Raw genomic sequence first — 138,735 nt, 5'->3', positions numbered from 1 at the left:
TCGGCCGTTTTCTTTCCGGCCGCGGCCTAGCTTCAGCCCGGAGCCTGGATCTCGAGTGACTACCCATATCCAGGGAAGGACGCTAGCTAGCGGGCAACGGGCATGGGGGAGAGGGAATTTCAGGGCGGCTTTTTTTTGAAACTCCTTTCCCTTGCCAACTGGCTCTGGTCCCTTGGGCAATACTCCGGTCCCCTCGGCAACGCCCCTAACCCCCGACCTGCCGCACCTCAGCCCCGCCCCTGCCCCGGAGCGCCCTGCTTATTGGCCCTGGGAGCCTCTCGTCCTGGCGGTAGGAAGGAGCGACTGTAGGGAGGAGGGTGTGGGGAACCCTCCAGAGATGGGCTTCTTGGAGGCCTGAAACCCCCGGAACGGAGGTGGGGCATTTGTTTCCTGAGTCCGGGCTGGAATCTCGGAGTTACCGATTCTTCGGCCAAGATAGTGGAGAAAGAGTGTCTGGGAGTCGGGAGTCCTGGGCGCTGCCGCTGACTTCCTGGCGTCCCTGAGTGAGTCCGTTTCCCTCCCAGGGTACCAGTTTCCTCATCTCTAAAATGAAAGAGGTTGCGCTATGTTTTGCAAGGTCCCTTTCAGCTCTGGCGTTCAGAGATTAGTTAAGAAATTTCGGCAACTAGCAAAATAGTAATGGGTGGGTAAGGAACCTTTAACACTACCCCTCAAAAACCCAAGTCTCCCCTCCAATTCCTTTTCCCCCTCTCCCCAGAGAAGAGGAGGCGAGAGGCTATCACTGCAGCGACCTGCCTGACAGAAGCTTTGGTGGATCACCTCAATGTGGGGTATGAACCTCTTTCTCATCAACACCAGTTTCCTCCTTCCCCAACCCGCCCAAGTTTAGGCACTGGCCAGTCTGACCCTCAGACCGCTGTTGAAGTGGTGGGATGTTCCACTAATTCACCTATCCTACCCCTCCCCTCCCAGCTCTACATAGAGAAACTTGATTCAACTCTGAGTCCTAGCACTGGGCAAGGGAGGAACAGCTGCAGTGGTTAGAGAAGCAGCCAGATTTCCTCTTCCCCACATTGACTTCCCTGGCATTACAACTTGATGCCATCTGCCCACCTCCCTTCACCCTTCCAAGTCCAGCTGTCATTTCAGCAGGAGGGAGAGCACCCTCCTTCATTGCAGCTTACCACCCTCTCCTTGCCTCCCACCCTCTGGCAAGGCTGGGGAGCAGCTGGCAGGAAAGAGATGGCACAGCTGGTGGTGGTGAGAGTAGAACCTGTTCCAGGAGCTATGGCAGAGCCAGGCTGTCTCTTACCTTCCTGCTGGGTCTCTGGGGACCACACCCTGCCCCAGCTCTAAATGAGAATGCCAGTAACAGTCAAAGACTTGGGAAAAAGCAAAGAATATTGTCTCTTGACCCTGAGTGACCCAGAAGCGTGCAGAGATTATGATTTGCTAGTCTGCCTGTTGGAAGAAAGGCAGTATGGTACCTTCCACCCCAGGTCAAGTAGAGCAGCTTGGTGTGAATCCAGAGACTGAGTCATCCAAGTGATCCATGCAGAGGCTGGGGTCATCTTCATTATTCATCATGGGGGAAGGTTGAGAAAAAGAAAGTTGTGGTTGGGGCCTCCGATCTCCCTTCTCTCCAGGCAGCTCTCTTTACTCAGTGTGAATATAGAAGCAGGTGGTCAATGGGGATAACCAGGAGTTCAGGAACTCTCAGGGGAGTCTGTTTCAGTTCCTACCCCACCCTTGACAGTGACCCAGCTGTCTCCCAAAAAGAAGGGACAGGGTCTGCCCTCCCACTTCCTCCCTCCCACATTGGTGCCTCCTGGGCTCTGCTGTGCCCATCATTAGTGAGATTGGCGCAGGCTTCTCCCTCTTCTTTTCCTTTGCTAGAGGCCACCCCATTTTCAGCTTAGAGGGCAGCTAAGCCAAAGCCAGATTAGAAAGGGTTTTGTGTTGCTGCCCACAGCTCCCCTCATTCCCAGGAAAGGAAAACAAAGGCTTAGTCTATCTTGGCCCCTGTCAGGTGTCCTGCCCACTCCCTCAGCCCTCACCAACCCCTTCCCCGCTCTAGCCCCCACACATTCCAGTGGGTAGGGGCACCGGATGTGGAATCTCCTGGCTGACTAGAGCTTTGGGGTGGGAAGTGAAAAATTCAGCAGCCAATAAAGGAGAACAATTATTGCGGGGGTGGAGGAGGGCCTAAAACATTGGCAGAAGGTTGGGGACACCAACCCCATGGTAGTAATGGTAACCACAGCCCATACCTTGATTGAAAAGAAAAACTAGTGTCTAAGACAGAAGGGAGGGAGCGTGTGTGTGTGTGTGTGTGTGTGTGTGTGTGTGTGTGTGTGTGTGTGTGTGTTCCTTGATCTGTGTGGGCGAAGGCTTGGAAGAGCAACTGAGAGCTGAGGAGAAACCCCTGGGATATCCTCTTTTGACCCAGAGTTTCTGGGGAGGGGTTTGCGCTCCCATCCTACCCCAGCTTCAGGGAGGGGCCAATTTCCCTCTCCAACTTCTTGCATAGATCCCTGGGCTTCCAATCACTGCCAGATGTGTCCCTCCTGCTGGATTTTCCCAGTTTTTCCATGCCCCTTTTTTCCTCCCAGCTTTTTCCTCAGGGATATCACTCTAGGTTTTCCCTCCCTTCCCCCACTCAGCTGCAGGAACTCCTTTTTGGGGGTTGGAGCTGGTATGTTTCTAGTCAGCTCCGAGCTTGGCTCTCCTGGGAATCCTGGGAGTGAGAGGAAGGAGCTGGGTTTATTTGCATGTACTGGTAGTCATTTGCATCACATCCAAAAATGGCCAAAATTATGAGCCCTGATTCTTGGCTGAACTCCCACTGCTGCAATGGAATATTAGTCCTGGAGACCACCCCCAACTAGCCGGGTGAGCTCATCTCCTCCCTCCTCCAACCCCCCAGTGTGGCCCAGGCCTACATGAACCAGAGAAAGCTGGACCATGAGGTGAAGACCCTACAGGTCCAGGCTGCCCAATTTGCCAAGCAGACAGGCCAGTGGATCGGAATGGTGGAGAACTTCAACCAGGCACTCAAGGTGGGCCATACTCCCTACCTCACCACCCCAATCCTGGGTCTCCATTGGCTGCCTCCAGTCAGTTTACCTCAGGTTTAGGTCAAGGAGGAAGTAGGGTGGTCCCAGAAACCCCATCTATAGCCCCAGTGTCAGAAAAGGTAGAGAGAGAAAGAAAAGCAGTTGGTGAGTCCAAGTAAAGCCTTTTCCAGGAGATGAATAAAACGTATTCCCCAGACTGGAAGCCATACTCTACCCATTCTGATTCCTGGGCTCCCACCTCCTCTCCCCCTTCCCAGGAAATTGGGGATGTGGAGAACTGGGCTCGGAGCATCGAGCTGGACATGCGCACCATTGCCACTGCACTGGAATATGTCTACAAAGGGCAACTGCAATCTGCCCCTTCCTAGCCCCTGTTCCCTCCCCCGACCCCATCCCTCCTACCTCACCCACAGGGGGAAGGAAGGAGGCTGACAAGCCTTGAATAAAACACAAGCCTCCATTTCTCTGTGGTGTGTTTCGAAGAGCTACTAGCTCCTGTGTTGGGGGTGGGAGTGGAAGGTTCAAAGATGGTTTCCCTGAGGGACAGGTATCTTTTGGGTAGAGGGTGGAACTAGCTTCCTCTTACTGTCCCAACTCTCTTCTCCTCCATGGCGTTTGTGCAGGTGTCTGTTAGGCAAGCAGAGGGTGGGAGTTCCCATCCCTCCTGAGAGAAGGTCCTAGTAGCCCTGCCCCAAGCTTCCTAATTCAGGACTTATTTCCTACAGAAGAGAAACAAGGCAAGGTACAGGCCTGGTCCCCAGCTCTGGCTCTCTGCCTCTCCACGTGCTCATGGCCTCTCCCAGGCTAACACTAAGCAGTGTCATGAGTCTGAGCCAGGTGGGAGATGAATTCCTGGGGGCGCTTCAGGGCTGAGAAGGGGGAGGGATGACAGGTCCAGTAACCGTTACCAACAGAGCAGTGCAGCTGCCATCCTTGACAGCTCCCTCCTCCTCCGAGACCATGACATAGATGGTCAGGAACCCAGGCTGAGAAAGACAGCCAAGGGGTGGGGGGAGCCTAGGCAAATCTGGCCTCTGCCAAGTCCTGGCTTCAGCCAGGCAAGCAAGCTCCAGCCTCCCTGGCTCCTCCTCCTCCCCAGCCCTATCCCCACCCTGTCACACATACACTTAATACGCCTGGCATCCAAGTCCACCCACTCCAGACTTTGGCCTTAGCAGTAGCTAGTGTGGGAGGCTGGGAAGACTGGGAGGAGTCTCTTAAACAAAAGCAAAAGAATCAGCTTTGGGTGCTGTAGTACCTGCCAGCTTTCCCCTCAGGAGGTAAGTAGATACTGGGAGCTGGGGGAACTATGAGAAGACTAGCTAGATATTACATGTATTGCCAACTCAAAACTTTCAGCTTTTAACATGCTTCCTCACACATTGTCCCCTTTGATCCTCCACAACTCTGAGGTGGAGCTGGTGGGTCTTAGCCCCACTTCGTAGGTGAGAAAATAGGTTGAGAGAGACAGTGAGATGCTCAGCATCACACAGCAAATCTGAGGCCACCAGGACTAAATGCAGGGTTCTTGGCCCTATACATCATTCCAAACACAAGGCCCAGGTTGCATATAGAAGGTTCAGTGTCCCTGGTTTAGTAGGAGAGAAAGTGTGAGGCAAGCAAGAAGATGCCTCTGCTCCATACAACGGGTCTGTACACAGGACCTGGCTCATGTGGCTTTAGTTAAATTAGCCACAAATACAGGGTCTGCCCACATCTTTGCTTTGCACAGATGAGCCATAGTTGGCCAATTATCTACCAACCAGATAATTTCTCAATATGCTCACACCAGATGCTTCCAGCTAGGGAAGGTATTAGGGGAAACGGCTTGAGGGCTGCAGTAAACTGGACAAGTTTTTCTGCCCAGCCTAGGCTGCCACCTGTAGGTCACTTGGGCTCCAGCTATGTGGCTGCCTCTGCTGCTGGGTGCCATACTCTGGGCAGTGCTGTGGTTGCTCAGGGACCGGCAGAGCCTGCCCGCCAGCGATGCCTTTGTCTTCATCACCGGCTGTGACTCAGGCTTTGGGCGCCTTCTGGCACTGCAGCTGGACCAGAGAGGCTTCCGAGTCCTGGCCAGCTGCCTGACCCCCTCTGGGGCCGAGGACCTGCAGCGGGTGGCCTCCTCCCGCCTCCACACTACCCTGCTGGATATCACTGATCCCCAGAGCGTCCAGCAGGCAGCCAAGTGGGTGGAGACGCATGTTAAGGAAGCAGGTAAGTATGGTAGACCACCAGGAATATGGTGTGGGGTGTCCTGATCCCCACAGTGACCCCAGGAGTCACCTGCAAGGGCTGTGGTAAGCTAAAGGGACTATTTGAGGAGGAGCAGTTTTCAGATGCTCCCAGGAAGAAGAGGGGGCTGTGGGAGTGCCTTACCTACCCCCAGCATCCTTCTCATCTCCCCACAGGGCTTTTTGGTCTGGTGAATAATGCTGGTGTGGCTGGTATCATCGGACCCACACCATGGCTGACCCGGGATGATTTCCAGCGGGTGCTGAATGTGAACACAATGGGTCCCATCGGGGTCACCCTTGCCCTGCTGCCTCTGCTGCAGCAAGCCCGGGGCCGGGTGATCAACATCACCAGCGTCCTGGGTCGCCTGGCAGCCAATGGTGGGGGCTACTGTGTCTCCAAATTTGGCCTGGAGGCCTTCTCTGACAGTCTGAGGTGAGGGGTACAGGGCTCTGGGTTCCAGGACTAAGAGCAGCCCACTCAACAAACATGGGCCAGCAGAGATGGTTAAGGTACAGCACATTGGAATAGTTAAGAAAAGACAGTTTAAGGCTAGACTTCATGAGTTCAAACCCCACCCTTATGTAAGCTTTGTGACCATAAGTAGATTACTTCTCTTTACCCATTTTTAACGCATTTGTTTTTTGTTTTTTGTGATGGAGTCTCGCTCTGTCGCCAGGCTGGAGTGCAGTGGCGCGATCTTGGCTCACCACAACCTCCGCCTCCCGGTTTCAAGCGATTCTCCTGCCTCAGCCTCCCAAGTAGCTGGGGCTACAGGCACGTGCCACCATGCCTGGCTAATTTTTGTATTTTTAGTAGAGATGGGGTTTCACTATGTTGGCCAGGTTGGTCTCTAACTCCTGACCTCGTGATCTGCCCGCCTCGGCCTCCCAAAGTGCTGGGATTACAGATGTGAGCCACCACACCCGGCCTTGCCTCTCTCATCTTTAAACAATAAGGTTCAAAGTTCCATGGGAGCATGAAGGAGACATGATGAGGACAACAGGGGAGCAGGGCCTGAGTTCTTTTTGTTTGGTTTTTGTTTTTTTGTTTGTTTGAGAGTTTTCCTCTTGTTGCCTAGGCTGAAGTGCAATGGCAAGATCTCAGCTCACTGCAACCCCTGCCTCTCAGGTTCATGCAATTGTCCTGCCTTAGCCTCCCAATTAGCTGGGATTACAGGCACCCGCCACTACTCCCAGCTAATTTTTTTGTATTTTTAGTAGAGATGGGGTTACACCATGTTGGCCAGGCTGGTTTCGAACTCCTGACCTCAGGTGATCCACCTGCGTGAGCCACCACACACAGCCCAAGGCCTAAGTTCTTAGCAGAAGTACAAGGCGCCTAAGCTTAGTCCACCTTCTAAGGAAGCCTGCCTTTGTCACCATCACTCAGCAAATAATCTCCTTTTGTCCCTCTCAGCCTGAATTTTCCAGGCAGCATCATGGAACACACGTTTTTTTTTTTTAGTTTTGAGACGAGGCCTTGTTGTCATCCAGGATGGAGTGCAATGGCGCAGTCACAGCCCACTGCAGCTTCAAACTCCTAGGCTCAAGCAGCTCAAGCGATACTTACACCTCAGCCTCCTGAGTAGCTGAGACCACAGGCGCCTGCCAGCATGCCTGGCTAGTATTTTTTTTATAGATGGGGTCTTGCTGTGGTGACCAGACTTGTCTCAAACTCCCGGCCTCAAGTGATGCTTCCGCCTGGGCCTCCCAAAGTGTTGGGATTATAGGCGTGAGCCACTGCATACTGGAACACATACTTTATACTTGGATTTTTTTCTCCCTTCCCCTCCTGCTCCTTACCTATACGTGGATTTCTACATCTGTGCCAGAGCAACGGGATGTATCCCCACTTTCCCCATCAGCTTACCCTCCAGCAAATATGAGACTATACCCTTCAATATCCAGCACTCAGGGCTCAACCCTGTGTTTCAGGAGCAAGGGAATGGGGTTCCTCTAGGTCAGGAATTGGCAAACTCAGTACTCAAGCCAGATCTGGCCAGCTGCCTACAAGCTAATAATGGTTTTTAGATTTTTAAATGGTTACATTGTAAACTGTTATATAAGTACCTGATAATATCATTAATTTTGTTTCTTGGCCTGCCGTGCTTAAAATATTAACTCTCTGGCCCTTTAAGAAAAAAATGTGCTGACCCCTGCTCTAGATCAAAGAAAACAAACCTCAAAAATACTTTCCTCCCTCTACCCCACTTGACCCTTGTCCCAGGGTAGTAGGCATCTCCATCAAAACTCTTGTCCCTGGTCTGTGGTAACTTTCTCAGCTCCCCAACCCATGTCCCTCAAAGTCCCCTCCCTATAGAGCAAGAACCCAGCAACTTCCCTCTGCCCCTCTTCTAGGCGGGATGTGGCTCATTTTGGGATACGAGTCTCCATCGTGGAGCCTGGCTTCTTCCGAACCCCTGTGACCAACCTGGAGAGTCTGGAGAAAACCCTGCAGGCCTGCTGGGCACGGCTACCTCCTGCCACACAGGCCCACTATGGGGGGGCCTTCCTCACCAAGTGTGAGTAGCCAAGCCCACACAGGGCACATGAAGGGAAACAAGAGTACCAGAAAGGCCAGTCCTGCAGAAGACTGCTGGGAGGTGGGTGGGGCACCCAGGGCAGGGTTGAGGGTGAATGGGATGCCACAAGAGTGCTCAGGCCATGTGGAACCTGCCCACTCCCCACACTGAGGAGGGGACTGAGGGTGACAAGCCCAGGGCCCCAGAAGACAGTACCTAAGATGGGCTGGAGTGGGGAAGGGAAACTGATTGCAACCACCTATGGGGTGCAGACCTGAAAATGCAACAGCGCATCATGAACCTGATCTGTGACCCGGACCTAACCAAGGTGAGCCAATGCCTGGAGCATGCCCTGACTGCTCGACACCCCCGAACCCGCTACAGCCCGGGCTGGGATGCCAAGCTGCTCTGGCTGCCTGCCTCCTACCTGCCAGCCAGCCTGGTGGATGCTGTGCTCACCTGGATCCTTCCCAAGCCTGCCCAAGCGGTCTACTGAATCCAGCCTTCCAGCAAGAGATTGTTTTTCAAGGGCAAGGACTTTATTTCTGCCCCCACCCTGGTACTGCCTGGTGCCTGCCACAAAATAAGCACTAACAAAAGTGTATTGTTTAAAAAATAAAAGAAGGTGGGCAGAAATGAATGTGCCCAGTGGAAGGCTGACCCCATTTAAGTGCCAACTACGCCAAACCGACATGCTCACGGTCTGTGGCCCGTTTAGTGCCTGCAAAACAGCTAGCACCCACAGTGGGGCGCCAAGGAACTGCCTCACATCTACAGCTGCACCTCGAGGAGTGGCCATCAGAGGGCACTTTGATACGTTTCCCTTATTTTCTGAAGGGGAGTAAGGTTGCAATTCAGTGTCTGTACTGGGAATGGTCTTTATATTCCTTGGGGGAGAAGAGCAGGTGATGAAGAGGGGTCGGGGCCACGCTGGGTGGCTTCCATGGAAGAAAAGGCAATGTTCACGTAAATTCTCCTGCTAAGGACACTGGCCACACAGGTGTCAAGGCAACTTAACCACACTTTGAAAGGAGCTGCCGGGCGCGGTGGCCCACGCCTGTAATGCCAGCACTTTGAGAGGCTGAGGTGGGCAGATCACGAGGTCAGGAGATCGAGACCATCCTGGCCAACATGGTGGAACTCCGTCTCTACTAAAAATACAAAAAATTAGCCGGGCGTGGTGGCGGGCGCCTGTAGTCCCAGCTACTGGGAGGCTGAGGCAGGAGAATGGCGTAAACCCGGGAGGCGGAGCTTGCAGTGAGCCGAGATGCACCACTGCACTGCAGCCTGGGCGACAAAGCAAGACTCCGTCTCAAAAAAAAAAAAGGAGCTGGATCCCTTGAGGATTGACCAGGAAGGGAGTTGCTGGGCCCTTAGCGGTGCACAGGCGGCCAGGAAGATGTCCAAGGCAGATGTGGGCTGGGCTCTCCCAGGTGGGACCTTTCTGGGGAGCTGCTTTGACTTACGCAGCAGATGGCTTCATGAATGATCACAGTGAGCCTGGCAGCGTAAGACTAGGGGGCAGAAAGCACTACAGTCTCTGGATCCTCACTTCTCCCACCGCCTGTCCAACCAACACCTTCAGCAAAGTCGTCCTTTCCCAAACACCCCCCAGAATAGACCTTCTCGAAGTACACATGCAGTAAGGTCCCAGAGGACAGGCAACATGAGTAAGGAAAGGAAGGAATCAAGCATCACTCTAAGACAAACTCAGACCATTTCTCTTTTCGGTCTGAAAAAATAATCCGTTTAATTGAAAAACCTGGAGGATACTATTCCACTCCCCCAGATGAGGAGGCTGAGGAGACCAGACCCCTACATCACCTCGTAGCCACTTCTGATACTCTTCACAAGGCAGCAGGCAAAGACAATTCCCAAAACCTAGAAGGAAAGATGGGGATGGGGATGGAGAGGAGTCAGAAGGGCCAGCTACCCGAGACCCATGCAAGAGACTCCAAACACACACTCCCAGGTCAGTACCTCCTGCTCAGCACCCTCCTCCCCTCGGCCCCTATCCTCCAGGCACCCTAAATTGAGTCCCAGCCCTCTCTCAGGGTTATCTCTTACCTCAACAAAAGCAATTCCAAGAGCTGCTGCAGCCACCACCAGCACGTTTTTCCTCAGCCAGCCGCCAATCTTCTCCACACAGCCCTGAAGGGTGGCAGGCACAAAGGATAAAAGCACCATCAGAAACTTCCCACCCCAATCCCCTCCCCTGGTCCATCAGTCTCTTCCCTGCCCCGGTACCTTTCACCCCACCCTTACCATTTCCAGATCCCCTCCCCATCCCTGACGCTGTCCACCTCCATCCTGGGTCTCTTGCCTTCTAAAACATTTCCCAGGTTTCCCAAGTCCCATACACAGTTTCCTCCCTACCTCCTTATGGATCGCCTTCTCGTTGAAATTAATCCCACAGCCCACAGTGACATTAATGCAGCAGGAGTCAGGGACTCGGTTCTTCGACATGGAAGGGATTTTCTCCCAATCTGTGTAGTTAGCAGCCCCACAGCACTTAAACTGGGGGAGGGAAGAAATATGGAGAAGAAGGGTGTTAAGTGAACCTTCACCATCAATATGGAGATGAGAATTCTTTTTTTTTTTTTTTTGAGACAGACTTGCTCTGTTGCCCAGACTGGAGTGTGATGGCTTGATCTCAGCTCACTGCAACCTCTGCCTCCTAGGTTCAAGCGATTCTCCTGCCTCACCCTCCTGAGCAGCTGGGATTACAGGCACTCACCACCACACCTGGCTAATTTTTGTATTTTTAGTAGAGACAGGGTTTCACCATGTTGGCCAGGCTAGTCTCAAACTTCTGACTTCACGTGATCTGCCCACCTCGGCCTCCAAAAGTGCTGAGATTACAGGTGTGAGCCACCACACCCAGCCTTGGAGATGAGAATTCTCTATTCCCATCACCCCTGCTCCCAGCAACCCCACTCACATCTGCCTGCATCCTGTCCAGGATCGAAGCAGTGTGGTTGTTTTTCGGGTAATTCTCCATCTGCTGCCGGAAGTTGTTATTAAACTCTGACATCACCTGAGGGTACGGAGGAGCACTGCTGCCGTCAGAATTCAAGCACCTGGGTCCCAGACCAGGCTGAGGCAGGCCCTTCCCGTTATTCCCTGCTTACCTTATCTCTAAACACATAGCCAGCAATGGCTGCAGCCACCTCCACCAACATGATAAGAGACAGAAAGATGGCAAACTGCAGGAGCAAAGGACAGGAGTCAGGTTTGGAGTCTATGCATTACAGGGGCCCGTCCTGGCATAGCCGGTCCCTGGACACTCATAAAGGTCTTCCTTACCCACCCACCTCACCTCACCCACCTTCCTGAGCCCCAACCAAGTTGCTCTGGCAGTCCCAGACCACCTATGTTGGTCCTGCCTCCCACTCACCGTGATCATAAGACAATAGTTCTCCTTGCAGGCCCCGCAGCAGCCCACAAAGGCCACGAGGAAGAGGAAGACACCCACTGCGATGATGACCACAGGCAACAGAGAGCCAGGGGTAGCCCCCTGGATTATGGTCTGACTCAGGACAAGCTGTGCCCCGACACCCACAGCAATCAGTCCCACTGCACAGGCCTAAGAGGAAAGCAGGTGAGCATTAGGCCTGATCCACCACACAGTGGTCCTCCATGGTGGAGGGCAAGGGGTACACCTAGGACACAGACGTGACCCCATCCGGAGGAGAGATTCTCACACCTCCAGGGAACTTCTTTGGCTGTAGGGAAGGGGGATGACCCATCCTTGCCTGCCCCCACCTCCCTTGATACCCTCCCAGCTCTTCAATCAGGGAAGTGACCAAATTCAAAGACCTCCCAGAAAGCCTTGACCCCAAGGCACGTATTTCTGACCTAGAATAATGCTTTCTAAGGGCCTCCAGGACTCCCAGTTCAATTCTCTCCCAGAACTGTTCCCTCACTATCCTCCAGTGCACACCCCACGCGCATCAGCTGTGACTAAGGTTCCTCTGGCCAGTTAAGCCAGGAGAAGAGAAGAGGAAAAGGGGGCAAGAGTGATGTGCCCCTCCCTAGACAAACAGTAGCCTCTCAAGCCAGGAGCCCAGGGCAGGAGCAAATTGACGTGGGCAGAGCCCTTCCTCACCCCCAAGCGCTGGGAGGACGGAAAGGGGGAGAGGGACTGGAGAGGGATGAGGGGGGTGGGGAGGAAGAGAGGGGAGAAGGGAGAGCGAAGGGAAGCCTCATGGCGATAGCATCAGGCGGTTGGCTGGTTGCCCCACTGCCCCATATCACAAGTGGTTGGGTCACCAGACAGGAAGGGCCAGGCAGGAGGGATGGGGGTAGGGGTTGCTGCACACCCAGGATGGCCATTCTCGGTGGAAACAAGCCTCAGGTGTCCAGGAAAACTGGAGGAGGGAGTGGCCGCGCTGTCTTTCCCTGGCTTTCTTTCCACATCTGGTCTCCAGCTGCCTTAATTCTTATTCCCTCAGCCCTCACCACTGTGGAGCCAGGTCTCCCCGCACCCTGCCGGCGCGCCCCCCAGGACCCCTCGCCACTCACGCAAAAGGCCAGCAGGAGGACGTAGAGCAAGAACTTCACACATTTCATTCCTCCTTCCACCGCCATGGCTGCCGGGCCTGGGGCAGAGACGAGGGCGGGGGGATTAAAACTGGCCGAAGGGGGACCTCGGTTTCCGGGCTCCCGGCCGGCCCTCGAGGGCTTCCCTACACGGCCCCGATTCCCGGCCCCTCCCACCCGGAAACCCGCGGTCGGAACCACGTCTCCCAGCCCCCTCTCTACCCGCAGGAGAGGGGTGGGGGCGACGGCCAAGAAGCCCGGACCCCGCCCCGCCGCCTCTGGGGCGCAGGATAGATCCGAGGGCGTCGGCAGGGGCTCGAGCCTGACGCCGACCCTCGGCCCTTCAGTCTCCGGGCGTCAAACACCCTCTCCCCACCCAACACCCAGCCGGGAGAAACGGTCTTCAGCCCTACCCCGACCCCTGCCCCAGTCGCTTTCCCCTGGGCTCTGACCTTCCGCCCACCAAAAAAAAAAGTGCGGCCGGCACCCCCGCCACACCCTGCCCAGGCCCAGGGAAGTTCGAATCAAAGTTGTTCGAGGGCGGCTGGAGAGCGCCGGGCGAGTCTCCGCGGGCCTGGGGCGAGCCCTGGAGGAAGGGACCGCCGGTGGTCTCTCCCAGCCCGCGCCGAAGTCCGCCGGGGCCCCGCGGCCTCACCTGGGCTCCCCAAGGCTGCGCGCTCCTCTCCCGCCGCGGCTCCGGGGCTCTCTAGCTGCGCCCCCCAGCTCCCGCCCCGCCTGCCGCGCGGCCCCGCCCCGGGCTCCAGCCACGGTCCCCTCCCCCGCCCAGTGGCCGCCGGCCTCCCTCATGTGACGCGGGAACAGCTGCGGCCTGAGTCACTGGGCCCGGCGCAGGGTGGGCCGAGCCCCCCGCCCGGCCAGGGCCACGTGGCCCCTACCCGGAAGAAGGCGCCCACCCCCGCAAACGGAGAGCCGCAAGGGCAAGACCTCGGGGCGCCTGGGGCCCCCCTCTGGCGCCCCGCCTCCGTGCCAGCTCGGGGTAGGAGAGCAGGGCGGAGCGCAGCCTGGGTTACTCTGGTTAAGAGAAGCGGACGAGGTGGGTGAGAGTTATCCTCTGAGCGCCGGGGCGGAGAGCTGAGGCCGGGTGACAAGGTGGTCTGAGAGAGGTTTCCCCATCCTTCTCCAGTAGCCCAGCTCTGTCCTCTGGCTCCAACTTTGTGCAAGCCCCCTCCCCATACGACTGTGCCGACAGCTGGGGACTGCCTGGGGTCGGGTGGGGCCAGAACCAACAGTTCCAGAAAGTCCCTGGCCTCACATCCTGGGTGTCTCCCAACATTCTAGAGCATTCTAGAGTGGGAATTTCTGGCCCCACTCTATTAGCACAGCTTCTCCATTTTCCAGGGTTCCTAGTCTGAGAAAAGGGGAGGAAGCCCTTCCCCGAAGCCACGCTACCCAGTCAATCAATACACGTCCTCGTCGGGTCCCGCCCTCTGGGGGAGGATTGACAAGGTCTGCGCTCCCAGCTCCGGGACAGCTCCTGCATCGTCTGTGATAGCGAGGGTTTGGGGGAAGACACGAAGGTAGGAGAGGCTTACATCCTCTGGATTTCCTCGTCTTATCCCAGAAGACAAAGCCAGGCTGGAAGCGGGCTAGGGGGTCAAGCTGCCTCCCTCCCTTGTGTGCCAGGGGTGGTGTCCAGAAGGAGCTGATCTGAACAGGCCAGAGAGTGGGACCGGTCGTCACACCCCCACACCTCCAGCCTCGGACCCACTCCTTGGGCTCTTAGGGTCCTGCCTCAAGAACCACTTCCTGAGTCTTGGTGTATGTGTGTACACAAAGAAGGAAAGAAGTCTCGAGAGCAAAAGGAAGGAGATCCGGGCTGGGCTAAGAAGCATCTTCCAGGATCACGGCCTTCCCGTGGGACACACCAAGCCCATTCCGGACCTTGCTCTTCCTGACCATGGCGGGCAGGCTGTGGAGGAGGAGTGGAGAGCTGAAGAAAGGAGTATTCATCAGGTTCCTTATTGTGCTGCCACTAGATGCCAGGCATATGCTAGGCTCGGGGGCTGCAAGGAGAGGAAGACAGCGGCCCTGTCCTCTGCCAGCAGGCAGAACCAAGTTCTGGCCACACTGAAGAAAGGCAGAAGCCTGCGGTGGCAGCTGGTTAAGTTCAGAGGGAGGGAAAGGGAGAGGAGAATGGATTTCACGGAGCAGGTGGATGTGCTCAAGGTGACCTTGGAGAATAAAGGGGAGAGCTCCAGGGACAGAGAAACAGTTGACTGTGGAAAAAAGGGGCATTTTTTAAAGTACATGGCGGTTGGGTTTGACTGGTTCAAAGGACTTGGGAAGGATGTGGTGAGATGGGTTGAAGGTGGTCTGAAGATCAAGATTGAGAGACTTTAGATACATAACAACCAACTGCAATGTTTCGTCCTTCATTGAATGGTTGAACAAACCAGCTGTGAAAGACATTTTGGGACATACGAATATGGACTGAGAATTAGACATGAGAAAATTATTTTGTTAACTTGTTATCATGGTTAACAAAACGGTCATATAATATGATTATGTGGAGAAGTTACTCTAGTTTTTCCTCTTTTTTTTTTCTTTATTCTCATATCAGCTAATGCATTTGCTACAGGAAAGGGGTCCCCATCCAGACCACAAGAGGGGGTTCTTGGATCTCATTCAAGAAAGAATTCAGGGCAAGTCTCAGTGCAAAGTATAAGCAAGTTTATTAAAAAAGTAGTGGTGAAGGAACAGCTGCTCCATAGACAGAGTAGGATGTTCCTGAAAGTAAAGAGGAGGGGCCAGGTGCAGTGGCTCCCCACGCCTGTAATCCCAGCACTTTGGGAGGCCTAGGCGAGTGGATCACCTGAGGTCAGGAGTTCGAGACCAGCCTGGCCAACATGGTGAAATCCCGTCTCTACTAAAAACACAAAAAGTAGCTGGGCATAGTGGTGTGTGCCTGTAGTCCCAGCTATTCAGGAGGCTGAGGCAGAAGAATCGCTTCAACCCAGGAGGCAGAGGTTGCAGTGAGCAGAGATCATGTTACTGTACTCCAGGCTGGGTGACAAGAGTGAAACTCCAGTCTGTCTTTTTTTTTGAGACGGAGTCTTGCTCTGTCACCAGGGTGGAGTGCAGTGGTGCGATTGATCTTGGCTCACAGTAAGCTCTACCTCCTGTGTTCAATTGATTCTCCTGCCTCAGCCTCCCGAGTAACTGGGACTACAGGCACGCGCCACCACGCCCAGCTAATTTTTGTATTTTTAGTAGAGATGGGGTTTCACCATATTGGCCAGGATGGTCTCGATCTCTTGACCTCATGATCCACCGCCCCGTTGTCCTTCCAAAGTGCTGGGATTACAGGCATAAGCCTCTGTGCCCAACAAAACTCTGTCTCAAAAAAAAAAAAGTAAGAGGAGGAACACATTCACTGTAGGTATAATGCTTGTATATATGGAGAGATGTGTTTTGCTACAAGGGTTTGTGATAAAGGATTAATTATCTTAATTACTATGTTTTGTAAAAATCAATATTATCTTTTTTTAGTTATTATTATTAATTTGTTTCCTTAACCATAAACATCTAGAAGCTAAAAATGCCTAACATTCTGAGAATGCATCCCAGCAAGTCCCAGCCTCCTTTTTCTAGCCCTGCTCAAAATGGAGTCACTCTGGTTCAAACGCCTCTGACACATTGATCTAACCCAGTGAAAGGCAGTCTTAGGATTTGAACCCAGATATCTGGGGGAGTTCCAAAGCCTTTGTTTTTTTCCCCTCATTCTAGGGGGTCAAGAGAAAAGACAACTTTTTTTTTTTTTTGAGACAGAGTCTCTGTTGCCCAGGCTGGAGTACAGTGGCACTATCTCAGCTCACTGCAACCTCCATCTCCTGGGTTCAAGCGATTCTCCTGCCTCAAGCCTCCCAAGTAGCTGGGATTACAGGCACACACCACCACGCCTGGCCAATTTTTGTATTTTTAGTAGAGACAGGGTTTCACCATGTTGGCCAGGCTGGTCTCGAATTCCTGACCTCAAGTGATCCACCCGCCTGGGCCTCCCAAAGCGCTGGGGTTATAGGTGTGAGCCACCGCGCCCGGCGGAGAAAAGAGAACTTTGATAGGAGGCCTGGGCACTGTGGCTCACACCTGTAATCCCAGCACTTTGAGAGGCCAACGCAGGCAGATCGCTTGAGCTCAGGAGTTTGAGACCAGCCTGGGCAACATGGTGAAACTCCATCTCTACCAAAAAAAAAAAAAAAATGCTGGGCTTGGTGGCAAGCACCTGTAGTCCCAGCTACTCTAGAGGCTGAAGTGGGAGGATCGCTTGAGCCCAGGAGGTGGAGGTTGAAGTGAGCCGTGATCACACCCACCACTGCACCCTACCCTGGGCAACAAAGCAAGACTCTGCCTCAAAAAAATAAAAAGTAAGACAGGAAGAGGGAACTCTGCCAAATAGTGTAAAGAGGGCAACCTGGGTAAGAAACAAGAGAAGGCCATTGGATGGGATGCTTTCTCTGGAGCAGTGTCAGGAGCATGTGCTGGGGCCCCAGAGTAAGGGGAGGAAGTAGAGACATCCAGGTGAGCAGAGGGAGAGCTGAGGTGAAGGCCAGGAGAATGGGACCCTCCTAGAGGAACACCAGGGGAAGGGGCTGAAAGCAAACTAGCAAGTGCAGAGTGGTGGCAGCAACTTGGTAAAGCAACAGGAGAAGAAAGGAGAAGGCCAGGGAAACCCAGAGAACAAGCCTGTGTGGAGTTGGAAGCCAATGCATTTGCCACAGGAAAGGGGTCCCCATCCAGACCACAAGAGAGGGTTCTTGGATCTCATGCAAGAAAGAATTCAGACGGAAGGCTGAGGCAGGAGAATGGCGTAAACCCGGGAGGCGGAGTTTGCAGTGAGCTGAGATCTGGCCACTGCACTCCAGCCTGGGTGACAGAGTGAGACTCCTTCTCAAAAAAAAAAAAAAAAAGAAAGAATTCAGGGTGAGTCGCAGTGCAAGGTATAAGCAAGTTTATTAAGAAAGTAAAGTGGTGAAAGAACAGCTGCTCCATAGAGTAGGATGTTCCCAAAAGTAAGAGGAGGGGCCAGGTGCGGTGGCTCACCATGCCTGTAATCCCAGCACTTTGGGAGGCCTAGACGGGTGGATCACCTGAGGTCAGGAGTTCGAGACCAGCCTGGCCAACATGGTGAAACCCTGTCTCTACTAAAAATACAAAAAGTAGCTGGGCATAGTGGTGTGTGCCTGTAGTCCCAGCTACTCAGGAGGCTGAGGCAGAAGAATCGCTTCAACCCAGGAGGCAGAGGTTGCAGTGAGCAGAGATCATGTTACTGCACTCCAGCCTGGGCAACAAGAGTGAAACTCCGTCTGTCTTTTTTTTTGAGACGGAGTCTTGCTCTATCACCAGAGTGGAGTGCAGTGGCGCGATCTTGGCTCACTGCAACCTCCACCCGCCGGGTTTAAGTGATTTTCCTGCCTCAGCCTCCCAAGGAGCTGAGACTACAGGCGCGTGCCACCACGCCCAGCTAATTTTTATATTTTTAGTAGAGATGGGGTTTCACCATATTGGCCAAGATGGTCTCAATCTCTTGACCTCATGATCAGCCCCCCTTGGCCTTCCAAAGTGCTGGGATTACAGGCGTGAACCACCATGCCCGGCGAAACTCCGTCTCAAAAAACAGTAAGAGGAGGAACACATTCAACCTAGGTACAATGTTTGTATACGTGGGGAGATATGCTCTGCTACAAGGGTTTGTGATAAACGATTAATTTTCTTTTTTTTTTTTTTTTTTTTTGAGGCGGAGTCTTGCTCTGTCGCCCAGGCTGGAGTGCAGTAACGCAATCTCGGCTCACTGCAGGCTCCGCCTCCCAGGTTCAGGCCATTCTCCTGCCTCAGCCTCCTGAGTAGCTGGGACTACAGGCGCCCGCCACCGCGCCCGGCTAATTTTTTGTATTTTTAATAGAGACGGGGTTTCACTGTGGTCTCGATCTCCTGACCTTGTGATTCGCCCGCCTCGGCCTCCCAAAGTGCTGGGATTACAGGCTTGAGCCACCGCGCCCGGCCTAATTTTCTTAATTACTATATTTTGTAAGAATCGATATTATCTTTTTCTATTATTATTATTGTTTCCTTAACCATAAACATCTAGTTTTTTTTGTTTTGTTTTGTTTTGTTTTCGAGATGGAGTTTTGCTCTTGTTGCCCAGGCTAGAGTGCAGTGGCACAATCTCGACTCACCACAACCTCCGCCTCCCGGTTTCAAGAGATTCTCCTGCCTCACCCTCCTGAGTAGCTGGGATTACAGGCATGCGCCATCATGCCTGGGTAATTTTGTACTTTTAGTAGAGCCAATATTGTGCCACTGCACTCCAGCCTGGGCAACAGAGCAAGACTCTGTCTCAAAGAAAAAGAAAGAAAGATGAAAATGTTGTGGAGATGGATGGTGCTGATGGTTGCACAACAATGTGTATGTACTCAATGTCCCTGAATTTTATGTTACATATATTTAACTACACACATACACACAAAGAATGGCCCACTTCTCCAGCCTTGAAAGTTGACACAGAGCCCCATGTGTTTGCTGGGCCGAAGGATAGAGGGGCCTCTTAGTGGGAAGTGGTTGATCTCAGACCTGGCCCTTCACATCCTTCAGATCCTCCAGCACCTGCTCCAAGTGCCTGACATCCAGATATGCCACCAAGCCATCCCAGCCAGCCCAGGCTGCTGCCCCTTGGTTGTCTGGTACCAGCTGGGGATAGGTGCACTGCGGCGGGGACCCTGGCCCCTCCACGCCAAGCAAAGCCAGGTTGCCCTCCAGCTCCACTACGCCTCCAACTAGGCCCAGCGACACAGCATGGGGACCACAGACGTCTCAAGCAAAGGTGCAGCCTTCTGAGAGCATGTAGGCATCAGCCAGACCCAGTGCCATGCACAGCAGCTTGTAGCCAGCACCCAAGCACAGGAAAGGGTAAGGGGATTTGAGGAAGGTGAGGAGGAAAGAAGGGATCCAGAATCAAGGGGAAAGAAGAGTTGAGAAGAGTTGGGAGAGGGGTGAGGAAAAACGGGAAAGTGGGAGACACAGAGGAGGGTGAGAGGCATGGGGAAGGATGGGGGCAGGGGAGGCAAAAATGCATGAGGGATCAATGCTTCTTGGACTTCGGTTTAAAAAACATTTTCTTTAATTTTTGAAAAATAGGTGTAAGAGAGGAGTGGGGAGAGGGAAGAGAAGGAGATAGGGATGGGAGGGAAGAAGGAAACAAGGATGCATCATCAAAGCCATCTCCCCACTGGGGAGGGTAAGGAGAATGGTGGATAAAATTCAAGGTCCAGAGGTTGGGTCTGAATTGGGGGCCTGAAATTTAAGTCCAGAGGCCTCAGCTTTGGATAAGGAGAGAGGCACGGTGCTTGATGGCATCTCTCAGACTGCAGGGGGAAGGAGGGACTGCACCTGCGCGTTCGCAGGTCCTGCTGGCAGCAAAGCTCATAGACCACCCCGCGGGGCTCCCCAGAGAGTGGGTTATAGGCCCCAGCACTAGCACTGAGTGCAGCCCCCAGGGGAATACTGTGCATGGGCTCCACGGCGACATCACCACTATGTACTTACCGGTTGGTGGAGACTGGGGAACACAAAGGAGTCTCCAGGCTGGGCGTGGTGGCTCATGCTTATAATCCCAGCACTTTGGGAGGCCGAGGCGGGTGGATCATCTGAGGTCAAGAGTTTGAGACCATCCTGGACAACACGGTGAAACCCCATCTCTACTAAAAATACAAAAATTAGCCAGGTGTGGCCAGGGCGGTGGCTCACGCCTGTAATCCCAGCACTTTGGGAGGCCAAGGCAGGCAGATCATGAGGTCAGAAGTTCGAGAACAGCCTGACCAACATGGTGAAACCCCCCCCCCCATCTCTACTAAAAAATACAAAAATTAGCCAAGTATGGTGGTGCACGCCTGTAATCTCAGCTACTCAGGAGGCTGAGGCAGGAGAATCGCTCTAACCCTGGGGGTCGGAGGTTGCAGTCAGCCGAGATCACGCCACTGCACTCCAGCCTGGGCAACAGAGTGAGACTGTCTCAAAAAAAAAAAAAAAAATAGCCGGGCATGGTGGTACATGCCTGTAATGCCAGCTACTCGGGAGGCTGAGGCAGAAGAATCGCTTGAACCTGGGAGGCAGAGGTTGGTTGCAGTGAGCTGAGATCATGCCACTGTACTCCAGCCTGAGCAACAGAATGAGACTCCATCTCAAAAAAAAAAAAGAACAAGAAAGGAATCTCCAGTCACTGGGTGGCCATCTCTGCTCCAACTTTTTGAGGGAGGCCACACCCTTCATAATTGGCAAGACTGCATTACTATGGTACCCAGAAGAACATATTGCCAAAGTCCCTTTATATCTCACTTCCAGGAAAGTGGCTCAGAGAGGTAAAGCCACTCACTCAGGGTCAACAGGTCAACCTGCAGGCAAGAATCAGGGTCTTTTTTTTCTGGAGACGAAGTCTCACTCTGTCACCCAGGCTGAAGTGCAGTGGCAGTCGGCTCCCCAAAACCTGCACCTACCAGTTTCAAGTGATTCTCCTGCCTCAGCTTCCCAAGTAGCTGAGATTACAGGTGCCCACTACCACAACTAGCTAATTTTTTAAATTCTTTTTTTTTTTCCCCGACAGAGTTTCACTCTTGTTGCCCAGGCTGGAGTGCAATGGCGCCATCTCAGCTCACTGTAACCTCTGCCGCCTGGGTTCAAGCGATTCTTCTGCCTCAGCCTCCTGAGTAGCTGGAATTACAGGTGTCCACCACCACGCTCAAGTGATCCACCTGCCTCGGCCTCCCAAAGTGCTGGGATTACAGGCGTGAGCCACCACACCCTGCCAGGGTCTTGATGTACCACTCCAGTGCTGTCACACCTGCTGCCAGCAAGAAGCTCTCTGAGGCCAGAAGCCCTGGTGTGAGACCTGGTTCTGCTGCTCACGAATGGGGTGACCTCTCCCCCTGAGCCTCAGTTTTCTCCCAGTTGAGTAGGAGGAAAACAACTCCCTTCCCCACCTCACAGGGCCGTTGTGAGGATTACAGAATAAATTAAGGGAACTGGTTTTATTACTTTAAGAATGGTGGCCGAAGGCCGGGCGCGGTGGCTCAAGCCTGTAATCCCAGCACTTTGGGAGGCCAAGACGGGTGGATTAAGAGGTCAGGAGATCGAGACCATCCTGGCTAACACGGTGAAACCCCGTCTCTATTAAAAAATCCAAAAAACTAGCCGGGCGAGATGGCGGGCGCCTGTAGTTCCAGCTACTCGAGAGGCTGAGGCAGGAGAATGGCGTAAACCCGGGAGGCGGAGCTTGCAGTGAGCTGAGATCGCGCCACTGCACTCCACCCTGGGCAACAGAGCGAGACTCCGTCTCAAAAAAAAAAAAAAAAAAAAAAAAAAAGCCGGCCGGGCGCGGTGGCTCAAGCCTGTAATCCCAGCACTTTGGGAGGCCGAGGCGGGCGGATCACGAGGTCAGGAGATCGAGACCATCCTGGCTAACACGGTGAAACCCCGTCTCTACTAAAAAAATACAAAAAACTAGCCGGGCGAGGTGGCGGGCGCCTGTAGTCCCAGCTACTCGGGAGGCTGAGGCAGGAGAATGGCGTAAACCCGGGAGGCGGAGTTTGCAGTGAGCTGAGATCTGGCCACTGCACTCCAGCCTGGGTGACAGAGCGAGACTCCTTCTCAAAAAAAAAAAAAAAAAAAAAAAAAACTCAGTGGCTCACGCCTGTAATCCTAGCACTTTGGGAGGCCGAGGTGGACAGATAGCCTGAGCTCAGGAGTTCAAGACCAGCCTGGGCAACACAGTGAAACCCCATCTCTACTAAAATACAAAAAATTAGTCAGCCATGGTGGCATGCACCTGTAGTCCCAGCTACTCGGGAGGCTGAGGCAGGAGAATTGCTTGAACCTGGGAGGCGGAGGTTGCAGTGAGCTGAGATTGCAGCACTGCACTGCAGCCTGGGTGACAGAGCAAGACTCCATTTCAAAAAAATTAAAAAAAAAAAAAAAAATGGTGGCTGGACACAGTGACTCACGCCTGTAATACCAGCACTTTGGGAGGCTGAGGCGGGCAGATCACCTGAGGTTGGGAGGTCGAGACTAGCCTGACCAACATGGAGAGACGCCCCCCCCGTCTCTACTAAAAATACAAATTAGCTGAGCGTAGTGGTGCATGCCTGTAGTCCCAGCTACTGGGGAGGCTGAAGCAGGAGAATCACTTGAACCCAGGAGACGGAGGTTGCCATGAGCTGAGATGGCACCACTGCACTCCAGCCTGAGCAACAAGAGGGAAACTCCATCTCAAAAACAAAAAAAAGGAATGGTAAGGCTTGGCTGGATGTGGTGGCTCACACCTGTAATCCCAACACTATGAGAGGCTGAAGTAGGAGCCCAGGAATTTGAGATCAGCCTGGGCAAGATGGTGAAACCCCATCTCTATTAAAAAAAAAACAGGATCAGGTGGCTCACGCCTGTAATCCCAACACTTTAGGAGGCCAAGGCAGGTGGATCACCTGAGGTCAGAAGTTCAAGACCAGCCTGACCAACATGGCGAAACCCTGAATCTACCAGAAATACAAAAAAATTAGCTGGGCGTGGTGGCATGTGCCTGTAGTCCTAGCTACTCGGGAGGCTGAGGCAGGAAGATTGCTTGAAACCAGGAGACAGAGGCTGCAGTGAGCCAAGATCATGCCACTGCACTCCAACCTGGGCAACAGAGCAACACAGATCAGCCCATCTGCCAGCGTTTTGAGGTCCTTCTCCAAGGACCTCAAAAAACAAAAAAGAATGATAAGGCTTTATCATACGCTATTTTTAGACTCATGGGAATTAAAATTATTTTGCTTTGAAAAATATCTGGATACTCCACCCCAACTGACGTAGCCAAGGTAGGAGTGGGAGGGATAATCCAGCCTCCTTCTGCCCCTCACACTCACCTTGGCCTTGGCCTTGGCCTTGGCCTAGAACCCCCAATTTAAGCCTCAAGGTCTAGCTCCTCTCGCAACCCCACACTCCAGCCCCACCCCTCACCAGGATGTGTCCTCAGGGCCCGCCTCAATTCCTTTCCCCATTTCTTGGGCCCCTAGTTCCTGACCTCTGGCCCCTCATTGTCACTCCTGTCCCAGTCTCTTCCCAGCCAGTGCCATCATTAACAAGAGGTCCATCCAAATGCCCAGCTGGTGAGTGGGCAGGATGAACAGCTCCAGCCCATCCAGCTTGGGAGCCTCATCCAGGCTCATGTCTTGCTTACGCACTCCCTTGGCCAGGATCTTAGCTGATATGTGGTTCTGGCCCAGAACCAGGCGCAGGAGCACAGAGGTATCTACCTGAGAATCACAGAGCCTCACAACTGAAGTTTTTCCTAGGATGGAACAGAGATGAACATAGGAGAAATGACAAAGAGGTGATGCTGGGGCTAGGTGATTATCTCAGGTTTCTGTTCCTTGGGACTAAAAGGTCAAGAGGCCTAGGCAGGGGCTCAGGAAAAATTCATTCATGTATTCATCCATGTATGGGGAGCCTAAACATGGAGATAAGGAAGACATGTCCCTGCCTTCAGGGTGCTTACAACCTTATAGACACAGACAAAAAATATAGTGTGGCGAGAGGGCTATGACAAAGAGAACCCCTGGATTCTGGAGGCTGCCTAGCACAGCCTGGGGGATGCATTGGGGCAGCAGAGGACCTGAGATACCTGCCAAAGAAGAGCCTATGGCAGACTCACCCAGGCTGTTCTCAAACTGGTTGGGTTCTTCCCCATGGATGTGGTCTTGCAGCCCAGGGAACCGGGGGTGAGGAGTGCTGGCACCCCTTGTTAGAGCCCAGACCAGTTTCTCCTGCCCTCACCAATTTCAAGTTCCCATTCCCAGATCCCAGCCAGACCCTCTGGTTATCCTCACACCCTCACCATTCACACACACACACGCCCCTCATCTGACAACTTTGACCTTCACTATCCTCTGCTTTCTCCTTCATTCCCTCTGGAGACAGAATTTCCTCTGAACACTCCTGCAGTTCCCTCCTGCTTCCCAGCAGCTCCCTCACCTGGCAGCTCAGGCCGTGCTTTGTCGCCTCCCGGATCAGCCCATCTGCCAGCGTTTTAAGGTCCTTGGAGAAGCTGACATTTCACTCAGAACTGTTCTTTTCCTGGAGCAGCAGCTGGAATAGTGGTGCCTCCTGCTGGTAGCATTGGCCACTGCCAGAAACAGGGCCTACAATGAGGACCCACCATGGGCCCGGAGAGGGAGCAGTAGGTGAGAACTCAGGGAAGAGGTGGGGACCCTAGGGAGGCCAAGAATGAAGATAAGAAGCAGCTTGCACCCAGTGGAGTTGTAGAGCTGGCCTGCCATGAGAAGGGGAGAGGGGACAGATTGGGGATGAGCAGGAGGGAGGCCAGAGGCAAAGGAAGACATAACCCCAAATGATTCTTAGAGTCCCCCAGTTGTATCCTGCCACAGTGTCCCCCACCCCAAACACAAACTCTTTGGCCCCCTTCTCCCAACTCCCAACTTCTCTTAGAGGGCCTTGGGGCTAAAGAGGTTAACAAGACTGCCAAGTGATCCCAGCAAGATAATTGTAGGGTTTAGAATGTGGTGTGGGAGAGGACAGTAATTACAGTGACATCCTCTCTGGGGCTGCAGGATTTGTGGGCAGAGGACTGGAAGGGGTCCACTCTGCTAACACACCATCCCCAGCCCAGAATAGCCTCCCCACTCCCCCAGAGGCACATGCAGGGAGAGCAGGAGAGCTGGGGAGTAAACCTCTCCCCTCTGCTACATCTCAATGAGATGTAGCCCCTCCCCTCCTTAGAAAGCCCTGCAGTGCCAAAGAATGAGTCCACTGACCCTCAAAATAGAAACTTTAGGAGAAAAAAGGAAGAAGAGATAGGATTAGGGATCCTCCCCAGGGAGGAGAGAAAAATAGCTACTCCCCACTGAGCCTAGCTCTGATAGACAAGGCAGTTTGGGTGTGGAGGTGGCCATTGTGGTGAAGGTGCGGGGTGGCAGGAGTCCCTCCTTACAGGGTTCCCTTACAATGGTTCTCCTGTTCTGGCAGCAGCACTTCTGATCATGGTGCAGGCAACTCTGGCTTCAGACCCCGGTGACAGGCTCCAGGGAGCTGCAGCTCTTCCTGAGGATGTAGCAGACCATCTACCCAAGCACCTCTCTCTCTAGCAGGTTACACTCCCGCGGAACACAGCCGCCTTCTCTCCTGGCAGTTCATACATTTTAAGCCTAAATGCCTCCCTTAGGCTGTGACCCACATTTGCTATGAACCAGTCAGGACCTTGAAGAAGGCGGGCCTGAAGGTTGCCTGGGTAACTCTGGGAGAGGGGCACCCTTGGCAGGAAGACAGTTGCCAGGGAGACTAGGACAGTGGGCGGGGCCCCAAACCTTAGCATGTACTAGGATAAGGAAAGATCTAATGTCCAGATCCCTCCAAATTTCTTTTCTGTAAAGCCACCAGTGCCCCATTTTTAGGGAGTCTGGGGCAGCTGGAGTTCTGAAGCTCCTAAAAGAAACCACCCAGGGGTTAGTTCCTGAAACTCAGGGGATCCCAACAGGACCATACCTGAGGGAACTCAAGGAAAGAGGCAACATCTAGGAGGCGCTGGAGAAAGGACAAGGCTTAGTGCATTATGATATAGAACTTTTCAAACTAAACATCTAAAATGAAAATGTCCAACGTATGCAAAAATAAAACAAGCCATGGTTTTAGTTCCACCTCCAAGGAGCTGATATTCCAGATTCGACCATCAGATGGCAGTCTTGCCCTCTTATTGGATTAAGTTTAGTCTTGGAAATTGAGGAGGCTATCAGGAGATACTAATCCTTTCTGTCTCAAATGTTCCTGACTCTCCCTGTATTTGGCAGATACCAATAATCCCTCATATATACAAATACACTGTTTTGTTTCCCCTACCCAACTCTAAATGAATCAAATTCATTTAGTAGGGCTCATTCATTCTTTATTCAAAACTGTTAAGGAATACTTTGGTGAAAAAGTTCTTGCTCATTCTGGTCTCCCAAGGTCAGGGTTGTACCTTGGAGTAACTAATGCATTTAGAATAGTTTTTCAGACATTTAATCCTCATAACCTTATGAAATAGGTACAATATTGTTATCCTTGGCCAGGCACAGTGGCTCACGCCTGTAATCCCAGCACTTCGGGAGGTGAGGCGGGTAGATCACTTGAGGTCAGGAGTTCAAGACCAGTCTGGCCAACATGGTGAAACCCTGTCTTTACTAAAAATACAAAAATTAGCCAGGCATGGTGGCGCGTGCCTGTAATCCCAGCTATTCGGGCAGCTAAGGATAGGTGAATCGCTTGAACCTGGGAGGTGGAGGTTGCAGTGAGTCGAGACCTCGCCACTGCACACCAACCTGGGTGACAAAGCAACACTCCATATCTCTCTCTCTCTCTCTCTGAATATATATATATATACACACACACACACATATATATACACACACACACACAATTATCCCCATCTTATAGGTGAGGAATCTGAGGTATAAAGAGGTTTAATAACTTGTCCAAGTTCACACAACCAGAAAAGTGAGAGAGCTGGAACTTGAGCCCAGCCAGCCTACTTCTAGTCTAGAAGCTAGGTGATTAATCTCCATACCTCACAGAATGGTGCAGATATATCTGGAAGAAGCAGCTACTCTATACCTGAAGTCAGGAAAGGATTCTTGGATGGGATCTATGCTGAGACCTAAAAAAAGAGTAAACTTGGCCAAGAGATTGGTGGGTGGAAGGGAGTGGAAGTAGTCGGGTGAGTTGTTCCAGGAAGAAGAAACAACCTGTGCAAAGATTCAGAAATGACCAAGAGGACAAGGGTGAAACACGACATTCAGGTTTCTAGCCTGGATGATTGTCACTCACTAAAGTGAAAAGCTGCAGGATGGGACACATTTTAGGGAGAAAGGAAGGAGGAGTTCTCTAACCTGTGATGTTTGAAGTGCCTTGAAACACCCAGTTTGAGATACCCCGGAGGCATCTGGCCTAGAGTTCTGGCTGGTCCTGTTTACTTTTTCTTTTCTTTTCTTTTCTTTCTTTCTTTCTAAAGAACTTCCTTCCTTCCTTCCTTCCTTCCTTCCTTCCTTCCTTCCTTCCTTCCTTCCTTTCTTTCTTTTTCATCCTTCCTTCTTTCCTCCTTTCTTTCTTTCTTTCTTTTTTTTTTGACAGAGTCTCACTCTGTTGCCCAGGCTGGAGTGCAGTGGCGCGATCTCAGCTCACCGCAACCTCCACCTTCCAGGTTCAAGCGATTCTCCCACCTCAGCCTCCTGAGTAGCTGGGACTACAGGCACACACCACCATGCCTGACTAATTTTTGTATTTTTAGTAAAGACGGGGTTTCACCATATTGGCCAGCCTGGTCTCGAACTCCTGACCTCAGGTGATCCACCTGCCTCAGCCTCCCAAAGTGTTGGGATTACAGGCATGACCCACCGCGCCCAGCCTACCCAGTGTCTTTTCTAGTTTATTTGTTCTCTGAGGAAAGGAGCTGAGTCTTACTTACTTTTGTATCTCATTTATTTTTGCACCTGCCACTAGATACATGTTTGGTGAGGAAGTGAAGTCTGTACTACCTTCTCTAAGGGAGGAGAAGAAGGTGACACCAACTTTGCTCTCACAGCCTTTCCAATTTTGCTGAAGAAATGACATCAGAGAAACATTTTAGAAAATAGGATATGCCGTTGGCCGGGCGCGGTGGCTCAAGCCTGTAATCCCAGCACTTTGGGAGGCCGAGACGGGCGAATCACGAGGTCAAGAGTTCGAGACCATCCTGGCTAACACGGTGAAACCCCGTCTCTACTAAAAAATATACAAAGCTAGCCGGGCGAGGTGGCGGGCGCCTGTAGTCCCAGCTACTCGGGAGGCTGAGGCAGGAGAATGGCGTGAACCCGGGAGGCGGAGCTTGCAGTGAGCTGAGATCCGGCCACTGCACTCCAGGCCGGGCGACAGAGCGAGACTCCGTCTCAAAAAAAAAAAAAAAAGAAAGAAAATAGGATATGCCAGAATATGTGCTAAAGGCAATCACTGCTCTGGAAAATCAGAAAGGAAGAATCATGAAAGAGAAGAAGCCCATGAAGGCCACTGTCAATTGCTTATATGTAATCCCCACAGCCAGTTAAGGGTAGGAATTGTGACCCCCATATTATAGATGAAGAAACTTGATGAAACGCTGAAATGCCCATGTCTTGGTTGAAAGCAAGGGAGGGAACAAGCTGTCTAAGTTTTCATTCCAGTCTGTTTTGGTTTCAGTTTCTGTTGCCCATGGAAATGGATTGTCTCTTCAAAGCTCCCCAGCTTGGTCTTCCTAACCCCTACTCAACCTCCTCCCCTCATACCCAGATCCCCAGTTTCTTCCCTTATTCTACACCAGTTCCTCAACCCAACCGTATCCTTATGTCTGGTACTCCTGATGCCTATGCCAACCCAACTTTAAGATATCTTATTGGGCTTTAATTCCAGAGAGGAAACCAATGCCCCTCTATTCTGAGAAGCCCAATAATAAAGTTCATCAATTTATTAAAGAAACATTGTGGATGCCAGGAAATTAGCAAGACCTGATTCCTGCAAACATTTTCTTTTTTCTTTTTTTTTTTTTTTTGAGACGAAGTGCCTCTCTGTCGTCGCCCAGGCTGGAGTGCAGTGGCGCCATCTGCCATCTCAGCTCACTGCAAGCTCTGCCTCCCCGGTTCACATCATTCCCCTGCCTCAGCCTCCCCAGCAGCTGGGACTACAGGCGCCCGCCACCACACCCGGCTGATTTTTTGTATTTTTAGTAAAGACGGGGTTTCACTGTTAGTCAGGATGGTCTCGATCTCCTGACCTCGTGATCCACCCACCTCCGCATGAGCCACCGCACCCAGCCTGACCCAAACATTTTCAATTTGACTATTGCTCCAGGGCTTTCAGATCCAGAAATAAGCCTGGAAAACCTAAAGTCAGAAGTTAAGCACCTTCAAAACATTTTTTCACTTTAGTACTGTTCTACTGTGCTCTCTGGCTGTGTCCAGGGTCACACCTGAAGACTAGGGCTGGTCCCACATCTATATTTCATCTACTACATCTGAGCGCAGACTTCTCTCCCATGCTCACCCTTGCAACCTCCAGCCCCTTCTCAGACTTCTCAGACCCTGCAGTTCCAGATATAGCTAGAAATCCAGAGATCCAGATTTCTCCCCAAGTATAGCAGCCTCCAGCCATCTCCTTCCCACCCCTCCCCCAGTGGTCTCTAGCTCCTGTCTTTTCCAGTGGCTGACTCCCTTAGCCCTGTTAAGCCCCAATTTCAAGCTCACAGTCTTCCCAGCTCTATGTCTTCCCTCTGTTTCAGTTCTTCCCATCACCTCTCCACCTTCTTAGGTTGTCCCTGACCTCTTCCTCTCCTAGTCCCCTTAATCCCTCTGATGAGCCTAGCCTGATGCTTCCTTCCATAGCTTCCTTGAGCATCTTCTTTGGGCTACCTCTGATGGCTAGAGCTCCTCTAGTCTCAAGTTCTCCACCTCTGTCCCCTGGGCTCTCCGTGCTCCCACCGAGGCTGACTCTCGTGGCTCCTTCTCTCAGGAGTTTCTGCCTTTCCTCTCCCCCACCCCCAATCCCCTGCACCTACCTCCTCAGGGGCTCCCTTGGTATCTCCCTGTCTGTGTCCCTCTCTCTCCTCCCCAATCCTGATTTCTCTCCCCACCTCTCTTTTCCAGGGCACTTGTCTGTCCTGTGTTCCTCTGCCCCTGTTCCCATCTCCATGACCCCCGATCTCTTGCGGTCTGGCTCTGTAGACCTCTGTCTCCCCCCTATCTAGTGGTACCCCTCTTCTCCCTATTTTTGTCTCCACTCTAACTGTCCCACTAGTTGTCCCAGTCTTTCTCCTTCTTGGTTCTGTGTCTCCCACAGACACACTATTTCCCTCTCTAGCTAAGTCTCTCACCTCTGCGTCTTCCCCCTGACTCTTCTTTTCCTCCTTTGTCTCTCCCTCTCTCTCCTCCTCCTTTTCCTATCTCTGTCTCTTCCCCTTTTTCTCTCTGATTCTCCTTGGTCTCTCTGGCTCTGACTTTCCCCTATATCCGCCCCCCCCCCCGCCCCCTCATATCTCTGTCTTTTCATCTCTCTCTGGCCCTTGCTCCCTCACTCCCTCCCTCTCTCTATTCCTCGGATCTCTCCGGCTCCCTCTCTCGCCTCGGATGACAGCGCTGCCTCTTTTGTTGGCTCCGCAGCCAATCGCGGCCGCTGACGACACGGGGGCCGGGGCTATAAAGGGCCTGGCCCGGGCTCGGGCCCCCCCAGCTGCCCGCCCCGGCCGCCCGCCCGCCCCGCCCGCGCGCCCGCCGCCCCCGGCCCCCCGGGTCCCCCCTCGGCCGGGCAGCCCCCAATCCCGCGCCGCCCGGACCCCCTCCTCCTCCCTCCCTCCTCCCTCCGCCCCCTCCCCGCGGGACTCCGGCGTCCCCGCCCCCCAGTCCTCCCTCCCCTCCCCTCCAGCATGGTGCTCGCGGCCCCGCTGCTGCTGGGCTTCCTGCTCCTCGCCCTGGAGCTGCGGCCCCGGGGGGAGGCGGCCGAGGGCCCCGCGGCGGCGGCGGCGGCGGCGGCGGCGGCAGCGGCGGGGGTCGGGGGGGAGCGCTCCAGCCGGCCAGCCCCGTCCGTGGCGCCCGAGCCGGACGGCTGCCCCGTGTGCGTGTGGCGGCAGCACAGCCGCGAGCTGCGCCTAGAGAGCATCAAGTCGCAGATCTTGAGCAAACTGCGGCTCAAGGAGGCGCCCAACATCAGCCGCGAGGTGGTGAAGCAGCTGCTGCCCAAGGCGCCGCCGCTGCAGCAGATCCTGGACCTACACGACTTCCAGGGCGACGCGCTGCAGCCCGAGGACTTCCTGGAGGAGGACGAGTACCACGCTACCACCGAGACCGTCATTAGCATGGCCCAGGAGAGTAAGTGGGCTGCGGGGCGCGAGCAGTGGGGTGCTGGCTCTGGCCCCGCGATGGGCGCCTTCTGCTCCAAGCGGGGCGCTCCCTGCTGCCCCGGCCCGGAAGCTTTTTCTGCGAAAACTTGACGAATTAGGGAGCGGGGGCTACTTCATAGAAGTTTTTCCAGCGATGGAGATGGGCTGCAAAGTTGTATGCACGCCCAGTTCCCGGAGGTTGGGGCGGGGGGAAATGGGGCGGGTTTCGAGATACTGGCTTCCACCCCCAGTATGCGAAAATGACCGTTACTGGAGTCCGGGGAAGCTGGGGCTGGGCAGCGACTCTGTCCTGAAGAGCCTTGGCGGGGAGGCTGGAGAACAGAATCGGGAGACTGCAGGACCCCCGCAGCCCCAGCTGGACTGCAGTGCTCCCTGCCTCCCAGTGGCCCTGGCGCTAACTCCCCACTCCGTGCTCCGTTCGCAACGTGCCCACTCGGCTGCAGAGAACTGTGTGCTCTCTCCCAAGAATAGGGTCCCAGAGCCCTGTACACCTCCTGGCAGCCCAGCTGGCACCCTTTCCATCCTGAGCCTTGTCTCAGACCGGGTATCTGAAGGGGTGGAAAAGCTGTGCCTTCCTGATACTGACCGAGCTCAGAGAACTCAACTCCATTGCGCTGGGGGCTAAGGACACTCATTGGCTACTCAAACCTTAGTGCTCCATCCCTTATTTGCCCGCCCCTACCGCAGCTGGACTTGAGAGGAGGAAGACCTAGGAAAAAAGAGAAAGAAATAGATGGGGGAGCGGGAACCCAGGCATCCAAGACCCTGACCAAACGGAAGATGAACATATAATAGACATGAGCTGCTTTGAAATTTTATGACCTGGAAAATCCAGGCGAATACCACACACGCCCCCCCCCCCCTCGCCCTTTCCAGCTCTCCCTAGGGTCAGGTGACTCCTTCTCCTCCTCCCCCACTGAGGTCTCCCCCCCTCCCCAACTACAGGGAACCAGGCCTCTCTCATTCCCTAGTGGTTTGGCAAGGTTCCCCCCTTCCCACAGCCCCCTGCAACACACACAGAGTTTGGTTTTATGGCTGTGAACAGAAGACGGGGGAGACTGGTTTATTGGCAGATGGGTCATAAAAAGCTGGGGGCTGAGGGGAGTCCCAGTGGCCCACCCCCATGGGAGAGGCACAGGAACCCAGGTGTGCATCTGGGAGGCTGAGTGCCTCACACTGCCCTTGGTATTTCTGCAGACCTCAATTCCACAATACTTGGTCGGGGCTGTTAAGCTCAAAGAACCAGGAAACTAACTGGCTGTGGGGGTGGGAGGCATGGGGATCTGGTCTCGGGTTCCTCAGTTTACCTTCTATTCTTAAGGCTTCTGCTTATGGAAGCTAGTAGGATCAGTCTCAGATCGACTGAGGGTAGGGGGTGGGGTTTCTAGGAAACAGAGTTATAGAGGAATTCAGATCAAGAGTTTGCTGGAAGATGAAGGTTACAGAGGGAAAAGATACTCTAGTCTATGTGGTGTAGTGTGTGTGAAGATTTCCAGGATGGGTGATGGGGCTGTGGACTTCCCCTTGCCCCTAAATACCCTTAGCATCCCTTAACCAACAGTCCCGAGCCCACCAGAGTTAGCTCTGGCAATGGGAATACACGAAGTGAAGGGACCCTGCCTACATGAGTTGGGCTGTGCAGGTGAGGCCTGGGTGGGTGGGGAGGGGACACTAGCTGGTGGGATCCCATCGCAACTTCCACTCCGGTGCCACCCCAGGACTTGTGCAAGTAGGGAACTGGGTCTCTGGCCAGGTATTGTACGTCCCCTTTAAGAGCCTAGCTGAGCTCTTAAGAGAGGGAGGGGGAGTGGAGGGGAGGAGAGGGGAGGGAGAGAGGGGAAAAGGAAAAAAGAGACTTTTATAGTCTAATCCCCAGGGACCCGCTTTAATAAGAGACTTGTGCTCTGCTAATCGGGGGAGGTGTTTGTCAGCAGAGATGGCCTCCGTTCCCCTCCCCCTCCCTCCCCTCCCCCAGCCCTCAACCCTGGACCCCAGCCCCCACCTCTCCTAGGCTGCTCTGCCTGCCCTAGTTCCCTCTACCCTCTCAGGCTCTCCCACCGAGCCTTCATCCTGGGAACCCAGCCCCCTGCCCTTCTGGGAGCCAAGCCCAGCCCCTGAGTTTCTCTCTCCTCCCCACAGCAAGAGGCCCCTGCCCTCTCAGCCCAACCTCCTGCCCTTAGGCCTTCCAGCCATGGTTGGGAGTGTGTGTGTTGGGGGGGTTCGGGTGGGGGGAAGGGGAGGTGGTGTGCAGGGAGGGGGTTGGGCATTTGCTGAAAATAGTGCAGTGACCTCTCTCTCCCACCAGCGCCGCCTACTAAACCTGACCTGCTGCCTGCCACCAGCCCGATCAATTCAACACAGATGTGGCCCCTTTTCCTCCCCATCAGAGCTCGGCATATGTGTGTTGGGGACTCTCTCGAGCCCCGTTTCCGTCTGTGGCTCTACCTGCTTCTCCTTTGTTCCTCCGTCTGTACCCTTTCTATCCTTTCTCTCCTTTACCCCACTAGGTTTAGCTTCCTACCACTTTTAGCTTTCTAACCGTCACCCACTCCTTTCTATCACTGCCCCCGCATCAGGATTCTCAAACTCCCAAACTTATTCTCCCTTTGCCATGATTATCCCCTGCATTTTTCCACTCTAGCCTCTATTTCTCTCCCTGTATCTACTCATCTGCCTTCATCTCTTAACTCATCTCCCTCACCATCTCCAGTCTCTCCCCTGGCTCTTCTCTCTGCTCTTTTCTTTTTCCCTATGCCCTACCTCCTTGTAGCACTGACTGTCCCCTGTCCACTGGGGGACAAGTACGTGGAACCAAAGACTTAGATGTAGCCCTCATCTTCAAACCCTGGATCAGCTTAGGTAGAGGGAGGGTTATGTTTAGAGCTTAGTAGAGAATGCGAAAATAGTAGTAGCTTCTCAATAAATGTTGGTTTGTTCGTTTTTCTAATTTTCACATTCTCTAGTTAATGCTCAGCACTCATGTGAAGCAAGAATTATCTGTATCACACTGAGAAGTTTGGTAAAGTTAGATAGTGGTTAGCAAGGAATCAGGCAGTGATTAAACCCACTTCAATTATAGTCAAAGAACAGAATTTAGATGCCAGGAAGAACTTTCAGGCACTTGCCTGTATAATTTAAGATTGGGAGTTTAGGGAGTTCATTCACTGTGTATTTACTGAGTGCTGTCTGCCACTATGGGAGGCACTAAAGCTACAATGGTGAGCAAAATAGACACAGTATGAATAACATAGTGTCTACTCTCATGGAGGTTAGTACCTAATGGCAAGAAAATAGACAATTCCTATGCTGAAATTAGGTAGAGTATGCTATTTGGGATGTTGCTTGTCACTCCCCATCTCACTAGTAGCTTCCCTACCCCAGCTACTTCTAATCTCTGAATTCTCACTCCCCAAACCCTGCTCCATTGCACCATCACTGAAGCTCCAGCCAGTAAAATAACTGGACTACCAGGGCCCTGGGACCTCAGAGAATAATCAAGAAAAAAAAAAAAAAAAAAAGCTATAGAGACTTTGGGTATCATATCCTGAATATATGAAGTTCATTAAGCATTTTCCTCATCTCACTTAGAAGGTCCTCTTTCTCCCAGGGTGGGAGTGGGGAAAAGCTGACAGGACATCCTAAGTCCGTCCTGATTTTGCAGAACTCAAGATATGGGGAGGATACTTAAAGGCCCAGACTTCCTGACTCTGCTTCTATGGCTCTGGAAGCTCATTCCTGATTCTTCTATCTAGAGTGAGGATAGACATATACTGTCCAATGGAGACATGTTGTAGGGCACTCCCAACTGACTTAGGAAAGGCAGTGAAGAGGAGCTGGAATGGAAGCAGAGGCAGATATTTATTGAGAATCATTCATTAGACCCAAGAAGGATCAATTTATGGTCCAAAGCAAGGGGAAATGGGTCAAAATGTAAAATTGGGATGTTAAAACTTTGTAATGACCTACTGGCACTAGACTGAGAAGCCAAAGGAAGCTCAGGGGAGAAAAAAGGCATTGTAGTTGATCTGGTGTATTTAATATTATTTCTGGTGCTTTAGGCAAATAGGAGGCAACACCATGAAGGTAATTATTCCTTTCCTCAAGAGCTGGAGCAGTCATGGTGATGATGATGAAGCAGCAGCTGAAGAAACTTCTTAGGAGAGAATGGGGAGACAGATGTATAGGAAGTGCTTGGATAGTTCCATTTTGCTAGGTGGTATTCCTAATGGGAGTGAGGCAAGAAGCCTAGATCTGAATTCTGGTTTACATAATGGGATAAATTTAGCTCATGCTCCCTATCTGGACCCTGGGTTATCCCCTCTCTGAGGCCATCTGTGATTTTTTGTGGGGGAGGGATGTGCCAGGCTTTACCTGCCCAGCAGATAAGTCAAAGCAGATAGGGGGCAAGGTGACGTAAGGGCAGTAGGGGTGACAAGCGGTATGGCTTCTATAAAGAGCTTCAATGATTCAGAAAATGTTGGAGCCTTACATGCTGGGAAAAGTTGGAGGCCAGTAAGGATGGTGGTGGAGGAATAATTTTGCAGGTTATCTGGTAGACGGGAATCTATATATTAGGGCAAGTGGATTAGGAAATGAATACGTATCAGTAAGGCCTTATAGGGCCATCATGCTATAGAGGAAGTGCTGTTTTAGGTACCAGAGATATGTTATAAGACAGGCATGGGAGAAGGGTGAAGAATTGGAAAAGTCAGGCTGAGAAGTCCAAATTGCCAATGCCACCCAGGACTACTGATCCCCTACACAAACACTCTTTGCTGATGCTGTGCCCTTCTCTCTTATCAGCGGACCCAGCAGTACAGACAGATGGCAGCCCTCTCTGCTGCCATTTTCACTTCAGCCCCAAGGTGATGTTCACAAAGGTACTGAAGGCCCAGCTGTGGGTGTACCTACGGCCTGTACCCCGCCCAGCCACAGTCTACCTGCAGATTTTGCGACTAAAACCCCTAACTGGGGAAGGGACCGCAGGGGGAGGGGGCGGAGGCCGGCGTCACATCCGTATCCGCTCACTGAAGATTGAGCTGCACTCACGCTCAGGCCATTGGCAGAGCATCGACTTCAAGCAAGTGCTACACAGCTGGTTCCGCCAGCCACAGAGCAACTGGGGCATCGAGATCAACGCCTTTGATCCCAGTGGCACAGACCTGGCTGTCACCTCCCTGGGGCCAGGAGCTGAGGGGCTGGTGAGCAGGGGGCCTGAGGTGGTGGATATGTGTAACCTGGCCCTGAGGAGATGGGGTTACATTGGAAAAGATAGACAAGGAATGTGAAGGAGGTTGGGGTCTAGCATTACTTCTCTGGGGTCAGGAGCTCATTCTAGAGGAGGTGAGGAGTGGGGTGGCAACTGTTACTTCTCAAGGATCCAAATCAAACAGCTGAAAACTGGATTTGAAGGTAAAGGTGTCAGTTAATGGAAGAGCTGTGAGAACACAAAAACTGGCTGTTGAGGCACTGGGCCAAGGGGCTGACGGGGGTCAGTTTGCCAGAAGAGTAAGAATTAGAGATGGTGAGTTGAAGGAGAGCTAGCTAGCTGGCAAGAAAAGTGGGCAGAAGATAAATTCTGGGGGTGGGAGCAATGGAAAAGCTGAGAAGTCAGCGGTCTCTATTCTGATGCCCCTGGCAGGTGGGAAAGGAACAGGGAAGAGGAACTGTTCAGGGCCGTATCACATTTCTTTCCCCTCTCCCTGACCCTCAGCATCCATTCATGGAGCTTCGAGTCCTAGAGAACACAAAACGTTCACGGCGGAACCTGGGTCTGGACTGCGACGAGCACTCAAGTGAGTCCCGCTGCTGCCGATATCCCCTCACAGTGGACTTTGAGGCTTTCGGCTGGGACTGGATCATCGCACCTAAGCGCTACAAGGCCAACTACTGCTCCGGCCAGTGCGAGTACATGTTCATGCAAAAATATCCGCATACCCATTTGGTGCAGCAGGCCAATCCAAGAGGCTCTGCTGGGCCCTGTTGTACCCCCACCAAGATGTCCCCAATCAACATGCTCTACTTCAATGACAAGCAGCAGATTATCTACGGCAAGATCCCTGGCATGGTGGTGGATCGCTGTGGCTGCTCTTAAGGTGGGGGATAGAGGATGCCTCCCCCACAGACCCTACCCCAGGACCCCCAGCCCTGCCCCCATTCCCCCAAGCCCCAGAACTCCCTCCACTCTTCCCATGAACATCACACCCTGTTCCCCGACCAAGCAGTGTGCAATACAACAGAGGGAGGCAGGTGGGAATTGAGGGGTGAGGGGTTTGGGGGAAAGGGGAAGGAGGGGCATAGTCAGGGTGGGGAGTGTTTGAAGTTTGCAGATGCGAAGGTTTGACAAAAAGACAGAGAGATGTAGAGACAGAGGGATAGAGACAGAGGAACAAAAAGAGCAGCAGTGAGAAGGCAAAGAGAGAGAGGCAGAAGAGACAGACTAGGCAGAGACAAAACACTGAGAAAGAGACTGAAATGGAGTAATAAATGAAAGCCCCACACCAAGCCTCCTTTCTTCCACTGGCAAGGTGAGGGGCTTGGTATAGTCTGGGGAGATCCCCTGACTACTCAGTAGGAGAAGAAATCAAACATCCATTCTTTTTCCCTTCTCTCCCTCCACAGTGGCCAGGGGAAGGGAAGTGAGGGCAGGGGCAAAAGGATTTGGGAATTTTTATTTATTTATTTATTGTGACTTTTCATTTTTTTGGTATTTGGCTTTACTGGAATAGGAGGGCCCCTGCCCACTGTGCCCCATTTATCCCTTATTCCCCAAACCCTGCTCTCCCCAACACCTACCCACTTAAGCACTTGTATAAAGCCTCCAGGGTTGGGAATGGGAGTAAAGGGCAAGAGGGCTGACACATGAAGTTTAGTTTCTAACCCATTATCACCCTAACTCAACCTTTTCTGAGCCAAATGGGTTGAATTTAAGCCAGTTGTCATGGAAATAGTAAGAGGTTAGGGTTTAAGAGCTGGGGATAGGGGGGTGGGAGAGAGAACCCTCAACATCCAGGATCTATATAATGAGAGCTACTTTAAACCCTCAGGTCAACCCTCATGATACTGAGTTACTTAGCCAGAGGGTGCAGCCTGCTTAAGCCCAAATTCCCTCAGCCAAGAGAGAGACCAAAGAGCCTCTGGAATGGCCCTGCTCCCAGCCTCTATCTTCAGGTCAATAAGAAAGAGTATAGAGACCCTAGAGTCCCCTGGGTCTGGAAAGCATTAGGAGAGGTCAAGAAAGGAGCAGTAAGGAAGCTGAAGGTTACAGGGCATTTGAATCCAAATCACTGCTCTGGGCTAGGGAATAAAGCCAGCAGACCAAGGTGGGAGGGATTCTGGAAGGGGGATATTTTAGTCCCCTAACCCCAAAGCTCAGGGTGGAAGAGGGGAGAACAAGGAAGCAGAGTGTATAATTATTTTCCTTTTATTTTTGGAATCTAACAGTACCTGGCAGCAGGGAGGGGAAAGTACAGTGGGGAAAATCATCTGACAAGGCCAGTTAGAACAGAGGATGGGAAGGATGGAGACTCCGGGGTTTGGAAGGCTAGGAAGCAGGCAGAGACTGGTTGCCATTTCAAGTTACTAGCTAGGCCCATTAATTCCTCCCACAACCCTGACCCATTCTCCTCTGGACTCGCTGTGCCTCAGTTTCTTCCCCTCAATGGAATGAGAAATGACAGCACCCGCCACAGCCAAGAGATGAATTCTGAGCACTTACCACGGGCACTTTATGGACATAAAATACCTCTCGCTGTGGGACAGATAACCAGGGCACCAGAGTAGTGGTGAAGAGATGTGAGGCTTAAGAGGAGTCACAGGCTTCAGAGTACAAGTTCCCCTCTGCCTCCCAGCTGGACAGTGCCTAGAAGCCAAGTTGAGAATCTTCTGATCCACACCCTATCCTTACTTCACCACCACGCCTCTTGGCTCCAGGCAAGAGCTTAGAGGATGTCAGGAGAGGTGGGGCAAGAACCTTCAGCAAAACTGTCACTCTAAGTAGAGCCAGCAGTTACGGGTCTGATAAAAACAGTACTGAACTAAAGTAAAGCCCAAGCTGGTGAGCAAACCTGGATGGCTCATTCTTCCCAAGAGTATGACTGTCCCTCTTGGCCAGTTGGTGGAAGGGGCAAAGGTATGTGACCACCCTTGAGAAGGTGATGTTGGTGAGCTTTAACATCTTATTCCTATTCTTATAGTGAGAAAGTGAAACAAGGTGTTTCAGTAGAGGAATGGGCAGGGGCTGTTAGGCTCTTCAGCTTGCCTTCACCCATATAGCAGCTATGCTAACCCCAAGCCTCTCTGGCCCTGTTCTTCATCCTTCCTTCTGCCCCAATCCTGGAGAACAAGACACACCTGGCCATCAACACCACTCACATTTCCTTGGTGGAAGGAAAGGAACAGAGAAGTGAAGAACAGATGATATCTCCCTCCAAGGTCAAATGCCTCTTGATCTTCACAGAGTAGGGATTGGGCAATAAGCATCAGGTAGAACTTCATTCTACAGATTCTAGAGAGCTGGGCCATTAAATATGGGGGACACTTAGAATACTGCCCCTTTAATACCACCAAATAAAGACCTTTATGTGTGTGTGTGGTGGCGGGGGCAGGGGTCTTTCTCTTATGAACATAAATCTGTGAGCTGAACTCTCATTCCCCTGTTCCTCCCTACCCCCAAAGAGGCATGGAGTAAAGGGGCTTGGGGGACAGCTCAGCAACCCAGTGGGAGTTAGCACCCCCTCCCACCTATGATATGTGTGGACCTGGCCAGTGCCCCTCTGAACATATCATTATTAGTGTAATTATCATTTATTTTGTGTATTTGTTACAATGTGTGCATGACAGCCTTTGTTAAGGGTGTCTGAGGAGTATGGAGCTGACAGGGGCACTGGAATGCCGGGAAAGAACTTCTTCAACTGAGATCAAGGCTTCCTGGAGGGAACCACTGCAAAAAGGCCATCAGGCAGTTTTCAAGTTATGTGACAGAGGGCAAAGATGGCCATAGGGTGCTCTGAGTTTTGGGATGGTCACATGACACAATCCAGCACTTGAACCTGAAAAAAAAAATAAAAGCAGTCAAAGAGTTTAGAATTCAGTGCTGAGCTCTTCTCCCTAATCAAGTGCCACATTTACACCTTGGAGAACCAGAGGTGAAGAGGATCTGAGACAGGAAACCTCGTATTCAATGACTAAGAAGATGGGGTCCTGGAGCAAGACAGAAAACACTAAGGGCATGGAGGTATGAGGTTTGGGACATGCAGGCCAAGGAAGGATGGGAAGAGGACAGGAAACTGGGGGTGCCTAGAACAACCCCTCTCTGAAAAGCTTGAGCCGAAACAGTCCCAAAGACTACAAAACCCCTCTCCCAGCCTCCACAGAATGGAAGATCTAAAGATTCTCTTGACATGATCCAGCTAGTGTCCTATTCTCCTGCAGTCCCTGTTCCTAGGTTTCCTCAACGAAGTTTGACAAAAAATCTGTAAACCAACATAGCCATCCAACTTGCCTTGTTGCACAAGAGTGGCTAAAATAGCGTCTCAAATATTCTTTCAGTTCACTGTAAAATTTTTTCCCATGTAACTAGAGCACAATTCCCTGGGCATATGAGTTGGGAATGGCAAAAGAATACTGCCTGACTCACATTTTTAAAAAATAAGGAAAGCAGGACCCAGTGGTGTGCTCCTGTAGTTCCAGCTATTCAGGAGGTTGCGGCAGGAGGACCACTTGAGGCCAGAGGGTCAGGACTGCAGTGTGCTATGACTAGACCTGTAAATAGCCACTGTACTCCAAGATGAGCAACATAGTAAGACACTGTCTCTAAAAAAAAGGTAAAATAAAAATAAGGAAAGCTCCTGTGACATCAACCTGATCCAGAATTGGGGACAGGGCTACTGAGGGTTCAGGGTACTGCCATGCTTTCCCTGTCTTATCAGTTCTATCAGCACATTGACCCTACCGGAGACCAACTACAAGACTGAGGCTGGAACTGGTTGAGTAGCAGAAGTGTTATGTATTCTATCTTCCCAAGGCAACTATATCCACATCTACCCCTAACTTTGTCCTGAGCTGAAAATGGGTTTTCTCTCCCCGTGGCTCACTTGTTTCCTATATTGAGAGAACACCCAAAAGAGACCACTCAAGATGACTTTTTACAAGTCTTTTCTTCTTTATCTTAAAACATCCTCCAACTAAGGGCATGAGAAGCTATCCTATACTCTGACCTTGCCCATATTTTAAATGGCAGGGGCCCCAAGCTAAGAATGAGCAGGCAGTGGCATTTACAGCTTCTGGTCTATAAGTGGAGCAGAAGCAGGAAAGTCAATGCTCCAAAGCAACAATGTCCAGCTTTCCTGTCAGTGAGCTGGGTTTGAGGGAGTGAATGGGACTCTTTCTGCCTTTTCTTTTTCTCCAAATACAACTGCTAACTGGGTGTATGCACACACAAACATGTTCAAACTAGGGCACTCACACCTAGCTAGAACCTACTCGGAAAGAAATATGTATTTCCATAGCACCTTGACACCCAGTAAGATTAAGAGCTAATATTTATTAAATGATTACTATGCAAATTATGGTAATCAAATTGTAGTGTGAATACATGATATGAGAATATCACTTCATTCACACAGCAACCTTCATAATGGGGTTCCTTTTGGTACAGTCTGAAAAGAGAATGATTATCTGCCCAAGGTCTCAGAGCTAGTGTGGCAGAACAAGAAATTAAACCTAAGTAGTTGCTAAACAATATTACATTCTAATCTATCCTATTAAAAGTGATCCAGGAGGTAGAAACCTAAATACAGGAACAACATAAGGGAAAGAGATAACAAGAAAGTTGGGGACATCTTGGGCTCAAAGAATCTGGAAAGATGTGAAATCTGTAATTGTCAATCCTTTCGGAGGGAAAAACAAGAAAAGCCTAGGTATGGCAAGAGAAGGGGAGATTAAATTTTGGGGGGATTCCAATAATCATATAAGAGAAGAGCAAAAAAGTTATCCTCCCTTAAGTTCCTCCCTCACTCCTCATGTCAGACACAGCAAGAGAACTCAGCTCAACACCAAGAAGTCCTGACCTTATTCACACCTTCCTTCCTATAGCCCTCATCCTCACAGAATCTTCTAGCCTCTATCTTCAGCAGTTTTTAAGAGATGGGGTGAGGGGCTGGGCAGTTTAGAGTGAAAGTGGAAAAAAAGAATAATCCTAGAGAACCATAAAAAAGTACAGATTTACAGCTGAGGAAGCTAGTTCTCCCCACAGCTTTTACAGACTCCCTCATTAAGAGCTTCCAGGTATGCAGAGAATGTCACAGCTTCAGAAATTGGAATCAGTTAACCACATCTGGATGCTGGATCAGCTACAGTAGAGAAACTGGGGGACAGGAAGGAAGGGTACTAAGATCTCAGGTAAACAATTACAAGCCCCAATGTCTGTTCCATCTCCAAATGGAATTACTGTTTTAAAACTGAATTGGGAAAAAGGCATCCTGAACTATTCATGTTCAAAGAGTATGTGGGGAATGATTATAACGAGATAGGAAGGGGAGGATTTGATCTGGCTTGGAGGTTAGAGACTTCTGACCAACATAGGAACAGCTGCTGAAATGGGAAGAAAAAGGTTAGTAAGAAAAAAAAAATCCTCACCAACTGGAAAACACTGTTCAAAGATCTGGGGGAAGATGAGTGAGGAGAATAATTAGGCTTCAAGAAAAGAATCCTGGCAAGTAAGGCTGAGTATCTTTCTGGAAGGTTATAGAGGATAAAGAGACAAAGTGAAGAAAACTTCCAAAAGATCCACTGTTCCACTTCATAGTCAGCATCTACTCTATTCCCTCACGTATTTTTCTCTTTTTAAAACCACATTGAGGTAGAAACCATTAGTGAATCTATGATCTCTCAAATTACAAATAAGATCTATTCTGTTTTCAGATACAGACAGAGTAGAGACAGGAAAAGCTAGCCCCAAGATCAGAGCCTGAGGTAAAGAAAAGGGAGGCAGACAGAAAAGAGGGAAAAAGGGAAGGTCATTCCAATTGTAAGGTTTATTTGGATGAGGAGGTGTCAGAAATTTAACCAGCATTCCCTTTTGTTCACTTCTCCAAAGTCTCTGAATGGGGCAAACTTCACAACAAATGGGCAGCAGTTTTTGGATCTGCCCTCCAAGGCACAATTTTCCTAAAGTATCTAAGCTTTAGGTCCCTGCCTTCCTCACCAACCAGAGACTTTAGAGAAATAAAGAGATTCTTGACATTAGAAAGGTGATCAAACCATTACCATTTCATTAAGCACAAAACCAGGCAGGTTTTAGTAGAAATAAGGATAAAGGATTATACCACAGCAACATGGGTTCTGATATAGTACCAAAGTTTTCAGGTAAGGTGCCAGGCTCCTAAATCTTATTACCAAAAATAACTCAAACAAAAACCAAGCTTATATAAAGATTAAGAGGAGAAACTCTGCACGAACATATCCAAAAAGATTAAGTAGGAGGTTTCAGACCTACATGAACTTGAAGCCTCCAGTTCCACTGCTTATGTTCCAATGACTTAGCTAACAATGTGTAACAGCTCTGACATCCTCTGTCATGCTTTGATTCCGCATACAAAATTTCTTCTATCTCTGAGGGATATCCAGCCCATCTTCCTTCCTGAACTGACTGACCAACACAGTATCATGCCAGGCCACCCTTGAAATGAGGGCCCTTTTCCTCTAATGTGGGACCCTGGACTCCATTTTATCCAAGAAAAAGTCTGCATTATTAGCTCAGAACAGAAGGCTGCTGCTAATCACTGCCCTTGTATTTATGTCCTTTGCAACACCTAAAACCTCCCATGTTCTGTTTTATTTCAGTGGGTCACTACAAGCTGCTGGAGCAAAGACTTGGTGGGTGGGTAACTTAACCTCTTCACAGAGGATAAAAAATGCTTGTGAATATGAGAGAAGGGAATAAATAGGCTTAAAGGGTAAACTCAATCTTTTTCCTTGTCTTCTCTTCTAAGGGATAAAGATGTTACGGCCAATTCTCTCTCTATAATATTGCCCTTGAAGCTCCTCTTATCTGGTCTAATCTGGCTCCAATAAATCAAAGGAGCACCTAATAAAACACATTGTTCTCTTTTCTATTTTTTTTTTTTTTATTAACGAGCAACATAATCAAAAACAAAAACACAACAACCTTAAAGCTGAAACAGCAATAAGTCAAACTGCTGCCGCAGTTCACGGATGTACCTGGGGTACATGCTCCCTCATTGCGAGGCAGGACGTAGGCACGTGACTGTGCATTTAGGCATATATGTGACCAAGAAGAATGAGAGAAATGGAAAACACTGGAGAACAGAAAGTATCAAGAACTTTTCATCAGGCAATCCCAAAGCGCTCTGCTCTTTTCCTCTTCTTTGCCTGTAAAGAAGCAGCAAGAAGAAAAAAATTAGACTGAAGACAATAGTTGCCTGGGTTCCTGGCCGCTTTAACCCAAACTCACATGAACTGTCACAAGACCCGAGAAGGAAGGATGGCCCAGACTTGAGCTTGGCAGCTAGAGATTTCATTCCTGAATCTCTCCAATCTTTCTAGTTAACCAGGAGGAACTGGGAAAGTTTAGCGGCTAAGGAGGGTAAGAAGTAAAGATTATTGGGGGCGAGGAAAAGAGAGAACAGTGGTAGAAAATGGGAAGATTCCTGAAGGAGGACCACTCAGCCTGAGATCAAGCTAGCCTGGAAACAACAGGCTCTTAACAGGCTGGGGAAAGTCTTCCAGTCCATGGGGAGATGGAAGATTTCAGAGGATAAAGGATTAAGAAATGCTATTCATAGAGGTGAAGGAGATGGCCTTCTGGGCAGTCAGGCCCAGACAGTAGCTATTCCTTAGGACTCCAACTCACAAAAAAGGCATATAAATCTTTGATGCCAACAGAATGAATAGGGAGTGAGTGGTATGTGGGTGAGTCCCTATCATAGATCTCTTAAAGGAGGCAGCAACACTGGAGAGGACACAAGATGGTGAGGGAAGACTTCTGGTTCTGGAAGTGACTCACAGAACAGCACTGAGTCCTTCATGGGCACTCCCAACCACTGCCCCTCACAGAATACAAACTCCTCTGACTTTTTCTAGTGAAGAGTGCTAACTGATCTGATTCTAAAATTTTCAGGGTTTAATTTACAAGACTAACTCTGACACTTATTCATAAAGAAGCTTTTCATAGGCTGGGCGCAGTGGCTCACGCCTGTAATCCCAGGACTTTGAGAGGCCCAGACAGGCAGATCATGAGGTCAGGAGTTTGAGGCCAGCCTGACCAACACGGCGAAACCCCGTCTCTATGAAAAATACAAAAATTAGCCAGGTGTGGTGGTGCGCGCCTGTAATGCCAGGTACTCAGGAGGCTGAGGCAGAAGAATCACTTGAACCCGGGAGGCGGAGGTTGCAGTAAGCTGAGATCGTGCCACCACACTCCAGCCTGGACGACAGAGCAAGACTCTGTCTCAAAAAAAAAAAAACCTTTTCATAAAGCATTATCCTGTTGGTACAGTCCTCAAGATAGTAAGTTTTTGTAAGATATGGGCATTTCTTCCACCATGATTGTAAGCTTCCTGAGGCCTCCCCAGAAGCCAAGCAGATGCCAGCACCATGCTTCCCAGTCTCATGTATTTCTCCTTTATTGCAATGCAAGAACAGCCTAATATACTTTTTTTTTCTTTTTTTTTTTGAGACGGTCTTTCTCTGTTGCCCAGACTGGAAGTGCAGTGGTGCAATCTGGGCTCACTGCAACCTCTACCTCATCCTCTGGAGTAGCTGGGACTACAGGTACATGCCACCACACCCAGCTAATTTTTTTTTTTTTTTTTTTTTTTTTTTTTGAGACGGAGTCTCGCTCTGTCACCCAGGCTGGAGTTCAGTGGCCAGATCTCGGCTCACTTCAAGCTCTGTGTCCCGGGTTTATGCCATTCTCCTGCCTCAGCCTCCCGAGTAGCTGGGACCACAGGCGCCCACCACCTCGTCCGGCTAGTTTTTTTGTATTTTTTAGTAGAGACGGGGTTTCAACGTGTTAGCCAGGATGGTCTCAATCTCCTGACCTTGTGATCCACCCGTCTCGGCCTCCCAAAGTGCTGGGATTACAGGCTTGAGCCACCGTGCCCAGCCACCCAGCTAATTTTTAAAAAACTTTTAGTAGAGATGAGGTCTCACTATGTTGCTCAGGCTGGTTTCCAACTCCTGACCTCAAGTGATCCTCCCACACTGCTCTCCTAAAGTGCTGGGATTCTTTCATTTTGAGAAACTATCTGTAAACAAAGTGACAAGAACAGGAAATCTCATTTGAGTCCATTGTCCTTTTCCAGAAGGGAGTTAGGCACAACCAGTACTTATTAAATATTTTAAAACTATCCCTTTTTACACAGAATCGTTTCATTCTTTAAATATCACTTTGAGGTAGGTATATTATCTCCACTTCCTGGATGATGAAACTGAGGCTCAGGAAGTACTATAACTTATTAATACTAAGTGGCAAAGCCTTTTTTTCTTTTTCTTTTTTTTTTTTGAGACCAAGTCTCACTCTGTAGCCCAGGCTGGAGTACAGTGGCATGATCTTGGCTCACTGCAACCTCTGCCTCCCAGTTTCAAGAGATTCTCAAGTCTCAGTCTCCAGAGTAGCTGGGATTACAGGCACACGCCACTGCACCCAGCTAAGTTTTTGTGTTTTTAGTAGAGATGGGGTTTCACCATGTTGGCCAGGCTGATCTTGAACTCCCAACCTCAATCTGCCCGCCTTAGCCTCCCAAAGTGCTAGGATTACAGGCATGAGCCACCGTGCCCGGCCGCCTTTTTCTTTTTTGAGACAGGGTCTCACTCTATTGCCCAGGCTGGAGTACAGTGGCGACACCCAGGTTCACTGCAGCCTTGACCTCCTGGGCTCAAGTGATCCTCCCATCTCAGCCTCCTGTGTAGCTGGGACTACAGGTGTGTGCCACCATGCCTGGCTAATTTTTGTATTCTTAGTAGAGACAGGGTTTCTCCATGTTGCCCAGGCTCGTCTCGAACTCCTGGGCTCAAGAGATCTGCCTGCCTCAGCCTCCCAAAATGCTAGGATTACAGGCATGAGCCACCACACCCAGCACAGAGCCACTTTTAAAATCCAAGCCTACCTGATTCCAAACGTTATACTCTTTGCCACTAGTCTAACAGACTCTAACACTGAATTAAGTATATTGATGGAATTCAGTGTTGCCACTTCATCCAGAAAAAAATTTATCAAGAAAAAGGCAAAATATTTGGGCACTTAAGAAGTAGATGGATGGCCAGACATAGTGGCTCATGCCTATAATAATCCCAACAATTTGGGAGCTGAGTGCAGAGGATCGCTTGAGTTCAGGAGTTTGAGACCAGCCTGAGCAACAGAATGAGACCCCATCTCTACTTAAATAAATAAATAAGAAGTAGGTGGGAAAACAGTGTTTCTCTACTCAGTTTATTCACTCACTTCCAGAGTAACAGAGACCCCATCTCTACTTAAATAGGTAAATAAATAAATAAATATAAATAGGTGGGGAAACAATATTTCTCCATTCAGTTTATTCACTCTAATTTCCCTTCAAGGTCTATAAAGCATTCCAGGTATATTTTTACCTCTGTATCCTCTGTGGTTCCAGTTCCAGCTGAACTTGTGACAATCCCAAATCGCTCCTTCCTCTTTTTCAGTTTCTCATCATCTTCAGACTGTTCAGGAACAAAGGAAAGAACTGAAACAAACTAGCCTCCATTCACCAAGTAAATGGGAATGAAATGATAACTTATTGGTCACAAGGTGCTAACCAACCTTGCACCAAGAACTAAGGATCACATAAAGAGATAAGATACGTAATAAACTGAATAAGCTAGCATATACTATATTGTACCCAGAATGACTAAAAACTTAATTTTAGGCAGGGCCTCAATACTCATAAGACAAGTAGAGTAAATAAACAGTAAGAGGCCGGGCATGGTGGCCCACGCCTATAATCCCAGCACTTTGGGAGGCTGAGGTGGGTGGATCCGGAGGTCAACACCAGCCTGGCCAAGATGGTGAAACCCCATTTCTGCTAAAAATACAAAAAAATTAGCCGGGTGAGGTGGCAGCCGCCTGTAATCTCAACTACCAGGGAGGCTAAGGCAGAGAACTGCTTGAACCTGGGAAGCAGAGGTTGCACTAAGCTGAAATTGCACTACTGCACTCCAGCCTGGGTGACAGAGCAAGACTCTGTCTCAAAAAAATAAACAAATAAAATAAACAGTAAGAAACACCCATAAAACAAATTTCTATGCTCAAGCAATTTTGGCAGTTGAGGGATATGGAAAACTAAGGTTTCACTGAGTTAACACCCAGTTACACCTAATAACACCTAGTTAGAAGGTACCCAAACTACTTGTTGAACACTGCTTACACATTAACAAGGAAAGAAAGGGGAAGAGGACCAGAGTGGTATTTCTGAAAAACTTATTTGCTTGAAACACCCAGCAAAGCCATAGAAGGCTTCTTTGAAATGATTCTTAAAACAGGTCAATCAAGGTGACAGCCACGGTCAACTCTCTAAGAGAGATGCTGTGGACATTTTCCAACTGTGAAACTCATGATGTCTGCCTGGGAATGAGAGAATATTTCAGTTTACCATGAGTTGGAGCTGGCCATTATCCTACGTGTTGGACATCATTCATGTCCAACACTGTTCAGTATAAGAGTCTATATATTTTCCTATCAGAACCTAAACCCTACCACTTTATTTAGCCCACTTTAACAGTTATTTTCTCTTTCTCCACCTTCCCCTCACATTTTATCACCAGTCATCAGAAGCTCAGCCTCAGGATTAGAAAACATCTGAAATCAGGTAGGCTCCTCAGGTGTCTTTCCCCCAGGAAGGATTTTCTAAAATTTGGCATATATATACAAAGATCTCATTCTCTCATAATCTCAAGAGACCTTCTACTCCCTACACATGTACCCATCCTCACTAAAGAGCAGGACAGTTTCTTTGACTTTATTTACATAAGTTAACCCAACAGAAGGACAGATCAGAAGAGTTCAAACAAGGGCACGGTGGCTCACACCTGTAATTCCAGCACTTTGGGAGGCCAAGGCAGGCAGATCACTTGAGGTCAGGAGTTGGAGACCAGCCTGGCCAACATGGTGAAACCTGTCTTTAATAAACATACAAAAATTAGCCAGGTATGGCAGCAGGTGCCTGTAATCTCAGCTACTTGGGAGGCTGAGGCAAGAAAATAGCTTGAACCCGAGAGGCGGAGGTTACAGCGAGCTGAGATCATGCCATTGCAGTCCAACCTGGGCGACAGAGCGGGACTCCATCTCAAAAGAGTTCAAACAAACCACTTTTTTTCTTTTCTTTTTTTTGAGACAGAGTCTTACTTCGTTACCTAGGCTGGAGTGCAGTGGCACAATCTCAGCTAACTGCAACCTGTGCCTCCTGAGTAGCTGGACTACAGACATGCACCACCACGCCCGGCCAATTTTGTATTTTTAGTTGAGACGGGGTTTTTCCAAATTAGCCAGGCTGGTCTCGAACTCCCAACCTCAGGTGATCCGCCCGCCTCAGCCTCCCAAAGTGCTGGGATTACAGGTGTGAGCCACCACACCCGGCCTCAACCCAACTTTTAAAGAATGTCTGTGTGGTGCTTCTGAGCTGGATTTGTTTTTAAACCCCAAGGAAATTATATTCCTACAGTCCATAGGCAGGCTGTCTCTCTGGGTGTCCCAAAACTACAGGGTCAAAAGCAAAGGTAACCAAAAGACCTACAGAAACACAGGAATTTTTCAATGCCTCTACTCTCAACCCCAACTAAGGAGTTGCCTTTGTCCCTGTGGCCACAGCAGCCACCTGTACAAATTAAAAGCAGGGCAGCTATCCAGCTTTCTGTACTCAGTTTAACTAGTCCACCTGTCTGAACACAGCAGGCAGGAGTACTGTCTTGGTCTTTAACTCTTTCAGCTTGAGAAAGATGTTCATTTTCTCCCTTTTGCTGCATCTGCTTTCTAGTGAGTAGGAAGGGACCTAAGAAAGAATGACGGTTACAAAGCAATTAAGAATCCTATACAAGTTATCATTTAATCACAGTGTTGGGATTACAGGCGTGAGCCACCGCACCCAGGCTCATTTACTACTTTTATTTTCATTTTTGCAGAGAGGGGGGTCTCGCTATGTTTCCCAGGCTAGTCTTGAACTCCTGGGCTCAAATCAATCCTCTTGCCTCGGTCTTCCAAAGTGTTGGGATTACAGGTGTAAGCCACTGTACCTGGCATCATTTACTTCTTATAATAATCCCATGGAGTAGGCACTATAATTAAATTCATTCCATAGACAGGAAAACTGAGTCTTGAAGAGATTAAGTGACTCACCCAAAATTTCACAAATAATACAAGGATTGGAATCCAGGACATTTTACTCAGCAATCCACTTTCTTAGCTTTACCACCTCCTCAAGGTATCTCACTTAAGTATTTCTTTGGAAGAACAGTAGGACAATTAAGTGCTTAATTCAGAAGGAAGAAGGATCATCAGAACCCTTAGCTAAAAAAACTTGTAAATTTTGATTACTTCACTCAAATAATCAGGTCAAGAATACTAGGACCCCTTCTTTCTAGCGTACCATATACCTACAATTTATAAATAACAGTATCTAGGGAAAGGGCTCCAGTTAGTAATCTCGTACTAATGTTTTTCTCAGCTGAATCTGTTTCTAATTTTGCCTCATTGGCTATTCTATTTGTTGAGATGTAATAAAAGAATAAGGGGCTAGGAGCAGTGGCTCACACCTGCAATCCTAGCACTTTGGGAAAATTCCAGGAAGGATTTTCTAAAATCACCTGAGGTTGGGAGTTCGAGACCAGCCTGACCAACATGGAGAAGCCCCGTCTCTACTAAAAACACAAAATTAGGCTGGGTGCGGTGGCTCACGCCTGTAATCCTAGCACTTTGGGAGGCCGAGGCGGGTGGATCACCTGAGGTCAGGAGTTCAAGACCAGCCTGACCAACATGGAGAAACCCCATCTCTACTAAAAATACAAAATTAGCCAGGTGTGGTGATGCATGCCTGTAATCCCAGTTACTCAGGAGGCTGAGGCAGAAGAATCTCTTGAACCTAGGAGGCGGAGGTTGCAGTGAGCCGAGATCACGACATTCTCCAGCCTGGGCAACAAGAACAAAACTCCATCTCAAAAAAAATAAGGCTAAAAATAAGAATAAGGCTGGACGCAGTGGCTCACGCCTGTAATCCCAGCACTTTGGGAAGCCGAGGCAGGCAGATCACAAGGTCAGGAGATTGAGACCACCCTGGCCAACACAGTGAAACCCTGTCTCTACTAAAAAAATACAAAAATTAGCTGGGCATAGTGGCACACGCCTGTAGTCCCTACTCAGGAAGCAGAGGCAGGAAAATCACTTGAACCCAGGAGGCGGAGGTTGCAGTGAGCCAAGATCGCACTACTGCACTCCAGCCTGGTGACAGAGCCCAGACTCCGTCTCACAAGAAAAAAAAAAGAATAAGGTTTCCAACAAACATTAAGTCCCACCACATTTTTTACTAACAAAGTCAAGAGGGAAAGTTTTCTTGATCTACTACCACTAAGATAAAGTGAATATAGAATATAAATAGAGATTTCAAATTGAGAACCTCTAGAATGTTCTAGTTGATATATCTTCACTAAGTCTCCTGGCCAAGTAGGAAACAGTTTTCAGGAAAATAAATGGAGGCTCTCTTCTTGTGGAGAGGCAAGACTAGACCACTATCTTGTTAAACTACCATTATAAACTATTTTCCCATTCAATTTAGCACTAGCAGTACTTCAGCAAGTTCAAATCACAAAGGAGATAAGACTTTTGAAACTCAGAGATTATATTAGCACAAACCCTGAGGCCACGCCCTCCCCCAATGTATGTCCACTTGGAATGTGCGGGCCAGTTTTGCTCCTGGTTCTTTATTTTGCTATATCCTGAAATGGGGAGTCTGATTTCTCCATTAGCCACCTGCCTCGCTCCCCACCTTTTTAAGAGACAAGGCCTCACTCTGTTGCCATGCTGTAGTGCAATAGCATGATCATGGCTCACCGAAATGTTGAATTCCTGGGCTCAAGTAATCCTCCTACCTTAGCCTCCTGAGTAGCTAGGACTACAGGTATGTGCCATGCCTGGCTTTTTTTTTAAAAATAGAGACAGGGTCTTGCTATGTCGCCCAGGCTGGTTTCAAACTCCTGGACTCAAGCAATCCTTTCACCTCACCTCCCAAAGTGCTGCGATTACAGGCATGAGCCACCACACCCAGTCTAGCTTCCCTCTTGAATAAGATCTTTGGTGCCTCTTCCAGAGATACAGGCAGAGCATCTGTTCTAAACCCATCAGGGGTTCCAGGGGAAACAACAACAACAACAATACATCTTTCCCCCAACTCCCCACAAATAGATTGCCCTTCCCTCCCCACCCAGCACCCCTCAGCTCCTCTCTTAAAGCCTCTTTCCTCCTTTCCCTGCAGGGAAAGTGCACAACTGGGCCCAGTAAATCAACACAGTTCTAATGATCTCTCTCACTTGACCCTTCTAGCGTGACGGTGTCGCATGGAAACAAATGTACAATAAACTTCACTCCATCTTTAGCTCCTTGCTGACAGGTTTTGATTCATGGGATGGCGAAACCCATCTGAGGGAAATTACCTCGATCAAAACGCATGTCTCTCTGCATTCATCAGGCCAATGCTTCCTCAGGCCATGCTCAAGTGCACAAATGGGGTTGTGGCATCTGCAGGCAGCAGTGACCCCTCTAGCTCAGTGTCACATGCATTTGCAAACCTTTCCCTTCTTCATCCCTCCCCCACTACCCTCCCTCAAATCCTCAACTACTAACAAATCTCTTTTTTCTTCCCATGCCTACTGCTGTGTGAGAAGAGAAGTGCTTGAGTCTGAAGTGCCCTCATTTCCTATCAAATCTATACTCCTAAAAACAAACAACTTGCACACAAAATTAAAAAGAAAACTGTCCTTACTGGCCAAACACAGGCATTGGAAGTTCAGGTTAATCCATACATTTCAATTCCTCCCTCCTCTTCCTTCTCAAGATTTAAAACACCAAGCCAAGCAACTGACGGATGCCAGTAATTTCAATATATGCAACCCTCATGGTACCCAATACTTGCCTTGTTTGCTTTCCTTAAGATCTCATTTATAAAAAAGAGAAATAACTGTGCAATACCTGCCTTGTTTGCTTTCCTTAAGATCTCATTTATAAAAATGAGAAATAACTGTGCAAAAGAAGAGAGAGTACCTATATAAGAACATAAAGCGTAGTTTTTGGGGTTTTTTGTTTTTTGATTTTTTTTGTTGTTGTTTTGAGACAGTCTCGCTCTGTCACCCAGGCTGGAGTGTAGTGGCTTGATGTCGGCTCACTGCAACCTCCACCTCCCAGGCTCAAGGGAGCTTCTTACCTCAGCCTCCCAAGCAGCTGGGACCACAGGCGCAAGCCAATACGCCCAGGTAATTTTTGTATTTTTTGTAGAGAGAGGGTTTCACCATGTTGCCCGGGCTGGTCTTGAACTCCTAAGCTCAAGCAATCTACCCGCCTCTGCCTCCCAGTCTCTGCCTCCCAAAGTGCTGGGATTACAGGAATGAACCACCATGCCCAGCCCCAGGGTCTATATTTAATAAAACCAAATACCCTTACTATCATTGTATTTTCCATTGTAGAATACAGTTCCAAACTGAGCCCTTGAAAACAATACCTGGAAGAGAAAAGACAGACATTCAAGCCTGCTCTAAGATACAAATTACATTTGCACACAGGAACTATAAAACGTATTTAATAAATGTTAGCTATTACTTTTATTGCCGTATTGCTCCTGGTCCTTGAAACTAAGTTTGAGATCACAATCAAAATTTAAGCTAACAATGCCATTCATTCTTCTAGATAAGAAGTGAAATCATGGTGGCCTAGTATGGTGGTTCACACCTGCCATCCCAAGCACTTTGGGAGGCCGAGGTGGGAGGATTGCTTGAGCTCAGGAGTTCAAAACCAACCTGGACAACATAGTGAGATCCCATCACTTAAAAAAAGAAATTTAGCTGGGCATGGTGGTACATGCCTGTGGTTCCAGCTACTCGAGACTCGAGAGGCTGATGGGGGAGGATTGCTTGAGCCAAGGAGGTTGAGGCTGCAGTGGGCCATTGTCATACCACTGCACTTCAGTCTGGGCAACAGAGTGAGATCTTGTCTCAAAAATATACAAATACAAATAAACAAATAAATAAATGAGCGAAATCACCAAAGGCTGGTAAGAATCAGATCCATTACCAAGGCAACAATAAAACTCCCTTTAGCTGCAAGAAAAATGAGTATATACTTGGACAGATGACTAAGGGTTAAATTTTGGGTTGTGGAAGAACAGTTACTGGACAAAATCAGTCTTCTCCACAAAGTCCTATTAACCATCTCCCTCCCTCCCTCCCCCCCCCCCCCCGCCTTTTTATTTATTTATTTAGAGACGGAGTCTCACTCTGTCATCAGGCTGGAGTGCAATGGCGCGATATCGGCTCACTGCAACCTCTGTCTCCCAGGTTCCGGCGATTCTTCTGCCCCAGCCTCCCAAGTAGCTGGGATTACAGGTGCCCATCACCATGCCCAGCTAATTTTTTTTGGTACTTTTAGTAGAGACAGGGTTTCTCCATGTTGGCCTGGCTGGTCTCAAACTCCTGACCTCAGGTGATTCACCTGCCTCAGCCTCCCACAATGCTGGGATTACAGGCGTGAACCACCGTGACGGGCCCTCTTATTTATTTTTTTGAGACCAAGTCCCACTCTATTGCCCAAGCTGGAGTGTAGTGGTGCGATCTCAGTTCACTGCAACCCCCGACTCCCCGGTTCTTGAGATTCTCCTGCCTCGGCCTCTGGAGTAGCTGAGATTACAGGTGCCCGCCACCACCACACCAGGCTAATTTTTGTATTTTTAGTACAGACAGGGTTTCACCAAGTCAGCCAGGCTGGTCTTGAACTCCTGACCTCAGGTGATCTGCCCGCCGCAGCCTCCCAAAGTGCTGAGATTACAGGCATGAGCCACCACACCCAGCCTCTTTCTTTTTTTGAGACAAAGTCTCATTCTGTTGCCCAGGGTGGAGTGGAGTGCAATGGCATAATCTTGGTTCACTGCAATCTCTGCCTCCTGGGTTCAAGCAATTCTCCTGTCTCAGTCTCTCGAGTAGCTGGGATTACAGGCGTGAGCCCGATGCCCAGTTAATTTTGTGTATTTTTAGTAGAGATGAGGTATCACCATGTTGGCCAGGCTGGTCTCAAACTCCTGACCTCAAGTGATACACCCACCTCAGCCTCCCAAAGTGCTGGGATTACAGATGTGAGCCATCACGCCAGGTCAAACTATCTTCTCTTTCTCAGACCTTGAAAATCTGGGCTGCTAGGCTTTACTGATTTCATAAACCCTAATAATTAATGACTACCAATAAAAGATATCTATTTAAGGTAATATATGAGAGGATTGGATCTATCTATGTAGATCCAATCCCAGGTTCTCTAAAGGCCCCTGCAGAATCTCTTTCACTGAATTATGTGACATCAACATTTTCAATAGCACTGCAGCCATAAAATTAATTCGTTCATTCACTAGTCAAATGAGTATCTACTTTGGGTCAGGTACTGGGAATACAGAGACGAATAAGATAAAGTTAAGGAATATGATCCTTAACTTCATGGGGCTTATGAATTCACCAAGTTACTATAAAGGTGTATACTACTGTTCTTTACATAACTGCATTATGAGGACTCATGAGGGAAATTTTCTTTCTAGCCCCCAGATCCAAAAGAGTTATGCTTTTCTTAGGCAACTTGTTAAGTTTTTACCTTCTGAATCCTGTAAATAACCATAAACAGCGCAACTGTGCTTTCCCTTTCTACTGGCTGCCATAAGGCTTGGAGCCAAATGTTTGGCCTGTCTTTAGCAAGTGATTTTGAACATACAAATGGTCCCCAACTTACGATGCTTTGACTTAAGATTTTTCAACTTTACAACAGCGAACGATGCATGCTCAGTAGAAACTGTACATGATGTATCCATACAACCATTCTGTTTTTCACTTTCAGTATTCAATAAGTTACAAGAGACATTCAACACTTTATTACAAAATAGGCTTTGTGTTAGATGATTTTGCCCAACTGTAGACTAATGTAAGTGTTCTGGGCATGTTTAAGGTCAACTAGCTAAGCTATGATGTTCAAAAGGTTAGGTGTATTAAACGAATTTTTGACTTAAGATGGTCTTTTTTTTTTTTTTTTTTTTTTAAGATGGAGTCTCGCTCTGTTGCCCAGGCTGACATGCAGTGGCACGATCTCAGCTCACTACAAGCTCTGCCTCCCGGGTTCACGCCATTCTCCTGCCTCAGCCCCTCCAGTAGCTGAGACTACAGGCACCCGCCACCATGCCTGGCTAATTTTTTGTGTGTGTGTTTTTTTAGTAGAGACGGGGTTTCACCATGTTGGCCAGGATGGTCTCGATCTCCTGACCTCGTGATCCGCCTGCCTCGGCCTCCCAGAGTACTGGGATTACAGGCATGAGCCACTGCATCCAGCCTAAGATGAGTTTTTATCAGGATATAACCCACATTGTAAGGTGAGGAGTACTTGTTTTTCTATTAGAAGAGAGAGGCCAGAAGTATTGAGGTGAGAGAGAAACATGAGATCCAGAGATGAAAAGCAAACACACAGAAACAGAGATAGGAATTTAGAAAGCAAGATGAAGTGCAGTTAGTTACAAAGTTGCTGTTGGTCTCTTTAGATGGTACTCCTCTATAAACATTAAAATACTTACTGTCCTGAGAAGAAAAAAGAGATGGGATAAGAGTTACCAGGTTACAACTAGAATTTTTTTTTTTGAGACGGAGTCTCGCTCTGTCACCCAGGCTGGAGTGCAGTGGCGAGATCTCAGCCCACTGCAAGCTCCGCCTCCAGGGTTCAGGCCTTTCTCCTGCCTCAGTCTCCCGAGTAGCTGGGACTATAGGTGCCTGCCACCACGCCCGGCTAGTTTTGTTGTTGTTGTTGTTTTGTTTTGTATTTTTAGTAGAGACGGGGTTTCACCGTGTTAGCCAGGATGGTCTCAATCTCCTGACCTCATGACCCACCCACCTCAGCCTCCCAACGTGTTGGGATTACAGGCACGAGCCACCACGCCCGACCCTGAAATTTTTTTTTTTTTTTTTTTTTTTTTTTTCCCTGAGACAGAGTCTTGCCCTGTCGCCCAGGCTGAAGGGTAATGGCACAATTCCAGCTCACTGTAACCTCCACCTCCTGGGTTCAAATGATTCTCCTGCCTCAGCCTCCCGAGTAGCTGGGATTACAGGTGCCTGCAACCACACCCAGCTAATTTTTGTTTTTTAGTAGAGACAGGGTGTCACCATGTTGGCCAGGCCAGTCTCAAACTCCTGACTTAGTGATCCACCCACCTCGGCCTCCCAAAGTGCTGGGATTACAGGCGTGAGTCACCACACCCAGCCTATAACTAGAAATTTTAAATTAAGGCTTCTTAGCAATGATTTCCATGGCATATATACTGTAGCCAGGAAGTAAGTTGTAAAAGTAAGATCGGATGCAACAATTGGCAGCTGAATACCACAGATATTCTCTAAAGTGTCTGTTCCCTTTTTATAGCAGAGTACCCTTACTATGTCTACCCAAAATGGAGTTCTAACTTTATTTTCTAAACCCAACCTGTGTCTTCAAGATTCAAATTCATGAGAACATTTTTCGAATCTTACTAATTTTAACCTAAATACAATAAAGAATACTGCTTCTTGCTTGTGTGCCATGGCTATTTACTCTGCCAAAAGGGGTCCAATTTGATTTAATTAGCACCCCATGGGTTGTGTGTTGAAAGCATTCACCTTCTTCATCACCTTCTTCAATCTTTTTTTTTTTTTTAAAGACAGAGTTTCGCTCTTGTTGCCCAAGCTGGAGTACAATGACGCAATCTCAGTTCACTGCAACCTCTGCTTCCCAGGTTCAAGTGATTCTCCTGCCTCAGCCTCTCGAGTAGCTGGGATTACAGGCACGTGCCACCATGCCTGGCTGGGGTGGGGTGGGGAGGGTGTGTGTGTGTGTGTGTGTGTGTGTGTGTGTGTGTGTATTTGTGTGTTAGTAGAAACAGGGTTTCACCATGTTAGCCAGGCTGGTCTCGAACTCCTGACCTCAGGTGATCCACCCGCCTCAGCCTCCCAAAGTGCTAGGATTGCAGGTATGAGATACCACGCCCGGCCCACCTTCTTCAATCTTATTACCAGTGCCACTCCGGATCATATAATAAGAAACCAGGATAAACAAAGCAAAGTGTAACCCAAGCATCATTAGGGAATTTGAACTCAGTAATTCCTAAGAACATAAAACATGAGTACTTTTACTGGATTCAAATACGAAACATCGTTATTCTCTGCAACCAAAAGAATTAACCAAGCCAGGCACTGTTCCTGGTCAAGTGTAACAAGCTCACTCACTTATCATCCCTCCTTATACCATGCGTGAGAAGCAGAAATTCCAATCTAAAGAGTCCAGTGAGAAAAATCCTTACAAGCAGCAAGAAGCATTTCAGGGGAGCTCAGGTACTGCTATTATTTTCCCCCCTCAGAAGTCTTTTCCCTAGAGTGATAGAAAAGAGGCTGACAGAGAGCTAAGATGTCATATTTCACAAAAATAACAAATAACTGCCCCCCTCTGTAAATGAGTTACCATATTAAGATGTTAATAGTTCTCAGGCCAGTCTGATTTCCAAGGGAATGCAAGGTAGTATGGAAAAAGGAAAAGAGGGAGCCTTTTGGCCACTTTTCTTGAATCTCAGTGCCACATGACTGATGGCAGGATGAAAAGCAGAGCCTGGGGGCTTTCAGACGATGGTAGATTAATGATGACATGGTCTTGACTTCCCAGAGGTAAAGGTTATGAAACACTCCAGGGTAAGCGAGCTTCCAATTTCATACTCTCAGGATGAATGACAGCAACTGATGGTTATTCTCTCAGAAACACTTGGATGCTTAAAAACACAGCTGTCACCTCCCCTGCCCCAGTTTCTGAAACTGTTTATTCCCGAGCCTTTATGCCAGCCAGACAACAGAACATACGGTGGTCCCAAAAATCAATGCACAGAGCTTAAGTAGATGAAGGTGAGAGACTAGACTAGCAGCAAGTACACCACCTTAGCAAATAACATGGTAGAGACACTCTAACACTATCCACACACATACACCTAACACACCTCCCCAATATAACCATCTTAACCTACTCTCAATAGTCTCTTTCAAGTGTGAGATCAGTATCAACTTTCTAGGGCTGGTAGGGTGCTAGGAACTTTAAAGAGAACATCAGGAATCGTATCTCCTCTTATCTTCACAGGATTTGAAGCCCAAGAACACAGTCAGGTAAGAACTACTCGCTCACTAGGTTCCACCACCTTTTCTTTCTCTTGTCCAAATCAAGCTCTTTCCCCAACCCCCACTCCTCTTCAACCCCAGAGGAGGTCGTTTTGGTCTTGCTCTAGCTGATTGTAGGACAAAGCAAGGCAGGTAGAGGAAATGAAGGCTTCACACTTGAGACCCCCAGAAATCAAGTTTCTATTAAAAGTCCCCATCTCCCTCTCTTAAAAGCCAAGGAGCTGCTGCTTTTAAGGATAAGTGACGCAGAGCCTGGCAGAAATGTCAAGAAGTCAGTAGAGGGAAGCTGAAATTTTTTTTTTTTTTTTTTTTTTTTTTTTTTTTGAGACAGAGTTTTGCTCTTTCTGCCCAGGCTGGAGTGCAATGGCACGATCTCAGCTCACCACAACCTGTCTCCCGGGTTCAAGCGATTCTCCTGCCTCAGCCTCCCGAGAAGATGGGATTACAGGCATGTACCAGCACACCTGGCTAATTTTGTATTTTTTAGTAGAGACAGGGTTTCTCCATGTTGGCCAGGCTGGTCTCTAACTCCCAACCTCAGGTGATCTGCCCACCTCGGCCTCCCAAAGTGCTGGAATTACAGGCATGAGCCATTGTGCCCAGCCTGGGAAGCTGAAACTTTTCAGGAGAGGTGTATGCTGTTTTAGCCAAAACATACAGAGAAGGGACGACAGTTAACTGACCATTCAGAAATTTAAGAGTAAGCACTAGGAAACCAGATTATTTTCATATAAAGTATTTAAAAATGCAGATTTCAGGTCACAACCCAACCTAATAAATCGACATCTCAAAAGGGAAGGCCTACAGAACTGTATTTTAAAAGGTTCCCCGTAACCCTTATGTGCAACCATTATTTGGGGCCAATTTCAAGTAGCTTTGAAAAAATACAGACCAAGTAACTTTTTAAAATTTCTCATCAAGTCCAAAGAAGACTCCCATCCTGCTCCAATTATCTCCTATAAATGCTAAGGGTATTCCAAAGTTTATGCTTCCTACAAACACTATTTCAGCCGCAGAGATGTGAGGCGTAAAAAGAGAGCTGTGACGAAATCACAGAGGATTCTGGGTAGCACACCTGTCTTACTGCTCTCCTACAATTCAAATAGAAAAGCAGAGAGAATCATCATAGTTCAATACAGGAAGAACATGCCGAAACAAGATCAGGGCACACTGCAGTTATGTGGGGAAAAGAGGGAGGCAACTAGGTGGCAGAACACAAAGGCATTTTTTCCTACAGAACTGATACAAAGGAAAAGGAGGAATATCAATAAAGTGGGGGAAAGGCAAAATGGGATTTCTTCTTCTTCTTCTTTTTTTTTTTTTGAGACAGTTTTGCTCTTGTTGCCTAGGCTGGAGTGCAATGGTGTGATCTCTGCTCACTGCAACCTCCACCTCCCAGGTTCAAGTGATTCTCCTGCCTCAGCCTCCTGAGTAGCTGGGATTGCAGGTGCCCACCACCACACCAGCTAATTTTAGTATTTTTAGTAGAGACGGGGTTTCACCATGTTGGCCAGGCTGGTCTCCAACTCCTGACCTCAAGTGATCCACCCGCCTTGGCCTCCCAAAATGCTGAGATTATAGGCATGAGACACTGCACCTGGCCCTTTTTTCTTTTTGAGACAGTCTCTCGCTCTGTCACCCAGGCTGGAGTGCAGTGGCACGATCACAGCTCGCTGCAGCCTGGACCTCCCTGGCTCAAGCAATCCTCCCACCTCAGCCTCCCAAGTAGCTGGGACTTCAGGCATGCCACCCCGCCCAGCTAATTGTTTATTTTCTTGTAGAGACAAGGTCTCACTATACTGCACAGGCTGGTCTTGAACTCTTGACCTCAAAGTGATCCACCCGCCTAGGCCTCCCAAAGTGCTAGGATTACAGGTGTGAGCCACCGTGCCCAGCCTCTTGATCTTGACATTAGAAAGTAATTATTGGTAGGGAGTTTATTGGGGTATAGAGGAGGCAGTTACAGAATTTGCATATCATACCCATGCTTAGGTATGAGGTGGTTGAAAAGAAGGAGCAATTAGAAATGAACAGAGGTGGTACAGTGGCCAATATGGTGAAACCCCATCTCTACTAAAGAAAAAAATACAAAAATTAGCCAGGCGTGGCGGCATGCACCTGTAATCCCAGCTACTCGGGAGGTTGAGGCAGGAGAATCGACTGAACCCAGGAAGTGGAGGTTGCAGTGAACTGAGACTGCATCACTGCACTCCAGTTTGGGTGACGAGAGTGAAACTCCCTCAAAATAAATAAATAAAATAAAGTCCAGATCAAGTATTCCAAATATAATCTTCTCAGTTACATATCTCCCCTGCTAGGGACTTCCAGATTTAATATTTGTTACAAACTCCAAGTGTACAACACCCTGAAAACAAATTTCTATTTGTATTTGTATTTTTTTTTTTTTTTGGAGGTGGAGTCTTGCTCTGTCACCCAGACTGGAGTGCAGTGACGCTATCTTGGCTCACTGCAACCTCTGCCTCCCGGGTTCAAGCCATTCTCCTGCCTCAGCCTCCCAAACAGCTGGGATTACAGGCGCCCACCACCACACCCGGCTAACTTTTTTTGTATTTTTAGTAGAGATAGGGTTTCACCATGTTAGCCAGGATGGTCTCCACCTCCTGACCTCGTGATCTGCCTGCCTTGGCCTCCCAAAGCACTGAGATTACAGGCGCGAGCCACCACACCCGGCCACACATTTCTATTTCTGTCCTAAGAATCTGCTCTGGAAGTTAAAAGGTTAAATTAAAAAAAAAAAAAAAAATGAAAAAGAGATGGACAAGTATGGTGGCTCACACCTGTAAATCCCAGCACTTTAGGAGGCCGAGGTAGGTGGATCACCCGAAGTCAGGAGTTTGAGACCAGCCTGGCCAACATGGTGAAACCCGGCCTCTACCAAAGATACAAAAATTAGCCAGGCGTGGTGGTGCCTACTTGTAGTCCCAGCTACTCAGGAAGCTGAGGCAGGAGAATTGTTTGAACCCAGGAGGCAGAGGTTGCAGTAAGCTGGGATCACACCACTGCACTCCAGCCTGGGAAACAGAGCGAGACTGTCTCAAAAAAAAAAAGAAAGAAAGAAAAAAAAAAAAACTATGAAAAAAAGAGTAGCAAAGGAAGGGGAGAGGAAAAAAGGAGTTAAAATTTTCTAGATCTTAACAAGGGACTTCATATTATATTAAAAATGGGGTCTTTGCTAATTTACAAACATCACCACCAAGTAATCCCCTTAAAGTATCTCCAATTTGGTGTCCTGCCTCGTCCCCACCTCCACCTCCAAAATACTATGGGATCTGACCTCCTTTAGGTATCTGTCATGAAGAGCAACTCTGCTACTTTGGTGAGTACATAAGAAAATGAACTATCCCATAATTGTTCAATCTTATTTTAACTGAACCCACATGTATAAACCTCTCAAGTATTAACATACATTTTAAACATTCCCATTCTGCTGTAGCTCTCACAACATGAGGAGCCTTTAACCAAAATTTCCTATCAAAAAAATTAATCACATACACATATGCCAAAAAATTCCTTCCCCAACACCACTTTATTTCCTCCCATAGAGACTCTGAAGGATATACAGTTGTCCCTCAGAATCCAAGAAGCATTGGTTCCAGGACCACCCCTGCCCCCACCTGCAGATACCAAAATCTGTGGGTGTTCAAGTCCCTTATACAAAATGATATAAGGCTAGGTGCAGTGGCTTCCGCCTGTAATCTAAGCACTTTGAAAGGCAGCAGCACTGCTTGAGCCCAGGAGTTTGAGACTAGCCTGGGCAAAATAGGGAGACCTTGTCTCTGCAAAATAAAATTAGCCGGGCGTGGTGGTGCATGCCTGTGGTCCCAACTACTTGCGGGGAATGAGGTGGGGTTACTTGAGCCTAGGAGGTGGAGGCTGCAGTGAGCCAGGATCTGGGACACAGTATAAGACAGTGAGACCGTATCTTAAAAAAAAAAAAAAAAAAAAAAAACCACAGTATTTGCATATAACCTATGCTCATCCGCCTATATACTTTAAATCATCTCCAGAGTACTTACAGCTAATAGAATGTAAATGTTATATGAATAGCTGTTATACAATCCTGTTTCACTTGTATTATTTTTTATTGTTGTTTTTTTCCCCCAAATGCTTTTGATCCACAGATGTAGAACCCATGGATACAGAGGGCTGAGTATACTTGGATTCAGAGAGCTCACATTTCACCACAGCTGGGGAGAGTATCTGGGAGTGTGGATAGATATTGCTTCACTCAGAAAGGCCAGGCCAACTATCTATCACCCCAAAATTGGATATATAACCAGATATAATGTAATTTTTAAAATTATTTACCTTATGTACTAAGAGTGGTACTTCCAAAAGAAAAAAGAAAAAACTCTTACCCAGAGAATAAGCCCATCTCAAGAAAGAGGCTGGCAAAAACGACTGAACATATTGAAAAGTAAAACAGACTTAACAGAATCCACCACTCCTCTCCCTTTCAGGCTGTGTTTACTCTTGTGGCAAAGATGAACAGGGGGCCAAAGAGAGGCATAAAACTTGTTTTTTTTTTATCAAAGTCATCAATTCTGACATGTTAGACGAAGGAATGCAAAGACATTATGGAGGGGGTATTGACCAGGGGAAACAGAAAAGAGTTTTTTCTTACTACAAATTTCTTTTTTTTTTTTTTTTTTTTTTTGAGACGGAGTCTTGCTCTGTCGCTCTGGCTGGAGTGCAGTGGCCGGACCTCAGCTCACTGCAAGCTCCGCCTCCTGGGTTTACGCCATTCTCCTGCCTCAGCCTCCGAAGTAGCTGGGACTACAGGTGCCCGCCACCTCGCCCGGCTAGTTTTTTGTATTTTTAGTAGAGACGGGGTTTCACCATGTTAGCCAGGATGGTCTCGATCTCCTGACCTCGTGATCCACCCGTCTCGGCCTCCCAAAGTGCTGGGATTACAGGCTTGAGCCACCGCGCCCGGCCTACAAATTTCTTTACCTGAAGTTCTTCAGGTGCAAATTCAATGAATGAAATGAGAGAGAAATACATAAAATTAAAAGGTACGAGAGCTTTATGATCTCAGCTATGCACCTTCAGGGAAGTCTAAACATCTAACAGAACTTTCCCAAATACCCAGTTTACCATAAATTTAGCACAAAGTGCCAGCCATGAATGCTGACATAGCATCAAAACTTCACCTTGTTTCCCTAAACATTAAAGACTTTTCCTCTTCATTATTTTTCTTTTTTGAGAGAGAGTCTCGCTCTGTCACCCAGGCTGGAGTGCAGTGGCGTGATCTAGGCTCACTGCAACCTCTGCCTCCCGGATTCAAGCGATTCTCCTGCCTCAGCCTCCCGAGTAGCTGGGACTACAGGCGCATGCCACCACGTGCTGCTAATTTTTTATATTTTTAGTAGAGACAGGGTTTTTCCGTGCTAGCCAGGATGTTCTCGATCTCCTGACCTCACAATCCACCCGCCCTAGCCTTCCAAAGTGCTGGGATTACAGGTGTAAGCCACTACACCCGGCCAAACTTTTCCTCTTAAAATGTTCAATTTTTATTTCCAACATCTCTTGTCCAATTTTTTCCTCATACATTGGCTAGGTAAAAAGTATGTGTTGGAGGATTACAGGGAATAGTGGGACAGTAGAAGGCGAAGTTGAGCAAAGAAAAACCCGTCTCCTACTTCTCTGGTTGAAATTAGAATACATTGTCTTGCTCTAGTCAGGAGAGAGAAAAATTCCATTTTGCCTCTTCGCTCTTCCAAATTCCTATAGCCAACTTGTTCAACAGCAGTTGAATGGTGCACATAATTGACATCACTGACTGGACCCATAATAAAAGGAAGTGAGACGTGTGGGTGTAGGGGAAACTGGGAAGGGAGGGAGATGATGTATTTGTGTTACAGACAAAAGACAAGTTCTGTTCCTCTGCAGGGACCCAGATGAAGAACCAGATGATGGAATAAACTGAGGTCAGAGAGTTTCCCCTATTGTTTCCTCTTTATTATTATTATTATTTATTTTATTTATTATTTTTTTTTGAGACGGAGTCTCGCTGTGTTGCCCAGGCTGGAGTGCAGTGGCGCGAACTCAACTCAATGCAAGCTCCGCCTCCCGGGTTCCCGCCATTCTCCTACCTCAGCCTCCTGAGTAGCTGGGACTACAGGCGCCCGTCACCACGCCTGGCTAATTTTTTTTTTGTATTTTTTAGTAGAGTCAGGGTTTCACCATGTTAGCCAGGATGGTCTCGATCTCCTGACCTCATGATCCACCCGCCTCAGCCTCCCAAAGTGCTGGGATTATAGGCATGAGCCACCACGCCTGGCCTATTTTTCTTAATATTATATTTGAGACCAAGTCTCTCTCAGTTGCCCAGGCTGGAGTGCAGTGGCATGATCTCAGCTCACTGAGACCTCCACCTCCAGGGTTCAAGCAATTCTAGTGATTCAGCCTCCCGAGTAGTTGGGACTACAGGCGTGAGCCACCATACCCAGCTAATTTTTGTATTTTTACTAGAGATGGGGTTTCACCATGTTGGCCAGGCTGGTCTCAAATTCCTGACCTGAGGTGATCCACCCGCCTCGGCCTCTCAAAGTGCTGAGATTACAGGTGTGAGTCACTGTGCTGGCCTGTTTCCCCTTTATACAGCTCCTTTTACCACTCTCTCAAAGTTTGTTCCACTGGGAGGGTGGGGAAGAGTACTGCATTTTTTTATCTTAAAGGGGAGGAGACAGAGAAGAAGAAAACAGATATAGGATTACACATTGTATCTCTCCTTGAAAAGGCCCAATATTTATTTTCAAAGTATTATGAATGAAAACGGAATGTAAAAGAGAGGTTAAACATTTGTTTAGTCTTAAAAATGCTCCAAGAGGCCAGGTGCTGTAGTTCACGCCTGAAAGCCCAGCACTTCGGAAGGCCAAGGCCAGCAGATCACGAGATCAGGAGTTCAAGACCAGCCTGGCCAACATGGTGAAACCCTGTCTCTACTAAAGATACAAAAAATTTGCCGGCCGTGGTGGCACACACCTGTAATCCAAGCTACTCGGGAGGCTGAGGCAGGAGAATCGCTTGAACCTGAGAGGCAGAGGTTGCAGTGAGCCAAGATAATGCCATTGCACTCCAGCCTGGCGGACAGGGTGAGACTGTCTCAAAAAGCAAAGCAAAACAAAACAAAACAAAACAAAACACACAAAAAAACAAAAAACGAAACAAAACAAAACAAAAAACTCCAAGAAACATTATCTAAGAAATCCTAAAGACTATATGAGGTTGAGTTTTAGCTTTTCCTGAAATTTATCTTCTAAGATATCCACTCTCTCAATTGCTATCTCTATCTACCATAGAGTAATCTTTTCTTGTTGGTTAATCTAAGTTGAAAAGAACAATTATTGAAATAACCTAGGATGAAGGAGGGGGGAAATTCCCCCAAAAGCTCTTGATCAGTGAGGTATCAATGGCTGAGGCGCCTACATTTAGTTTTGTTTTTTTCCACTTACAAATCTACTATCTGCGTTTTTCTTGGTCCCATGGCTGTATAAGAAAGAGAAATGGAGAATTAAATTTTACACCAAGCCTAGGCACTGCTGCTTGAGTATATCTGAATAGAACCCAAACTTACTAAGCCGGCTACTTTTCCAACCTATTCTGGGATCTAATTCTTCTACCACTACTTCCTTTAAAGACACTCTACCAAACTCTTCACCATAGTTTATGGTTCCTTAGGTTTATAAAGTTCCATGTTGGTAATATCCTATGCATGGCCCCATCATTCTTCCTTTGGAAAAGGTTTATACAGCCATACTTAAACAAACAAATCCTAATTACAGACCCTCTGAGAAGGCTGGTGACCAACTTCTAAAACCATAGTATAGTAGTCCCTCTTATACAAGAGGGATACATTCCAAAAGCCCCTGAAGCCTCAAATAGTACCAAACTCTATATATACTGTTTTTACCTGCAATTTTAATTTTTAAATCAGACACAATAAGAGATTAACAGCAATAATGAAACAGAACAGGCCAGGCATGGTGGCCCAACCCTGTAATCCCAGCACTTTGGGAGACCAAGGCGGGAAGATCACCTGAGCCCAGGAGTTTGAGACCAGCTTGGGTAACATAGTGAGACCCTGTCTCTACAAAAAAATTAAAAAATTGGCTGGGCGTGTTGGTGTGTACCTGTAGTCCCAGCTACTCATCAGGCTGAGGTGGGAGGGTCACTTAAGCCCGGGAGGTGGAGGCTGCAGTGAGCTGGGATCATGCCACTGCACTCCAGCCTGGTGACAAAGCAAAACCTTGTCTCTAAATAAATAAATAACGCCGGGCGCAGTAGCTCATGCCTGTAATCCCAGCACTTTGGGAGGCTAAGGTGGGCAGATTACAAGGTCAGAAGTTCAAGACCAGCCTGGCCAATATGGTGAAACCCCATCTCCACTAAAAATACAAAAAAAATTAGCCGGGCATAGTGGCACATGCCTGTAATCCCAGCTATTCGGGAGGCTGAGGCAGGAGAATTGCTTGAACCCAGGAGGCGGAGGTTGCAGTGAGCTGAGATTGTGCCACTGCACTCCATCCAGCCTGGGCGACAGAGCAACTCTAGCTCAAAAAATAAATAAATAAATAAAAATAAAATTAAAAACTAGCTGGGCATAGTGGCACATGCCTGTAATCCCAGCTACTTGGGAGGCTGAAGTAGGAGAATCACCGGAACCCAGGAGGCAGAGGTTGCAGTGATCCAAGATCACGCCACTGCACTCCAGCCTGGGCAACAAGTGCAAAACTCCGTCTCAAAAAAAAAAAAAAAAAAAAAAAAGTACAACAATATGCCAGCATCACTACTCTTGTGGATTAGGGCCAATATTAAGTAAAATAACAGTTACTTCAACACAAGGCATTGGTCTAATGGGGAAGTAGTAGGGATATGCTAGACAAGGGGATGATTCACATACCTGAGCAGGACAGGGCAAGATTTTATCATGCTACTCAGAACAGTGTGCAATTTAAAAGTTATAAACTGTTTCTGGAATTTTCCATTTAATATTTTAGGACTGTGGTTGACTGAGGGTAACTGAAACAACAGAAAGCACAACCACAGGTAAGGAAGGACTGCTGTATGAACTTCTTTCATCTTTCCACATCCCAATGACTAACCTCTACACCAAAACCCAGCACAGAAGCAAAGGAACAAACAAGTATTTCTTCACTTATTTCAGATGGTGGGAGAATAGAAGACAGAATACAACAGACCCTCCAGAGAGTGAATTGAGAACAGCATGCCATTAGTTAGCTACAATGAAATCTGTATGCTAGAAGACTGGTGCCCGTCTGTACTGTGAATTGACTTTGTCTCAGCTTCCTCTTTGGTACCTCAATACAGTTAAGTGACAAGCTCCTAACAAACAAGGCAGGTCCCTTTGGGAGGCCAAGGCGGGCAGATCACAAAGTCACGAGTTCGAGACCAGCCTGGCCAACATGGTGAAACCCGATCTCCACTAAAAATACAAAAATTAGCCAGGCGTGGTGGCGGGTGCCTGCAATCCCAGCTACTTGGGAGGCTGAGGCAGGAGAATCACTTAAAACCGGAAGGCAGAGGTTGCACTGAGCTGAGATCGCACCACTGCACTTCATCCTGGGCAAAAGAGCAAAACTCCATCTCAAAAACAAAACAAACAAACAAACAAAAAAGGCACATCCAATATCTCACTTACTGTGAAGTGGTTCATCTCCTACCAATGGTGATAAAAAATGTAATACAAAAGGTTCATGAAAATGATCACTGCAGCTACCCAAGAATATTCTAGTCACCAGCCTCATGAAGAAGTCAGTAGAGGCATAGTCTATTTTCAACCTTTTTATATTCTTTTTTGTTGTTGTTCAGATAGGGTCTTGCTCTGTTTCCCAGGCTAAAGTGCAGTGATGCCATCATGGCTTACTGCAGCCTTGACCTCTTGGACTCAAGCAATGCTTCCACCTCAGCCTTTCAAGAAGCTGGGACTACAGGCACTCACCACCATACCTGGCTATTTTTATTTTTTGTAGAGATAGGATCTTATTATGTTGCCCAGGCTGGTCTCAAACTCCTGGGATCAAGTGACACTTCAAAGTACTGGAGCTAGGATTACAGGTGTGAACCTCTGTGCCCAGTCTAAACTTTTTATATTGTGACACTGTGTTAACACAGATCATACCCATCAGAAAATAAGCGTGGCAAAAATCATAAACCTGGGAAAAGTATCCTTCAGGGTTTACTGGACTTAAAATAACTCTTTTTTTTGGATATGGAGTCTCGCTCTGTCGCCCAGGCTGGAGTGCAGTGTTGCAAACTCGGTTCCCTGCAAGCCCCACCTCCCTGGGTTCCCACCATTCTCCTGCCTCAGCCTCCCGAGTAGCTGGTACTACAGGCGCCCGCCACCATGCCCGGCTAATTTTTATATTTTTAGTAGAGATGGGGTTTCACCATGTTAGCCAGGATGGTCTCAATCTCCTGACCTTGTGATCGCCCGCCTCGGCCTCCCAACGTGCTAGGATTACAGGCGTGAGCCACTGCGCCCGGCTGAGATAACTCTTTAGGACAGTTACCTATATGAAGGGCTGGAAGTAGAAAAATCCTGGTACTATTCTAATACATAAAAAAGGAAGATGTACTAAGGTCAATAATGATGTAAGATGCTTGTACCTTCTATTAGTAACCAAGAATCAGTAACATATACCACCCTCACATTCCTGGGGAAAGAAAAGAATATCAACCACATTCCAGTTTTCTGCTTAGTGCCTGGGATTAGACTTGTTTTGTTTTTTAAATACCCATGTAGATGAATTTCCTATAATGTCCTAAAGTACCAAGTTCCTCCTTCCCAAGGTGCCAATGTTTGAAAAATACAAAACAATCCACTCAAATTAGCACAGCAGTTAATACTATAGCACTAAGCCCAGACTTAGTTTTTACCAAAACTAATATCCCTTGACTACAAATATATTAACTGAGCTGGCTTTATTCCCTCTATCCATCTCCCATTCTCTTCTTTTTTAAAATTTTTTATGGAGATGGGGTCTTGCTCCATCACTCAGGCTGGCATGCAGTGATATGAACATGGCTCACTGCAGTCTTGACCTCCTAGGCTGAAGCAATCCTCCCTCCCTCCTAAGTCTCCTAAGTAGCTGGGACCAGAGGCATGTGCCACACTGCACCTGGATAATTTGTTTTTACTTTTTATAGAAGACAGAGTCTCATCATGTTGCCCAGGCTTCAAACTCCTTTCGAAGATGAGTTTCCAGTCACAGTGGCTCACGGTTGTAATCTCAGCACTTTGGGAGGCTGAGGCTGGAAGACTGCTTGAGTCCAGGAGTTCAAAAAGACCAGCCTGGGCAACATGGTGAAACCTCATCTCTACAAAAAATACTAAAATTAGCTGGGTGTGGTGGCGCACACCTGTAGTCCCAGCTACTCAGGAGGCTGAGGCGGAAGGATCACTTGACCCTAGGAGGCTGAGGCTGCAGTGAGCTATCATTGCGTCACTGCACTCCAGCCCGGGTGACAGAGTTAGACCCTGTCTTAAAAGAAAAATAAAAACGGTTTCCTATGTGCCAGGCTAAGTTCTGTCCTTCACCAACGGCACTGACTCACTACTTCTCTTGGGAGGCACGGGAAACAGAGTGAGGAAAAACAACCAGTGAAGCACAAGACAGAAAACCTAGCTGGTGATCAATGAGAACAAACCAGCTAGATGTTATTTATCTGAGTTTTGTTTTGTTTTGTTTGAGGGGGGTGGGAGGTTTGTTAGTCCATTGTCACCATGAGATTTATGAGAAAAGCCATGCCACTCTATCCTCAAACAGTCCAAAGAGTTGAAGGGGACAATTTACAGCCTCTTGTGTAAAAAATTTCTGTAAATGCCAATGCCATTCTTCGCCTTGTCACTTTCCATTAGTCTAAACCAATAAGATTCTATTCACTGAGACTTAAGCTGGAAACATGAACGAACAGACTTTTCTTGGGCAGAGGGAAAAGGAGATGATGATTTAGGGGAGGCTGGGGGGAGGTGGGAGAGAGATTTCTTTACATTTCTGTGTAGTGCCTGATATGTGTATAGTACACTAGTGGAGCTAAAAACTGAAATATATAAATAGTCATGCAAAAGTCAGCCTAGGAAAAATAGCAGAGACTCAGGTTCCTTAAATCTGTAATATGCTCAAGCCATAAATCTAAAATATGAAAAGGAGATGAGCAGATTGTGACAATAAAAAAACAAAAACAAAAAAAGGCTGGGCACAGTGGCTAACACCTGTAATCCCAGCACTTTGGGAAGCTGAGGCAGAAGGATCAGTTGAGCCCAGGAATTGGAGACCAGCCTGGGCAATATATGAGACCCTATCTCTAAAAAAAAGAAAAAAAGAAATCAATCATAAACATTATTCAATCCATGGCTCATGTGCTCTCACATACTTCCTCTCTTTATTCATATACTACACTGATCAGTAGCCAAGTCCACTAAAGAGAAATCAGCAAGCAAGCAGGGACATAAGTGGGATCAAGCAGACAAACCCCATGCAATAGAGATGACAAAAAGTGGGTTTTTCATTGTCTTGCTTAGAATACTAGGAGAAGAGGCTACATTACCTGCTAACTGCCACTATGTGTACCACATCTAACTGAATAAAATCTGTACCTAGAGAATTACACAACTTGAAAGACAAGTGACCAAATTATATAGAAGGTTACACTGGAACCCAGAATCCCAGGATGAAGTGGACAAAAGTATGCTCATCTGGCAGTTCCGCAAACACAAACTTAACTAAGTCACTAACCTCTGCCAACCAACCAAACACTAGGTAACAACTCATTCTGGTGATAAATAGTTAAGCACAAGAACTAGCCAATTCTCACCAGACAATGTACCCAGCTGCAATTCCAGGATGTGGAACTGTTCACTAGAACACTAAGTTCTAGAAAAAAAGAATCCTTACTTTTCTTATGTCTTACTCCTTTTCCTCCAACTTCTCTCCTTTCATAGATTTACAATGAAACTGCTTATATTTTCTACAATTATTAAAAAAAAATTCTCAGCTACAGATTAACAGTGGTGCAAGTATGTGGTCTGACAAGTAATTTCTATGCCACTTCCAAGTATGAAAGCTGTGTGGGAGATATTAGCTAGATATGAGTTGTCCAATATGGTAGCCACTAGCCACAAATGGCTTTGTAAAATAAGTTTTATTGGACAGTGCTGGTGTAGACAGCAAAACATCACCATTTCTGGGACACTGTGACGGTTTACGGGATAAAATAGACCAAACTGTTTAAATTAGGATGGTTCTGAAAATCAAGACTTACAACCAATGTAAATGGGGCCTATACTCAAAGAGGACATCTCAAAAGGTCACAAATCTCCAAGTGAAGTAGTCCCTAGAAACCATACAGATTCTAGTAAAGTGCTACTTAAAATATAGTCTGCCTCCCGGTGCTAGTCTCCAAACTGTTTCTTACCAGTGTGTAAAGGTCCAGAAATTGAAAATGTTAAGAAACTTTCAGAATAATTTAATACTGTTGTAACATTTTAATTGCATTTTATAAAAGTTATCACTCTGCAATAATCAAAAAAATTTTAAACTAGTTTTTTGCCACAGATATTTCAGAAGCACTACTCTAGCACATATGCAAATAAAAAAATATGCTATACATATTGGCAATCAATGTTATTAGAGAAGGAAGCTCATAGCCAGAGTTCTGCCAGTTACCATTATTGTATTACAACCCTCCAGAGACTTAAAATGGGCGCTGAAATCTTATCAATGATCAACAAAAACTAAAATTGAGTCAAGTTAATTGACTCAATTTTAAGGCCATAAAGGCAATTTACCAACAGAACTGAACTAAGAAAAAAGGAAGAAAACCAACATTTATTGAGGGTCAAAGCATCACTGTTAGGTAATTTCGAATGCTGTATACAATTTTTATTTTTAAAGACACAGTCTAGGCCATGTGCGGTGGCTCATGCCTGTAATCCCAGCACTTTGGGAGGCCAACGTGGGTGGATCACTTGAGACCAAAAGTTCGAGACCAGCTTGGACAATATGGAGAAACTCCATCTCTACTAAAAATGCAAAATTAGCTGGGTGTGGTGGCACACTCCCATATTCTCAGCTACTCAGGAGGTTGAGGTGGGAAAAATCACTTGAACCCAGGAGGCAGAGATTGTAGTGAGCTGAGATCGCACCACTGCACCACTGCACTGCCTGGGTGACAGAACAAGACCCTGTCTCAGGAAAAAAAAAAAAAAAGACAGGGTCTCACTCTGTTACCCAGGCTGGAGTGCAGTGTCACTATCATGGCTCACTGCAGCCTCAAACTCCTGGGCTCAATTAATCCTCCTACCTCAGCCTCCCAAAATAATGGGATTTCAGGCATAAGACACTGCACCTGGCCCTGTACCCAATTATTTACTCTTCCCAATCAGGTTGCTAGGTATTGCTCTAAGTCTTACAGATGAGGATCAAAGAAGTTCAGTAATTTGCTCAAAGTCACAAAGTTAATATATGTATCTGTTTTACTCAGCCTCCTGTGGACTAAAAATGAAAAAAGGTCAAAGAAAGAAAAAAAGTCTAGGGAAGGGAAGAGAAAGACCTGATATTCCTGTAATGAAATACTATAAAAATAACACAGGTATATAGTATAGCATTGATAGACAAATTCTACTCAGCAATGTGTAGTATGAGCTATGAGCTATGTAGTAAGAGATATGATGCTCAATTTTGTAAATTCTGAAGGAACACAGACAATTCCTTAGAAGATGGAGTGAATTTTTACTGCTGGGGTTCTCAGACATCTAGCCCTCATATAAAAGAGGAGAAGATAGACGAGAACTAGGGCCACAGATCCAAGGCACCCTTCCCCTTGGCCATCTGGCACAACACAAGTGACCTTTGGTTTATAACAGCCCTTCCCAATTAAGGTGCATGTGGCTTAAGAATCACATACTCTGCCTCTCAACTCCAAATATTTTCCTACTTCACATAAATGAGCAACTATTCCCACTGATCATAGATGGTCTCAGCATCATGCTAGGCACACGGACCTGATGCTATATTTCTGGTTAATACAAAAAATGATAACCCAGGCCAGGTGCAGTGGCTCACACCTATAGTCCCACATTTTGGGAGGCCAAGGCAGGAGGATGGCTTGAGGCCAGGAATTCGAGACCAGCTAGGCAACACAGGGAGACCTCGTCTCTTAAAAAAAATTCAAAAAACTAGCCAGGCATGGTGGCACACATCTGTGGTCCCACCTACTCAGGAGGCTGAGGTGGGAGGCTTGCTTCAGCCTGGGAAATGGAGGCTGCAATGAGCTGTGATCATGCTACTGCACTGCAGCCTGGGTGACAGAGTGAGAACCTGTCTCAAAAAAGATTGGGGAAAAAAAAAAAGTTAACCTAAATAGAAGATGGAACAAAGTTGTGCACAAGTGTTCCATAGTGGTACAATAATGATTACCTTTAGTGTTTAGTTTTTTTACTAAGCAAAATACATAACCAATGTCAGGTAAGTTTCTTCCAACGGCTTTCTAGAGAGCTAAATACTTTTATGCTGAGTTGGAAATAATGATTTTTTTTTCTTTTTTTGAGACAGAGTCTCACTCTGTTGCCCAGGCTAGAGTACAAAAGCATGATCTCGGCTCACTACAACCTCCGCCTCCTGGGTTCAAGTGATTCTCCTGCCTCAGTCTCCCAAGTAGCTGGGATTAAGGCATGTTCCACCACGACCGGATAGTTTTTGCAGTTTTACTAGAGACAGGGTTTCACCATGTTGGCCGGGCTGGTCTCGAACTCCTGACCTCAGGTGATCCGCCCGCCTCGGCTTCCCAAAGTGCTAGGATTACAGGCGTGAGTCACCATGCCCAGCCGATTTTTTTCTTAAATGATGGTTTTTCTGGTTTCAAATACCCTGCCACCACTTTGACAACCAAGAAACATGTTCCTGTTCTAAACAACAAAGATTAAGAGATCACCTGCTCTAGGCAAATAGAAAACATCCTTATCATTTTCTCCAATGTGCCTAGCAAAACTACAAAGGCAACTATGCCCTGGGGAACCAATCACCCCACACAGCATGAAGTAAATAAAGCCATCTTGCTTAATAAACTAAATAACATCAGTTAGCAGAGGGGCATAAAGAATGAATTAACTTTTTTATTTTTGTTCCACCAATCCTCCAAGTTTTATTTCTAAGTACTTTTGACCTAAAAACAAGACTATCTTCTCCTGATTATTTAATTCCCATTATGCCTATTATCAAAGTTAAAGTAGTTGTAATAAGTTTTAACTTCACTGAATTCAACATCTTAACCAACAGAAATATAGACCATACTCAGGCTGGGTACAATGGCTCACGCCTGTAATCCCAGCACTTCGGGAGGCAGAAGTGGGTGGATCCCTTAGGCCCAGGAGTTCGAGACCAGCTTGTGTAACACAGCAAAATCTCGTCTCTACCAAAAATAGAAAGAAATTAGCTGGGCATGGTGGCACACGCCGCAGTTTTAGCTACGTGAGAGGCTGACGTGGGAGGATCACCTGAGCCCAAGGAGGTCAAGCCTGCAGTGAGCCGTGATCACACCACTGCACTCCAGTATGGCAACAGAATGACCCTGTCTCAAAGGAAAAAAAAAAAAGAAAGAAAAGAAATATAGACCATGCTCTAGGAGCCTGGGTGAAAGCTATGAAAACAATCCACGGGAAAAAGCAATCGGCTTGTGAAATAATTCCTATAATATAATCAAGAGCCAGCAAGAGGAGGTGACAGTCAAACAAGTATGTGAAATGAAATGCTTTGTAGCCAATTACATTCTCAGGAGGGTCATTTCCAGACTATGTAGTTCCCATAAGCTGCTCTAATGTCACGAAAACATTACTTCCATCGAACCTACATTACCTTTCTGGAGATTGAAGAGACATTCAAACCAAATCTTTGAGCTCTTTCCTTCAGCTTATCCAAGTTAACCTATAAAAACATAGGGGAAAGAATACAGTTTTAAAAAATCAAAACAGAAAACAAAAAATGCAGAAACTATAGTCTAAAGCTAAGAGTTCAAACAAGCCTATAACATCAAAGATACCCTATGAGAAAAATAAGAAAACTAAACAGCAACCATCCAGTCCACTGATTTATTAAAAGGCCCCTTCTGGAATGCAGTGAAACATTCAGTCCTGCCTCCTGTATTTATCACAGGTGTCAATAGCCTAAGGAGGGCTTAAGATCAAGGGAAGGCAAACACTGCTGGAGAAAGCAAACACATGTCTAAATCATCACCTCCAAACAAGTCTACTATTCTCAATCCAAAATCATTAATTCTCACATCATCTCTGCAAGTAATTTTTTTTTTTTTTTTGAGACGGAGTCTCGCTCTGTCACCCAGGCTGGAGTGCAGGGGCCGGATCTCAGCTCACTACAAGCTCCGCCTCCCGGGTTTACGCCATTCTCCTGCCTCAGCCTCCAGAGTAGCTGGGACTACAGGCGCCCAACACCTCGCCCAGGTACTTTTTTTTGGTATTTTTTAGTAGAGACGGGGTTTCACCGCGTTAGCCAGGATGGTCTCAATCTCCTGACCTCGTGATCCACCCGTCTTGGCCTCCCAAAGTGCTGGGATTACAGGCTTGAGCCACCGCGCCCGGCTCTGCAAGTATTTCTTAAATCTATCTCCAAGCAAAGAGAAACTATCACAGAAGCACCTTTTGCAGAAGACAATCTATAACCACTACCCACTCGATTCTCTTCCCTCCTCTTTCTTGGAAACCTTGGTACATGGACTCGTTACTACTGTAAGAATTATTTAGGGCCAGGTGCAGTGGCTCATGCCTGTAATCCCAGCAGTTTGGGAGGCCGAGGTGGGCAGATCACCTGAGGTCAGGAGTTCAAGACCAGCCTGGCCAACATGGTGAAACCCCGTCTCTACTAAAAATACAAAAATTAGCCAGGCATGGTGGGGGGGCACCTGTAATCCCAGCTACTTGGGAGGCTGTGGCAGAATAATTCCTTGAACCCAGGAGGCGGAGGTTGTAGTAAGCTGAGATTGCACTACTGCACTCCAGCCTGGGCAACAAGAATGAAACTCCATCTCAAAAAAAAAAGAAAAAAAAGAATATTTAGGAAATTTTCATTAATAACATTAAATCTTAACTTACTATGTTAAACAGCAACCCCTAAAGCAGGATTTCATAAAGCTGATTCTATTTCACCACAGTATTCATTACCATTCTTAAAATATGCTGACTAGTAACAATGGTCCAGAAAGCCATTTTATTCTACCATTCTTTACTCAGATTTCACATTTCACGGATAGTATTTAAAAAAAAAAAAAAAAAAAAAGCACTATCTACAAACAGAACTCCTAAATTGCTTCCATAGATTCTCTTGTGGTAATTAGGAATTCGACATTATCTAAGCCCATTGGACAAGGCTTCAGTACCATAAAACAAAGAGTTACATACATAGGTTGTTCTCTAGCTAACAAAATCTATTCTTACTTTCGAAAAGAGTGGTAGGAAGGAAGACGTCTGCAGTAACTGAACATGTGACAATTTTCCTGACTTCTCAGTAACTCCAACAATTTTTTAAATTCAGGACATATAACATTGTACTGAAAACAGTCAACAAATTAATGTTCTCAGAGTTTCCTCTAATCTGGTGAGGAGGAGTCTCTAAAGTTAGCTATACAGAATTAAGATCTGGGTGTGTAAGAAATAAAAAAAGATTTCTTACCATAGGTTTGTTATCAGATGACAGACCTAAGGAAGTAAATAAAGTTTTATTTAATATTTTTAAAAATCATAAAAGCCGACAGTCTTCAAGTCAAATTAGGCAACATAAAAACTGTAAACAGGACACACCCCCTTTATCCTATGATGACAAAGAAAAGGCAGAAATTCCATCTAGCGATCATGTTTGCATTAACTGCTAACAGGAACATAAAACGGTACAGCTGCTTTGGAAAACAGTTTGGTAACAGTTCCGCAAAAGGTAAATACAGTTACGTATGATCCCACAATTCCACTGCTAGTATACAGCCAAGAGAAAACTAAAACATATAATTACACAAAAACTTGTAAATAAATGTTCACAGCAGCATTATTCATATTAGACAAAAAGTTAAAAACACCCATCAACTTGATGACTGGCTAAATTAAGTATGGTATATCCATACAATGGAATATCATTAAATAATAAAAATGAATAGAGATACATGCTACAATATAAGTGAACCTTGAAAACTATGCTAAGTGAAAGAATCCAGTCACTAAAGATAATATACTATATGAATTCATTCATATGAAGGCAAATTTCTATGGAGAAAAAAACTCAGTGGCTGCTTAGGGCTGGGCAGGGAGAGGTAATGGAGGATATCTGCTAATGCGCACAGTTTCTTTTTGGGGTGATAAGCACGGTGATGATGGCTGCACAACCCTGTGAAAATACTATGAAATAATGAATTATATACCTTTAAATGGATGAATTGTTATGTCATATAAATTGCATCTCTCTAAAGCTCTTAAAAAAGAGATCACGGCCGGGCGCAGTGGCTCAAGCCTGTAATCCCAGCACTTTGGGAGGCCGAGACGGGCGGATCACAAGGTCAGGAGATGGAGACCATCCTGGCTAACACGGTGAAACCCCATCTCTACTAAAAAAATACAAAAGACTAGCCGGGCGAGGTGGTGGGCGCCTATAGTCCCAGCTACTCGGGAGGCTGAGGCAGGAGAATGGCGTGAACCCGAAAGGCGGAGCTTGCAGTGAGCTGAGATCCGGCCACTGCACTCCAGTTTGGGTGACAGAGCGAGACTCCGTCTCAAAAAAAAAAAAAAAAAAAAAGAGATCACATCTGGACAAACAAGAACTACTATCACGAGTTGAAACTTTGGCTCTTGGCCAGGCACGGTGGCTCACGCCTGTAATCCCAGCAGTTTGGGAGGCCAAGGTGGGTGGATCACCTGAAGTTAGGAGTTCTAGACCAGCCTGACCAATATGGTGAAATCCTGCCTCTACTAAAAAAACAAAAATTAGCCGGGCATGGTGGCGTGCACCTGTAGTCCCAGCTACTCAGGAGGCTGAGACAGGAGAATTGCTTGAACCCAGGAGGCAGAGGTTGCACTGAGCTAAGATGGCACCACTGCGCTCCAGTCTGGGCAACAGAGCAAGATTCCATCTCAAAAAAAAAAAAAAAGAAAAAGAAAAAGGAAATTATGCTTCCTTAAAGCCAATTTTCTGTCCTGAAATTATCACCAAGAACCTAACCAGTAATTATTTACTTCAAACTTTTCAGGATTTCATTCAAAAAACAATGCTTCCTTTTAAATGTTCCCAAATTCCGTTATTTTAGAGTTACTCTATAGTTCTAAGATGTCAGAATTATGAGTAACACTGAAACTATTTTTTATCAGGTTCCCTTTTCAGACTATTAACTATTATCTTTCTTGAAATAGCATTTTAGCCACACACCTGTAGTCCCAGTTACTCAGGAGGTTGAGGGAGGATTGCTTGAGCCCAGGAGCTCAAGTCCAGCATGGGCAATATAGTGAAACCCTATCTCTTAAAACAAATAAAAAAGCACCACCTTCTATAATTTCTGTCGTACCTTCACCAATTATATTATATCTCTCTTGATATAACTAAGAGTCAGAAAAAAATTTTTTTTTCTACAACACTTAGTGATAGTGGCCAGAATTTTTCCATCTTTTTTTTTTGAGACAGAGTCTGGCTGTGTCGCCCAGGCTGGAGTGCGGTGGCCGGATCTCAGCTCACTGCAAGCTCCACCTCCCGGGTTTACGCCATTCTCCTGCCTCAGCCTCCCAAGTAGCTGGGACTACAGGCGCCCGCCTCGTCACCCGGCTAGTTTTTTGTATTCTTTAGTAGAGACGGGGTTTCACTGTATTAGCTAGGGTGGTCTCGATCTCCTGACCTTGTGATCCGCCCGTCTCAGCCTCCCAAAGTGCTGGGATTACAGGCTTGAGCCACCGCGCCCGGCCAACCTTCACCAATTATATTATATCTGTCTTGATATAACTAAGAGTCAAAAAAAAATTTTTTTTTCTATAACCCTTAGTGATAGTGGCCAGAATTTTTCCATCTTTTTAAAAGCACAGCAAAGACCTCCCAGGCTCAAGAGATCCTCCCACCCCAGCGTCCCAAGTAGCTGGGACTACAGGCACCTGCCACCATGTCTAGCTAATTTTTTAATTTTTTGTAGAAACAAGGTGTCACTTTGTTTCCCAAGCTAGTTTCCAACTCCTGGGCTCAAGCAATCCTCCCAGCTTGGCATTCCAAAGTGTTGGGATTATAGGCGTGAGCTACCACACCCAGAGTTTCTTAAAAATAATAACTATTTCAGGCTTGGCACACCTGTAATCCCACCATTTTGGGAGGCAGAGGTGAGTGGATCACTTGAGGTCAGGAGTTCAAGACCAGCCTGGCCAACACAGTGAAACCTGTATCTACTAAAAATGCAAAAATTAGCTGGGTGTGGTGTCACGCACCTGCGGTCCCAGCTGAAGCAGGCTGAAGCAGGAAAATAGCTTGAACCCGGGAGGCAGAGGCTGCAGTGAGCCAGATTGCGTCCCTGCACTCCAGCCTGGGAGACAGAGCAAGGCTGTGTCTCAAAAAATAGTAATAATTTCCTCTAATTCATTATAAAAGTGATACATATTCATTGTATGGATTTTAAAAACACAGACAAGCAAAAAGAAATAAATCATTCAAAATTCCACCAACCAGAGATAATGAGTACTAACAATTTAGAATACAGTCATCCCTCCATTTCCTCAGGGGATTGGATCCAATCCTGCAGCTGATACCAAAATCCACTATGCTCAAGTCCTACAGCAGATTATAATAAGTTGCTCCTCCATATCTGCAGGTTTCGCATCCCAAAAATACTGTATTTCTGAACCACATTTGGTCATGAAGAACCCTCAGATACAGAGGGCAAAGTGTATTTATTGAAAAAAAAAAAAAAATCTATGTATAAGTGGACCTGTGCAGTTCAAACCTGTGTTGTTCAAGTGTCTACCGTATATCCTTCCAATCTTTTTTCCTATCTATACATGCACTCTTACATGACTAAAATGGGAACATACTGTTAATATAAATTTGTAACTCTTTTTATTAATATCTCTGATAAATATCTTTCAATATTATTTCAGCACAGTATAGTCTTCTATACCATGGCACATATTTAATAACAAATTCTCTGTTGTACAGTTGGTTGTTTCCAGTTATTGATCACTATAAATAATGCTGTGATAATCCTTGAGGCTAAGTCTTTATGCACATTCAAGACTATTTCCTTATACGTTCCTAGAAGTAAAACTGTTAAGGTAGAAAATACTCTTTTCCCTTTTATCACTTATAATAGCCAGTATAACACTGGATAGTATGCAATAATTTTGTGCAGTTGAGACCCTAGAATAAGTAAGCAAAGTACTAGAGAAACTTCTTTGAAGATGTTCAAGAAAGAAAGACAAATGTTGGCACTTCCTATCCTCTCATAACATTCAGTATCTCTTAATTGCCCAGGAAGGCCTAAGTATAATTTTATCTAAAGCAGGAGATGAATGCTATAATCTCTTAAGAGTTTCTACAGCTAGCAAATTTACCTTATTTTGGAGAAATGAAACCTGTTATACCAGAAAAAAAAGAATAAAAAGGTAACTTTCTCAGAAGTATCTCTGTACTCTTACCTTTTGTTGGAACTGAAGAAATCCCAAACCTGAAGAAGGAAAAACAAACTAAATTTTAGGAAGCTGTTCACACTCCTGGTTGTCTGTCTCCGTGTCAAGAATACATATGACACTTCTTGCTTGTGATCTCAAGTCTTGCAATCATTAGCTAATTCTAACAACCCCATGAAAGAGGTTCAGTTTACTCTCCCTCTTACCAAGTCCAGAGATTAAGCTAAGAGGAAGCCTTATCAGAATTAGTAGTAGTAGTCAGTTCCTGGCTTTAACTGTTACAAAAACCCTTCTCAATAAAGCCCAATTTATAGCTACTATAACCAAACCAGTAGATATGTTCTGAATAGGGTCAAAAAAGTGCTCATATCCTTCAGCAAGCCTCTATTCTACTTAAATCAACAATTATATCAAAAACCTAGGATCACATATCTTCACCTTTACAACATCACTATCGCAGGCCCAAAAGGCTGGGGACACTCACCTAGCTGCCCGAGCAGCTTTCTTACTCTCCAAGCTCACAGGTACATTGAATCGTTCGGCCCTCTTCTGCATTCTCTAAGTAAAAATAGACAAAAAAAAAAAAAGGAAGAAAAAAGAAATCAATTTATGGTTTAAGAAAGTCAGAGGTAGGTATCTTTAAAAAAATAAAAATAATAAAAATTTAAAAATTAAAAAAAAAGTCTCACTCTGTCCCCCATGCTGGAGTACAGCGGCATGATCTCAGCTCACTGCAACCTCAGCCTCCTGGGTTCAAGCGATTCTCGTGGCTCAGCCTCCCGAGTAACTGGGATTACAGGAGTGTGCCACTGTGCCCAGTTAATTTTTGTGCTTTTAGTAGAAATGAGATTTCACCATGACGGCCAGGCTGATCTCGAACTCCTGACTTCAAGTGAACTGTCCACCTCAGCCTCCCAAACTGCTGGGATTACAGGCGCGAGCCACCCAGCCCAGCCAAAAGAAGGTATCTTAAAAACATCAGAAGTAATTTCTTAGGGTCCAAACTGAAAATACTGACAATCCTAGAAGATAGCAGGTTGTGTCCATACTAGGACTTAACAGCCCTTCCCAGAAAGCAAACGCAAGAAGACTATTATTACATACCCTCAGAAACAAAAGGGAGAAATAAAGTAAAACCTACATTATGCATGAAGCCAAGAAGTCAAAAGCTATGTTTGGCTGACCTTTGAAAAGTGATCAAAGGAATAGCTTGGTTCCAACACTAATGGCATTCTTTCAGTTAGAAATGAGGCAGCATTGTTTTATGCCATTCTAAAAGAGTTTAATAATTCTCTACTTTGTAAGTATGACACTGAACACAAGATCTCAACTGGAACCTGGTTTCACGGTCCTACACCACAGAAACCAGTGGAATTTCAATCCCAGTTACTGGCCGGTAGCAACATAAGAGTCACATCTACCAATCCATTTTCAAGGTACAATCCTCCCAAATTCTAATCCTAGGTTTATAAACATCTCAAAGAGAGTCATTGTTAAGACAATAGTGTTACATATAAAAAGACTACAGCTTCAAGAATGACTACCCCTATGCCAGCCAAATACTTTCCAAAGAGCAGTTGGCAGTGAAACGTATCAACACCAAAATCTGTCAATACTGATTTTCTGCCTGTGAATAAATTTTAGAGGATGATGCAGATATAATAAAAGGTAAGAGGGAGACAGAAATGTAGAGACTGTTCTACTAGGGAACAGAATACCTACCTCAGTCTGTGGTATTTCAGATGTAATTTTCACCACTTTCTTCTCTGCTGCCCTAGAAAAGAAAGAGACCTTTTAAAATGAGAAAACTGATATTCTAAACCACAACCTCAGAAACGTGTAAGAATTCACTTGAATTATCTCTGCCCTATTATCTCTCTGCCACCCCTTATGCCAAAGAAACATGAAGTCCACTAGAGCTTTGGTTCCTTTAACTGTCATCTATTGAGAAGAAAGAGTTCAAATAACAAACTAAGCTTCTTTAGCTAAAGTACAATAAAGAAATAAGGAAAGAAGTCTGGCTAAATATACTGGGCTGAAGGGAAACACTCAAAGGACACCAGAAACCATCTCATTTGCTTTTAGGAACTTTTTAATTTACTTTTTTTTTTTCTGAGACGGAGTTTTGCTCTTGTCACCCAGGCTGGAGTGCAACGGTGCAATCTCGGCACACTGCAACCTCCACCTCCTGGGTTCAAGAGGTTCTCCTGCCTCAACCTCCCAAGTAGCTGGAATTACAGGTGCCTGCCACCACGCCCAGCTAATTTTTGTATTTTTAGTAACGATAGGGTTTCATCATGTTGGCCAGGCTAGTTACGAACTCCTGACCTCAAGTGATCCACCTGCCTCGGCCTCCCAGAGTGCTGGGATCACAGGCGTCAGCCACCAAGCCCAGCCTTTAATTTACTTTTGAACTAATGAGTAACCCTCCAATCCTCCTTTAAGTACCAGCTCCCAATGTTCATCACAACAATTAAGTACTCTACAAGGTCTGGTTTCCTTCTTTTAAAAATCCCTTATTTCTCCCATGAGGAATGTAGCTCTAGTTGGAACAGTCAAAGTGGAACAAATAAAAATGCCAAAGAAGGTAGGAAGAAAAAAGTCTAAGGGGAGTTTGAATTAGGAAAACATGGCAAGTTACTGGTCAAAGGTTTAAGAGAAAACAAAAGAGGGGGGACCATAGGGGCGGGAGACAAAGTTCGGAAGTACCCAGGATAAATGGAAGGGCATTAACCCTCCACCAAACAACTCCCATAAAACTGTGGGTCATAACCAGTCTCATTAAGGTCCCTCATTTAGAGACATGGGCAGCTTTTGTTCCAATATCCCGGACACTTTTCCCATTTGATGCCCTGAAAGGTAGTAATGGTTTAATGACATTTTCAGAGGAAGCAATTCTGGAACAAGTACTCTCTTCCACCCTTTTATTGGAAATCCCTGGACTGACAGACAAGCAATGGGTGCCCCCTGCTGACCATAACAAAGTCCTACAATATGTAACCGCTTTAGCTGGTTGGGGGTGGGGAATCAAACTAGAAACAGATACATTTTTGGAGAACCTCAGGCCAAAGATGAAGAAAGGGATCTCCTTTTAAATAGTCAAAGAATCTAAACTAGCCCTGACTATTCTGATGTTTAAAGAAATTTCTACACAATTCCGATTTCCTTGCCATCCTTCCCTAACCTTGTCTTATAATTTAGGCACAAAAGGCCAAAGAAGTTTAATGTTTTACTCGAAATACAATGCCATCAAGAAAGCAGTACTCCTCCATCAACCCAACTGTAATGGCTTCCTCCCTATTCCCACTCTGAAGCACAGTCAATGCAGTTTACCTCATGGCAGAAAGGGAACCCCAGAAGGGAAGTTTCCTTCCATTCTATTCCAATTCCCTTAGGTATAACTAAACTCAAGCGCAATAAATAAACATTGAATGCGTGGGAAATTTCCACTCTTCAATGAGAAATTTCTCTCCTACTCAATCACATAAACAACATTCTCAGAAATACAGAGACCTAGAATCTTTTTGTACATACTTCAGTCTAACCACAACTATCCTCTAAAAATCAAAATGATCACCCCACCCACTTCAATTTCCCAGCTTCAAAATTCATTAATAGAATTAAAACCCCCTGAACAGAATGCACATTTTAAATATTCTATGAATAATGAATTTCAAACTTTTGAACCTCTATTTTTTAACCCACACAAGCCAATTATGATGGTATTCACTTGATCTTCTTTCTTGTTCCAGAAATCCCCATAACATTTCTATTTTAAAACTATCTCACAAAGTCATTTTTTCAAGGCACTATATCTAATCATAAACATCTTATGATGGAAAGATAATTAAATGGTTTTAGAAAGTAATATTTGATAGGCTGGGCATGGTGGCTCACACCTGTAATCCCAGCACTTTGGGAGGCCAAGGCAGGTGGATTGCTTTGAGCTCAGGAGTTCGAGACTAGCCTGGCAAACACGGCAAAACCCTATCTCCACAAAAAATACCAAAAAGAGCCGGGCATGGTGGCTCATGCCTGTAGTCCCAGCTACTCAGGAGGCTGAAGCTGGAGGACTGCTTGAGCTGGGAAAAGGAGGTTACCGTGAGCCAAGATTGTTCCACTGCACTCCAGCTTGGATAAGAGTCCCTGTCTCAAAAATAAATAAAGGGATATTTGACAAAAATCTATCAAGATGTTAAATGTACATCCTCTGTGATGCAGCAAATCCACTGCTAGGAATTTACCCTACGGGTATACTTGTGAGTATAAATAATTAGAAAAGGACATGCAGAACTACATTTTTTTTTCCTTTATGAATAATCTAAATGTCCATCAACAGAACACTGGTGAAATAAATTACTGTTTATCCACAGAATGGAATACTATTAAATGCTAGAAAAAACAAGGTTCTAAGTTGATAACTAGTAAATGTGGGTGATAGGTAGATGAGTGTCTATTATACTAGTTGAACTTTTGTATATACTTGTAATTTCCCATAATGACAAGCTAAACAAAAAAGAGACCACTTCCTAGGATAATTATCCTGACTTCATAGGGTCTACTGAGGATAAAATGAAAGTATTTCTAAAACATTTAGAACAACGCCTAGCATATAACTCTTAAGAACAATGCCTAGCGTATAACTAACACTTACATAAGAAAATGATATAAAAAATTTCCAGATGTGAAAAAAATCAAGAGTGTACAGTGTGTGTACACGTGTATCTATATATACACATACATACGTATGCACATAAACACACGCAGACCCATATAAAATCTTCCAAAAGTATGTACTGTTCTAAAAACCTCAGTAAAGTTAGATGAGAATGGATACAAAGAGTACTTAATTTTTAATTGATATACTCCACTATGTACTGACTATTTACTTGTAAATATATTGCCTTTTAAAATCAAATGCACTAACACAGCTATGAGGAACAAAAATGTTAAAAGTTTAGGACTCAACTGTTCTTAATGTGCTGTAATACACAAAATGACCAGATATTTGTGGAAAAAGTCCCAAATTAAAGATGTTTAGGATCACCCTTGTGGAATAGTTTAAACAAATCAAGATCTACTTTCCATTCTAGCACTTTGTCCTCCCCTCCTCCACTGTAGATCAGAAAGCAAGAGAGAAGAGAGTGCTACTTCAGAAACATAACCTCTACCCAACACCTTCCTCCCTTACAAAACTCCTTAAATACAGTTTCACACTTTTTTTTTTTTTGAGACAGCTCTGGCTCCCAGACTGGAGTGCAGTAGCACAGTCTCAGCTCACTGCAACCTCTACCTCCCAGGTTCAAGCAAATCTCCTGACTCAGCTTCCCGAGTAGCTGGGGTTACAGGTGCCCACCACCATGCCCAGCTAATTTTTGTGTTCTTAGTACAGACAGGGTTTCACCATCTTGGCCAGGCTGGTCTTGAACTCCTGACCTCGTGGATCCACATGCCTCGGCCTCCCAAAGCGCTGGGATTACAAGCATGCGCCACTGTGCCTGGCCTCAGTTTTACACTTTTACAGAAAAGTGCAAAACTCTTATAATAAAACAGTTAAGAGAATGGGCTGGGCATGGTGGCTCACACCTGTAATCCCAGCACTTAGGGAGGCTAAGGTAGGTGGATCATTTGAGGTCAAGAGTTCAAGACCAGCCTGGCCAACATGGTAAAACCCTGTCTCTACTAAAAACACAAAAACTAGTTGGGCAGTAGTGGCGCATGCCTATAATCCCAGCTACTCGGGAGACTGAGGCAGGAGAATTGCTTGAGCCTGGGAAGCGGAGGTTACGGTGAGCCGAGATCACGCCACTGCACTCCAGTCTGGGCAACAGAGTGAGATCCTGTCTCAAAAAAAAAAAAAAAAAAAAGAGTTAACAGAGTTTATACAGTTTTACACTGTATACAGAATTGTACAGATTCTCTATAGAGTAACAGAATAATCTATTATAGTGACTCTACAAAAGAACAACAAAGGCTAGGAGAATTAAACTATGTCTGGGCTTGAAGTCGCCTTGTCCTGATTACCTATTACATAACTCAGAGACAATTTGCTTTGTTTCACTGGGACCAAGTACTTTGAAGTAGTCCCTTCTAAAAAACAAAAACTGACCTAATCAGAAATGAAAAGGCCAATGGGAACATGTAAGAGGTAAACAGAGTTAAACATTAAACACAATAAAAAAAAGAGCTGCCTGCTCTGTACTCAGATTATAAAAAAGAGATAATTACACATCAGCAGTTTTTTCAGGGGGTTCTTCCTCTTTGACAGGCAGCTCAATGGGCTTTGTTTCTTCTTCCTAAAACCAAATGAAACAAGGTGGTTAACATAAATCTAAAGAATAAATATCTATCAATAGAAGAACATCAGAACTCCAAAATAAACCAGTCTCTCAGAACCTTCATACCCATCTTATGCTCCCCTAATAAATTTAAATCTAAGTCTTCCAATGACTGATGTTAAAGCAATGTGGCCAAAGCAGTGGCATATTACCAGACCAGAGACTAACCTTACTCTATCCAACTCACCTCTGTTTCATCTCCCAGTACATCTTCTTCATTTGCCTCCTCTTCAGCTAAAGAATATTAAAATATTCAGGTCAAGCCCTGCTACAAAACCATCTTGATCACTTACCAAGGTTAAAATTATAATCACTTTGCTTTCCCCCAAAAAATCCAATAGTGAAGGCAGAAATTGATGCACATGAAATCTGCTACATCTGGAGAAGACAAAACCAGATCTCTACCTAACATTAATTACAAATGTGAACTCCAGTTGGACTGAAGAACTAAATGTGAAGTCAAACTAGAGAATTAATTTTAATTTTAAAAGTAATGTGGGGCCAGGCACTGTGGCTCTCTGTAATCCCACAAATCTGGGAGGCAGAGGCAGGTGGATCACTTGAACCCAGGAGTTCAAGCGACCAGCTTGGGGAACACAGCAAAACCCCGTCTTTACAAAAAATATTTAAAAAGTAGCTGGGTGTGGGGGTGTGTGCTTATAGTCTTAGCTACCGGGGAGGCTGAAGTGGGAACATTACTTGAACCTGGAAGGCAGAGGTTGCAGTGAGCTGAGATGATGTCACTGCACTCCAGCCTGAGTGACAGAGCAAGACCCAGTCTTGAAAAATAAACAAACAAATAAAGTAATGTGGAAAAGTATCTTTGAGATTTAGTGGTGGGGAAAGATTTGTTTAAAAGAAAAACAACTCAGAAGCAAAAGTAAGAGGTGAAAAACTGAGTATTTTTCAAAACTAAGTACTTCTACTTAAGGATAGCACAAAGAAAGTTACAAGACAAATGACAAGATATTTGTTTCTGTTGAGACAGAGTCTTACTCTATCACCCAGACTGAAGTGCAGTGGCACAATGACAGCTCCCTGCAGCCTCCACCTCCTGGGCTCAAGGGATTCTCCTGCCTTAGCCTCCCAAGTAGGTATAAGTGCACATCACCACACCCAGCTAATGTTATTATTTTTCTTTGAGATGGATCTCACTATGCTGTCCAGACTGGTCTCAAACTCCTGGCCTCAAGAAGTCATACCACCTTAGCCTCCCAAAGTGCTGAGTTACAGGCATGAACCACCCTGCACAGCCAAAGAAGATATTTGTGCCTAAAACCAACAAAAGAATAGTTATTAGAATATAAAAGAAATGCCTACAAACCAACAAGCAAATTATGAGAACTTCAATAGAAAAATGGGCAAAGAAGAAACAAAAGTATTGTGAAATGTTTAAACTTTTTTCATGGAGAACATAAAACAGCCAACAAATTAGCAAAACTTAGGCCACTTGATAGACAGTGCCAAGTTTAGGTTTGTGGAGATACAAGAACCCTTATGTACTAGTAATGAGACTGTAGATCTATAGAGCAATTCTGGAAAACAATTTGGGAGTCCTTAGTCACATTAAGTATATATGTATGAATATTAATTAGAAATACTATTCTTGGGCATATACCCCAAAAAGACTTTCAGAGGAACTTCAAAGCATGAAATAAGTAGTTCATAATAATACACTATATATTATTAGTATATAGAATATAGTATACTATATCCTACAGATTAAGCATCATCAATCTGAAAATTCAAAACCTAAAATGCTTCTAAATCTAAAACTTTCTGAAGGCTGATACAACACCACAAGTGGAAAACCCCACACCTAACCTCATGCGATGGGTCACAGTAAAAACTTTGTTTCATGTACAAAATTATTTTAAATAACTGTGTAAAACTACTTTCAAATATATGGATAAGAAACAAATGAATTTTGTGTTTAGGCTTGCATCTCATCCCCAAGATATCTCATTACATATATACACAAATATTCCAAAATCCAAAAAAATCTAAAAACTGAAACATTTCTGGTCCCAAACATTTCAAATATATAATATTCAACCCATAGTATAATATATATATATACTATTATATACGTGTATTATACTATAAGTAATATCACTTGCAGTAGCAGGGGCTTGGTGGCAATATGTTTCTGTCACCGAGTGAATTAAGTAAAATGTGTGGTTATCCATCATGGAATGCTATGCAGGAATCAGAATCAACAGACTAGATAACTACACAGTCACATTCCACATGGACACATTTAAAAAAAACACAACACTTAGTGAATGAAATGAGAAATAAAGCAAGGCTATGGCCAGTTATATAATTACTAATTATATAAATGAAAACATTCTACGAAACAACACTATATATTTTATCATGAAAAAGACCAAAAAAATACATTCAAACACATTAGAATGGGTGCCTAAATGGGTTGGGGAGGAAGTGAAATGAGGAATGGAAATAAAAGGGAGTAAGTAAATAAAAATTAGAGATGGGACTTGTACAACCTGAGATGAAGGTTGTACAAGATGGCCAGGCACGGTGGCTCACGCCTGTAATCCCAGCACTTTGGGAGGCCCAGGCGGGTGGATCCTCTGAAGTCAGGAGTTCTAGACCAGTCTGACCAATATGGTGAACCCCCGTCTCTACTAAAAATACAAAAATCAGCCAGGCATGGTGGCGTGCACCTGTAGTTCCAGCTGCTCGGGAGGCTGAGACAGGAGAACTGGTTGAACCCGGAAGACGGAGGTTGCAGTGAGCTGAGACTGCGTCACTACACTCCAGCCTGGGCGACAGAGTGAGACTCCATCTCAAAAAAAAAAAAGAGTTTTCTTGATGCCGTTAATTAAGAGCTTACAACACTAATGACTTAAAAAAAAAAAAAAAAGAAATCTTTTCAGTGTCAAAGCCTAAAAATTCCCTCACTCACATCACTCTGCCTCCACAAAGTACTCACCATGTTCTTCAAGATATGCCTGGAGTCTGTGGATAAGATCTTGCTTTATTCCCTTGGTCTCCAAACCACGAGCAAGACATTCTTGCTTTAGTTCAGCAAGCTGAGGGGAAAAAAATAAAACTTTTCCTTAGTTAACAGGATAAACATCAGTGAGTAAAATGGTAGTTCCCACAAGGAAAAGAAAAAAAGAAAATGAAGTTCCATCCCAAATTACTGCCATTAATTCTACCAAGACTCTAGGTCCACAACAATGATCCATTTTCCTCTAATGATATTCAATACACAAGAGGAACTGCCTAAAAATAAACATCACACTTTAATAAAAACCTCATCTATTTGCACACCTACTGTCACAAATCTCTAGTTATTTCTAAATATTCTAAGGGGGAAAAAGGTTTTATTCCAAAGATTACTGTGGCAGCCAGCATATTGGAAGAATGAACCTTCAAGCAGAAAAATCCAATGATCTAAAAGCAGATTCTCCTTACCACTTATTATCCCAGATCCTTTATTACAATCTACCATATACATGCATATAGATCTAACCACCGTAGAATCAAGTAGATACATTAGCTAATGTCAACAATGAACTGATTAAAGGATCTATGTCAAAATGGGAAGAAATATCTAATGGTATACCCTAGAGTTCTGCTGAAGATTTTAAAATCAGTAACTTATCTAAAGATATAAAAGCTATGTTCATCAATTTTACAGACAATAAGAGGAGGAGAATTGATGTATTACGGACATAACTAAGCTTAAAAAACACCACAGAAACAGAAAAAAAACAAAAACAAAAAAAAACACTTCTTCAGGACTAATAGTAGGCCAAAACAAAGACTCAATTTAGAAGGAATAAGGTATACATATAAATTCCTACACTTAGATTCAAAACTTAAGTTATACAAAAACTGGATAAGTGAGGTTTGGGCTCAATAGTAACTCAAAGGATAAAGACCTCAGAATTTTAGGCAAAGAAGGTTAACAGTATGATTTGCTACCTATAAGTCATAGGTAACTGAAAGACAGACTCCATAATAAATGATGTAATGGCCTTGCTGGGCTCTATATTTTTATTTTATGAAGCACAATGACATGCTGACCCAGGAGAACAAGTAGGAAAGAAAGGCTCCAGAAATTCTATATGCAGATCAACACACAGATAGATGTTTGGTCTGAAAGATGACCTTTTTTGTTTTGAAGCACAGATCTATGACCAATCAGAAGCTAGAAGGCAGATTCCTTTAGACAAAAAATTTTACAACTATGGAGTATGCTCTGCATTTCTACATTTTTCAGCCAGGGGAACATTTCATAATGAAGAGTGGAGAGTTTTTTTCTATTTTTAAAACATATCACAATGACTGGTAAAGCATTTAGTGAATGGGGCAGGCAGGCGGGGATGCTGTGAACAGAAGTGCCCAACCCAACAAGCCAAAAGCAACCTCTACTGAGGAACATGGTAGGCAATCATCCATTAAAAATTATTTTTAGGCCGGGCGCGGTGGCTCAAGCCTGTAATCCCAGCACTTTGGGAGGCCGAGACGGGCGGATCACGAGGTCAGGAGATCGAGACCATCCTGGCTAACACAGTGAAACCCCGTATCTACTAAAAATACAAAAAACTAGCCGGGTGAGATGGCGGGCGCCTGTAATCCCAGCTACTCTGGAGGCTGAGGCAGGAGAATGGCACAAACCCGGGAGGCGGAGCTTGCAGTGAGCTGAGATCCGGCCACTGTACTCCAGCCTGGGTGACAGAGCGAGACTCCGTCTCAAAAAAAAAAAAAAAAAATTATTTTTAGGCCGGGGACAGTGGCTCACGCCTGTTACCCAGCACTTTGGGAGGCCAAGGCGGGCAGATCACCTGAGGTCAGGAGTTCAACAGCAGCCTAGCTAACATGGTGAAACCCCATCTCTACTAAAAATACAAAACTAGGCTGGGTGCGGTGCCTCACGCCTATAATCCCAGCACTTTGGGGAGCCTAGGCGGGCAGATCAACTGAAGTCAGGAGTTCAAGACCAACTTGGTCAACATGGTGAAACCCTGTCTCTACTAAAAATACAAATATTAGCCGGGCATGGTGGCAGGCACCTATAATCCCAGCTATTCAGGAGGCTGAGGCAACAGAATTGCTTAAACCCAGGAGGCGGAGTTGCAATGAGCCGAAATCGTGCCATTGCACTCCAGCAGGTGAAAGAGTGAGACTGTCTTAAAAAAATTAAAATTAAAATATAAAATACAAAACTAGTCAGGCATGGTGGCGCATGCCTGTAATCCCAATTATTCAGGAGGCTGAGGCAGGAGAACGGCTTGAACCTGGGACGCAGAGGTTGCAGGGAGCTGAGATCCCGCCATTGCGCTCCAGCCTGGATGCCAAGAACGAAATTATGTCTCAAAAAAAAAAAAATTATTTTTAAGGCTTTAGCCTGTTTTTTTAAAAAAAAAAAAGACTGCAGAGTGACTGGAAAGCATAGACTCTGAAGCCAGAATACTTAGGTGCGAATTCCAGTTTTACTATTTGCAACCTTATATGAATAACTTCACCTCTCTGTGCCTCAGTTTCCTTACTTGTGAAATGGGAACAATAACAGTACCTATTTCATAGGGTTGTTATGAAGATTAAGTAAAAAAAAAATTTTTTTTTTTTTTGAGATGGAGTCTTGCTCTGGTGCCCTGGCTGGAGTACAGTGGCACGATCTCGGCTCACTGCAACCTCTGCCTTCTGGGTTCAAGCAATTCTCCTGCCTCAGCCTCCCGAGTAGCTGGGATTACAGGTGCCCGCCACCACGCCTGGCTAATTTTTGTATTTTTACTAGAGACAGGGTTTCACCATGTTGGCCAGGCTGGTCTCGAACTCCTGACCTCAAGTGATCCACCTGCCTTGGCCTCCCAAAGATCTGGGATTACAGGTGTGAGCCATAAAAAAAAAAAAAAGTATATATATATTTTTTATATATAATGAGGATCATTAGGTCAAGAGGATCATGAGGTCAAGAGATCCAGACCATCCTGGCTAGCACGGTGAAACGCTATCTCTACTAAATATATATATATATATTTTGGTTTTTTTATGAGACAAAGTCTCACTGTATCACCCAGGCTGGAGTGCAGCGGCACGACCTCAGCTTCTGCAACCTCTGCCCCCCGGGTTCAAGTGATTCTCCTGCCTCAGCCTTTCGAGTAGCTGGGACTACAGGCGCACGCCACCGTACCCATTTAATTTTTGTATTTTTAGTGGAGACGGGGTTTCACCATATTGGCCAGGCTGGTCTCGAATTCCTGACCTTGTGATCCGCCTGCCTCGGCCTCCCAAAGTGTTGCGATTACAGGCATGAGCCACCACACCCGGCCTTAAATCAAAAATTCTACAAAGCATTTAGAACAGTGCCTGACAGCTAGTAAGTGCTTTATATTTAATAAGTACTAAATCACTGGTCTCAGATTTCATAGTTTCACAAATCAACGTATTTTTATTTTCTTTATTTATTTTCAGAGACAGTGGTCTCGCCATGTTGTTCAGGCTGAACTTAAACTACTGAACTCAACTAATCCTCCCACCCCAACCTCCAGCTGTGACTACAGGTACACACCACTGTGCCCAGCTCAATGTACTTTTAAATAGATAGGCTGATAAGGTTGCTTTTTACAACATTCCAATCAGGTCATGGAGCAATACTTTTGCAGTAACAATAAAAATCAATTACTACAAAAATGAGCGCACACTTGGATATCGCAGTGTTATCCAACTGCTATAAAACTTTCTAAAAGCTTACACTCAATTTTTGTATTTATCGCACCACTAACCAGGAACAGCTAGTTCATGGACCAGCAGAGGCCTGTGAACCATACCTTAAATAACATTATAAGTCATCTTTAATGTTCATTTATTAAGTAAGAATCTTGATTTTAGTGGTTCATGCTTACAATCTCAGTCCCTTGTGAGGCCAAAGCAGGAGGACTACCTGAACCCAGAAGTTTGAGACCAGCCTGGGCAACACCATGAGATGCCATCTCTATTTAAAAAAAAAAAAGGTTTTTTGGTCGGGAACAGTGGCTCACGCCTTTGGGAGTGATCCCAGCACCTTGGGAGGCCGAGGCAGGCGGATCATGAAGTCAAGAGATTGAAACCATCCTGGCTAGCATGGTGAAACCCTGTCTCTACTAAAAATACAAAAAAAAAAAAAAAAAAAAAAAAAAAAAAAATTAGCTGGGTGTGATGGGGGGCACCTGTAGTCCCAGCTACTCGGGAGGCTGAGGCAGGAGAATAGCGTGAACCTGGGAGGCGGAGCTTGCAGTGAGCCAAGATCGTACCACTGCATTTCAGCCTGGCTGACAGAGCAAGACTCCGTCTCCAAAAAAAGAATTTTTTTTTTAAAAGAATCTTGTTCTTTCTTATGCTGATACTTTATTTTCTTTCCACTTCCTGGAGAACAAGTCTTTTGATTTTAATTACACTTCAAATTTTTTGTTAGTTTGTTATAAAAGTATTATGTTCACTGTAGAATAGTTAGAAAATTCTGAAAAGTTTAGAGGAAAATAAAAGTCATATGTAATCCCAGCACTTACAGATCACTTAACATTTACATATATCATTTGTAGGGAGGTGTGAGCCACTGCGTTCAGCCTACATACAGCTTTTACATAATGTTGTATTACTTCTTTTGTTATATAGTGAGTTCTTCTCATATACTAGGACATTATTTTAAAAGGGAAACAGGCTGGGCATGGTGGCTCTTGCCTGTAGTCCCTGCACGTTGGAAGGCTGAGGCAGGAGGACAGCTTTGAGCCCAGGAGTTCAAGAACAGCCTGGGCAATAGAGTGAGACCCTGTTCCTTAAAAAAAAAAAAAAAAAAAAAATTTTTTTTTTAATTAGTCACACAAGGTAGCACATGCCTGTGGTCCCAACTACTAGGGAAGCCGAGGTGGGAGGAACGCTTGAACCTGGGAGGTCAAGGCTGCTATATCACTGTGATCACACCACTGTACTCCAGCCTGGGCAACACAGCGATACCTAGCCTCAAAAGAATGAATGAATGAATGAGAAACAGATTAATAAAAACATAAAATAGCTGAAAATGATGTCATTTCTTTTTGCACATATTTCAGCACAATTACATTAGCAGAACTAAATAAAACCTTTTAAAACTTAAAATAGGACTAACATAAAATCTTACCCCATTTTTCTAAATTGATTTGATTTGATTTGAAATGTTTTGACTCCAGCACTTTGGGAGGCTAGAGGTAGGTGGATCACTTGAGTCCAGGAGTTTGAGACCAGCCTGGCCAACATGTTAAAACCCCATCTCTACTAAAAATACAAAAACAGGCAGGCGTGGTGGCATGCGCCTGTAGTCCCAGCTACTGGAGGGGATAAGGCTGGAGGATGGCCTGAGTCCAAGAAGTCAAGGCTGCAGTGAGCTGAGATCATGCCACTGTACTCCAGCCTGGGTGACAAAGGGAGACCCTGTCTCAAAACAAACAAAAAATATTTTAACAGGTATACTGAATGAATTGTATGGTACGTGAATTATATCTCAGTAAGGCTACTGAAGAAAAAAAAAATCAGCCAAGCATAGTCGCATGTGTCTACAGTCCCAGCTACTAAGGTGGCTGAGGTGGAAAGATCACTTGGATCTGGGAGGCTGAGGCTGCAATGAGCCATGATCATGCCACTGCACTCCAGCCTGGGCAACATAGCAAGACCTTGTCCCAAGAAGAAAATAAACAAACAAACAAAAAAAACAGCTAGGTAGGCATAGTGGTTCACATCTGTCATCCTAGTACTTTGGGAGGTCGACACAGGAGGATCACTTGAGCCTAGGAGTTCAAGACCAGTCTGGGCAACACAGTGAGACCCTGTCTCTCAAAAAACAAAAAACTCGCTGAGCAAGGTAGTGCACACTTGTAGTCGTAGCTACTCTGGAGGCTAAGGCAGGGGCATCACTTGAGTCCAGGAGGCTGAGGCTACAGTAAGCCATGATCACACCACTGCACTCCAGTCTGGGTGACAGAGGGGAGACCCTGTCTCAAAAAAAAAAAAAGTTATAGAACATTCTATATAGGACACTAACATTAATGTAAAAAATAATACACACACATCTCTGTATAATGTATATAAACAAGATGCCTGAAGAAGAAACAGGTAAGTTAACACTGGTTGAATCTGAGAAGAGGAAACTAGTTCGGGAAAAGTGTAGGAAAGAAACTTTTTACCATATACTCTTTTGTGAACTTATGCATGATTACCCATTCAAATAATTTTTTAAATCTTATTTTTCAGGGTCAATAAAGCATTCTCTATTCTACCTATCCAACCCACAGAGAAAGGACATATCAACTTACCCCCATAATACATTCGACATTAATCATGCATTGCCCTGTGATTTCTATTTATGTTTATTTTGACTCAGGGTTTTGCTCTGTTGCCCAGACTGGAATGCAGCAGCGTGATCATGGCTCACTGCAGCCTTGACCTCTGGGGCTCAAACAATCCTCCTGCCTCAGCCTCCTATATAGTTGGGACCACAGGTGTGTGCCACCACAGCCAACTAATTTTTTGATTTCCTGTAGAGATGAGGTCTCAACTATGTTCCCCAGGCTGTTCTTAAACTCCTGGGCTCAAGTGATCTTCCTGCCTCAGCCTCCCAAAGTGTTGGTTAGGATTATAGGCATGAGACACCGTGCCCAGCTTGCCCTGTGTTTTCTTCTAATTAATTGATCTTGAATTTTTTTTTTTTTTTTTTTTGAGACTCAGTTTTGCCCTTGTCACTCAGGCTGGAGTACAGTGGCACAATCTTGGCTCACTGCAACCTCCGTCTCTCCAGTTCAAGCAATTCTGCTTCAGCCTCCCGAGTGGCTGGGATTACAGGCGCACACCACCATGCCAAGCTAATTTTGTATTTTTAGAAGAGATAGGATTTCACCATGTTGGTCAGGCTGGTCTTGAACTCCTGACCTCAGATGATCTTCCCACCTCGGCCTCTCAAAGGGCTGGGATTATAGGTGTGAGCCACCACACCTGGCCAAATTTTGATTAAAATATTTTATCAGAAATATTTTTCACGTTGGCTAGGCGTGGTGGCTCACGCCTGTATTCCCAGCACTTTGGGAGGCCAAGGCGGGTGGATCACCTGAAGTCAGGAGTTCAAGACCACCCTGGCCAACATGGTGAAACCCTGTCTCTACTAAAAACACAAAAATTAGCTGGGCGTGGTGGCAGGCACCTGTAATCCCAGCTACTCGGGAGGCTGAGGCAGGAGGAGAAGGGCTTGAGCCCAGGAGGCAGAGGTTGCAGTGAGCCGAGACCACGCCATTGCACTCCAGCCTGGGTGAGAGAGCAAGAGTCTATCTCAAAAAAAAAAAAAAAAAAAAGAAATCATCTTTTTCACGTTATGTCAACGTATAGTTTGTAAATTCTTTGAAGGCAGAAATGTTTTATATCACCTATAACATATATGATAGGAACTCAAAATCTTTACAAGGAACCTAAGTGGTTGGTATTACAATTAGGCTTAAAGAAATTCAATAACTTGCTTAAATATCACACAGCTTGGCCAGATGTGGTGGCTCACGCCTGTAATCCCATTACTTTGGGAGGCTGAGGTGGGAGGACTGCTCAAAGCCAGGAGTTTGAGGCCAGCCTGGGCAACACAGGGAGACTTGGTGTCTACAGAAAATTAAAAAATACACAGTTCAGGTGTGGTGATGTGCCCCTGTAGTCCCACCTCCTGGGTGGGAGCAGGGGCGAGGTGGATCACTTGAGTCCAGGAAGTCTGAGGCTGCAGTGACCCCTGATTATGCCACTACACTCCAGCCTGGGAGAAAAAGCAAGACACTGTCTCAAAAAACAAACAAACAAACCACAGCTTGTAAATCGTAGGCCAATATACCAGCTCAAGTATCTCTCATTTATGCCCAATATTAACTGCCAAAGTCTTGGCACTTCTTTCTTTCATTCTCTTCTCCTCAGCCTCCTTGCTAGCTCTTCTTCCACCCAAACCTGTAAATATTCACTAAGATTCCTTCTTTGCGCCTCTTGTCATTCCACTTATATCAAAGGCTAATTCACTTCCTGATCTCAATCAGTAGCAAAGTTTATCAGCATTATCTTTAAAATATATTCAGAATCAAACCCTTCTCACCACTGCACACGCTACTACTCTAGTCTTTCTTTCATACAGATTATTGTCAATACTCTTCAGCCCTTGCCTCACTACAACTTATTCTCAACAAAGTAACAGTGATTGTTTGAAAATTTAAGTCAGAACATGTCACTCCTCTAGTCAAACATCATCCACTGGTTTCCTATCTCACTAAGGGTAAAAGGCTGAATCCTATCACCTAAAAGGTCCTACAAGTTTGCCCTCCCCTACCATTATCTAATTACCATTGCTCACTCTGATAAGCCAAACTGGTCTTGTACTATTCCTCTAACACTTTGCACATAGCTCATTCCTTCACCTCCTTAAAGTCTGTGTAATCATCTCCTTGTTAATGAGGCCTTCCCCAGTCACCCTACTTAAAATTACCATACCCTTCCCATTGTACTCCCTATTCCTTTCTCCTATTTTTCTCTATGTGCCTCATCAATCACCATTTGACATACCATAAATTTTACTTCTTATTTTGCCTTCCCTCAGTAAAATACAAGCTCTATGAGAGCAAGGATTTTGTCTGTCTTGTTCACTGCTGTATCTCTGGCACCCACAGTAACTGGGACATGGCAGGTGCTCCATATTTTCTGAATAAACCAAGTCTGCATCATCAGCTTTCAGCTCTTGAGTGAAAGACCCACGTTTCCAACTGACTACCTGACATCTCCAAATGGATGTCCCACAGACACTTAAGCCTCAAACTGAACTTATCTCTTCTGCACAAAACTGGCTTCTTCTCCTCCCAACCCAGACTAAAGGTATCACTGCCCAAACCCTGGAGTCATCTTTCATTCTTCCCCTATCTAACTGATCCATAAATACTTGAAATTCTACTACATCCTAAATGTCTTTCAAATTCATTCCCATTCTTTTGAACTCTTGACATGCTTATTCACTTGACAAATCATTATTGAGCGCCTACTGTGTATCAAGTATTATCTTGGATACAGGGAAATAATCATGAGCAAAACAGAGAGTCCTTTCCCATTCGGAGCTTACAATCTTGCAGGGAGGGAACAAGCCAATCATTGATCAGATAGTGTTTAGTTGATTTTTTTTTTTTTTTTGAGACAGAGTCTCACTCTGTTGCTCAGACTTGGAGTGCAATGGTGCGATCTCAGCTCCTGTAACCTCTGCCTCCCGGGTTCAAGCGATTCTCCTGTCTCAGTTTCCCGAGTAGCTGGGGTTTCAGGTGCGCACCACCAGGCCTGGCTAATTTTGGTATTTTTAGTAGAGACGGGGTTTCACCACGTTGGTCAGACTGGTCTTGAACTCCTGACCTCATGATCCGCCCACCTCGGCCTCCCAAAGTGCTGGGATTACAGGCATGAGCCACTGCGCCCGGCATGTTCAGCTGATTTTTAAAGAACATACAGGGTCCTATGAAACTATATAAAAAGTGGCCTGACCATGTGTGTGGATAGAACAGAGAAAGCTTCCTTGGGTAAATAATATTTGAGTGAAACACCTGAAAGGGGTGTAGTAACTAATTAGATAAAGGTGTTAGGGAGGAAGGCTGGCAGAAGTACTACAGCCAAAAGAAAACTCCAACTGCAGCATATGTGAAGGTTCTGGGTTGAGGTAAGAAGGAGAAGCAGTGTACGATGATTAAGAACAGGAATTCTGGAGACAGGCTGCCTGGATTTGTTTTTGTTTTTTTTTTTTTTTGAGACGGAGTTCACTTTTGTTGCCCAGGCTGGAGAGCAATGGCGCCATCTCGGCTCACCGCAACCTCCGCCTATCAGGTTCAAGCGATTCTCCTGCCTCAGCCTCCTGAGTAGCTGGGATTACAGGCATGCGCCACCACGCCCAGCTAATTTTGTATTTTTAGTAAAGACGGGGTTTCTGTATATTGGTCAGGCTGGGCTCGAACTCCCGACCTCAGGTGATCCACCCGCCTCAGCCTCCCAAAGTACTGGGATTACAGGCACGAGCCACCGTGCCCAGCCTGCTTGGATTTAATATACCACATATTAGCTGTGCAACCTAAGGCAAGTTACTCAGTTACTCTCTCTGAGCTACGGTTTTTCTGATTTTCAAATGAGGATAATACAGGTATTTACCTTATGGGGTTATTATGAGAATTAAATCAGTGCATGCAAATGGCTTCAAACAGTGCTTTGCCACATAATAAATGCTAAGTGTTAGCAACTGATGAAGACAACCATTCTGAAGAAATGAAATGAAATAAGGCCACAGTAGTTGAAGTGTTAGTAACTATGCTGCAGAGACTGGCAGAGACACAATTTAAAGGTTTTAAGCAGAGGAATGACTCTAAAAATAAACATCTAAGTGGTGAAATCACTCCCCCTACAAATCCCATCTGCCAACAGAATACAAGCTGATCACATCAAGCTCTTCCTTTCAAACTTCCAAAGGCTCCCAGCCCTACTTATTACATGACAAAGGCCAGAATTCCTTATACAACTTAGAAAGCCTTTTTCAACATCACTCTTGATTTACATTTATAGTTTACCTATTTTCCTTTCCAAACTATCTTCAACTGCCAATGTATTTCCTCACTTCACTTTTCAATACAAATGTCTCACTATTCTCAACACTCTGACACCACTACCGCTTTCTCCTCTCCTCTGCAATAGTTCCTTTTCTGATGTTTGACTGGATATCTGATACTGTTACAGTTCAAGCCATTTTCATCCACAGTTCAATCTCTCTTTCCAAATGTGTTAGAATGGGCCAGGTGCGGTGGCTCATGCCTATAATCCCAGCACTTTGGGAGGCCAAGCCAAGAGGATCACCTGAGGTCAGTAGTTCAAGTCCAGCCGGGCCAACAACATGGTAGAACCCGGTCTCTACTAAAAATACAAAAATTAGCCAGGCATGGTGGCACATGCCTGTAATCCCAGCTACTCCGGAAGCTGAGGCATGAGAATCGCTTGAACCTGGGAGGCGGAGGGTGCAGTGAGCCAAGATCTTGCCACTGCACTCCAGCCTGGGCGACAGAGCAAAACTCCATCTCAATGAAAAAAAAAAAAAAAAAAAAGAATGCATTTCTACAAAATCCTCAGAAATTTGCTGTTGATATGACATTACATATCAACTCAGATACATACTATGTTTCCTTCCTGCTTCAAAGGTATTCCCTTCCCCTGAAGTTCCATACCAAAGCCCAAAATTCTCTTTATGACAATGGAGATATTTTTTTCTTTTCTTTTCTTTTTTTTTGAGACAAGGTCTCCCTTTGTCACCCAGGCTGAAGTGCAGTGGAGCAATTATCACACAGCTCACCGCAGCCTTGGCCTTCCAGGCTCAAGCAATCCTCCCACCTCAGCCTCTTGAGGAGCTGGGACTACAGGTGTGCGCCACCATGCCCAGCTAATTTTTTAATTTTTTGTAGAAACAGGGTCTCACTATGTTGCCTAAGCTGGTCTCAAACTCCTGGCCTCCACCTCCCAAAGAGTTGGGATTAGAGGTGTGGGTCACTGGGCCCAGCCAAGATTTTTTTTAAAGGCAATAAAACCCCAAGTCAACCCAGAAGTCAGGATCATTGCATCAAGATCGCCAGTGGAACATTAACTGCCCTAAAAATCAGAATCAAAGGCATGAGTTCTTTTTTTCTTTTCGAGACGGAGTCTCACTGTCCCCCAGGCAGGAGTGCAGTGCACCATCTCGGCTCACTGCAACCTCCATCCCGGGCTCAAGCGAGTCTTGTGCCTCAGCCTCCTCAGTAGCTGGGACTATAGGCACTTGCCACCACACCTGGCTAATTTTCGCGTTTTTGGTAGAGGCGGGGTTTCGCCATGTTGCCCAGGCTGGTCTCGAACTCCTGGCCTCAAGCAATCCACCCGCCTCGGCCTCCCAAAGTGCTAGGATTATAGGTGTGAGCCACCACGCCCAGCCAAAGGCATGAGTTCTTAACCAGAGGTCCATGGACTCCTCAGGGCTACAAGGTAGTTTTATGAAGCCCCTCAAACTGCATGCAAAATATGTGTACATGCCTTTTTCTGGGGAGAGGGTCCATACCTTTCATCAGAGTTTCAAAGATATCTGTGACCTCCAAAAGGTTAAGAAGTGCTCTAGAGAAAAAGCAAAGATAAGCAAATGTGATTAAAGAGCGAGTCCTTTTTAGGCTGTCAGGAATGCCTAATGTTCTCTTAGACTGTAACACTAAAATCAGGTCAGAGGACTTTATGTAAAAGTTACTTAACCAAATACAAATTTAACATAGACCTGACAAATACAGATTTGATGAAAGGAGGAACTCCATAAACCAACACAATCTATAAATGCAAGTAAGTCATCGGGCAGCTGGTGACTTACTCCAGGGATTTCAAAAATAGGACAAATAGGAAGAAAATATTAGCTCTTCTATTCATAGTTCCTTTTTATCTCATTCAAAAATTCCTTTTCTGTGTATGTTTTATAACAGTACGGAAGTATACAATTTCTATAAGTACAGTATATATACACAAAGTGGAGATGATTGCTCAATTTTTTTTTTCTCATCACAATATCAGGAGACCACTGATATAATCTATGCATTTCAGTACCATCAAGTTAACAATAACTCCAGAATAACACAAAAATCCACTAATAGAGTTTAGAATCCAAGAGTAAGAAAAACACCAGCTTTCACAGAAAGACTAATTGGGGTCAACTAACAAGTGACTAAAGAAGGGTCCTCTCCCTACCCTTACTACCCTTAAGCTTTCTTAAACAACAACAACAACAAAAACAAAACAAAACAAAAAAAACTCTTCAAGCTTTAAAGGATCACTTTTCAGTTTCAGCTATATCAGCCTGGTTTGTCCAAAGCATGTAATGAGAAAACCACTTGTGAAACCACAATCAAGATTATCTTAATTTACCCTTAAAGAAAATACTTTTTAAAGTTTTCTTCTTTTTAATATATTTTTAACGTTTTTATATATCTAAGTGTGAGAAAACTACCAAGATTCTCATAAGACAATTTAAAACAGCTTCTGTGATTCAGTGTCAGCCAATGGTAACACCAGGAGATGCAGGGCCCATCCGAGATATGAAATGGAAAAGAGATAATCTTAACCTTGGAACTGTTTTTCCCAAATATTGCAGGTATGAGTTCTCTCTGGTGGTAGGAGATGGTGTGTGAGGAAGGCTGGCGGGCCGAGAGCCGCGTGAGAGAACTCGAAAACTTTTAAATCTGAGGTGTCTGTACTTCTACTATTCTCAAGGTCTCCTCAATCCCAGGCTTCTAAGGCGAGACCGATCTTTTCTGAGAGGCCTCTCCCTGGTTTCAAAATTCCGCCTGGGGGCATAATCCCACCTAGAAAAGGGGAGTGGAAGTATTTTCTGAGTGTCTGGGACCTATTTAGAGGGAAATACACAAAAATGCCACCATTTGCTAACAGGGGAATCTCAGCTTCGGACGACAGACCGGAAACATCATCCCAGGGAAGAAAAACGGATCCTGGGTCCGACATGGGGCAAAAAGGAGGGACCAACTGACGTAATGTAGCCCTGAAAAGCAACGAGGAGTATAACAGGTAGAAGGCATTTACACAACCCGATGGGGAAGGATGACGGACGATACAACGACGAAGGGAGCAGAAATAACAAATAAATATAGCAGTAAAGCCGTGAGGAGAAATGGGAAATTAGGGAAGGCGTAGTGTGGAAGGGTGGCACAAAAGAGCTACAGTGGGAGCCGAAAAACGAAGTGGAAAAGGCTGCAAAGACAACACGTAGGAGAAGGCGCAAGCCACCCTGTAGAATTCAGTTCCTAGAAAAGTCCAACTCAGCCCTTCCCCGATTCACTGTACCTTCAGCTTATGGAGCTCCACCGTTTCGGTCGCCATCTTGTTACCCCTCACTCCACTAGGCCCCCACCCGCTGCCTCCGCCTCCAGGAGCTCCCGCCTTAGGCGTAGAGATGCAAGGCTGACCAATCGTTGTCACTCTTGCTCCCACGCCATACCATCAACTCTTCCCATTGGTCAATAGCTGACGCCGTTCTCACTTCTCTAGGCAGCTTTCCCCACCGCTTTCAAAAGGTGGAACAGGGAAAGGGGCGGACATTGTATCTTGAGAACGACAGAAATGGCAACCAACTGTGCATCGCATTACAGATCACCAACCAATGGGTGGTGGCAGCGCTGATTCTGTTCCCCCAATAGGAAAGGGGCAGACGGGGAGGCGTTACTTCCTGGAGACTTCAGGTGTGGTAGCCGGCGCTGCGCCGGTAGCCGGGACGGGGATCTGAGCTGGCAGGTAGGGGCTGCAAAGACCGTAAGGGTTGCTGAGGAAAAATGGTGGGAGACGAAAGGGGCGCCGAGGAAGCGGTGACCTAAATATTGAGAGGGGAGCGCTGAAGGGAGCCCTGAAAAAACCGACGAACGTGAGGAGGAAGCTGGGAGGGGCATGGGACGGGCTTAAGGAACTGGCGGTGGGGCTGGGGCGGGCAACAGCCGCTTCCTAACCAGACATCATCAGCTTAAGAGCTACCACAATTTTAAAGAACCGAGTTCAGATAATAATCACTGCCGCCCCTGGAGTCAGAGCCAAAGCTCCATCTCTCCAGGCGTTGAGCTCAGGTCCCTTCCGAACCCAGTCCAGAAGCCGTGGGCAAATTGTCCTGCCCCACGCTTGAGAGAAGTAATAGGGAGGCTGACTGCTTACATGCCACGGAGAACAAAGTGGGGACCAGAGTGAGCTTTACTCTGTCATCCCTTCTTAGTGGTTCTTTGATGATTCCATGACTTTCTCCTGGAATACTGGGTGTGCGTGACCTCTTCATGGTTATTAACTTCTTCAGGAAAGTTAGATACTCCTATTTCCCTCGCTCACTGAGGGAGTGCCCCAAGTCTACACACTCCTTCATGTTACAGTTGAAGTGTAAAAATCAGAGCAAAAATGACTATGTCTCTAAAATGTAGTAAGGACTCTTCTTGTCTTTTAAAGTTTTCCCCAAGTTTTCAGTTTTTATTTTCTGCATGATGGGTAAGTTCTTCATTCCCAATAGAGTTCAGGGAATTGGGGCTGAGAGACAGCTGGGAGAAAGCTCAAAGAGGGGTTGAGAAAAAACTGAGTTGGACTCCTGCCTGATCCCCCATTATGGCTAGGATGAATGTGGGGGTGGCACACAGCGAAGTAAACCCCAACACTCGAGTGATGAATAGCCGAGGCATCTGGCTGGCCTACATCATCTTGGTAGGACTGCTGCATGTGGTTCTACTCAGCATCCCCTTCTTCAGCATTCCTGTTGTCTGGACCCTGACCAACGTCATCCATAACCTGGTGAGCACTAAACCGCAGCCTTGTACCCACCCCAGGGTTTCCCGACCAAAAGCAAAATAAAATCACCAATTGTTTGGGGATTTATGTGTTCCTTTTGGGATCGTAACATAATTCTTTGAAGAACTACTTTCTGCCCCTCACACTGCCACCTTCCCTGTTCCCAGGCTATGTATGTCTTCCTTCATACGGTGAAAGGGACACCCTTTGAGACTCCTGACCAAGGAAAGGCTCGGCTACTGACACACTGGGAGCAAATGGACTATGGGCTCCAGTTTACCTCCTCCCGCAAGTTCCTCAGCATCTCTCCTATTGTGCTGTGAGTCTATGGGGGAAATGAGGATATGCTGGGTTAGAAAGAGCTCCAAGAGCCAGGTAGAAAGGCCCATAGGGAAGCTGTTAAAAAACAGACTACCCATCTAAAACCCTTTGAAGATACTAAGGTATACTAGTTCTAAGTCTACAGAGAGCAGTAAAATATAGAAGTCAATGCTGTAATCAAGCATTCCTTGCTGCCTCCTTGGTAGTAAGGAAATGAAGGGACTTAGAAAAGATAAGTGCCAAATAAAACCAAATGATTTTACACTGCCAAAATAAGTAAATCAAGGCAGAACTAATAGTAATCTTCAAAAACACTGTAGGGAATGGAAGCAAAGAGGACTCTTAACAATCATACAGACAAATAGCTTCAGCCGTCATTTGCCATGTCATTAACAATTAACAGCCGGGCGCGGTGGCTCAAGCCTGTAATCCCAGCAACTTTGGGAGGCCGAGACGGGCAGATCACGAGGTCAGGAGATCGAGACCATCCTGGCTAACACAGTGAAACCCCGTCTCTACTAAAAAATACAAAAAACTAGCCGGGCGTGGTGGCGGGCGCCTGTAGTCCCAGCTACTCGGGAGGCTGAGGCAGGAGAATGGCGTAAACCCTGGAGGCGGAGCTTGCAGTGAGCTGAGATCCGGCCACTGCACTCCAGCCTGGGCGACAGAGCGAGACTCCGTCTCAAAAAAAAAAAAAAAATTAACAGATACTGACTTATAGTCTCCAGTTAAAGGTGCTATCTCCTGAACCCCAAAGTAAATGCTGTTGATATAGCTGGAATAGTTTTAGATAATCTAGAACAGTAAATATACAGTAAAACTGGTCATTTAAAATAGAAGAGAAAGAGCAGGGCACTGTGGTGCATGCCTGGAGTCCCAGCTACCTGGGAGGCTATGGCAGAAGGATTGTTTGAGCCCAGGAATTTGAGGTTGTACTGCACGTATCACACCTGTGAATAGCCATTGCACTCCAACCTGGGAAACATAGTGAGAACTGTCTCTTTAAAAAAAAAAAGAAAGAAAGAAAGAATATGGATAGGGAAGGCCAACCTCACTCACCCTATTTTTTTCTCTCCCCAGCTATCTCCTGACCAGCTTCTATACCAAGTATGATGCTGCTCACTTCCTCATCAACACAGCCTCATTGCTCAGTGTACTGCTGCCGAAGTTGCCCCAGTTCCATGGGGTTCGTGTCTTTGGCATCAACAAATACTGAGGGATGGGTTTTGGGACAGCTCCATGGGCATGGGGAAGGCAGTGAAACAGAGGACTATAAAACATCCTTCTCTTATTCTCCATACTGTCGTCTACACCTTGAAAGCGTGAGACCTATACAACCTTTCCCAGACTCCCAAGAAGAGAAGAGATTGGCAAATGGGGCTCCTGGGCCTAGTCCTGCCAGCGGCAAGTTTCTTTGAATCAGGAAGGCAGGTGAGGTAAGGGCCAAATCACTCTCCTCCATAGCAGGAAGCCATTTGGGCAGCTTGTTCGGTGATTACATCTTTCCATATCTTCTACACCTACCACTTTCCAGCTCTGTTTTGCTGTGTATTTTTCTTATAATAATTTTTTCCAGCTATAGCTGCAGTTTAATCAGCAGGAAGGGCAGAGAGCTGTCCTCATAAGGCTGGGGGTAGGAAGAGGGAATACTGACCTAATGTATAAAACTTAAAACAATTCTCCAGTCCCCTCTCCTTTGGTCCAGTAGGAGGTGCCCTTCACTCTAAGCTTAACACTTCGTAGGGAAGGGATTCTCAAATGAGAAAAAGGGCTCCAGTTGTATGGGCAAAAAAGAGGGAAGATACAGGTTACCAGTTATACATTTATAGAAAGATAATCCCCTGGCTTTAAATAGGTATGTACATACAAATATGAACAAACTTAAAAAAAAAAATACAAACCCTTGAATCACATGGGGGCTTCTGGGAACCCCTGCATCCTTCCCCCTCACCCAAGGGCAGTGGGCATGAATCTACTTTTTAAAAATGATTAATTTTGGCCATCCTTGCAGAAAAGAGCCTAAAATTGGGTGATTTACCCACAAAGTGAAAGTGGAGGGAAAATTCAGTTTCCACTCTCCGAACTCTATGCGGTAATCTATCATTAGGGCTACATGCTTTCTTGTTCTGTCTTTTAAATATTATATCAGGGTAAAGGAGAGGGCTCCTCCTGAAATGGGTCAAGAAAGAAGACAGACTTGTGGCTTTAAAAGGGTGGGAAAAAGTGTCATCTGCCCTAAAAGCAAATGACAAGACAAAGGCATACAGACCCCAGGGAAATACCCAGTTCCCACACCTAAAGGGATATACTGTCCAGCCCAGGTCCAGGCCCTAGGTTCTTTACTCTAGCTACCCCCTATTTCTTTGGTATTGTCAAAAGACAAGATTCAGGCCAGGCGCGGTGGCTCATGCCTGTAATCCAGCACTTTGGAAGGCCAAGACGGGTAGGTCACCTGAGCTCAGGAGTTTGAGACCAGCCTGAGCAACATGGTGAAACCCTGTCTCTACTAAAAATACAAAAAAGAATTAGTTGGGCCAGGTGTGGTGGTGTGTGCCTGTAATCCCAGCTACTCAGGAGGCTGAGATGGGAGAATTGCTTGAACCCAGGAGACAGAGGTTGCAGTAAGCTGAGATTACACCACTGCACTCCAGCTGGGCAATAGAGCGAGACTCCGTCTCTCAAAAACAAAACAAAAAAAAGATTCAGTTCCTAGGTGTTGGGGGAGGAGGGATAAATCAAACTCCATCCTGTGCTGTACACAGCCCTTTTGACTCCCTGACATTGTTTTGAGGAAAGAGAAGGGGCGTCAACGTTGGAAGGGCCTCCTCACTTTCTTCCGCCGCTTCGGTTTGGCTTCTCCCTTGGGTACTGTGCTGTTGGGCTTAGAAGCTGCAGTGGCACCAGGGGCAGGCTGAGGAGCTGCAAAGAAGTTCCCATTGGGCATCTGCCCTGGGGGTACTTGAAAGATCCGACTTAAGAAATCCTGAAGATCAGCAGGAGGGGCATCTGGGGTGGCTCTGAGATAAAACAGAAATAAGGCAAGAGATGTTAGAGTCATATGGTTACCTAAAGTTAGATATACCTACCAGTTCCCAAACTTCCTAGAAAATAAGGCCCCTGAGTGTCCTAAAAAGCAGGCCATCTGAAACCGTATTCAAAACTGAAATCGTGGGTAGATTATTGACAGAAATACCACCTACCTCTGCCGCCCTCTGGTGCCTGGAATCCGAGAACCAAATGAGATGTGATAGGGGACTCTGTGGGTATCTGGGGAGATACCTACACGCTGGCATCCAGCCCACTCTGTAAACATGAGAAATAATTAGACAAAACATTGCAGTTTAGAGCACATAAAAGATCAGGAAGTATGAGCCTGTATTTCTAAAGGACAGAGAGTACCTGTGATGTCATACACCTTTCCATCCATCAGTGCAAAGTAGGTGATCTTGAGGCCCAACATGCTTGACTCTGCCCAAAAGTCCCCTTCCTCAGCAGGATGCAGTCTATTACACTCAGCACAGTATCTGGCACTCTTAGGTTCCCGGTCCATTTCAAACCTCCTGCAACCAACAAAAGGATAGTTCTTTAATAATTTGTCAAGCCTACTTAGGGCATTACTAGTAGTCTTATATTCACAAATAGGGCTGAAACATCTAAAATTACCCCCACTTAGATATTTCATATGCCTTCAATGTTCTATCTTAAAGCTAATTTTTCTTAGTGCTAATCAAAATAGTCAATCTCTTGACAATATGACAAAGGTAGAAACTTAAGGGTCTTTTTACTAATTATGAGATACAGATGTAACTCCTAATTACCAATACTCACTAGGAAGATCTTTGGTTACCTAATCCCTGAGCTGTGATTGTCCCATCCCTCTCCTTCTATTTCATACCTATGCTTTCCTTGGCATCGGCTACACATCATAGTATTCATTGCCTCCTTGAGGTCATCTTGCAGCTTGGACAGAAACTCATTTACTGACCGGCTCAGCTCATTCTCTGCCATTCGTTTCCTAAGAGAAGAAACACTTTGTAAGTCAGAAGGTATTGAGGGAGGGACAAAGGGAGACACATCAATTGGCCTCTTGTGGCCCGTCTAGCGAGAAAGACAAGTGACTTCAGTTCTCTCTACCTCAACGAGCCTCCACCCCCAAGTCCAGATGCCTCTCCTATTGAGGATTTTTCATTTACCATTATCTGATGATTTCCCATCTCCAACTTACATCTCATATTCCTTTCGCTTTTCAGCATTGCTGACAATGTCCCAAGCTGCTCGCAAAACCTTGAAGGCCTCCTCAGCCCGGGGATGATGATTTTTGTCAGGATGAACCTACCAAAACAGATTTCATTACAAATCCATTCCAACCCTCTCCCCACCTTGAGTTTATTCTCATATCAAAGGGCTCTCTTTCATCACCCTTTTGAAGAGTCACCGTAGCTTAATGATTAATTGCTCTGGCTCTGCAGATCTGGTTCAATTCACGGCTCTGTTAAATTAGCTATATTACCTTGAATATCTATCTTTTTTTTTTTTGAGACGAAGTCTTGCTCTGTCGCCCAGGCTAGAGTGCAGTGGCACGATCTCAGCTCCCTGTAACCTCCGCCTCCCAGGTTCTAGCAATTCTCCTGCCTCAGCCTCTCTAGTAGGTGGGACTACAGGCATGCGCCACCACACTCAGCTAATTTTTTTGTATTTTTAGTGGAGACGGGGTTTCATCTAGTTGGACAGTCTGGTCTCGAACTCCTAACCTCAAATGATCTCCATACCTCAGCCTCCCAAAGTGCTGGGATTACACGCGTGTGCCACCGCACCCAGCCTGAATATATATATCATGGATCATTGGGGGGATTAAATAAAAATATATATGAAGTATGTAGCAAAGAATCAGGCACTACGGTGGATTCATCATCCCAGTTTGCCTGAGACTGTCCCAGTTTTAGCACTGAAAAGTCCCATGCCTCTAGAAACTCCTCAATCCCAGATGAATTGGGACAGTTGGTCTCCGGCACACACATATATCAGTCATAAAATAAGAGTTCCAAAGATGTTACATCTTGAAACTCATTCTTTTTTAACTAGAAAATTCTCATATCCAAAACTTCCTACAGTGATCTACCTTTCAGTCTCAGAAATGAAATAGCATATCATGGTCTCAAGAGGCTTTTTATATACTTTCAGCCTTCTCTTCAAGACAAATAATATCCTCTCTTCCTACAGCTTCCTGATTGTATGCATCCCCATTCCCCAAAAAGAGATAAAGCTAGTCTCCTGACTGATGCCAAATAACTAAAATGCTGTTAAAGTTCCCACATTCCCAAGCTAATTGAACAGCCTTTTAGTCATGTTCACACTAGGGCTTAGTGGCAGTGAGAGGTTCAATAAAAGCCCAGAGACACTCTGGTCCAGGACAAGAGAGATCTTTGGGGTATAGGGATAGATGTTTTGAGGGTAGGGGAACTTAACTACATCTCTACTCCAAGAGAAATTGAAAAATGAGAATTTTTGTTAAGAATGTTCTCCAAAACAGGATGTCTACTCAAAGAAGGTGAGAAAAGAGCTCTAATACTAGTAACAACGAGAGTAAACAATTGTTACCCACTCTAAAAATAGAGCACAGGCCAAGCGCAGTGGCTCAAGCCTGTAATCCCAGCATTCTGGGAGGCCGAGGCAGGTGGATTGCTTGAGTCCAGGAGTTCGAGATCAGGCTAGGCAACATAGTGAGACCCCATCTCTACTAAAAATAAAAAAAATTAGCCGGGTGTGGTGGTGCACAACTGTAGTTCCAGCTACTCGGGAAGCTGAGGTGGAAGAATCACCTGAGCCTGGGGGGGTCAAGGCTGCAGTGAGCTGAGATCCTGCCACTGTACTCCAGCCTGGGGAACTGGAGTGAGACCCTGTCTCAAAAAAAAAAAAATATATACCAAGCTACCTACTAAGGGGCATACATTTCCCACCAAATTAATTCAGTCCTTTGGTAAGTTACAGGTGTGGTGGTTTACTGTACCTTTAATCATTAATGGAAACTTTAGTTGCCCATTCCTTTTTGGTGTCATGCAGCCATTGAGGTAATTTGCACACTGTGATGGTTTACCAGTCCAGCTCCATACACTCCAGTGTAAGTAGGCCTCCAATTTACACACCTTACTTAATTCATAATATAGTTTTATTTGTACAGAAATAGCAGTAACAATCTGGTATCTAATATCAATCTAATATCTACTTCTAATACAATTTGATAGCATGCTTGTATTAAACCATTTCCCTCAGTCATAAGTTGCAACACAACTCCCATCTGCACACCCTCTTTTTTTTTTCTTTTTTTTTTTTTTTTGAGACGAGGTCTTGCTCTGTTGCCCAGGCTGGAGTACAGTGGCACGATCTCAGCTCACTGCAAGCTCCCCCTCCGGGTTCATGCCATTTTCCTGCCTCAGCCCCCCGAGTAGCTGGGACTACAGGTGCCCACCACCACGCCCAGCTAATTTTTTTTGTATTTTTAATAGAGATGGGGTTTCACCATGTTAGCCAGGATGGTCTCGATCTCCTAACCTCGTGATCCACCCACCTCAGCCTCCCCAAGTGCTGGGATTACAGGCGTGAGCCACTGCGCCCGGCCCTGCACACCCTCTTATCAATAAAAGCAACCATATTTTCATGTATGACATACATATGCATACACTTCCATTTTCTTTCCCTCTCCTATTCTGAGTTGCTGACCTTGAAACAGCCTGTTTTCTCCTACCTGGTGCTAAAATACTTACATGCACTCCCTGACCCTCCCACACTAGGTCCATATTTGCTTCTCTGGGAGAAATAGTTGGGTTGCCCCACGTTTAAAAAAAAAACAATTGCAGTGAGCTGAGATCCGGCCACTGCACTCCAGTCCGGGCGACAGAGCGAGACTCCGCCTCAAAAAAAAAAAAAAAAAGAAAAAAAAAAAAAAAAACAAAAAACCCCATTTGTTCAGAGAAGAGCAACTGAGGTGCTCTCTGAACAGGTCTTTTTCCCATTCTAGTTAGAGGGACTTCACCTAGATATTCCAGGTGAATTAGGCTACATTGCCTAATATACCAGGTTCAAAAAATATATCTCATGACAAGAAACAAAATGGAAGGAAGATCAGACCCCATAGTAGAGGGGAAGATACCTTTTTTTTTTTTTTTGACATGGTCTGGCTTTGTTGCCCAGACTGTAGGTACATGATCCCGGCTCACTGCAGCCTCGACCTCCTGGGCTCAACTGATCCTGCCACCTCAGCCTCCTTAGTAGCTGGGATTACAGGCATGCGCCACCAAGCCTGGCCTCCCAAAGTGCTGAGATCACAGGTGTGAGCCACTACACCTGGCCCAAAAAGTCTTTATGACTCCTTCCTAAGAATATGTTAACCGGCCGGGTGCAGTGGCTCACACCTGTAATCCCAGAACCTTGGGAGGTCGAGGCGGGCGGATCACAAGGTCAGGAGATCAAGACCATCCTGGCTAACACGGTGAAACCCCGTCTCTACTAAAAATACAAAAAATTAGCCGGGCATGGTGGCAGGCGCCTGTAGTCCCAGCTACTGGGGAGGCTGAGGCAGGAGAATGGCGTCAACCCGGGAGGCGGAGTTTGCAGTGAGCCAAGATCGTGCCACTGCACTCCAACCTAAGAGATAGAGCGAGACTCCTTCTCAAAAAAAAAAAAAAAGAAAAAAGGTTAATCTTCACCTACCCGTTAACTTTCTACTCTGCCTTCCCTTTATTCCACTCTCACCAAAACTGGAATAGAAAATATAGGAACAGGCCAGGAGCCGTGGCTCACACTTGTAATCCCAGCACTTTGGGAGGCTGAGGCGGATGGATCATGAGATCAGGAGTTCGAGACCAGCATGACCAACATGGTGAAACCCCGTCTTTACTAAAAATACAAAAAAAATTAGCCAGGCATGGTGGTGCGCACCTGTAATCCCAGCTACTCATGAGGCTAAGGCAGGAGAATCGCTTGAACTCAGGAGGCGGAGGTTGCAGTGAGCTGAGATTGTGCCACTGCACTCCAGCCTGAGCGACGAGGTGAGACTACATCTCAAAAAAAAAAAAAAGAAAGAAAGAAAATATGGGAACAAAAGAGAGGAACAGGAAACAGAAGGGTACTCACCATCACTGCCAGCTGTCTATAGGCCTTCTTCAGTTCAACATCTGATGCTGTGGCCTCAACCCCCAGTACATGGAAAGGGTTTAGCTCATCCTCAGGAACCCCAGTCATGGTCAAGAGTCGAGCCACTTCCTCTTCAGGCTGGCAGTAGCGCCCACTAGCTACAGGTGCATTCCCCTGCCTATTAGTATTCTGCTTGACCCAAGGCAACTCCAGCCAGCCCCACTGAACTATTTTTACCAGCCGCTGCCATGGCCTGCTATCTCTCAGCAGAGTCAAGCAACGCTGCAAGGCTGGGGAATCCAGCCAAGAGAAGAGCCAGGTGGCCTTATCCCTCCAGCCTAACCGGTCACCTAGTCCCACCAGAAACCGCCATCCCAACTGTAGAAAGCCCAAAAAGACAGCCAGAGCCAGGAGCAGCAAAGCACCCAGCAGCTTAAGAAAACGGGTAAACAATCCTACTCCACGGTAAAACCCCTGGGTTAGAAACTGAAACATGACCTGGGCCCAGCCCCCCAGCCGCCCTGTCCAGACTCCCATCCAAACTCGAAAAAGGTCCAAATCACTGCTTTTCAGCTGCCTGCATGCATAGATGAAATGGCCACAAGTTTCTACGTACTCTCCCACCAATACCAGCAGTTCAATCAGCCACCAAAAGCCTGCCTGTCCAAGTTGACATAGTTCCTCAGCTCCCCACAATCCCAGGCCTCTGCGCTTATCTGCTTGACTTCGTTTCCGGCCCAGCCGATGTCGACCAGGGGACCTGGGATCCCTTCGTCCACCCTCCCGAGTATCCTCCTTCGTTGGAAAGCGGTGCCGCTGTCTCCGGGATGCGGGTTTCTTTCCGCTGGACACACGTGAAAAATCACTGGGGAACTTAAGAGATTCTTCATCATCATATTCCTCTTCCAACTCTTCATCTTCCCCCAAGGCTGGAGAGGTACAGTGGTGGCAAAAGTTGCTAGAAGAGCCATTTCCTCCCTCAGAGTCAGGCCCTTCTGGAATTCCAGGTGTTCCCTGGCAGTTGCAAGCAGATGGAATGGAAAGAAAAGAAGGGTTCCCATCCTCCTGATACCCTGCCTCATCATCTTTTGAGAGTTCCTGGTCCGCTCCTGATTCTTCTTCTGAAGATGTCTCACTCTGGTCAGGGTCCTCTGCATCTCTAGGTGGTCCTGGACCCCTTGGGGGGCCATGGCTTGGGTCCAACCAATGGGCTGGGTTTGGGTGCTGTGTGTACTTAGGACCAGAGTGGTCTGTGAGGCAGCGGGTACCATTAGGAGCAGTCCCTGCTGAGTCCCTGAGTCCTGAGAATGAAGGTATTTCAGGGTCCACAGAGGGTCCTAAAGTCCTGAGGGAGGCACCACCACTGTGGTGGGCTCCACACAACCCTCTTTCTCCGGGGTGCTTCTGGGCCATGACCCCAGGGCTTCCTGAGGGTCTTAGGTCACAGCCATCATGGTGTGTTCTGATGCCTGTAACAGATGTCAAGGTGGAGACGGTCAAGGATGAGACCAAGAGAGGAATTAAACCATCTTAAGTAGTGGACACATTTAATTCATTCACCTCCCTTGTTTTCCCAAGTTCTTTGGGGGCATTCGCTATTCCTAGCAATAAGCCAAAACTAGACTCACCACAACCCTGCTTGCTCCCTCCCCTCTCCTCCGAATCCCCTAAGTTTTTCTTCTTTCCCCAGAAAACGATAACCTTCAATCAGGGAAAGAGGGAGGTACCGTAAAGGGTGTGGTCGGGGGAGGGTGGGTCACTCTTAGGAAAATGGGAAAGGCGGCCGGATAGGGGGCCACAGACTGCCAGTAAAGGGTGGGGGCCGTGCGGCCCTGGAGGAAAATCTGGGGGCGGAGCTTAGGGCTGCCCCTAAGAAAGACTACCAGGGAACCCACCGGCTGTGTAGAAGGGACAAAGGTGGCCCCGCACGGTGGCTCACGCCTGTAATCCCAGCACTTTGGGAGGCCGAGGCGGGCGGATCACGAGGTCAGGAGTTCGAGACCAGCCTGGCCAATAGGGTGAAACTCCGTCTCTATTAAAAATACAAAAATTAGCCAAGCGTGGTGGCGCGCACCTGTAGTCCCAGCTACTCGGGAGGCTGAGGCAGAAGAATCGCTTGAACCCGGAAGGTGGAGGTTGCAGTGAGCCGAGATCGTTCCACTGTACTCCAGCCTGGGCGACAGAGCGAGACTCCATCTCAAAAACAAGCAAGCAAACAAACAAAAAAAATAAAAACAAAAACGGACGTACCGAAGAACGGCGGTAACTCCTCCCCCTCGAGCCTCCCGGCCTGGGGCCAGGGTGAGCTACGAGAGCCGCTCTCCCGGCTCCGCCTCCCGCTCACGCTCTGCTTCCGCCTTCCGTCCCCGCCGCCGCCGCCGACCTGGGCCTACTTCCACTTCCGGGGTCACCAGGGAAGAGACGGGAAGGAAAAGAAATAGTGGTTGGCTGAGAGGCGAGCCAGTCCAGCTAGCGCTGCGTCGTCCACGGAGGCGGTCCTAAGGAAGTACTGGCCCCGCCATTTAAAGACCCCTCCCTCCGCGTGTGGGAATAGGATTCCCGCAGGTTGCACCGCTGGAAGCAAGGCAAGTGGGCTCTGCACCAATGCCTGCGGACTAAGGGCAGACTCTCAGGGTTGCTCTGGGTGGATTCCTGGGAGATGGAGGGCAGCCACCGAGCCACACGTAGCCTGTTTCCCTTGCAGACAAAACCGGAGAGCTCAGAAGAATCACTGCCCTGATCCCTTCCGCGCTGGCAGCTGCGAGGACAGAGGCCCCTTTGTATCCTGCGGTGCGGAGGTGGAACAGAGGAGAGGGTGCCCCGGACTGGCCCCCACCCTCGCCCTGCAGCGCTGCCCCTCCTTTCACAGCAACCCACGGCCTCCCCCTCGCTTGACCCAGCTGGCGAGCTGCCCCTTATACCTGGATCCGCCTCTCGGGACGCAGCTCCCCAGGCCCGATCACCGAGCGGTGCCTAGGAACTGGGAGCGTAACTCAGCTCGGCTCAGAACCTTACCCGAGAGCCAAAGAACACTGAACTCATCTACATGCTGCTTGACATCTTATCTGCATACCAAGCTATTTGGTGGACGTCCACATGCGCCCCCGACTCCCGTTCCGTCGGTCCCCTCCTCTGCACACGCCTCTAGCCTTATAGCTCTCCTGTCAGTGCCCCTTCCAGGCCCTGTTTTGATCCGAAAGTTTTTCCACCCATGAACCCCCCGCTGGCGCTCCCAGACTAGCAAAAGCCCCTTCCCTGGGTCCACGATCCCGACCACCCGGCTCTCCAGGAGACAATACTCCAATTCTCTGGGAAGTGGAAGAAACCAAGCTGGAACTAGGGGGGCGCTGGGACCCCTATTGGGGCTTTGAGAGCTTCCGGTTGTCATCTCCTAAGTATTCGGAGACCCTTCTCCAAAACTCTTGGGGTGACTCTCAAGACTCTTACCTGTTATATAGTTGGGGGTCTCTGGTCCTGGACTAGAGCAGTAGGCAACCTGGGTCCCCCCACACACAGGGGAAAGAGTTGGAGGGGCCTGCCTTGTGATGTCACCCCCCTCCACCTACCGCGGGCGCGCGCGCGCGCGCGCGTACACACACACACGCACACACACAAACACACACGCCCCTGTCCCCTTTCTCCACCCCGCAAGCTAGTTGCATTTAGCTCACAGAGCCTGAGCTGCGACTTGAAAGAGTTTAGGCAGCAACAAACAGAGTGGCCCTGGGGGTGCCCTCGACCGACAGCCGACCCCTCGGCGTCTAGGACCTCCGAGCGGGGATGCAGCTGGGGGTCTAGGGAAGCACTTCCACCCGCTCCTCCTCAACCCTGGCAGGGTGGTGAGTAGTTAACATCCCCTCCCCAACCCCCATCTTGTTCAGGGTCCCCAGACTTCCAAGCAGATTGAGGAGAGGAGCTCCGAGAGCCAACCCTCCAGCCTGTAAGGACCTTGATATGCAAAGGACAGCTGAAGGAAGTAAAGTGCCTGCATTTATGCCACTTCATTCCCACAGTGCCCGAAATGCCAGCTCCTCCTTGGTGTTCTCCTTTCAGGATCTGAATTCAAATCCCACTGGCAGCCCTGATACTGCTGGGGGAAGGGTAAGGTAGGAAAATTCCCACCAGTATCCTAAGGGGAGGTGCAAGTGGCTACCAGGATGGGAGATGTCTGTGGGCAAAGTCCCTGCTTATTCCATGAGGGGCTGTGGGATTAGGACTGTGGCTGGATGTCCCTTCCTCCAACAACTCCATCTCAGCATGAAGCTGAGGCTTTAAAACCCTGACGAACTGTGGGTGTGTCTCTACTTAATTCCTTCTTCCAAACCCTTGGTGTCTGGTTTTCTCCCTCTTTCTGCCCTGTGGCTGGAGGAGCTGTCCAGAGACCCTACCATGACTCATACTCTCCTGGTCTCCCTCCCTCTCCCCTCTCTATTAACCTCACCCTTCCCAATCTCGTGGGGTAGTATTAAGTCCCAGTCGCAGATGGGGCAGTAATGTCCCTGCCCCCCTCCCTCCACACATCCAGAGCTTCTTGTTCCTTCCATTCTCACCCTGAAGAGCTGCAGGGTGGTGCGGGCAGGCAAAGGCTCATTACTTTGTAAGATTTTCATTACTTTATAAGATTTCCTTTTACATTTTACTTAAGTGTCCTTGTTTCAGGAAGTGGTAAAGACAGATCCTGCTCCTCTCAATCCAATCCTGTAGATTTCTTCAGTTACCTCAGCAGGGTCATACTGGCTTCTGAAATGGGCACCATTATTTAAAATAAGTAGAGGTACAGAATCCCTAAGATTTATGGGCACCGAAGTTTCTGCCCCGTGCCCCCCTGCAGGTTTCCCTATCCCCTAAAGACATTCGTGGATGGATGAGAGGAGCTGACATCTCCCCCTCTGTGACCACTTTCTCTTTGGCCCTGGGGGAAGTCTTGCCGCCCCTGGCTGTGACATCTGACCCCAGGCCCTTTAATCAACAACTCCCAAAGCCTCCAGACCCAAGATGTGTTTTGGAACCCCAGGACAATCCTGAACTGGCACCTGCCCTGGTGTGTGCCCTTTGCTGCTGCTTTGGAATCATCTACTGCTGCTTCGGGAGGGCAGGGCCAAGGACCTAGGGGGCCATTGCCCAAGACTGTCACCCTCAAGGATGATGCCAACTTTCCTCCTTGCTCCTGAGCCATCTCACCTCCCTGCCAGGGGTTCCTACCTCCAGTGTGGCCCATGTTGCTCTGGCTGTATTCCTAGGCCTATGTTGTTGCTCTTGCCAGCTTCTTGTCCATCCTCCATGCCCATGCCTTCTAGCTCTCACTTCTGGCATCTGTCATTTGCCCTTCTCTTACCTCCTACCTGAAAACCCCATTCCTAAATTATTCTCTATGTTTCAGGATTCTTTACTCTTCCCCAAAAACCTGAATCAGCTTGTGCTGATTTTTTCCTATCTGCTATCCCTGAAAGAACTAGACCTTCTTTCTATCCTTACTCCCCTCAATGTATCCATCTTACCTCTTGATTTTCCCTCCCATTCCCTCACAGTTCCGGAAACAGTGACTTCCCGACCCTAAGCTACCCCTTTCTGCCCCTGGGCTTGAGGTCTGTTGATGTGCTGCTCCTGTCTTCTCCTCTAGTGAGCCATTCCTCTCCCTTGGAATTCATCAGAGTCATCCCCATAGAGCCCCCTTCCTGTCTCTCAATGCCTCCTGCCTCACTTCCCAGGCTACCGCTGCTTCAAGACAGTGATGTTTCTCTCCGGTCTGCTGTCAGGAGCTTTCTACTGTGCCACAAGGTGCGGGTGCTGGAGACACAGCTGAGCCTGGAAATGAGAGTAGGCATGGCTGTGGTCATCACCACAGCACTCTCTACGTAGACCACTCCTCTACGGCGTGGTCACCATGCTGGTTCACTGTTTTGGGCTCTTATTAACTGGTCTCCTGCTAGGCCTGACCTTGGGTGCTGGAGTCCTGCTCTCCACTGAGCCTATCTGCCAACCACCTTCAGCATGGGTGCCAGCTGGGGGACTGGGGGGCCGGCGCTGCTGGGAACCCTGCTCACACTTGGGTGGTCACGTCCATTCACAGTTCTGGGCACAGCCCTGCTGGGTTCTGCAGTGTTTGTGGCCTATGCTGACTTAATTCCTGGAGGAGCTGGCACTGGGCAGTCGGCTGGGCCAATGCCTGTAGACACTTCCACCCTTGTCTTCTCTCTGCTGATATAGCTGGATCTTCCTGGGGATTTGGCCAGTCTTGGGGGCCCTGGTCCAGTGGAAGCTCGTGCCTGAGGAACATGGAGGCCATACCAATGGTGAGTTAGTGCTGTGGTACAGAAGCAAGGTCATGCCTGAGGAACATGGAGGCCACACCAATGGTGAGTTAGTGCTGTGGTACAGAAGCAGCCAAACTGTGCCTACTCATGTCCCCAGTTCCTAGACTTGAGGAGGGGAAGGGGAGAAATACATATGAGGAAGGAGAGTTGGGGAGGATGTCCAAGGTGAATGGGGCAGGGCACTGAAAAAAAAAGTTGAAGGAGTCAGGGGAAGCAGGAAAGAGTTACAGAAGGAAAGGAGGATCTCAGGGAGGTCTAGGAGGAAAGAATAGAATTCCAAAGAGTTTCTTTTAGAATAAATGGGGGGCCGGGCATGGTGGCTCACACCTGTAATCCCAACACTTTGGGAGGCCAAGGCGGGCGGATCACGAGGTCAGGAGATCGAGACCATCGTGACTAACATGGTGAAACCCTGTCTCTACTAAAAATACAAAAAATAAACTAGCCGGGCTTGGTGGCGGGCGCCTGTAGTCCCAGCTACTCTGGAGGCTGAGGCAGGAGAATGGCTTGAACCCGGGAGGCGGAGCTTGCAGTGAGCCGAGATCACACCACTACATTCCAGCCTGGGCGACAGAGCAAGAGTCCGTTTCAAAAACAAAAAAAGAATAAATGGGGGGAAGATGAGGCTTGAGATAAACATAACAGGAAGGTCAAATGGGTTTCTTTAGAATGTGTTAGGATTCAGGTCTAAAGAGGCCTCCTTGAGTCTGTATTGCCCCCTCCTAAGCAGTGGTCTTTTTTTTTTTTTTTTTTTGAGACAGAGTCTCACTCTGTCACCCAGGCTAGAGTGCAGTGGCATGATCTTGGCTCACTGCAACCTCTGCCTCCTGGATTCAAGTGATTCTCATGCCTTAGCTTCCCGAGTAGCTGGGATTACAGATGTGCACCACTATGCCTGGCTAGTTTTTGTATCTTTAGTAGAGACAGGGTTTCACCATGTTGGCCAGGCTGGCCCTGAACTCCCGACCTCAAGTGATCCACCCACCTCAGCCTCCCAAAGTGCTGGGATTACAAGCGTGAGCCACCGCACCTGGCCAGCAGTGGTTTTAAGCCACCAGCAAAGGCATCTCCAACTCCTTCGGACCCTTTAGCAAAAGGCCAAATGGCACTGGATCCCCTCTGGGGTGGGGCTTTGTGAGGGCAGCTATCAGCACCAGCTCCCTGCCACTACCTGGAACCCTGCTGACAGTCTCACTCCAGTGAGTGGGGGGCTTGGGGACACCCTGGGCAGATGGAGCAGAGGGCATATAGGGATGGTCAGGGTGGGAGGGGGGCTCTGACCCAGGCCCCTCCTTCCTCTCTGCCCTGTGTCCCTCCAGAGTCTTCAAGAGTGCCAACTGGGACCAGGACCCCAGGCCACAGCCCCCTACACCGTCCTGGACCTGGATTCTGACTGTGGTTCCACTGTACCCCTTACCTTAATCTCTGGTTCTAACCAGACCTGAGCCTAGACTTCCACTTTTGCCCTCACCCCTGTGAGGGCCTGGGAACACTAGGTGGACAGGGTTTGAGTCACAGGACCTGCACATAAACTTCCCCACCTCTTGGACTTGGGGATAGGATCTGTGCCTCAACCCAGACCAGCCTTGTAGGGATATGTTCCAAGAACAGAGAAGAGTCTTATGGGGAAGGGGGAAGAAGGAAAGTATGAATATTTACCTCTGACCAATAATAGAGGTACCCTGGTCCCCAAAGAAACTGACTACCGAATTCCCTCCAAGCCTTACCTATATAGCCTTTTTTTTTTTTTTTTTTTTTTTTTGAGACAAGGTCTTGTTCTGTCCAGTGCCGTGGCGTGATCATAGCTCATGACAATCTTGACCTCCCCAGCCCAAGCAAGCCTCCCATTCAGCCTCCCGAGTGGCTGGGACCACAGGCGCCACACACAGCTAATTTTTATTCATTTGTTTTTATTTATTTATTTATTTATTTTTTTTTTTTTTGCAGAGATAGGGTCTCCCTATGTTGCCCAAGCTGGTCTTGAACTCCTGGGCTCAAGTGATCCTCCTGCTTCAGCCTCCCAAAATGCTAGGATTATAGCCACCGTACCTGGTCTTGAAATAGCCTTTTAAATATCCACCTCAGCATGCCTCACAGTGGTAAAAACAAGCGGTTTTTGTTTTGTAGGATCAGGGAGCTTCTAAGGCATTTGATAGCTTTTTGATGGGAAGAAGGGCTCTGAGGAGCTCCAAGATACCCCAACCTCCAGGTACTTCATTAGGGGGTAGTTGGGTTTGTTTGACCTTCCCCCTGGGCCCCATAGGCTTAAACCCCCACCTCCTACCTCAGCTAGGAGCACTATCTTCCATGGTGCTTCCACTTTTCTCCTCAACCTGGGGAAGACCACAGGGCAGTGCCTGCCTCAGGACCTGCCTTCCCCAAAAGCTGGCTTCTTGCTCTGAGGAGAGAGCATTGGCCCACCTGCCAGAGTCTTGCGTTTTGCCCAAAGGAGCCTGGTCTTCAGGGCTGCATAGGAGACAAATGCTTTCTCTGCTTCTCACTGTGGGTGGCACTAATTTCCTCCTTAACCAGAACTTTGTTCCAGCCACTAACCCATTCTAACTCTTCCCCCTCTGACTCTCCTGCCCAAGGTCTGTTCCTGGTTTCCCAGATGCATAAAGGAAGACATATCCCTCCCCTGGGCAGCAAGGCTACAATGGGAGGGAGGGAGAACATGGGAGCATGTGAATAAAATGGCATTAAATACTGAACCAGGAGTCCAGCCTCTGCTGTTGCTGCTCTTTTCTTTCTCTGCACCCCAAAACAAAGAGCTAACCATCTTGACAAATCCTCTGTCCCCTAAAGATCTAATAGAGGTACCTTTATCATACAGACTACTGTAAGAGTTATACAGCCAGACAGCTAGAGGAAGAGCTGTTCAGTCCTCTCTTATGAACATGGAGTTAGCCTTTATTAAACACAAATGTACCAGACACTGTGCCAGGCACTTCACATACAGTATTTCATTTAGTGCAACAACCCTGCAGGACTGGTCTTAACCTAATGTTGCAAATGGGGAATCTGAGGTTCAACAAGGTTAATTAGCTTGCCCATAACCATAAGCACATAAATGTGATTCTCAAGGATTCCAAGGCCCTTGCTCAGTTTACTGGCCATGCTGTTTTCTTGCATTTTATGTAAGAAGAACAGGACCCAGGCATCTGCCTCCACCATTGACCTCCAGAGAAGAGATGACACAGTTGGAAGGGCTGTCTAAGACAGGAAATGGAGTTGGGGGCCAAATCTGAGTTAGGGGAGCACTTCTCAGGATTGAAAGAGCACAGGAGAGTGGTGGCTGGAGCTGGAACTGTTAGAGGCCTGAGGTCTACAGTCATTCCCCTGCTACAGCACCTGTGAGATTCAACTAAGCAGACAGGTATTTCATTCAGGTATTAGGCCTCTGGGAGGGAATGAAAGGGTGGGTGGTGGAGCCTGAGGGCGTAATGTCCAAGATTGTGTCTGTGGGTGAGCAGTCAGTATTCAAACGTGGTATCTGTGGCTGAGAGTGGTATCCAAGGTTGTGCCCGTACCTGAAGGAGTGGTATCCCCACCTGATGGGGTAGTGTCTGCAGTCTGGGGACGACAGTGCATCCAGTTGTGGGCAATATTTCTGGGATAGCCTTTCTCTACTCGAAGCTGCTGGTTAAGGCGCCAGTAGACTTTGCCCTTGAAGAAGAAGACTCGGCCATCTTGCCAACTCATAGCAGCTGAAGACTGGTTTGGCACTCCCGTAAACAAACCCTTGATTGGTTTGGGGTAGCTGCTGAAGTCAGTTCGGGCCAGCTCGTCCCACTGCCAGTACCCAGAGCCCTGGATATGGGATGGGTGGGGAGAGGAAGAGGAGAAAGCTTAGGACCCCCAGAGGTCTACCCCCAGCCCAGTGCAGCTGCAGAACATCTCCCTTCAAGCACAAGCTTTGATTCTCAGTATAAGATAGCCCACCCCTCCTAAGAAGGGATTTGCCCTTGCTTTGAACTTTATACCTTAAAGAGGAACACCTTTTGGTTGAGAGGCCAATAGAAAGCTGCATCCAAGTTAGGTTCTACCCTATTCAGCTTCTTGGGGAAGCCAGGAGACATCTTGAAATTAATGTAGCGCCACACCTTGTCTCCTGAGAGCATGTGAGGAGAGAACAAGTCACCTCTGTCCTCAGGTGATAGCTTTTGGTCTCCTCCGCTCCACCCATTCAGAAACTTCTCATCTCCCTCCCTTTTGTAGTTTAAGATTAGGTCCTCCTCAAGTAAGATACTGTAACTAGCCCCCTTACCCTTAAAGAAGTGAATCCATTGTGTTCGAGGCGAATAGACAGCAGCATCCAGGTTTCCAGGGAGCCCCTCCCAAAGGGCAGACACTCGGAACAAGGGGCCGGGTCCTGAATCTGATACAGTCCACACGTAGTCCCCCTTGAAAGCATAGGTCATCCCATGGGGCCCTTAGAGTAATGGTGTGTCAACAAGTCAAAAAGACAGAGGTCAAGTAGACAGAAACTTGGGGATATCTCAGGCTGACTAACAATTTGCCCTCTCCCTGCAGGCTGATTCTTCAAATATTCATTCAACTTTGATTCAAGGAGAAAATTAAAGGCAGAGAAAGAGGACTCAGAACGCTTTGTTGCTCAGAGCATTTCAGCTTTGGTCTACTCAACAAAACAAAAGTCCTGCAGATAACTATTCCTCCTTAGGAACCTCAACCTCCCCTCCAAGTGGCTTCCTACTTGTCCTTCCAACCAGGTGCAACACCCTCTCTAACAGGCAATCTGGTTAATGTAGTTTTCTCCATCTTGCTGCATTTCCAGATGTGTTCTAGTGGCCCTTAGAGGGTGGCAGCCTTGGTAAGTGCCTGCCTAAGCCACCTTTAATTTGGCTCTGAACTCTCCCTCCCCATGTCACATGTCTCCTTCCATGGTCATTAATGCCTGGGATCTAACCTCCATTGCTCATGCTGAAGTCCCATGTCACTCCCATATGTCCAGGCCTCAGGATCAGCAGGCTGCCCCCACTGCCTGCCAACAGCCTGGAGGGGAAGGACCTCACCCAGCATCATGGCATCCAGTTCACTACTGCAGGGGTCTGGCATGGGACTGGGTTCTGTGGGCACTGGGGACACAGTGGGCAGCTCTGTCTCTTCTTCTTCCTCATCCCTTATCACTGGACTCTTCTTGCCTATAAGGTAAAGTAATGCTGCTTAGGGAGAGAACTCACAGCACCTGTCCTCCACACCAGTCTCCTGTAAGTTTTGCTCAGAGGCCCCATACAGAGGTGAAAAGGGAATCCTAGAGCGTTGTCCTTCGTGGTAGGCAATATTATGTTGATATCAGTGGAAGACACATTATAGGTTTGAGAAGCACCAGAAAGGGAGAAGGAGGATTGTTAGAATGTGCATTCTTGCCAGGTGTAGTGGCTCACACCTGTAATCCTAGCACTTTGGGAGGCCGAGGCGGGTGGATTGCCTGAGCTCAGGAATTCAAGACCATCCTGGGCAACATGGTGAAACCCCATCTCTACTAAAATACAAAAAAGAATTAGCTGGGCATGCTGGCGTGCAGCTGTAATCCCAGCTACTTGGGAGGCTGAGGCAGGAGAATCGCTTGAACTGGGGAGGCAGAGGTTGCAGTGAGCCAAGATTGTGCCATTGCACTCCAGCCTGGGTGACAGAGTGAGGCTCCATCTCAAAAAAAAAAAAAAGAAAAAAAAGAAGAATGTGCGTTCTCCATCCCCAAGCATGGGTGTAAGGAAAGAGAGGCCTGGAAGGTAGATTAGGTATAGAAAAGTCAGAGAGAAACTTCCTGAAAATGAAGAAGACGGAGTAACTGGGCTGGAAGAGAAGAAAGACCCTAAGCTATATCCCTACATGGAGGCTAGACCTGTCTCTTCAAACCTTGACATGGGAGTCAGACTGACCCTCCCCCTCACTAGGGGGAGGGACTGACCATAGAGAGCCTGGATCCCTGCCACATCATCTGGGTGTAGCTTGAAGTGGGGCTGGTAGCCCTGGTAGACTGGGGCCATGAGGGCCTGGGAATATCGGGAGTGCCCCAGCCCCAGGGCATGGCCCACTTCATGGGCTGCAATGATGCGCAGGTTCACCCCACGGTAGGTCCCCTCAGTCCAGAACTCGTCTTCATCGAAGTGCACACTGCCCAGCTCTGGGATGTCGGCATGGGCCAGGACTCTCCCTGGACAAAGGCAAAGGTGAACAGGAAGGAGGTCAGAGCCCGCTAGGCCAGAGCACACCCTGCCTATTATAAACTCTAATTAATGCATGCCCTTAAAATTCCCCCAGCTATGTTCACTGTCTCTTGGATGCTTCTTTCTCTCCTTTCAGATTCCCCTGTCATCACCCAGTTCTCTCAGGAATGCTCATCACTGTCCCTTACCTCCCCAGCCACTCCGTGCTCTCTGACCCAGTCCTCTCTGGCCGATACCTCTAAGGTAGGCCTTGAACAGGGGAACTTAAGGGAGAAAAAGAAGCATAGGCAGCCAGGGGTGATGGCTCACACCTGTAATCCCAACATTTTTAGAGGCCAATGCAGGATGATTGCTTGAGTACAGGAGTTTAAGACCAGCCTGGGCAACATAGCAAAACCTCATCTCTACAAAAATTGGCCAGGTGTGGTAGTGTTTTCCTGTAGTCTCTACCTGGGAGGCTGAGGCGGGAGGATCACTTGAGCCTGGGAGGTTGAGGCTGCAGTGAGCCATGATTGTGCCACTGTACTCCAGTCTGGGCAACAGAGTGAGACTCTGTCAAGCAAGCAAGAGAGAGGAAAGAAAGAAGGGAGGGAGGGAGGGAGGGAGGGAGGGAGAGAGAGAAGGAAGGAATAAAGGGAGGGAGGGAGGGAGGGAGGCACCATGTAGATGACCAACTGCTCCCCTGCTCCCGTTAGAAGGTAATTAGAGTGTATGGTGCAGGTGGGATAAAGGGCAGCCCAAACATCAAGGTTCCAGAGTCACGGGTTCAAGGAGACAGAGGTAATCTCAGAGGTCTATGAGGTGGGAACTGAGAACTGTTGCCTACCAGGCCCATCAAAAGAATTGGAACAGTACAAGCTTTGGCGGCCATGGAAGGAGAGGCGGATGTCAGCCCCACCAGCCTGCACCTCTCGGAAGGTCAAGGGAGCCACTTTGCTCCAGTCCTGGAAGGCTTGACGCAGGGCTGCCCGGGCTGTGTGGGATGGAAGGGTGGAGGGCAGGTTCAAGATGCGGAAAGTCAAGTGCTTCTTTCTCCAGCGGCCTAGTTAATGACCAGAAAACAGATTAGAAATACAGATCCTTCTGCCAACCCCAGAGAGCTCCTCTGGGTTTAGGCACTCAACCCCCAAGACAGGTGATAACCAGGTAATCACCAGGTATTCAACACTGAGCTGGTCCAGACTGTCCTAATGCCACCCACAGTCCAGAATCACAGCACCCCCTCCTCTCCCTCCCTTTTCCAGGCTCCGTTCTCACCCAGCAACAGGTATTTAAGGGTCTTCTGGTTGAAGGGATCCTCTAGGCCACAACGAGGCTGCCTCATGCGGGCCCTTGTGGCATCATCCAGCTGACCTGAGACTGGAAGTTCAGATGCTTCCTGAAAAGCTCTGAAGGAGGGAGAGGGATGGGTCTACCAGGACAGGAAAATCTGAAATGACCGGGAGCTGGAGATGATTGCTCTTTGACTTCCTGCTGCCCAAGGTCATGGCCAAGAATAGCACAGAATCCCTGAAGCTGACAGGGTTACTCCAGCCTCCAGTCCTCATAATTGGGACTTTCTGCAGAAATGGAGATACTCCAGCTTCATCTCCCCATTTCAGGCTCTTTCATTCGAGTAAGCTGGCCCTCAGGTGTAGCCTTTCTCCTCTACTGTAATTTCTTTCTTTCTTTCTTTCTCTCTCTCTCTCTTTTCTTTCTTTTCTTTCTTTCTCTTTCTTTCTTTCCTTTCTTTCTTTCTCTCTTTTCTTTCTTTCTCTCTTTTCTTTCTTTCTCTCTTTTCTTTCTTTCTCTTTCTTTCTTTCTCTCTCTCTCTCTCTCTTCCTTTCTTTCTCTTTCTTTTTCTTCTCTCTCTTTTCTGTCTTCCTTCCTTCCTTTCTTTTTTGGTAGAGATGGGGTCTCACTGTATTGCCCAGGTTGCTCTCAAACTTCTGGGCTCAAGCAATTCCCCTGCCTGGGTCTCCCAAAGTGCTGGAATTACAGGCGTGAGCCACCGTGCGCAGCCCCTCTACTGCAATTTCTAACCTTCTCCTACTCTGTGGAGGTGTCCAGCTCCCCTGCTCTGGGGAGCTTCCCACTAGTGCTCCCACCTGACAGCCTGTCCTCTTCCAACCTCCTCCCCTTCTGTCTGGATACCCCTCCCAGCCCAGCTTGCTCTGGAGCAATTTCATCCATCTACGGACTGTCATAGGACCTATGGGCTTTTCAAGGGACCTGAACATATCTGAGAGCAGAAAGAAAAACAATCCATTATATCAACATATAAAATTATAAAACAGAAATAAGTACTGAATTAAAGGCCCACAAAAGGTAACAGCATGTCAACAACTCAACTCAGTTTTACGTATCATTATACTTTATGTGGGCTATAACTAAATATTAGTATTTGAGATACGATGTGGGTAGAGACTCCAAAGGAGTGCTTAGGGCCTAGGGAGATCCAATGACTGTATTCCTCATCTGTGAATCCCCATCTCACCCCATGCCCCACCACCATAATCTAGATCCCTGCCATGGTTTAGGGTCAAGAGGAGGTGGGCCTAGGGAGAGGAAGGGATGAGAAGGAAGAAGACCTTCAGACCTTAGCCCTAAATGCATGCACCTCACAGCTTCTCACCTCAGAGCCTCGGTGATATCTTCTGGCTTGAAGTTATTAGATCCTTCTAGAGGCTTCTGTAGGTACCCATATTGCGACAGGTACTCCTATGATGGGAGTGGAGGTAAGCAGGTTAAAAGGGGGTTAGTCTCAGAGTAAAGCTTCTAAGTGACCTAACAGGTCCCTCAGGAGAGAAGGGGCCAAATATGAAAGCACTAATGCGAAGCACCTTAGAGAAGGGGCTCAGGTGGAACAAGAGGAAGCAGCGGGAGATGGGCAGGGTAGACCATGGGGCAGAGGGAGCAAGGGAAAGGCAATCAGGCTGGGGGTCAGGAGGGAGGCTTGGATGGGCAGTAACCCCTGTCCCCCCCCTGGCCCAGGTCTCTTTATTGGGGGACTTACCACGGCCATCTCCTCTGCAAGCCCCAGGACCCGACCTGAGACTGTCATGGGGAGTAGGAAGCCCAGCCACAGCTGCTGCCAGTTCATGGTCCCACCAGACAAGAGTTCCAGAGGCTGTCTGTGCCTTCTGACCTGAGATTTCTGGGAGCCTGGGGGAAGCAATGCTAGGCAGAGGGACTCTTTCCTCCGGTTCTTTTTTACTCTCCAGCCTCTGGTCCTCTTTATAACAGCTGAGGGGAATTGTGGGAATAGGCAGAGGGAGGTGACTCAGCCAAGAGATATGTTACAATTCACCATTAACACTTGCCCTACCAGAGAGCGGAAGCCAAAGAGAGTTCCCAATCCCTTCCCTCAGAGTCCTCTGCTGGAGATGGAAAAATTTTTCATACTGCCCTAGGGTGAGCATCCGGGCAGGACAAGAACCAGAATCTCTGGAGAGTCTAGAGATAGGGACCATGGACATCCCCTGGAGTTAGACATCGCTGTCCCCCAGGGACCCTGGGCCAGCAAATCACTTCGCCCCTACCTTTGAGTTTCCCTAGAATAAGCTGAGAGGTAGGAAACAGCTGAGGTAGCTTGGGTTTCAGGTGAAGGAGTCAAGCGTGAAGTCCTCAGTTTCTTTGTACCCAAGACCAAGTTGGGAATATAAATGCTCCTGAAACCCACTTATGTCTGCTTTAATAAAAAGCCATTATTTCAAGAATCTGATGAGCTTGGAATATGTGGGTGTAGGTGGGGCTTAACAAGGGCACAAATAAGTAAAGGACCCAGAGCCTACCCTCAGGGAGCTTACAGATCTGGTGAGGCAGATCCAAACACCTGAGAAGAGGGGAGCCAGCATTCCGGGCCAGCGGTGACTCACCCTAAGGGGCTTGGGGCTGGAGGGAGGTTTGCTGAGAAGGCAGGCTTTGAGATGGGCTTTGAAGGCCAGCTAAGAATTGATGGGGGAAGGCCAGACATGGTGGCTCACTCTTGTAATCCTAGCACTTTAAAAGGTCAAAGCAGGGGGATCACTTGAGATCAAGTTCGAGACCAGCCTGACCAACATGGTGAAACCTTGTTTCTACTGAAAATACAAAAATTAGCCGGGTATGGTGGCGGGTACCTGTAATCCAAGCTACTCTTGAGCCTGAGGCAGGAGAATCACTTGAACCCAGGAGGCGGAGGTTGCAGTGAGCTGAAATCGCACCATTGCACTCCAGCCTGGGCAACAGAGCAAAAACTCCATCTCAAAAAAAAAAAAAAAAAGAATTGATAGGGTAAAAGGATACTGAGAGGCAGACAGTGCAGGTCTTGAGTAAAAGTGCAGAGCTGAGAGCCTGCTGTACTCAGTAAGTCAGAAGGGTCAGGACTGCTTCATTCACCACTGAATCCTGAGTGCCTGTCCCAGGCTATCTCCATGCTTTCGAGGCCCTACTTAATAAATCACTGTCAAAGAATGACAGGGTGGGAAAGTGGTTGGGAGACAGAATTTGGAGGGGGCCTTAAATGCTATGCAAGGAAAAGAAGAAAATCTTACATTTAAAAATACCGGCTGGGTGCGATGGCTCACACCTGGAATCCCAGCACTTTTGGGGGCTGAGGTGGGCGGATCACGAGGTCAGGAATTTCAGACCAGCCCGGCCAACATAGCAAAATCTTGTCTCTACTAAAATACCAAAAATTAGCCGGGTGTGATGGCATGCGCCTGTAATCCCAGTTACTGTGGAGGCTGAGGCAGGAGAATTGCTTAAACCCAGAGGGCGGAGGTTGCAGTGAGCCAAGATCACACCACTGCACTCCAGCCCAGGCAACAGAGCAAGACTCTGTCTTGGAAAAAAATAAAATTAAATTAAAATAAATAAAAATATGGCCGGGCACAGTGGGTCATGCTTGTAGTCCCAGCACTTTGGAAAGGCAAGGCAGGCAGATCACGAGGTCAGGAGTTCGAGACCATCCTGGTCAACATGGTGAAACCCTGTCTCTACTAAAATAAAAAAATTAGCCCAGTGTGGTGGCACGCACCTATAGTCCCAGCTACTCGGGAGGCTGAGGCAGGAGAATTGATTAAACTGGGGAGGCGGAGATTGCAGTGAGCTGAGATCATGCCACTGGACTCCAGCCTGGTGACAGAGTGAGACTCCATCTCAAAATTAATTAATTAGTTAATTAAAATAAAAATACCTACTATTGGGTGATGGGTGCACCAAAATCTCACAAATCACCACTAAACACTAAAGAACTTATGTAACCAAATACTACCTGTTCCCCAAAAACCTATGGAAATAAAAAATTAAAAGTAAATAAAGACTGGGCATGGTGGCTCACACTTGTAATCCCAGCACTTTGGGAGGCTGAGGTGGGTGGATCACCTGAGGTCAAGAATTTGAGACCAGCCTGGCCAACATGGTGAAACCCTCTCTCTACTAAAAATAAAAAAAGTAGCCAGGCATGGTGGGATGTGCCTGTAATCCCAGCTACTTGGGATGCTGAGGCAGGAGAATTGCTTGAACCTGGGAGACAGAGGTTGCAGTGAGCCGAGATTGCTTCACTGCACTCCATCCTGGGCGACAGAGCCAGACTCTGTCCCAAAAAAACAGTTAAAAAAAAAAATAGCTACTATGTATTACATGCTTTATGTATTACCTCCTTTAGTTCTCACAGCCATCTGGTGAGGGGAGAATTATTCTGACCACTTTCTGTAGGAGGAAATAGATACTCAGAAAGGGAAATTTAACCAAGAACATGGAATTCCCAACTGGCCTGACCTTATTCAAATCCCTCTGCTGACTCTATAACTCATGATCTTTCCGTACACCACAATGACACTTAGAGCTTTGTTCTTTAAGTAACTAGGAGCCCCTGAAGGATCCACCATCAGTTATGCATCATACATTTGCATATTGTTCTAAAGCACAACGAAGTAGACATAGGAATGGGGGGAAAGGTAGCTGAACCTATGTTCTCAGAAGGGCTGAGAGGCCGCAAGGGAACACCTCATAGCCCAGGATCAAGGTGGGGGATGCTCCTGATTCACACTGCTGCCCTCAGTGATGCTGGTCCCTCTGAGTCATCCACCACCCAACTGGTAACCATTGGGTGACTAAGTCTCAAGTGACCAGTGACAGGCAAGAAAGGACAGAAAACCTCTGAGAGATGAGTGACAGGGCCCATCACCAAGGCTGATGCACCTAGGAAATGATGGAGTTTGGGGACAAGTTCCTGCTTAGTCCCCTGCAGGGCTCTTTCTCCTCTCTTTCCTCCCTCTTTCTACCCCTGTTCCAGTCTTTCTCCTTTTGAGAACAGAACATAGGCCAATTGAAAATTAATTACGATTTTTAAAAGTAATGTTTTGTGTTTTTTTTCCTGAATAAGTTATTCATCATTCATTATAATATTTGGTATTAGAAAATACCAAAACAAAGAAGAAAATGAAAACCACTAGTAAATTCTACCCAAAAGAGAACCACTAGTAACATTTTGATGCATTTCTTTGAAACTGTCTGAGGATCTGAGTTTACTCAGCTCCGCCTGCCTGGCCTCAGCCCCTGGAGACTGGCTGGGATGGAGGAGAAAGCTTTAGGAGCCAGAGAGGATAATGGAGGAGACGTGAGGGGAGAGGTGGGGAAGAGACAGACAAGGAGGATGCAAGGGACAGGAGTAAAGTAAAATGAATGCTATAGCAAATTACTCCCTCCCCTTAGAAACCTCACGTAAGGAAAAAAAGAAAAGAAAAAAAAAATTTTTTTTTTTTTTTTTGGTCTCCCAGGCTGGAATGCAGTGGCACAATAATCCTGGCTCACTGCAACCTTCGCCTTCTGGGCTCAAGCAATCCTCCCACTTCAGCCTCCAGCATAACTGGGGCTACAGGCATGCACCACCCAGCCCAGCGAATTTTTGTATTTTTTGTAGAGAAGGTGGGGGGTGGGGGAGGCAGGTTTCCTATGTTGCTCAACCTGGTCTTGGGCTCAAGTGATCCGCCCACCTCGGCCTCCCAAAGTGCTCTGATTATACCTGTGAGCCACTGTGCCTAGCCAGAAAAAAAAAAAAATATATATATATATATATATAATATATTATACATATATATATTTAGTGTGTTAGGGAGAGAGATGGTGGTCATCATAAGGTGAGGTTGGGTACTAACTATGGCCTCAGAAGGCCTGGGGGTGGAACCACATTCTAGCAACGTAGGAGCCAGGAGAGAGAGAATAAATCAAAAGTAAAAGCTGCCAAATAGTTAACTTCATTTAAATTTTAACAACAACCCTTGAGCCAGTATTACCATCTTTTTTACTCCTTTTCTGAGTCTGAGTCTTGCTCTGTAGCCCAGGCTGGAGAGTGCAGTGGTGCAATCTCGGCTCACTGCAACCTCAGCCTCCCGGGATCAAGCAATTCTCCTGCCTCAGCCACCTGAATAGCTGGGATTACAGGCACGTGCCACCACACCCAGCTAATTTTTGTACTTTTAGTAGAGATGGGATTTCACTATGTTGGCCAGGCTGATCTCAAACTCCTGAGCTCAAGTGATCCACCCACTTGGCCTCCCAAAGTGCCGGGATTATAGGCGTGAGCCACTGCACCTGGCCAGTATTATCATCTTTTTACAGAAAAAGAAACGAGTCTCTAATAAGTTGCTTCAGGTCACATAGGTAGGATGCAGCAGAGCCTATAGCAGGCTCTAAAGCTGCCATCTTTGCTCAGCGCTCTTCAGTCTCCCAGAGTTCCCAGAGTTCCCACTGGCACCCAAATAAAAGCCCCTAGAGTCAGGAGCTGCAGACCGGGCACATGTGCAAGGACTGGATGACTAATTGTTGCCAGCGCAGCATCATGACCACCCCTCCACCAGCCCCTACCCCCGAGCCAGGCTGACCCAGCTCTTTTTCCCTCTAAATTTGTCATCTCTCACTGGGGGAGATGTGGGCATGTGTGCGAAGGGTTAGGACATGTGGCTGGCCTGCCGCAAAAAGAGAACTTGATCTGAAAGGAAAAAAATGGGTTATTTGTCTTGCTTGCTCCCTTCCTGCAAATTGGTTTCCCTCTCTGTCCACAAATTGCGGCAAAAGAGTTTTACAGAAATATTTTTAATACAATATTTTAAACTATAGCAAATGGGAGTAGGGTAGACCTCTGAGAGTATTTTCTAATGATCAGGGGCCAAGGGGCTATGGGTGGAAGGCAAAAGTTTGCAGAGATTTCTAAGCTCAGGAGAAGCTAATCTTGAAGCCATCACCCACCTCCTCTGACAGCCACCCTTACCCTGTGGAGGCAGTGGGCAGGGAAGCTGGGGAAAGAAGAAAGGGGAATCCTGGAGGGCAGGTATAAGGGCAAGTCTGGAGTCTGAAACTGGAAACTGGAGGTGAGAAAAACATGAGCTGTAACCAAGTTAGGGCTGGCCCCGACTTTGCCCTTGATCTGGAGAAATGTGGGAGTTGGTGGTGTTAGCCTCTGACCTGTTTCCTCCTCAGAACCCCGAGGGAATCAGGAGATAGGGAGCTTTCTTTGGCGGAGTGGGGTTGAATTTTTAAGCTGTTACCCTGGAAACCTCTGTTTTTAGGAGGACTCCCCTACATACCCACAAATACAGACATACACACACACTTCTTTAATTACTCATAAGTTCCTAGAAGCCATATGGGAAGTGATGGTCAGGACTGTGCACAGCTGGAACCGGTTAGTGACCAGGGAAGTGGGAGGGGCTTCCTCTTCCCACTTGTATGGCTCAGGGACAGGGCCAGCACATTCTGTTCCCATGATGCTCCAAACTTCCTCAACCCCCATATGAACACTTCCTGGCGTTCCCACCCACCCACCACTGCAGCATGCACACACACTGTATCGGGCACTGGCCTGCATCAGCTTAGTTGAGAGGACATCAGATCCAAATCCAGAAGTTCTTCAGTTTCTGCCAAAGTGTGAGGGAGACCAACATCTGCTCCCCTTCTCCATTTCTCAGAAAAGGGTGCTGTCCCACAGGACTCCCCTGGAAATGGCGACTTTTCTCTTCTTTTTTCTATTTCTTTTTGTGTGTGTGTGAGACAGAGTCTCGCTCTGTTGCCCAGGCTGGAGTGCAATGGCGTGATCTCAGCTCACTGCAACCTCCGCCTCCTGGGTTGAAGCGATTATCCTGCCTTGGCCTCCCAAGTAGCTGGGATTACAGGCGCATGCCACCATGCCCAGCTAATTTTTGTATTTTTGCTAGAAATGGGGTTTCACTGTGTTAGCCAGGTTGGTCTCAAACTCCTGACCTCAGGCGATCCACCCTCCTTCACCCACAATCTTGGCTAGCTGCAACCTCTGCCTCCCAAAGTGCTGGGATTACAGGCGTGAGCCACCACCCCCAGCCTGGAGGCTTCTACTGGTGGTCTTATTCCCCAGCACAGCACCTGTTGCATGAAGGGATACATACTAGCCCCTGGGACAAGGAGGAGACTAGAGAAATAAGAAATGTCAGTATTCTCTCAGCATCTGGGATGATAGGGAAATGAAGGTAGCACAGGGGTTTTTTGCTTCTTCTAGGAATGGCAGCCTTTTCTTTCAAGAAAACCAAACTGCTTTTTCTAAGGGAGGTAGAATGTGGGTAAGCACTTTGCCCTCTTGTCCTCACCCTGGGACACCAGGAAACAGATCTGTCTTGACGTTGGGGACTGTCATGGGCCTGGAAAACCCATGTTTGGTTCCTTTTTTTTGTTGGCAGAAGGGCTTGATAGGGGATTGGCAAGGGAAAGAGCCCAGCACTGACCTCTCCTTTTTTTTTTTTTTTTTTTTTTTTTGAGACGGAGTTTCGCTCTTGTTGCCCATGATCTTGGCTCACCGCAACCTCTGCCTCCCAGGTTCCAGCGATTCTCCTGCCTCAGCCTCCCAAGTTGCTGGAATTACAGGCATGTGCCATCATGCCCCGCTAATTTTGTATTTTTAGTAGAGACTGGGTTTCTACTAAAACCCGAAGGATGTCAGACCCAAATCCAGAAGTTCTTCAGTTTCTGCAAAAGTGTGAGGGAGACCAACATCTGCTCCCCTTCTCCATTTCTCAGAAAAAGGTGCTGTCCCACAGGACTCCCCTGGAAATGGCTGGTGGCTTTTCTTTTTCTTTTTTTTTTTTTTTTTCTTTTTTTTTTTTCTTTTTTTTTTTTTTTTTTTGGTGAGACAGAGTCTCGCTCTGTCCTCACTTTGGGTGAGAACAAGAGGGCAAAGTGCTTACCCACATCCTACCTCCCTTAGGAAAAGCAGTTTGGTTTTCTTGAAAGAAAAGGCTGCCATTCCTAGAAGAAGCAAAAAACCCCTGTGCTACCTTCATTTCCCTATCATCCCAGATGCTGAGAGAATACTGACATTTCTTATTTCTCTAGTCTCTTCCTTGTCCCAGGGGCTAGAATTTATCCCTTCATGCATCATGGTGAGCCACTGTGCCCGGCCTGACCTCTCCTTTTGAAGAGGGTAGTAACTAGATGAGGGAGAGAAAGTTGGGAAGGACCTAGCTCTGTTCGTGCCAGGCCAGCAACTGCAGAGAGGAGTGTTGGAGTAAGAAGTCTGTCCTTGATGGCAAAGGGATGCCTTGACACCTGCTTTGATGGGATGGGGGGTTCTCCCCAACCCCTATTTTGCCTCTAAATTTCTTAAGAAGGATACTGGGTGTTCACCAGTGTGTTTTTATTCTTTTTTAAATGGAATTCATTAATTTGACCACAGGGGAAGGGTTGATGCTGTGTACAAGTGTATCTTGCACATAGGAAGAAA

At 47.0% G+C, this 138,735-nt stretch overlaps 8 protein-coding genes and 1 pseudogene across 15 annotated transcripts in view; 5 read left to right on the top strand and 4 right to left on the bottom strand.

Annotated features, from left to right (window-relative positions):
• Nucleotides 1-3,504, top strand: part of BLOC1S1 (biogenesis of lysosomal organelles complex 1 subunit 1) — a 3,727-nt gene extending 223 nt beyond the window's left edge. Inside the window, exons 2-4 of the mRNA XM_030938789.1 lie at nucleotides 719-791; nucleotides 2,888-3,020; nucleotides 3,296-3,504. Coding sequence (XP_030794649.1) covers nucleotides 719-791; nucleotides 2,888-3,020; nucleotides 3,296-3,406 — 317 coding nt within the window. The 3' untranslated portion in view covers nucleotides 3,407-3,504. The remainder of the gene's footprint in view (nucleotides 1-718; nucleotides 792-2,887; nucleotides 3,021-3,295) is intronic.
• A 152-nt stretch (nucleotides 3,505-3,656) lies between these two features.
• Nucleotides 3,657-8,459, top strand: RDH5 (retinol dehydrogenase 5). The gene is made up of 4 exons (XM_030938788.1): nucleotides 3,657-5,252; nucleotides 5,447-5,705; nucleotides 7,631-7,794; nucleotides 8,067-8,459. The coding sequence occupies exons 1-4, from the start codon at nucleotides 4,943-4,945 to the stop codon at nucleotides 8,288-8,290; spliced, it is 957 nt and encodes a 318-aa protein (XP_030794648.1). The 5' UTR covers nucleotides 3,657-4,942; the 3' UTR covers nucleotides 8,291-8,459.
• Nucleotides 8,460-9,494: 1,035 nt separating this feature from the next.
• Nucleotides 9,495-13,250, bottom strand: CD63 (CD63 molecule). Its single transcript, XM_010377846.2, has 8 exons — nucleotides 12,992-13,250; nucleotides 12,319-12,395; nucleotides 11,192-11,380; nucleotides 10,926-11,000; nucleotides 10,736-10,831; nucleotides 10,171-10,311; nucleotides 9,862-9,945; nucleotides 9,495-9,675 (listed from the first exon to the last, which is right to left on the bottom strand). Exons 2-8 carry the CDS (start codon nucleotides 12,382-12,384, stop codon nucleotides 9,610-9,612), a joined length of 717 nt encoding a protein of 238 aa, XP_010376148.1. The 5' UTR covers nucleotides 12,385-12,395; nucleotides 12,992-13,250; the 3' UTR covers nucleotides 9,495-9,609.
• Nucleotides 13,251-30,765: 17,515 nt separating this feature from the next.
• Nucleotides 30,766-40,078, top strand: GDF11 (growth differentiation factor 11). The gene is made up of 3 exons (XM_010377862.2): nucleotides 30,766-31,238; nucleotides 36,074-36,471; nucleotides 36,984-40,078. Exons 1-3 carry the CDS (start codon nucleotides 30,797-30,799, stop codon nucleotides 37,362-37,364), a joined length of 1,221 nt encoding a protein of 406 aa, XP_010376164.2. The 5' UTR covers nucleotides 30,766-30,796; the 3' UTR covers nucleotides 37,365-40,078.
• Nucleotides 37,969-105,834, bottom strand: SARNP (SAP domain containing ribonucleoprotein). Of its 3 annotated transcripts, XR_749541.2 has the most exons (12): nucleotides 105,602-105,830; nucleotides 91,686-91,785; nucleotides 88,914-88,960; nucleotides 88,617-88,684; nucleotides 84,111-84,162; nucleotides 82,873-82,946; nucleotides 82,398-82,426; nucleotides 78,427-78,452; nucleotides 76,600-76,668; nucleotides 47,882-47,971; nucleotides 44,492-44,662; nucleotides 40,060-40,320 (listed from the first exon to the last, which is right to left on the bottom strand). XR_749541.2 is itself a non-coding variant. In XM_010377845.2 (11 exons), the coding sequence occupies exons 1-11, from the start codon at nucleotides 105,635-105,637 to the stop codon at nucleotides 40,294-40,296; spliced, it is 618 nt and encodes a 205-aa protein (XP_010376147.1). In that variant the 5' UTR covers nucleotides 105,638-105,834; the 3' UTR covers nucleotides 37,969-40,293. The 3 variants fall into 3 exon arrangements, 2 of the variants coding, with proteins under 2 accessions (XP_010376147.1, XP_010376146.1); XM_010377845.2 differs by lacking the exon at nucleotides 44,492-44,662 and having other exon boundaries at nucleotides 37,969-40,320; nucleotides 105,602-105,834; XM_010377844.2 differs by lacking the exon at nucleotides 40,060-40,320 and having other exon boundaries at nucleotides 44,374-44,662.
• Nucleotides 105,835-105,843: 9 nt separating this feature from the next.
• On the top strand, nucleotides 105,844-109,925 carry ORMDL2 (ORMDL sphingolipid biosynthesis regulator 2). Its single transcript, XM_010377841.2, has 4 exons — nucleotides 105,844-106,048; nucleotides 106,900-107,074; nucleotides 107,239-107,390; nucleotides 108,473-109,925. The coding sequence occupies exons 2-4, from the start codon at nucleotides 106,901-106,903 to the stop codon at nucleotides 108,606-108,608; spliced, it is 462 nt and encodes a 153-aa protein (XP_010376143.1). The 5' UTR covers nucleotides 105,844-106,048; nucleotide 106,900; the 3' UTR covers nucleotides 108,609-109,925.
• Nucleotides 108,966-119,615, bottom strand: DNAJC14 (DnaJ heat shock protein family (Hsp40) member C14). 2 transcript variants are annotated; one of them, XM_010377842.2, is made up of 8 exons: nucleotides 118,970-119,615; nucleotides 117,773-117,920; nucleotides 115,523-116,991; nucleotides 111,618-111,724; nucleotides 111,288-111,407; nucleotides 110,792-110,952; nucleotides 110,593-110,695; nucleotides 108,966-110,409 (listed from the first exon to the last, which is right to left on the bottom strand). In XM_010377842.2, exons 3-8 carry the CDS (start codon nucleotides 116,933-116,935, stop codon nucleotides 110,199-110,201), a joined length of 2,115 nt encoding a protein of 704 aa, XP_010376144.1. In that variant the 5' UTR covers nucleotides 116,936-116,991; nucleotides 117,773-117,920; nucleotides 118,970-119,615; the 3' UTR covers nucleotides 108,966-110,198. The 2 variants fall into 2 exon arrangements, with proteins under 2 accessions (XP_010376144.1, XP_010376145.1); XM_010377843.2 differs by lacking the exons at nucleotides 117,773-117,920; nucleotides 118,970-119,615 and adding an exon at nucleotides 117,418-117,535 and having other exon boundaries at nucleotides 109,204-110,409.
• Nucleotides 116,975-124,552, top strand: LOC104673705 (annotated as a pseudogene). The gene is made up of 8 exons (XR_004059727.1): nucleotides 116,975-117,008; nucleotides 117,213-117,273; nucleotides 118,227-118,640; nucleotides 118,759-118,949; nucleotides 119,213-119,361; nucleotides 119,576-119,628; nucleotides 121,231-121,878; nucleotides 123,156-124,552. The product of XR_004059727.1 is annotated as an uncharacterized LOC104673705 (transcript).
• Nucleotides 124,553-124,721: 169 nt separating this feature from the next.
• On the bottom strand, nucleotides 124,722-131,255 carry MMP19 (matrix metallopeptidase 19). 4 transcript variants are annotated; one of them, XR_749540.2, is made up of 9 exons: nucleotides 131,020-131,255; nucleotides 130,639-130,724; nucleotides 129,282-129,412; nucleotides 128,851-129,066; nucleotides 127,766-128,011; nucleotides 126,764-126,998; nucleotides 126,104-126,268; nucleotides 125,820-125,947; nucleotides 124,722-125,646 (listed from the first exon to the last, which is right to left on the bottom strand). XR_749540.2 is itself a non-coding variant. In XM_010377837.2 (9 exons), exons 1-9 carry the CDS (start codon nucleotides 131,104-131,106, stop codon nucleotides 125,317-125,319), a joined length of 1,518 nt encoding a protein of 505 aa, XP_010376139.1. In that variant the 5' UTR covers nucleotides 131,107-131,255; the 3' UTR covers nucleotides 124,722-125,316. The 4 variants fall into 4 exon arrangements, 3 of the variants coding, with proteins under 3 accessions (XP_010376139.1, XP_010376140.1, XP_010376141.1); XM_010377837.2 differs by having other exon boundaries at nucleotides 126,870-126,998; XM_010377838.2 differs by having other exon boundaries at nucleotides 126,870-126,998; nucleotides 129,282-129,383; nucleotides 131,020-131,244.
• Between the last annotated feature and the right edge of the window lie 7,480 nt (nucleotides 131,256-138,735).

The sequence above is a fragment of the Rhinopithecus roxellana genome, chromosome 10 (assembly GCF_007565055.1).
Source record: "Rhinopithecus roxellana isolate Shanxi Qingling chromosome 10, ASM756505v1, whole genome shotgun sequence".
Classification (NCBI taxonomy): domain Eukaryota; kingdom Metazoa; phylum Chordata; class Mammalia; order Primates; family Cercopithecidae; genus Rhinopithecus; species Rhinopithecus roxellana.
This window is presented reverse-complemented; position numbering and strand designations above follow the sequence as displayed.

What these genes read in the sequence shown, in the direction of transcription:
- RDH5 (XM_030938788.1), top strand. Translation starts at nt 4,943, where the DNA reads ATGTGGCTGCCTCTGCTGCTGGGTGCCATACTCTGGGCAGTGCTGTGG. An exon ending in GCCTTCTCTGACAGTCTGAG is followed by an intron (nt 5,706 to 7,630) that starts GTGAGGGGTACA and finishes CCCCTCTTCTAG; the next exon opens with GCGGGATGTGGCTCATTTTG. An exon ending in GGGGGCCTTCCTCACCAAGT is followed by an intron (nt 7,795 to 8,066) that starts GTGAGTAGCCAA and finishes TATGGGGTGCAG; the next exon opens with ACCTGAAAATGCAACAGCGC.
- CD63 (XM_010377846.2), bottom strand. Translation starts at nt 12,384, where the DNA reads ATGGCGGTGGAAGGAGGAATGAAATGTGTGAAGTTCTTGCTCTACGTC. An exon ending in TCCTCCTGCTGGCCTTTTGC is followed by an intron (nt 11,381 to 12,318) that starts GTGAGTGGCGAG and finishes CTTTCCTCTTAG; the next exon opens with GCCTGTGCAGTGGGACTGAT. An exon ending in AGAAGGCGATCCATAAGGAG is followed by an intron (nt 9,946 to 10,170) that starts GTAGGGAGGAAA and finishes GCCACCCTTCAG; the next exon opens with GGCTGTGTGGAGAAGATTGG.
- GDF11 (XM_010377862.2), top strand. Translation starts at nt 30,797, where the DNA reads ATGGTGCTCGCGGCCCCGCTGCTGCTGGGCTTCCTGCTCCTCGCCCTG. An exon ending in CATTAGCATGGCCCAGGAGA is followed by an intron (nt 31,239 to 36,073) that starts GTAAGTGGGCTG and finishes CTCTCTTATCAG; the next exon opens with CGGACCCAGCAGTACAGACA. An exon ending in GGCCAGGAGCTGAGGGGCTG is followed by an intron (nt 36,472 to 36,983) that starts GTGAGCAGGGGG and finishes CCTGACCCTCAG; the next exon opens with CATCCATTCATGGAGCTTCG.
- SARNP (XM_010377844.2), bottom strand. Translation starts at nt 105,637, where the DNA reads ATGGCGACCGAAACGGTGGAGCTCCATAAGCTGAAG. An exon ending in GGCATATCTTGAAGAACATG is followed by an intron (nt 88,961 to 91,685) that starts GTGAGTACTTTG and finishes AATATTCTTTAG; the next exon opens with CTGAAGAGGAGGCAAATGAA. An exon ending in AAAGCTGCTCGGGCAGCTAG is followed by an intron (nt 82,427 to 82,872) that starts GTGAGTGTCCCC and finishes TTCCTTCTTCAG; the next exon opens with GTTTGGGATTTCTTCAGTTC.
- ORMDL2 (XM_010377841.2), top strand. Translation starts at nt 106,901, where the DNA reads ATGAATGTGGGGGTGGCACACAGCGAAGTAAACCCCAACACTCGAGTG. An exon ending in CCAACGTCATCCATAACCTG is followed by an intron (nt 107,075 to 107,238) that starts GTGAGCACTAAA and finishes CCCTGTTCCCAG; the next exon opens with GCTATGTATGTCTTCCTTCA. An exon ending in AGCATCTCTCCTATTGTGCT is followed by an intron (nt 107,391 to 108,472) that starts GTGAGTCTATGG and finishes TTCTCTCCCCAG; the next exon opens with CTATCTCCTGACCAGCTTCT.
- DNAJC14 (XM_010377842.2), bottom strand. Translation starts at nt 116,935, where the DNA reads ATGGCCCAGAAGCACCCCGGAGAAAGAGGGTTGTGTGGAGCCCACCAC. An exon ending in CGATGCCAAGGAAAGCATAG is followed by an intron (nt 110,953 to 111,287) that starts GTATGAAATAGA and finishes TGTTGGTTGCAG; the next exon opens with GAGGTTTGAAATGGACCGGG. An exon ending in AAAGGTGTATGACATCACAG is followed by an intron (nt 110,696 to 110,791) that starts GTACTCTCTGTC and finishes TCATGTTTACAG; the next exon opens with AGTGGGCTGGATGCCAGCGT.
- MMP19 (XM_010377837.2), bottom strand. Translation starts at nt 131,106, where the DNA reads ATGAACTGGCAGCAGCTGTGGCTGGGCTTCCTACTCCCCATGACAGTC. An exon ending in TTGCAGAGGAGATGGCCGTG is followed by an intron (nt 130,725 to 131,019) that starts GTAAGTCCCCCA and finishes CTCCCATCATAG; the next exon opens with GAGTACCTGTCGCAATATGG. An exon ending in AGGGATCCAGGCTCTCTATG is followed by an intron (nt 126,999 to 127,765) that starts GTCAGTCCCTCC and finishes TTTACCTTATAG; the next exon opens with GCAAGAAGAGTCCAGTGATA.